The following is a 144,179-nucleotide window of genomic DNA, read 5'->3' as shown; positions in this document are numbered from 1 at the left end:
TTAACAAGGAGGGAGAGATTTGCTGGGGACAATCTGGTATAGTTTACCCCTTTCTGTGCTTTCATTCCTTCCTACAAATTCTCCCTGGCTATAGTTTCTGGTTATAGGTTCTTTCTGTCTGGATTGAACATTTCTACCTACCAATTACCTTCTGTGAATACCACTCCACATTGCTGTAACAAAGGAAACAGTTGCAAATTCTGTTTCCATAGTTGCATGTACTTTCCACTGCAGGGGTTTGAGCATTGCAGTGTACAGTTGCAAACCAGTGCACAGCTATGTTCCCTGATGTTTTAGTTTACAGCACAACTCAAGAATGCTGGCTTGCTACCTTCATTGGCTTGGTTCCACAACTAGGAACACTTAAGAGCTTAAGGAGTGGACTTACAATTGAACCTTAAGACATAGTGTACTTGCTCTTGGCATTTAAGCACTTCTAAAAATAAAAGTACATTTACTTAGTATTAGTGTACAATAGCAGGCTTAAAATGCATGATTTCAATGATGTAAAGATTTTACAATGCTGATGCTGCTCTACTGTCAGCGGAGAAATGTTATTGAAAGAAAAGAAATAAAAGCTTTTATTTAAATGTATTAAATGCAGGTTTCTTTTCAACTATCCAGAAAACTTGAAGGGTGTAAATGGAAACTTATACTGCCTTGACCAGCTGCTCTGCCTCTTCAAAAATCCATCTTGTCTGAAATGTTAACTCCAATATGTTACATGAATTTGTGGTTTGCTTGAACTGAGCACTGAGGGTGAATTCTTCTCCAAAGTCATCCCACATAATTTAACAATTGCAATAAGACCTTTGGCTTAGTTCCAGGATTTTGTTTTCCCTGTGTAGCAATTGTACAAACTCTAAATCAGCTATTTTCAATCCTTTTCATCTCACTGCCCACTGATAAGGCACACCATCTGTTTTTTGACAATAAGGTACACCCACTGACATCAGGGGCTCACATCCCCCAGTGGTCCGACTAACAAATAATCTTTCCCCAACCTCCTGCAGCACACCTGTAGACCATCCACTGCACACCAGTGTGCCATGGCACAGTACTTGAAAATCGCTGCTTAAGTCATGACTTGCTCAAACAAAATTGCTTAGCAGAGTTGACTGCAGCATGAAGATAAGTGCATGAGCTTTTTGTAGACGTATATTTGTTAGAATGAATTTTTTCTTTAGGGACTTTAAATGGTTTCACTATTTAAACTACCTCTGTTTTTGGAAAGCCTTGGTCCTTCTTCTGAACTGTAATAAAGAAAATCCAATTATCTCTCCAACTGTTCGATATTTAGAATATTTACTGCCTCTTTAAATTACAGAGTTGGATCATAGAATATAGTCAGGTCATTCTCACAGGAAACTGACAAGATTATGTAATCTCCAATAGTCATGAAATGTAAGAGTACCCTTTATCGCATTCCTGCTAAATAAATAAAGGACAACTTTTCTCAAATCTTTCCTATGACCATTTTTCACATGGGAAAATACTCAGCTGTGTACTAATGACATGAATAATTTGTCTCCATGTTCTAATAGCATTAGGGGACCACTTTTCCTTTTAGTCATTAGTTGAGAAATCAAGATTACATTGATTCCTCTGGCAATGTTTTAGACAGCAGAGAAGATAGGAGGAGCTTCTGAAAAGGTGGGGTGTAAAGGTTTTAAATAAATGGTGAAAAATAAGACTTCTAACCTTGGTCATTTTCTTCTGGAACATGTGGAAATTGTCTTAAGCTGCAGAATGAAAATCCGTATTTAGTAATTAAATTGTGTCTTTCAGGTGTATTTGATGCTAATTCAGGCTGATTTGGTGTATATTATAAACAATGTCCAGATCTCTCTTCAGAGTTACAATAAGGCTGCACACCTGTGCACACTCAGTAGGAATAAACCTCAAGGACTTCCTCTCTTTCTGTGTGTGTGGTCAGTCATAAGGTAGGCTTTAAAATATGCCAGAACATGAGAGACTGTAGTACTTGGTGAAAGAATGTGCTTTATCTAAACAACTGTGAAAGTTAGAAACAGCTGAGCAATCTAGAAATCTTTCTTTTCCTTCAGTGTAGCAACCCTGCACTTTTTAGTATATAGTTTACATGGAGAAGCTTGCCTCAGTCTGTAGGACACCCAATATAGAGAGAGATTCCTCAGTGAGAGCTACTGTGTGTTACTGGCTGCTTAGAGATTGACCTGCGTTTCAGTCGGAATTCAATCTGACCTTTTAGCAAAGTGCTGCTTGCAAGCATAAAGCACGGTGTACTTTGATTCAGCAGACCATCTTTCTCCCTTGCTAAAGATAGAATACCTGGACTTCTGTAATGGAATTAAAATAACATCTCTGCAGCCAATGATTGATAGAAATTCACTCAGTACTTCTGCCTTGCACTAGGCCTATCTGTCATCTTTTCAGCTTGTGTCCAGTTGGAAATTGTTGTGGGCCTACAATAATTTACTGGGTTAGTACCTCCATAACCAATCTTTAAACACAGCTGTTTCTAATGCATGTGGGTTTAGTCCATAGAGCATTGTTTGATGGAGCATTATTTCCTGAATAATAAAAGCACTGACAGTTTTAAACTTGAAACTTGTTCAGTTTTGTAATTTTTCAGCCTGTACAAATAATTTGTACAAAACACCCTTATGCTTCTCCCTGAAGAAATATTGTCAAGTAAATTGATTTCAGAGGTATTCACTTAAAGCACAGTACAGTTTTTTGGAGTGGAATGTTTCATAGTGCTCATTGTTTTACATAACTGCACATACTATAACATAGCTGGTTTTCAAGCTACTGAATTCTATCATAATAGCCTTTGGGTCAGGCCAAAGCCCCATCTAATCCAGCAAACCATTTCTCACAGTGTTCTCACATCTACCACTGCAAAGCCTACAAGCCGGAAAGCAGGCTTCTGCCATTGTTCTTCTGCAACTGGTATAGAGAGGCGTAGTGCTACTGAACCCAGACCTAGCAGAGACATGATTTCTTCTTCAGTCCTTACCTGGCATCTGGAGAGCACGTTGCCCTCTCAGCCAATACGCCACTGTAGGTGCTGCTGGGATATGTGTATCATTTATGACACACTTTGTGATTGATGCCATTATGAGGGAAGCATTCGAGCATAGGCACAGAGCCCAGTATGACATAAACTTCCTGACTTGATGTTTACAGACATGAGCAGTAGCCATTGATAACCTATGTTCTTATGTCCATGAATGTGTGGCTGGGCTGTTGCACTGGGAGGCAGAACCTCCGGGGCCCCGCCGCTACCTCTTGCAAATATGAGGGTCCCTCCTCAAGCCAGGACCCCACATGGAGATTGGGTGTTCTCTGGTGGCGGTGGGGGCATTCCTCACCAATGGGATTGTCCCTCGCTGCTGCTGGAGGCAGGGCCAACGAAAAGGCGGGCGGAGCTCCACAAGCACAGGGATCCAGTCCCCAGACCGTCCCTGCCTCGCTGGAGTTCGGTCATCTCTTTTGGAGCTCCTCCTCAGTGATTGCAAAGCGAAGGGAAAATGGTTCTCTTCAGCCTGTCTCAACTCCCCTCCTCAGCGAGGTCGTCCGTTGAGTTCTGGAGAGAAAGGAGCATTTTTGCCTGACGGATGCGGCTGAGGCCCGGCTCTCTCCACCGCAGAAACATTAACTGCTGCTTTCTTCACCATTTCTCCCACTGAGGGAAATTGCTGCTTGGGCTGGCAGCGCCTGCTCTGTGCCTCTCTGAGGTGGCAGCAGGTTTGGGGGTCAGCGGCAGAGCCCTGGATCGACCCAGCGCTATTGCAGTGTTCGGGGCACTCAGGCAGGACTCTCCATGAGCACCCAGGGCCTGCCCAACACTCACAAGCATCAGGTCTGCTTTTACCTCAGTGGGCACCTTTTTTTACCTCAGCAGTTGGGGCTGACAGTGCCTGGTCCGTGTCTCTCTGAGATGGCGGCAGGTTGAGCAACAGAGGCAGACCCCTCCATCAAGGCACTATTGCAATATCAGGGACAAACAGGCAGGACTCTCAATCAGCCTGCCCAACACTCACAAGCACCGGCTCTGTTTTTTACCTCAGCGGGTGCCATTTTGTATCTCAGTGGGCCACATTTTCCTCACATGCAATGAGTAACCCAGTAAAGGGTTTGTTTTCCTGCTCTTTTTGCCCAGCCTCTGTTTTTCCCTCATAAATGGTCCAGTGAACATCCAGATGGTTATTCTTCAGCTGTTCAGTGGGGTAATATATATTTATATATATAGCCTAGAGGTGCTAATAAACTTAAGGGGTCAAGCAGTGGTGCTGCTGTCACCCCTGTTCCTCCTGTCCTGGGTGCTGTAGCTCAAGGGCTCGACTGATATCAAGCTGGCCTCACAGGGTCTGCTCACTCCCTAAACAACTGAAAGAACAAGGTTGGAAAAGGGAAAGCAGCCTCAGGCGTGGAGGAGTCCCGCCCCTTCCAGCTCTCCCTCACAATGTTCAGGCCAATCTGACTCCTCAGATTCAGAGTTGCCCATTCCTCAGTAAAGGACCAAAAAATAAATAAATGGTGAGGATGTGAAGAGTGTGGAAGATCACATCAATGGAAAAAAAAAAAAACACCTCTTTCCAGAGGGAGTTTTTTTCTAGGATATTTGATAAGGTTATTAAGCCATTGAGCCTTAAAGCCTCAGAATGAGAGCCAGTGCTGCAGCTCTAACTTCTTTCTCCAGAAAGTCTCTTTCCTCAGGGTCCACTGAGGCCAGCAGAGATGCCTTTTTCCAGAACCCATCCTAAAATGATGAAGATGAAGTGGTCCTCCTCACTGCACGGCTAGTGAGAGAGACACCAATCGCATGAATTTTATACTCTTCCTAAGGGAATCTTAGATAAACTCAAGGTACCATCAGTGAATTGATGTACCTGTTGCAGCACTGTCTTCTCAGGCCGTGATCCCTTCAGATGGGCAACATGGCCCTTGTGTCCCATGCAACAAATGCATTGAGGTGTAGCTGAAAAGAGCTTTCTAGATTATTTCGTTTGCTCTCAGAGCCTCAGCAGCCAATTTGTTTTTCTCCAGTCACCAATTTCTGGGAGGAGGAACAACACCTTTTCCAAACCAATCAAGACACTTTGGAAAAGGTATCCTTGCCAGCTGCTTTCTCAGCTGACTATTTGTTCTAGAGCTAACACCTCCAGCGTGGTCGCCATAAGAAATTTGTGGAAATCTCTAAGTAGATTACTGGGGACTCTACAGATCTAAGTTATTTGGCAAGCATTAGACCTTGTTCTCATTGAAACCAGGACAAAAACAGAGCACTTCCCACAGCTTTCAAGACAGGGAGAACTAAAGCCAACCAGAGCTTTTGCCCCTTTATCTTGAAAGAAGGAACAGAGAGCTGTCCAAATTCAACCCCAAGTGGCACAAATCTGGGAAATGGGAAAGTTCCAGCATTCCTATTCTTCCAAGGCAGGGAATGAAGCTAGAGACAGGTTGGCATGATGACATGCACAGGAGTTTCTCACCCAAGGTGCAGGCTAGGTTTCAGGATTATGTGTGAACCTGGTACAACACAATATTGGACGCATGGTTCCTGGAGACATGTCTCCAAAGACTATTCCTTGGAATTTGTAAGGAAACCAAGGGAAAGGTTTTGGCAGATCTCAAAATCAAGGGATGCAAATAAACATGCAGCTATCCTAGCAGCCATATACTATCTACCTCATATTGGGGCGATAGAGGCAGTTCCCTCTGCTGAGAGAGGTACCAGGGTTTACTTGGTGCTCTTTCCAGTACTGAAGCAGAATGGAGAGAGGCATGGAATCCTAGATCTAAGGTGGCTGAACTGTTTTTGTAAAATCACAGAAGGTCTCTGAGGTCTCCTACAAATCCTCGCACTTTCAGTACCATGCCTTTCCCTTTGGGTTAATTAACTCCCCAAGGGGTTCACAAAAGTGTTAGTGGTACTACTGGTGCATCTCAGGCAGAGGGGACTATTTCTTTTCCCTCCCCTGGATGACTTTTAAATGAAGGTGTTGTCCAGGGAGCAAGCAGAGCTCAACATGCACCAGATGGTGCTCTGCCTGCAAACTCATGGTTTTTGTGATAATCCAGTCAAATAGTTCACTGGTTCCCATCCAGATACTGGAACACCTGGCAGTATTTTTCAGTACTCACATTTTCCATGCCTTTTTGCCAACAGAGAGATGACAGAGGATCACAGACACAATCCTCCAGATTCTCAGTCAAGTAAGCAGATATCATGACACTGGTCCATCTGCTATGAATGTTGGTTCTGTCACCAGCTGGTCAACTAGACCCAATTCCACACCAGAACTTTTCAGGAGTGTCTCTAGTCCCACTCAAGAAGATGGAGAGGAGATGCCACTTCCACACTCTGATTCCACCACCCCTGAAGAGGGATTTGCAGTTGTGGGTGTACAATGGGCAGCTGTCCAAGGAGTGAGCATTCAGGACTGGCAACAAGTAATCCTGACAACAGAGGCCAGCATATTTGGCCTCAGGCAACAAGTAATGCTGGCAACAGAGGCCAGCATATTTGGTTGGAGGGCCCAACTAAATGGCAGAGTGATTCAGGGTCATTATTCCTCTCAGGAGATGTCTCAAAGCATCAGTCTCCTGCAGCTGAGATCTATCTGTTTTGCTCTGTTTTCATCTCAGACCTCATTTCTGCCACTGTCATGTTCTAGTAAGAACAGACAGCGTGTACACGCACATGCACGCGCGCGCACGCGCGCACACACACAGAGAGAGAGAGAGAAAAAAACACCACAGTTATCTCTCACAACTTAACACCTAGCAGGAGAGAAGAACATAGAGGCGGACTGCCTACGCAGATGGAGCCTCTTAGAAACAGAGTGCATGCTTCATCCAGAAACTGAGGATCAGATTCAGGCACCCATAGTAGGTAGTTTGCCACTTGTAATAGTTTGCTACTGCAGAAAACTCACAACTTAACAAATTCTACTCAGGTAAGAGACAAGGGAGTGGAAGTGGTGGATACACTATTGAAGCCCTTGAACTCAGGGGCTCATAAGTTGTTCGGGTGGCACAAAAGTGGCCAGGTTGGTACCCAAACGTAATACAATTATTAAGACAGGAACCTTGTGAGATTGCAGTCTGGCAAGATCTACTCTTACAAGGTGTCATAAATGGGAGTTTGGGAGCTTAGCGTTCTTGGTTCTCGAACCCTAAAACCCTCAAGGCCTCCTGCCTAGTAGTACTGCCACCACCCTGTATGTGCCAGTGCCTCAGTCCAGGGACACTGAGATCCTCTAGGCTTAAGACTATCCTTTGCAGGCGCTGAGCTCTTTTTAATTAAAGCCTCAGTCCTCAAGTTACTAGGCCTCAACGGGTACTGGGTAGCTTGCTGAATGACTAAGCAGGATTCTGAACCTTTGTCCCCAACAGACAGTGAAACAACTTAGTAAAACATATTTTAGTTTATTAAGTACATAGGGTTACACACTCTACAATAAGGCAGCACATGCTAGAGGCATAAATATCTAGGAAACATATCAGCAATAAAATAATAAAGCTAGCTGACTATCTCTATTAATACCTATCTCTCACCTGGGTCAGTTATTCTTGTAGATTTCTTAGCTCCAGGGCTACCTATGGGGCCAGGTGCCCATGATGGACAATGGAGCTCACCCGCTTGCAGGATGTTGCACCCAAAACTCTGTTCAAGAAGGACCCCTACACACCCCCTGGTCACTCATTATTATATTTCTTATGCTAATAGTACTGAATTGACTTCATACTTATTAGACTGTCCAATCAGAACCCTTGAGGAACAGAACCTTCTTGAAGTTGGCCTGGTTGCTAACTCCTCATAGTTTTTACCCCTCCCAACTGAAGATCCACAGCTGCACTCAATCACCCTTGATAAGGCACCTCTCTGTCTGCTAAGGTGCTAAACATTCCAATTGGTTGTAATTCTTGTTATCTGTCCTTCCTGGCCAGCAAAGGAGAGAGAACAAATCCTTTTGTTTATTCACTCACATTCCTGCAACTGGGAACTGCTAGCAACTTCTCAGTTACACTGTCTTAGTTTGGTTCAGGCTTCTCATGCCAACCTAGGCCTAACATGTACTTATTCACGACACAAGGCCCTTTATAATACCCACAACCACACAGATTTCAATTGACAGTGTGGAGGTTGAAAAGCTGGAATTGCAACAATTGGGCTTCTCCAATAGGGTTATAAACCCAGACTATCCTCTGAGTGCTTGAAACATGTATAGGACCACCTGGAAAACCTTTAGGGATTGGTGCAGGGATAAGGTTCTCTCTCCTACCTCACCTGATGTATTTGTTATCTCGGAGTTTCTCCAGGATGGCTTAGTCAAAGAGCTTAGAACTAGTTCACTACATCCTCAAGTAGCAGTTCTCCAAGGTATCCAGATAGTCTATCTGCCTATCTTCAGACCCCCCCCCCCGAACATTTTCTCAGAGGGGTAGTGTTACTGAACATTCCTCCTGTTCATAGGCTTCCAAATTGGGATCTGAACAGGGTCCTAACATCTTTAATGAGTCCTTCCTTCGAGCCTGTGGCCATAGTCGCATGAAGTCCTGTCATATAAAACTGCTTTTCTAGTAGCTATTGTTACCAAAAGGGCTGTTTTGTTCAGGGGAATTAGTACACTACCCTTACTGGAACCTCAGGATCACAGGCTGGATAACAAGATGGCGTAATGCAGAGAAATTCCCTTAGCTTAAAGAGGAGACTAGGAGAAAGATAACTTTTAATAAAAGATTATAGCTTTATCACAAAAGCACAAAGGTAAACATAATGCACATGGAAAAATGATAGGTATATGTTCCTTGGTCCTAGTACTTGAATCTAGTGTACCTAGCTTTCATGGTGGTTGCATGTATTTGGTGCATCTGAGGAAATTAGAAAAAGGAAAGGTTGTAGGGAAGGATTTTAGGGGTCCCTGATCTGCCAAACTCAGTTGCTGACTAAAGATGGGGAGAGAAGGGGAGAAAAAAGGGGGGAAGAAGGGAAAGAGTTCCAGACGCGAGATAGTTACCTGTCTTGTAGAGCAGTTGGATGGGGGGGGGGAGTCCTGTGAAGGACCCTCTGACACAACACAGCTGTGTTGTGTCCTTGGAGGGGGGGCCAGAGAGAGAGCATGTGGGGCAGCTCTCTCTTAAAAAGGGTTTTTGCGATAGATCTGACCTGGATGTGCTTGCTTACTATACACAGTGGGGTACTTGGAATATGTAAAACATTGAAAGGATTATCAGCAAAATTCAATAGGTCAAATGACTGTCTTCCTAGCTGGAGGAACTTACACAATACAGTAAATACAGTAACCCAGGAAGGCAGTTCAAATTTGCATAGAGTACTTAAACAATGATTGAGTTAAAACAATACAATGAATAGGAGACACTCAAACAATGATTTACTATGCCAGACTTCTTCCTAGAGAGGTGGAGGTTGTATAAGCTTGTGACTTGACCAGAGTTTTTGGAAACGTGTGCTGGGAGAAGTGTGGCCTGCAGGATGTTTTAGTAACATAACCAGATATAGAGAGAAAATTACAACTAAAGGAAAAAGGGGATTTTCATGTAACACTATAACATCGGAAAGAAGGGTATCTGAACTTATGTGTATTCCACACACTGTGGTACTTAGGATTGACTCATTTTTCTTACCCAAAGTTAATTTTTCATTGACCAAAAGAACTAGTTTTACCATTATTTTGTCCCAGTCCTAAACATACAAGGAAAAAGGCTTGGCACACACTACGTGACAGAAGAGTTCTAAGCTTCCAGACAGAATACACTCGCCCATTCAGGAAGACGGACGCTCTATCTGTAACTTACCATGGATGAGAAGGTGTCCCTGCTAACTCTAGCTAAGTGGCTTAGAGTTTGCAAGGTAAATCTATCAGCCTTGGCAGAGGCTTCCCTCAGGAAGAAAGTTCTCCAGAGGGTACTGAAGGGGTAAGTGTTGCAGGAGGTTTAGGGGTGGAGTGTAGGAGTCTCCAGCAGAGCAAAAACAAACGGCAGCACAACAGAAACTCGAGGCTGATGTCCAAGGCAATCTCTCAGAAGGCAAAGAAGCACTTGACACGAGAGTTAGGTTCCATCACCAAGATATATTATATACAAGGATATTTACAGCAACACTGGTCAATCATACAGCAACACACATATATGGCATCCTGATTCCTATTCCCCAGCTCACCTACATCCTCACCGTTGAGTGTTTGTCTGCAGCCTTGTTATATGCACAAGGCACACCCACAATCAGCTGCACAGAGTTAGCAATCTGAAACAGCTGCTACCTGTTACTAGTTACAAACAGACTGTTCACCACAGCGTTTGTTACATTCCCTCCTGTGCACAGGACCTGAGTGATTTCCTGGGTTCAGACCTCAACGGTAAGAGTGAGTGATCTAACTGCCCCCCCCCCCAGGGATATTGCTCTGGTAGATCCCATTGGTGAGGAATGCCCCCGCCTCCATCAGGGAAAACAGGAGTTTGCCTTACCTGGGTAAGTCTTGTTCCTGGTGAAGGCAGGGGGCATTCCGCCCACCACACTTCAGGGGATCACTCCCTCTACTTCATAAAAATAGATGCAAGGTGGTATTTAGGGTTTCCTATGACCCATTTCCCTTGTTCAAACCCTTCTGTTTCTGGGGTATTAAATCTATTTATGAGCAAAGCAGTTTTCCAAACAGAGTACAATTGTGATGCAAGTTTACAACCAGTCATAGTAGTGTGTATGAGGATCCTGTCACAGCTTGGCAAGTAGTGTCTGGGGACTAGATCCCTGTGCTTATGGAGCTCCGACCACCTTTTCGTTGGCCCTGCCTCCAGCAGCAGTGAGGGACAATCCCATTGTTGAGGAATGCCCCCTGCCTCCACCAGGAACAAGACTTACCCAGGTAAGGCAAACTCCTGTTTTATCCTCCAGAAAGGGGACTTTCTCAGGAGAGTGAACAATGGATACTGATCAATGCAGATGACTATCAGCCCCCAAGGAATGAAAAGGTTTGACTTTTGGATTACTGGAATCTGTAAACTATAGCAGCCATGTTAAACAAGTAAACAGCAAGGGACAGGCTTTGTGGCAGTCCCTATCAAAATGACATCACATATAGCAGCAACTATTCCTATGGTTGCTTCAGTCCTTTAAACCAGAGTTTCAAAGCCTCTCATCTTCCCCCCTCCATATGCTTTTTTCTGTTCAGCAAGTCTACAGGCATGGGGTCCATCTTCAGAGAAGCCTAGTCAAATACCTGCATCAGACTTATCCGTGGTTAGCATCCCACTGCCATCAAGAAGTGATCAGACAAATATTTTTAGAATCTGTTTTATTCACATGTACAAAGTTAGGGCAAGTACAATTAAATATAAAGAACACAGACACCTTAGAAAAAACCAAGTACTATTTTAAAAACATTCTAAGTCACATATTGCTTCAAGCTTTTCTCTAAAGTGATTTCAGTGCTCACAAAAGCTAAGTGAGGCAGCTTCCTAAGCCCCTGCCTAATCCTTTTCTTTTGAAGGACTGCACATAGGAGCAGTGTGTTTCAATGTATGGCTTTGCTGCCATGTGGCCCCACCTGATCAAGTAACTGGGCCTGAATAACCATATAGAGACTTTTGTCTAGTTTGGTTTCATTACTATCCCAAACAATCTTTTGGCTTCAGCCTATATTTATGATCGCACACAAATATTTGGGTTTAGCTAACCCTAAGTCACAGTTGCCTGACATGCTGGGTGTGCGTGTGTAAACAAGTGCTCTACTAACAAGCTAGTAGATATTTGCATGCTCCAGGTTACCATGTTGTATACCAGACTGAAAAGGAACTTTTCTCAGATCTGTATGTATGGAAGCACTTAACAGCCATTGTTCAGTGCCACTGTAGCCTGATATACAAACAGTGAAGACATGGCTCTCGGTTAAAACTAATTGTACCTATTGCTTGAAGTCAGTAGTTCTCAAACAGTAGGGCAGGGCCCCCCCATGTGACACCCAACAGGAGCATGAATTTCCAGAGAGTGAGAGGATACTGAAGCCAACTGAGCAAGAGCCATTTTGCTCCACACAGCAGAGGTTTATATAGCTTAACAGTCTCGCTGGCTGTCAGCCACGAAAGCTGTAGAGGCAAGGAACAGGTGGAAACTGCTGGTCACATCGGCTCTGCCCCTTCTCACCTTTCCTGGCTGATCAGTTTTAGAAGAGGGCTGAGATGCTCTGTTCTATGACAGTTTTAGCTTAAGATGTAGTTGTACATCCTAATGTACAACAAGCTGCATCTTGCTGTAGTCATAGCTGCCAGAAAGGGCAAAGGAGCATGGAAAATAGAGGTTATAAAGGGACCAGAGACCAGAACACCAACTTAAGCAAAGAGCAAGTCTCAATTCAGATACAAACAGTTAGGCCACAATGACCCATAAACGTATTTAAAAGAAATGATAGTTGCCACTAAAGTTACTTTGGTGTACGGAGCAGGTGGTACGCAAAAGCATGCTTCGATATTGCACACAGGTGTCTTCCATTATCACATCATACATTAATTTGAAAAAGTAGTTATCAAATTGGAAATATTGAAGAGAAATTCATTTTTTCTGTGGTGAAATGATTGACATTATTTGTGCATCTGAGTGTTCCATGCATTTGACAGCTAAAGGATGTACTGATCCACTCTTCCAGATTTGCAGAGACAGACAAGCTACAGTGAAGTTTAGAAAAGGAGAGCTTTCCAAAAAGCACTATTTCTTGATAGTGCCTCCATTTTTAAGAACCAAAGTATCCCTTCTGTTCAAAGCCAGAACGTAAGGTCTCTACCTCTCCATCTTCAGCAAACCAATCTTCCAAATATGGCTCTGTTTTGACTAATTGGGATAGCACTTGTCCCATTCCCTGCTACCTTTGCCAGAAACAAAGAGCTCTATTCCCATATTGCTAAACAGAAGAATACACCGCTGGTAAGACATCTCACACATTCTGAGAAGTGGGAAGCAGATGCACACAACTCAGTCCACTTGGAGTTCCAAATGTACGTGGAACTGAGATAGAAATATGGCAGCAGGAAAGGAGGCTATGTAACCAGAAATGCAAGACACTTATGCAACTGTGTGCAACACCATCTAGTGAGTCCTTGGAAAAGGCTGCCAATACAGAGTTGTGGTATAGGTCTGTTCAGTGTATATCCAGAGAGATCCTACAAGTCGGCAAACTTTCATAAGGTGCAGCATGCAACAATTTAAAATCTATACATATAAACTATCCTACAGATACTGGAATTATAGTCCCTTGTCTCTTCACTTTCCATTTAGTAACAAAATTAACTCGGGGCATATGTATGATTTGTGATTTTCTAAACAAGAAGCAGCTGTTAGGGGAAAAAAGAACTTAAATGTCCTCTTTTTGAAAGGTGGTTGCTTTTACCATCAAATCAGAATCAGCTTCCCAACATGTAACAGTCATAATAAGTCTTCCAGGGGTCAGCTAGATACAGAATTCCTGTGCAGCCACATTTTAATGCTAGTTATATAATTTTAGGCACAATCTAGAGACACCCTTGAGTCAGTACAAGTCCCTTGTGCTGGCCCAGGAGGGTCACAAACATGCCATAAGGTACATTTGCGCACCCTCGGGAGTCAGCAAGGCCAGTGCAGAGAGGCGTGCTGGCTTGCAGAAGCTAACACAAGCCTCCGCACCTACAGAGGCAGTGAGCCTTGTGTTGACCCAGCTGGGCCAATGCACAGCTCTGGGGTGGGTGGAGAGGAGGTGGGAGGGAGGTGTTCTGGGAGAGGGGGAGGGCGGGTGGGGAGCCAGAGACAGGGCTGGTATCCAGCACTTATGCTGGGTCCCAACCCCTGTTCCCAGGGAGTTCGAAGTGGCTTCAAGCTGCTCTGCTCTGCTCTCCTCAGACTTGTGCCACCTCAAGAGGTGGCGTAGGTCCAAGGAGACCCATAGGGGCCAGCGTGCCTTACCCGGAGGTAAGGGGGAAAATTTCCCCTTACTTCTGGCTAAGCTGCTTTGGGCCCCATCCCACGCTGGATACAGCACAAGCCTCTTGGCTTGCCTGTTCCTGCGCAGGGCAGGATTGCGCCCCTTGTCATTAAAAGGAAAGCAGAGGTAACTAGAAAGATTGAGAAAACAAGTGATCACAATTCCAGCAAAAAGCTCAAGTAGAAGGAATAAAAACAGAAAGCTGAGAGAAATCCAGAGTTTCTGGTTAGGATACCTGAAAGTATTCCATCCTTCCGAAGGAAAGGATTCAATCCTACAGATAATTATTTTGCAAAAAAATTGAGTTACTGAAATCTTAATGTTGGACAGAAATGTCACAGAAGTTACTCTTCACAAGTATCCCATAAATGGAAGCCAATTCATTTTGAAGTCTGAAGAGATTGCACCCTCATAGCCATAAGCCTCAAGAACTATCAGTTTAGTATCTGACATTAAGACTGGTAGGCAATCTTAAAATATGCAATACAAACTCCAAACTATAACTGAGACTTGCTACATTCTCAGGATTGCCAATGGCTTGTTCATCCACATTAGGGACCCACTTTTTAGGAAAGACAGCATTTGATAAGTATAGTAATCGCACTAGTAACACGAGCCCTGAATATACCACATGGAATGCACACCAGCTAGATTACACTGGCAAAATAGTTCAAGTCAGGGTAACAAATATTAATAAAAATGTCACTATACAGAAACTTACCTAACAAGAGGAAAGACATTTTGGTCCACACAGGTGAAGCATAAAGATTACCTTGCATCCCAGTTCAGTGGCATCAAGTCCCATGTTATGGCAAGCTACTGAACTGACCACCACTGTGGGCTAATGATTGTCAACATCAGTCATTTGGTCAATGGGCTCATGATAGGAAATAAATACAGCTTGAAAGAATACAATCACAGCACGGCACCAATATATATATATGTCACCAACATCTCCAATTCTAGATGGCTATGAAATTCAAAACCAGAATGTAAACCTGAACAAAACACTATAGATTTACTAAAACTTGGGATAATATCCAAACGCTGAAATTGGTTTCTTGTCTTTTCAAATATCCAATCTTGTACAACTAACTAGGGGCAAGAGCTTGTGTCCATTTATGTAAACCAGACAGACACAGCTTGTAACCTTCCCCACATTTTTGCAGACCCAGGAAGGCAACACCAACCGAAAGTTTTCTGAGCCCATTTGTGAATGCCATCTAGAGCTGGTGGGCCCCACTTGGTTTGTTGAAGTCACAAGTTGCACAGGTCTGATGGAAACTGTTGCAAGTTAAACTAAAAAAGCACACAAAAATGTGATGGCGTCTGCATCACTCCTTAAAGAATTTCTACAGTAACCTGATTTGTAAAGTCTTATGGCCACCAATACAGAGAAAGTTTAAGTTAGAACAACAAACTTTCATTCCATGGATTTCAAAGCGTCTAAAGAGTACCCCTTTTTCTATGAAGTACTGGCAATCAGTCTTGTGATAGAAGGACTGAGTATTTGTTAAGAAACCCTTTATGAGTTTGTGTGTTAGAATGTTCCTTTTACAGCTTTTCAGAAGTTGGCTGAAGGTACAGAAACACCTGCAATAACACTTCCTTCTTACTCAAGAGGTCATAAGGAAGCTATACTAGCAAGCATGGGTACCATTGATATAGTTCGAATTGTTTCCTCCACAGCTGAGATAAGTAGCCAAAATATAAGCGATGTAACAAACTGCTGGAAAAATCTTTTTCTAAAAACCTTGCATAAGTAGTTTGGGGTTTTGCACCAGCATCCCACCCACTCCCCCCCCCCCATTTAAAAACAAGGAGTCCAATTGAGTCTTGAATCACCGAGCACGTGCCGAGTAACATCTCATGTATTCAGTCATCCAAGGATTGTCTTGTCCAGAAGGTTTTGTTCTCCAGGTTCTCTCTACTTCTGCAGAGTGAATCAGTCTCTGAGATAGTTTCCTTTTTTCCATTTGCCTTCTGTTCTTTGCTCGTAATGCAGATTCATGGATCTAACAGAGATATTTAAGTGTTAGTTGAATTTCAAGGACAAACAACTCCCAAGTTATTTGATAACATGATTTGCTCAGAATTCCCTTCAAATCACAGTTTTGAGATGCCTTATCTAGGTCTTCTTTACATCTCTCCCATAGTTAAGAGGTAGTTCGTTGCTCATTTCCACTACAGTATTCTACAGTTTCTATCACCAGCTGAAAATGGGAAATGTGTACCACCATTCTATTTTCGCACCTTGAGGATAAGTGACCCATAAAGTTGAGTTTAGATGTATCCCCCCATGGATTCCTTCTGATATTTGCTCATATTGCCCGACTGCCCCCTTCCTTCCCCCCACATGTGAATGTGATCACAAGGGCTAGCAACAAAAAGATGAAGCAGCAATTGCCACCATTCATAAGAAGCATGGTAATTCACCCTAAGAATGAATGCCAGGTATCTGTTGAGACAAGCTTAGTCTTTTTTATTTAAATGGACTAAGCCAGCTGAAATCCAGGCACTCTGGTAACCAGTATGTGCTGAAAGGTGTTTTGTCTCTGTCACAATTATAACACAGACCCAAAACCAAACAAACAGATTTTGCAGAGTCTTAACATTTCACAAATCAGTAGCACTCTGTCAGAACTTACAGCTTTTCAATGTCACTTAGGGTCCAGGAGCCTACTATGATGAAGTCATCAGTAAACCTTTATGCCATTCCTAAACTTGAGCTCACTCTGGCTTGGGACACTGGATGCTAACTGCCTGCTGTTTTATAAAGATTAATTTCTCTTCCTGTCTGTCTGTCTGTCTGTCTGTCTGTCTCTCTCTCTCAGATACGGGATAAGTCACGGTTCTAGCATCAAGAGTTCCTTCCACAGCAGCACTGAAATGGCACCAGAAAAAAACACAACCTTTGCATTAAATCAGAAAGTTAGCAAGCACAGTTCACTGTAATCTGTAAAAACAAGGCTGGAAAAGATCCAGTTTCGCAGCTGCATCCTAAAGGTCTCAATGCCAAACTTGATGCTCAAGACTAAAATGTGGTTACAGAAGGCCACTGACTAAGCACGTTGTGCACTAGCGCTGAGCCAGCACGCCAAGCCCAGGATTGGGCTGTCAGTCAAATTGGGCATTCTGCTATAGTGGCTTTGGAAGTGACAAGAGGATTCTGACTATACAAGGGTTTCCAACACATAGCAAGTGGGTGCTACCTTGAAACACTGTAGCGCCAGAAGCAAAATGTCAAAACACCACCACTTGCATTAATCCCCCTAAACAAACAACCCTTTTAAAAAAAATAACCATATACTAGAGAATGAGATGAGGGGCAAAATCATGCCCCCTTTGAAATCTTCTACCCAAAGCAACTGCTTTGTGGTAAGCCTAGTCCAGCTCACACAGCAGGGAGCACAGCCACGGACTAAGAATGCAAAAATCATGTTCCTGTTATGGAAAACTACAAAAATGGCAGTGGCATGAACACAATGGATGACTGTATGGATGAAATGGATGAATGAAAAAAAACGGATGACTATAGCTGATATTTGGGGAGGGCAGCATTTAAAGTGACAAGAGTAGGGTGCTTTATGACTCATGCATCTGCACAGGCAGATGATCAAGCATGACATGAGGGTCAGGGAAACAGGCAAGGCCCATCCAAGCACAGAGGCAAACATGGCAATCACTGGACAGCCTATCTCCTTATCAGTATCTTGAGCTCAGTGATCTCACCCTGAGTTCCAGGGGACACAGTCAAGTGCCTTCGGATCTCTGCAGAGACACAGCAGTAGAAAGTAGCAAACATGTAGAGAACAGGAGCCTCTTGGTCATTTAACGTGTTTTATCATCATACACCAAATACAATAAAGGCAGGGGAGTGGCTCAATATTCAGAGGGCAAATTCATGGGCTGACCTGAGAAAAATGAGGGACTAAAATGCTACACAAGGAGTGCAGGGATACATTTAGAAAAGAAACACATCATAAGCAGCTTGTCATGTAGGTGGGCTTACTTCATTCACTGAAGCAGACGCACAGACATTGTGAGTTTTCTGACTGCCTGTATCAGTCTGTTTTTCTCCCCAGCCATACAAAGCAAAGGGGTGCTTTGTCCCCTTTGCTGTATCTGTCCTTTGTGGGCTTCTTGTCGGTCTTCTGTCCCCTCGGTTACCCACGGCACTGCAACTGGGAAGCTGGCCTTGCTGACGACTTGTCCGATTATCACTTCCTTTCCCTGCAGATTTTCCTTCAACCTCCTTGACATCAGCCTTCTCTTTGTCATCGTCTTCCTCTGAAGAAAGTCAGAAAAAAGGTTTAGCTTTGGCCTCAGAGTATAGAAGCCACAGGCTTTATGCCCACTGCAGCTGAAACCAACTCCTGCTTGGTACCATGTCAGCAAAGCACACAGTCTGCAACAAGGCATCCAATTTCATGTGTCCCTTATGTCAACAATGCACTCCAGGAAAATGAGAACACTCACACAGCAGGGGAGGGGCATTAGCAAGGAGGATTGGATAATCAGAGAGAAATGCAATGCCTTCCCACTACAAAAGTCCCAGATCAAGAGCAGTTATGGGGGCATATCATGCCAGAGAGCGCACCACTCCTGCTCCCATCAATTTAGCTTGCACACTGAGGATGGCTGCTAGCTGCAGGAATTGTAATGCATCCTCATGCAGGAGCCTTTGCTGCCAGCACTACCTTGATGTTCTTCTTTTTAGAGCTAAAGAAAAAGGCTTCCGCAATTTTTAAGATGCACAATACCATAGCAACAGCTTGCATAAGCATCTATGGATCAATGTGAGAATCACTACACAGTTAAAGAGCTCTCCAAGAATGCTAAACACATGATGCCATTGCTCATCATGGCTGTGGATCACAAGCCATTTTTTTTTTTTGTCATATTACAAGTAGTGACATGGGCAAAAAAAATTAGTGCTGCAAAAGTTTAGTGTTTTCAACAGGTAATCTTTGCTTCCAAAGTCCCAGGTTGACATGAGCAAGGCGATTAGCACCACCATCCTATGCAAGTTTACTTAGAACTTAACGGGTCTCTTAGTCCCAAGTAAATGCGCATAGAATTGCAGCCTAATGACGAAACCAGTGTCATGTTTCTCAGAATGTTTAATTCCTAATATTGTAATGAAAACCCAGTCTACAAGCAACTCTCATGCTTCATCGCCCAGGTGACGCTTCTGCAACTTTGCCAGTGACACCATAAACCTTGATCACCCTAGCAGATCTATAAAGGTATTGCAATTCTTTGAGTGGTCCTGCCAGCAATCAAGGTATCTAGTGACAGTATGTTCCATGCATCAGTTATGCAAATTGCTTCATTTATTGAACATGCACAGATAGCAACAATGGGCCATACTGGATCCCTTGAGCATTTCGGCGTTCCTTTTTTAAAAGTGATTTCAGCCCTCAAGGGTGCAGTTTAAGACGGCATTGGACTATTGATGTCACAAGGCTGGTTAGAAGGAGGTTGAAAGGGAGGGTAAAAAGAGTCCAGTCTCTCCAGAATGCATGGAGGCTGCTTAAAACAACAGTAATAGAGGCCCAGCAGAGGTGTATACCGCAAAGAAAGAAGGGTTCCACTAAATCCAGAAGAGTGCCCGCATGGCTAACCAGCCAAGTTAGAGAGGCTGTGAAGGACAAGGAAGCTTCCTTCCGTAAATGGAAGTTTTGCCCTAATGAAGAGAATAAAAAGGAACATAAACTGTGGCAAAAGAAATGTAAGAAGGTGATAGGGGAGGCCAAGCGAGACTATGAGGAACGCATGGCCAGCAACATTAAGGGGAATAATAAAAGCTTCTTCAAATATGTTAGAAGCAGGAAACCCGCCAGAGAAGCGGTTGGCCCTCTGGATGGTGAGGGAGGGAAAGGGGAGATAAAAGGAGACTTAGAGATGGCAGAGAAATTAAATGAGTTCTTTGCATCTGTCTTCATGGCAGAAGACCTCGGGCAGATACCGCTACCCGAACGGCCCCTCCTAACCGAGGAGTTAAGTCAGATAGAGGTTAAAAGAGAAGATGTTTCAGATCTCATTGATAAATTAAAGATCAATAAGTCACCGGGCCCTGATGGCATCCACCCAAGGGTTATTAAGGAATTGAAGAATGAAGTTGCAGATCTCTTGACTAAGGTATGCAACTTGTCCCTCAAAACGGCCACAGTGCCAGAAGATTGGAGGATAGCAAATGTCACGCCTATTTTAAAAAGGGAAAGAGGGGGGACTCGGGAAACTATAGGCCGGTCAGCCTAACATCCATACCGGGTAAGATGGTGGAATGCCTCATCAAAGATAGGATCTCAAAACACATAGACGAACAGGCCTTGCTGAGGGAGAGTCAGCATGGCTTCTGTAAGGATAAGTCTTGCCTCACAAACCTTATAGAATTCTTTGAAAAGGTCAACAGGCATGCGGATGCGGGAGAACCCGTGGACATTATATATCTGGACTTTCAGAAGGCGTTTGACACGGTCCCTCACCAAAGGCTACTGAAAAAACTCCACAGTCAGGGAATTAGAGGACAGGTCCTCTCGTGGATTGAGAACTGGTTGGAGGCCAGGAAGCAGAGAGTGGGTGTCAATGGGCAATTTTCACAGTGGAGAGAGGTGAAAAGCGGTGTGCCCCAAGGATCTGTCCTGGGACCGGTGCTTTTCAACCTCTTCATAAATGACCTGGAGACAGGGTTGAGCAGTGAAGTGGCTAAGTTTGCAGACGACACCAAACTTTTCCGAGTGGTAAAGACCAGAAGAGATTGTGAGGAGCTCCAGAAGGATCTCTTCAGACTGGCAGAATGGGCAGCAAAATGGCAGATGCGCTTCAATGTCAGTAAGTGTAAAGTCATGCACATTGGGGCAAAAAATCAAAACTTTAGATATAGGCTGATGGGTTCTGAGCTGTCTGTGACAGATCAGGAGAGAGATCTTGGGGTGGTGGTGGACAGGTCGATGAAAGTGTCGACCCAATGTGCGGTGGCAGTGAAGAAGGCCAATTCTATGCTTGGGATCATTAGGAAGGGTATTGAGAACAAAACGGTTAGTATTATAATGCCGTTGTACAAATCGATGGTAAAGCCACACCTGGAGTATTGTGTCCAGTTCTGGTCGCCGCATCTCAAAAAAGACATAGTGGAAATGGAAAAGGTGCAAAAGAGAGCGACTAAGATGATTACGGGGCTGGGGCACCTTCCTTATGAGGAAAGGCTACGGCGTTTGGGCCTCTTCAGCCTAGAAAAGAGACGCTTGAGGGGGGACATGATTGAGACATACAAAATTATGCAGGGGATGGACAGAGTGGATAGGGAGATGCTCTTTACACTCTCACATAATACCAGAACCAGGGGACATCCACTAAAATTGAGTGTTGGGTGGGTTAGGACAGACAAAAGAAAATATTTCTTTACTCAGCGCGTGGTCGGTCTGTGGAACTCCTTGCCACAGGATGTGGTGCTGGCGTCTAGCCTAGACGCCTTTAAAAGGGGATTGGACAAGTTTCTGGAGGAAAAATCCATTATGGGGTACAAGCCATGATGTGTATGCGCAACCTCCTGATTTTAGGAATGGGTTAAGTCAGAATGCCAGATGTAGGGGAGAGCACCAGGATGAGGTCTCTTGTTATCTGGTGTGCTCCCTGGGGCATTTGGTGGGCCGCTGTGAGATACAGGAAGCTGGACTAGATGGGCCTATGGCCTGATTCAGTGGGGCTGTTCTTATGTTCTTAAGGCCACACAGTCAGGGCCCAATCATATCCAACTTTCCAGAGCCAATGCAGCCACAAGACAGCTCTGAAGTAAGGTAGCAAACATTCCCTACCTTGCCGGGGAGGCCTCTGCCGTGACTGTACCCCCACGGCAAGATGCAGCACAAAGCCCATTTGCACAGCTGTCTCAGTGCTGGAGAGTTGGTGGGCCCCATGTATTTTTTTTCTTTTAAATATACAGTTGGAAAGCATAAGCGTGAACACAACAAGCTCCTTTAGGGAAATACATGAGTCATACAGGCACAAACAAGGCATGCAAGGCTGGCGAAGGTTCTCTGTGAAAGTGATGCTTCATGACAAATCCAGGTTTGCTGCTCAGTATTGAATACAGTACTCAATTTGTGGGAGCAAGGGGACAGGACTTTTTAATTATATTACCAATGAAACAAGTTGCCTATACGTGTGTATTGTATAAGCTTAAATAATATTCTGCAGCTGTCAGCCAGAAAAACTTCTGCTACAATACATATGGCAATCTTTCAGGTGCCACAAGACTCTCTGATGTAGGTGGGCTTAGGTGCACCCAACTGTGTACAGGATTGAGTTGTGGCCTGTTAGTTGCTTCCTTGCTAGTTGCCAAGGTGCATCTAGCTATACTTAGAGGAGGACCATGCAAAAAAAAAAAAAAAAAAAAAAGGCTCTTCTGGGTACAAAAAGCCTTGACAGATCTTAATTTTCTCTTCACTGATCTTAAGGCAAATACTGGTTGGGGCATTCAACAATGTTCAAGTCACACAAAGGAAAAATTCAGCAGTTGTAGGTAGGTAACTCATGAGCAGGTTGCTGGAGCACTAGAGACACCGCAAGAGAGATGGGACCAGCATTGGTTTTGGAACCAATTGGGACCATTGGAAAAACTGGGCATTTTTCTCTGCGATCAAGGGAAAGGCTGGAGAAAATGAGAGCACCTTCTCATGGACAAGGCAGGGCTCTAAAATTAAGTCTCAGGCTGGAGGACCGCTTTGAGGAGCCAGCAAAGCGAGTGAGGGGGCTGGGGAGCAGCAGTGGCATAGCTAGAGGGGTGCAAAGCACTAGGTTGCAGGGAGCTTCACCACAGCGTGCAAGGGGCCCCTTCCCGTCCCCTTTGGAGCCATTCCAGGCGGGGGGAGCAAAAGGAGGCATGATTCGCCCCTTCTGTGGGTCTTCTCTGGCATTCCTTTTGCAGCCCCCGCCTGGAATGGCTCCGAATGGAGGACTTCCTGCACGCTGCGGTGTGCCTCCCTGCAACACTTAGTGCTTTGCCCCCCCATAGTTACGCCACTGGGGAGCAGCAGTGCTCCTCGCCCGGTTCCCGGGAGGCAGCGATTGCAGCGACAACGGAACTGGGGTTCCGCCCCCACAAGTGGGCGCGCTTCCTTCCAGCATCCTCCCTCCCTGGGGCCTGATGTACGCGCGGCGGAGCGGGGGCCGAGGGAGTTTGGCAGCCAGCGAAGGCTCGCGTCTCTGCGAGCTGCAGGCAGCACCGCCCGCGCCTGTTCCCCGCCAGATGGGTGAGGAGGAGAGAGTCAGCGACAGTCGGGGGCGGGCAGGCAGGAAGCGGGCACCGAAGCCGAAGCGGGACAGGGTCTCGGTGCCCTCCGGGTTCTGCCAGCAGCGAGGATGTGCATCGCTGGCTGGACACACGGCCGAGGCTCCGACTCGCCCAGCTGTTGGGTTTATTTAAAGCTCAGGAGACCCTTTCAAAAGATTAACACCCTGCAGCAGCACGGAGATCGAGCCTCCCCCTCCCTCCCAGCTCCACAGCGACTCATCCCACTCGCCCAGCCCCGTCTCCTCCGCGTTCCCAGAGGCAGGCAGCCAGCCACTCGCTCAAGGTCATTCCTAGGGAACCTCCATCGGCCCCTTGCCCCGGCTGCTAGAGGACTCACCCGCTCTGCGCAGCGGCTCTGCCAGACTGGAGCCACCACGTTCCCCAGACCCACCGGTCCTGCCCGGGCCGGACTCGCCAGGCGCCGCGGCGACTGCTGCTGCCGCTGCCGCCGCCTCCTCCTCCTCTCCCTGCTGGGCGTCCTGGGGGCTGGAGGTGCCCGGGGGCGAGGGAGACCCTCCGCCCCCGCCGCTGCTGCTCAGGCTGCTCTCCTGCTCCCAGCCGTCCCAGAACCAGGGCCGGTGCGCCTGTTCCAGGAGGCGCCTGCTCAGGCGGTAGCGCAGCAGCTCCTGGTAGCAGGGGCCGCACGCCTCCCACTTGGGCTCCTTGAAGCGCTTCATGTACTCGCTCTTCACACACCGCGACGGCACCATCGCGCAGCGGGGTCACCCCCTGGTCAGGACCCGCTCCCCTTTCGACAAACAGAGATCCCTTCGCCCCACCCTCCCGCTGGAACGTTCAAACACAAACAGCGACGTTCGGTGTCCGCCTCCACCCTCTCAGCCAATCAACGTCTGAGCCAGGGGGCGAATGTGACGTCACAATCGAGCCTCGGAAGCGCTTTAAACACATCAAAGGAGGAGCTCTGCCAGGAGTCCAACTGGGAAACAGCGGGGTGGGGGATGAGCCAGCTGGAAGAGAGCCCGAGAATGGCCAAGCCTATGCCTGCCTACTCAGAAGTAAGTCCCATTATAGTCAATGGGGCTTACTCCCAGGAAAGTGTGGATAGGATTGTAACCTGAGAGCCCAGTCCTATGCATGTCTTCTCAGATCCCATCATATTTAACAGGGCTTACTCCCAGGTGGATAGGATTTGTAGCCTTACTCATCCTCCGACACAGCAGCTACCATAAAAAATGCATTAGTACCACCCACGTGATCGCAGACGGCGCAAGCAAGCCACTATGGCTGCATGCCTGCTTTGGGCTGTACGTAGTTCCCGCCAGAACCACTTAGCGTCCCAAGCAAATTCAAGGTATACTTTTCCCAAAGCCCGATGGAAGGACTGGGTATGAACTTGGGTCACTCTGACCGTGTCATGCACAGTATTATTCACCATCACAGCCCTCTTTTACTTGATAGCTAGAACAGGAAGCTGGTAGCTGCACTGACTTCCTGACACTTGCACTTGCACTGACTTTCCACATTGTAGCGAGTGTGCTTTGTTTTGACACGTGTTACTTTTTGTATCTGAAAAGTAAATGTATTCATTCGTGATAGGTGCAAGTGTCTGCTGATCTTATCTGCAGTTCCTGCCTTGATCTTGTACATTCATAGTTACTGCCCCCTCCCATTGGCCATGTAAGATCCCTTTGACCATTTCCGGGGTCTCCAGTTGTCAGACTCTTTCCCAAATTAATTCGAAGCAGCTCCCTTTCTGCTAGGAGCAAATCCACACCTCCTTAGCCCATTTGCAGATACTTACTTGCCTTCATACGTCAAGCATCTTACTTACCTGGACTAACAAGACAAATGGTCAGTTAAAGAGGAGACTGAGTTAATTCAGCCACTTCTGGGTGGGCATACTCTGGGCATCAGGGGCACACCTGGGGAACAAAATGCACAGTAAACAGTGTCACATGCTGCTCTTTGATCTGGAAGTCTTCCTCCTCTTCTTCAAATCCTACATATGTGGGGACTAGTTACATTGACTTAAAATGAGAAAATATACTGTACTGATATTCATTATGCTGTATTATAACATACTATTGTATCTTTATTATGCCATTAATCCTCCTCAGCAGTACGTAGGTGTAAGTATGTGTCATGCATTAGCTCACATTTATCCCCTCCTACCCTTGTCTCAGACTTGAAGCCCAGATTAATTAATTTTGTTGTATGGGGTGGGGGGGGGGGGGTGACAAAAATTTATAGGTCCCAGGTGTCAAATGATCTACCTAAGCCACTGGTGCCTTGTATACTAATGACAATAGAGGTTATCATTAGTGATAACAGCAACAACATGTAATGGCTCAGAGATAACACCTGGCCTTGTAAATACTTTCTGGGGTAAATTTGCCTCAAACTGAACCCTGTTGATAAGAGCAAGTCTTGCAGTGAATTTGTTCTCTTCTAAAAATTTGTGATATTAACATGACAAAATAGATATTTTATAAAGTAAATTATCATTTGTTCCCATGAGCCCAGGTGTTATCCCAGAGCCATCCCTTCTCTCCCCTCATTGTTCCTCCATTGGCTGCTGCTTCAGTGCCTTTGTTTTAATTAACATACCTTTTTCTTTGTGTTAATGCATAATTCCAGTAACTCATGGGAAGGAATGATCATTTACTTATTAAAATACCTATTTTGTCATGTAAATGTCACAAATTTCAGAGAACAGAACAAATTCACTGCAAGACTTGCTCTTATCAACAGGGCTCAGTCTGAGGCAAATTCACTGGAATGGTCCCATGAGTCCCTGGAATGGGACTGAAGGACAAAGAAGATCTGTTAGTTTTAAAAGGTGGAGAGGGCACTGAAGCAGCAGCCAGTGGAAGGACAACAATTGCAAACAGGTGTGTAGACTGTAGAACAATGCTAAGAAATTGTGGGTATGGCCAGATCCCAAAGGATCTCCTCTATGGAAAACTCGTGCAAGGAAAGCGCCCTACAGGTAGACCACAGCTGCGATACAAGAACATCTGCAAGAGGGATCTGAAGGCCTTAGGAGTGGACCTCAACAGGTGGGAAACCCTGGCCTCTGAGCGGCCCGCTTGGAGACAGGCTGTGCAGCATGGCCTCTCCCAGTTTGAAGAGACACTTGGCCAACAGTCTGAGGCAAAGAAGGAAGGCCCACAGCCAGGGAGACAGACCAGGGACAGACTGCACTTGCTCCCAGTGTGGAAGGAATTGTCACTCCCGAATCGGCCTTTTCAGCCACACCAGACGCTGTGCCAGAACCACCATACCATAGTCTTTCGAGACTGAAGGTTGCCAACAGGACTGTGGGTATGGATTTTTCTGAGTGCTTTCCACACCTTTCAAAAGCGGTTTAAAATGTTCAAGGACAGAAAATTGATGCAATGTTCATATTCTCAAACTGTGATATAAAATGATCATGATCAGGTTCTCATGGCACTGCAATGACACAAGAACATGATTCTAAGGCACAAGTTTATTTCTTAATTTTTTGCATTTTTATACCACCCTTCCTCCAAGGGGCTCAGGGTTTATATACTTCCCTCCTTTTGTCCACACAACAGCCCTGTTAGGTTAAGATGAGAGAGAGAGTGATCAGCTCAGGAAGCTTCATGGCTGAATGGGGATTTGAACCTGGATCTTCCAGGTCTTGTTCCACCTCCTGAACCAGTACACCATCCTGGCCCATAGATCTTTATAATTTTTGTAAACAGGTTACAAAATTCCATGACTAATCACAGTTCACACTCAGGATTGTATCCTAAACATTATAAATTCAGCATCTTGTGCTACCATCATGCTGAATTCCCATTAGGAAATAAGAGATTGTCCCAGAATCTTCTGCAAGGTCATAAGGACCTGTGACAAATCTGTCATTTCTTGTGTTCCCGAATGGGTGCAGTACACAATGGATGACGGAGAGGCAAACAAACAGGACAGGAGAATTCAGAGGGCTTCAGAAAAGCTTTTTACTATGTTTGCAAACAGGTCCACCACACAGGCATGATGGACAAAGGGTGGGTCACAATGCTACAGTTTTTATAGGGTTTTCTAAGTAGGGGAGGGGCACAAAGAGCACAAATAAAGAGGGGTAAACATCCTTTGAAAACTACCAAGTAATCAGACAGAGAGCATGGTCAGCATCCTTATCAGTTCTGTAGGAAGCACAGTACAATGTGTACTGACAGGGTGTTTACATACAAGATATCCATTATCAAGGGTTGGGTAATCAATTATACCACTTTATCCTAACTACCCTGTCTCACACCCTTCTGTACCTTACCATCTGTCCTTCCTTGGAGGCCCAAAACATTCCCCAGTACCTAATGAATCTAAACCCCTCCTCCCTATACCACTGTCCCAGAGGCCACATGTGCTTCTACAGAGAGGCGCAGGCGCTAGCTTTATACCCCTAGCTAGCTCCTCCTCCCTCCCTCCTTGCTGATTGAAAGGGGGGCTGGTCTTTCCAGGTAAGATTACAAAAGCTCAGGAAGACAAAAGGCTGCTGATGGGCTTAATCCACTCTGCAGGCCCCTGAATGGGTTGCTTGGATTAGCCTAATGGGGCTCTTATCACCTCCTAAAGGTCAATGACTATGCTAAATTGCCCTGTCTGGTTGGGAACTGGTGCTTCCTAGGTTCTTACCCTCCTAGTTCCAGTTCTCTTAGGCTGGACCATTTTTTTAACCTCAAGCTAATTTTTATTTGTGTGTTTGTGTGTTTATTTATTGCTCTCACCTAGATCCTGTTTCCCAATTTACTGAGCTGTTTAGATTATGTTCTAACTTAGATTAAGTTTAACTTGGGTTAAGTATAGGGTTAATTTAAAACAAGAAGAAAAACTTGCTTTCCACTTTATCCTCCTCTGTTTTATTTATTTTTCCAAGTGCCTGACCCTTGGGCTCTTACTCACAAGTAGGACTCTGCTCCTGCTCAGAGTAGACCTATGTACACACCTATGTATTTATTTTTATTGCCCTCACCTAGCTCCTGTGCCCCACCTCGCTGGACCTTAGATTCCCTCCCTTAGATTAGATTAGGTGCTAACTTGGGTAAAGCTTAGGTAAAGCTAAATTTCAATGTCAATTTAAGGTTGATTTAAAGTTAGAAGACAAGGAGTTAGAAAGACAGAGTTAGAAAGAGTACACTTAGCTATTCCTTCTCATCTTCCTCCTCTCCTTCTCCAAAACTTAGAGGTCCACTTGCCTTCTCCTCGCTCAGATGCTAAATTCGCAGTGCCTTACCTGGCGCTTTGTTCCCAGAGGCACTTGGTATCCCAGAGGCCACACGCGCTTCTGCAGAGAGTCTGCCCCAAAGAGCTTACAATTTCAAATTTAGTAAGGGGTGAGAAGAAAACACAGGGAGAGGAGAAGCAAAAGTAATTGGTGACTAAAGAAAGCAAGTGCAGTTACACCTACATTTTAGACTAAGGGCACAATCCTAACCCCTTAAGTCAGTGCTTTCCAGTACTGTCATAGTGGTACCAATGGGACATGTGCTGCATCCTGCAGTTGGGTGTCACTCACAGAGGCCTCCTCAAAGTCAGGGAATGTTTGTTCCCTTACCTTGGAGCTTCATTGCCCTTATGTCAGTGCTTATATCAGGGGTTAGGATTGCGCCCTAAGTTGCTGTTGAGGATGAAGATAGGAACATACATTCCAACCCAAAAATAATTAAAAATACAGTAGAATATTGCAGTTTAGGGTAAACTCTGCTGACAACAAAGAGACATGAATTTAACAAGTACTTTGGTTAGTTTAACTGGATTGCAATTCCTTCATTTAGGGGAGGTGATAAAGGGCACAATCCTAACCAGGCCTACTCAACCCTATTTTGTTCAATGGGGCTTACTCTCAGGAAAGTGTGGTTAGGATTGCAGCCAAAATCTTTCTAGACAGTCATAATTTGATTTTTTCCTGCTATTGTAACCAAAAAACCACCCCTGAGTCTCTGTATATTATATAGCTTTAACACTGAGATTGTTTTCATGTAATTAAACCTCCAGGTGAGAATGAAATAGTTAATATCATTTAACTATTTAATATTATTAATGTTAATAATCATTTAACAATATCATTGTTAATATCATTTCCAAATCTGTCCACTTGAGGTCCTCTTGGGACTTCAACTTAATTTCCTTCCTGTAGTGATTTTGACTTTCAGATTATACAGTGTTACTTGGTGCTCATCAGTGGTAGGCACTAGTATTACAGAAACCAGTATGAGCTTGTATCTGTTTTTGCTCTACCAAGTTTATGAAATGATCCACTTAGCCGGAGTCAAGAGCTCACAGTTTATTTAAAACTTGAACAGTTCCAAAGCACTTCTAGATACTTCTGCATGAATTACATAATTAAACAATTACAAGGCAATAAAAATGTTAGACTGAAGTAGGCATTTTAAAAGCTTGTTATCAGGGATGCAATCCAACTAATGTTGAGGCAATTTTAAGACTCATTGATTTCGTTGACAATGAAGCGTGTGCTTAAACTCTCCCTTTGATGTCAATGACACTTAAAAATGAATCCCACACACACACACACACATACATGCACACACATGTATGTGCAAACGCATATGTCTTACTTTTAATAGTATGGAGAGGCCTGTTTCATTTCAATATTCTGGCACCTTATGACTATCGATGTGTTATCTATCTTCAAATGACAGCTGTGAGATGCAGACTATTTTTATGTCCTATTTTACAAAAGGAAAATTAAGAAACATGTAAGGTAAATGACATTCTTAAGAGAGTGTAGGTATCTCTGGCCCAAAATACTATCTATTTCTCTTTAGTCACATGTTGCCATTAAAAAATGGCCAAGGTAGTCTCTAAAAACCTTTTATTGCTGAGGTCATGTATGTAAAGTGTTTTGAAACAGTAGCAGTGGCGTAGCTAATGATCGTGTAGGCTGGTGCCAAGCTCAAAATGTTGCCCTGGAAGTGATGTCACAACCGGAAGTGATGTCATGTCTGGGTTTTTTTTAAAGGAGAAAATTGGGAGGAACCCACCTCCTCCCCTCCAGCAGCTCACCACCCACTTGCTCTGCTGCCTCCCCCCCCCCAGTCAGTGGCATAGCTGAGGCATCTATCTGCTACCTGGGATCAAAGAAGATTTTGTAGCTCCCCTCCATGATAAAATCAAATTTAATTAATTAAGTAAATAAATAAAAAATTATTGGTTCCGTGCTGTACCATCATAACATTTTATTGGCACTCAGAACAAACAGTCCCATAGGTCAGGTTTGAGTTAAGCAAATCCACTTTTTGTTCCATAAAGGCAGTTGTGTTTTCATTTTCTGGTTAATTGGCCATAACTTTTGATAGAATACAGATATTCCAATGCTGTTTGTTTCATTGGATTCTGCAGTAAATTATCTTTCCAATGATATATAACATGTTGGTATTATTCATACATACTAAGATTTTCACAATTTTGGTCACTAGTGTAAAGCTCAGCTTGTTGCCCCCCTACAGCTTGATGCCTGGTGCAACTGCTACCCCCTGCACTCCCTTAGCTATGCCACTGACCAGCTAAAGAGGGCAAAACAGTAAGTACTACAGCCTGCAGGTACCATAATGCACAGCATAAGCAGCCCCTCCCACTCACTGTTGGAGCCATTCTGGGCAGCAACCGCAATGTAAAGAAGAAGCTGTTTGATTCGGTGAGTGCTTGTGTGTTGCCACTGAGGCCTGGAATGGCTCCAGTTGTGAGTGGGAAAGACTGCTTACATGGCGCCTTACGGCAACAGCAGTACTTAACCATTTTGCCCCCTCCACTACACTACTGTTTTGAACCATTTCATTGTGCCATGAGGAGGAAGATGGCAGGAGCATGATAACAATTCAAGCTCAAGGAAGTATAAAATCACCCCTGTTTGTAGCTGGGTCCACTTCGGTTCCCATTTGGCAATAAGGAATTACTCTGAGGCAGCTCTCCGTTTCCTGGAGCCTCTGTTTTTAGTGTATTGGTGGGTATGTAGCACTGCCATTTGCTAATGTAGAGGGGCAATGGAGAGGGGAGGTGGACTCTAGGCTATAAAACGGAGCACTTAGCAAAATTGCTGGGGGTGAGATGAGCCATTGGCTATGCATGCTGGTGGAACAAAAGAAACTGCCATCTGGGAAGGTATCACCAGCTGTTCCCAAGTGGCAGTGAGGCCTCCACCTCTGCTTCTCTCTGACACACCATCTGTCAACTCTTGGGAGAGCCAGGCAGCTGACTGAAAATTTTCAACAAATCACTCATCAGATGATCCCACAAATCCACGGCACTGTTCGGATCCTGCATATCAGAGTACAAAGCAAAGTTTATAATTTTTATTTTTGGCCTTTGGTGGAAGATTCCAATCTTGTTTGTTTAACTCTGGGACTGAACATCTTTTTAGATGAAGAACTATGGATGTATAAACAGTTGCTGCCATTGGGACATGGGGTTAGGAAGACAGAGAAGCAAGTGATGAGCTGTGAGCCCAGGAAAGGAACAGTGATCCCATCATTGTCTGTAGTGTCATGACAGACCAAAGGATCAAATGGAATAAGAGAGGCACCATATATCAATGTTATTATTATCAGTTTGTTAAGTTCAAGGCCCCCAGTCCAGCTGTAGTCAGTCATAACTCAGGCAGCAATTCTGCACACTTTGAATACAATGGAACTTACTTCTGAGGAGACATGCATAGGATTGTGCTGTAGGTCTGATTGAAAGCAATGGGCTCAAACAATAGGCTGTGCCGTTGTTTCTAGAAAGATTTAGGTCACAATCCTAACCAATTTTCCAGCACTGACATAAGGGCAATGCAACTCTGAGATAAGGGAATAAACATTGTCCTACCTTGAGGAGGCCTCCATGACTGCCCCCCAACTGCAGGATGCAGTAATAATAATAATAATAATAATAATAATAATAATAATAATAATAACAGGTATTTATATACCGCCTTTCTTGGTCTTTATTCAAGACTTTATTCAAGGCGGTTTACATAGGCAGGCTGATTAAATCCCCATAGGGATTTTTACAATTGAAAGAAGGTTCTATCTTTCAAGAACCACAACAGTCCAGGTGTTTCACTCTGATCTGGTATCGCATTCTGGCCTCCATCCTCCCACGCTCAGAGCAGATGGAATAGCTCAGCTTCAGCTTGTCAGCTGCTTCAAGGTCGCACGGTGCTGGTGGCCTCGAACTGGCAACCTTGTGGATGTTATCTTCAGGCAGACGGAGGCTCTACCCTCTAGACCAGACCTCCTGGCCATGTCATGTCTTACTTTAGATGGATTGGGATCAATACTTTTACACTTTTAACATTTAAATGTTCGTTTTTGAGAATCCTAATTGTGGATTGGCGAATTCAATGCCTTTCAAGGAACATGTAACCATATTTTTATTCTTTAAATAAACCTTTAAATATTTACAGGCTTGTGTCTATGTGAGTATGAAGAAATTGATCTATCTGAATCCGATCTGGGCCATTCCATCAAATACTGTGAAGTGAGTTTGAATCTGAGTTTGAGTCTCACTGTGAAGTGAGTTTGAGTGATCTTTGGGTGTTTGGGAACTGTGAGTGCAAGGGCTAGGGAATTAGCTGTAGGACTTGAACTTCCTATTGGCTGGAAGACTGGCTGTTAAAAGAGGTAGTGGCACATCTTGGAGAGCTGTTTGCCCTGAGAATTTGCACACTGACCTGTTTGGGGTGTTTGGTTAGTCAGGTGGAGGTGTGCAAGAACTTGTAATTAATGTGTGGAATATTTACCTGGGAACTGTGCCCTGCTAACTCACGGTGTATGAAGACCCTTGAGATACTGGGATACACAAGACATTGGGAGAACATGCATCTCTGACTCATTGGAAGTCAGTGAGCTGGGGGTGTATAGGAGTGGTCAGAGATGGAGGAAGCTTGTCTGACCCCTTCTACCTTCTGCCAGCCTTTCATAAATTAATGAAGACCATGCTGGTTAGGTAGCTGTTTCATTTGACTTAATTTTGTTGTTTTATAGTGATTTTCTTCTTCTTTGTCTCTATTTATGTTTTTGTTGTGGCTCCTGCTTTTTACTGCTCTTAATTTTGTAAAATTTTACCATATTTTAAACTGACCCTATGCTGCTCTGAGGCTATTTTGCCAAAAAGCAGATCAAATTGGAGGAATGCTATAATTCAAATTGGGTGTAGGCATGTTTTTTATTTCCTGTTCATTTTGGTTCCCCTGAATATGTGCCAACCTAAGAATACATTCCATTTAAATCAATGGAAGACATTGCTAAGTAAACGTGTGGAGGATGGCCATTCTAGGCTAGCCTTACAAATCAGGAACATATTAAAAAAGAAAGCAAAAACCTGACTGTGACCCCAGACCAACAGGCCGAGAGGAGAATTCCTTCCCAGCCCCAACTATGGCAGTCAGTTGGACCCAGTGACACGAAAGCCAAACTTATCCTCTCCAAACAAAATCATTCAACAAGGGGGAAAAGAAGCGCCAAGATCATATTTCTCAGAGTCACGCATTTCTAGGCAGGCTCAGTGTAACCATGCAAAGATGATATTCACCCATGTTTTACATACTGCTGGTTTACACTCATTAGCTCCTTCTGCTTATCTGTGATCCATCGTGATAAGAGATGACAGCAGCTGTGCAGTGCATAATGTAGTGTGGGAGGCAGGAGTGGAAAAATGTGTCAACATGGCTTTGCAAGCTGCAGACCAGATCCGTACCAGTGATTAGAGAAGATGAGCTGCCTAAAATAGGGACTGTGGAATGATCAACCTGAAGTGAGACCAAGGAGAAACCTTCAACTGGAACAGAAAACTATATTTTTTAGGAGACGGCAGGTGCAATCCAAAGGGGGCTAGACATAACAAAATCTCAAATCAACAGGTTTATATAGACATCATGTAGGAGAGTCATATTTTCCACATTAAAATAATGGATAGAGACAATCATGGTACGGAAGCATGTACACAAGGGACAACAACATCTATTGTACTACATTTAGCATTCTTAAAAGTGGACTGCCTGCAGCCTTGCTGGAATGATGCTGGTTCTAATCCTGTCTTTGTAGCAGTTGCTGCTCTTTGACCTGGATTGAATGTCAGGTCTTCGGCACTGGGTTACCATCTCTTCCCAGGCTGTGCTCCTGTGCCTTCTGCAGCAATCTGCAGAAACTTAGCTGGTAAAGCTTTTTCTGGTGATGGGGAAAACCTTGCTAGCTTAATTTCTGGGTAGCAGGCAATTACTCTTTCTGGGTAGAAGGGCTCAGGAGCAGGTCAAATAAAGAAGTTGGTGACCCTATTCATATATTCAGTTTTAAAGCTGGAAGGAGATAAGAAGCTGTTAAAATAAATCCCACAAACAAAAAGGCGATTTGGCCATGAGATCATTTTAATCCTACTCCCTGCCCACAAAATAAATATCTGCACAATCTTATACATACTTATTCAAAACAGACAGCCCAATTCTACATAACTTCCCATGTGGCAATGCAGCGGCGCCAAAGTGGTGTCCACTGCATCCTGAGAGAGAGTTTTGACCTCCAAAGACCTCCTCAGGGCAAGAGAACTTTTGTTCCCTTGCCAAGGGAAAGGCCCTATTGGCCTGGTGTGTCCCAATGATTATTGCTGGTGCAAGCCTGCATGAACCCATGAAGGTGGATCAAGCCTAGGAAGGGGACTTGGATTCAAAAGATACTGCTGCTGTCAAACCCACCCACTTCCTGCCCCATTGCCTACATGTTCTACCCCCATTCCACCCCTCCCTGCCTTCTTCCTGCCCCTTGCACAGTACTACTTGGGGTGGAGGGCATCTGGCGTCTATCACCATGCAGAGCTGGCTGACAGCTGACAGCCTGTGAACTCTGGTGTGTCGCGTTTGCAATTGCCAGAAAGCATGTTATGCCTCTGGAACATGCATTCTGGAAGCCTAACTGGCCCATAAGATTGGGCCAGGAGTCTCATTCAGCCTAATCCTAACCAACTTTCTAGTGCTGATGAAGCTGCAGTGCAGCCCCAAGGTAAGGGAACATGTGTTCCCTTCCCTTAAGGAGGCCTCTATGACTGTCCCCCCTCTGCATAATGTAGTCCTCACCTACTGGCACACCTGCATCTGTGCTGGACAGTTAGTTAAAATTGGGCTGATCGATAACTTCTAACTCTGTATAAGACAATAGCCTGCATCATGTTTGCACACTTACCATTAAGTTGTGCTCTAGGCTAGGTCCTAGATTGTGCTGTAGGTCCACAGTTGTACAACTGTGCAAACATGATGCATCAGTCACCTCAGTTCTTAGGAGATGGATGAGGAGAAGGAAAAAGTCAGTTCAACTTACTTGACTAGTGATGGCCCTAGATTTCCTTACACTACCCTCTACTCCACTGGAATTGAAACGGTTTTATGTTCAGCAAGTGAATGAGGTTTAACTGTATTCCTGAGTGTTCCTTTCAACAATACCTATGATAAAAATTGACCCTGACTCTCTCTCTCTCTCTCTCTCTCTCTCTCTCTCTCTCTCTCTCTCTCTCTCTTTGTGTGTGTGTGTAAGCTATGCACTAGGCACTGCTTTCTGTTACACCAGTGTAAATCTGGATCAATGTTTCAAATTCTTTCAGAGTAACTGAGAACCCTGCTTGGCTCATGACCAGCAGGTGGGAATGTCCCAGTGATCCAAGCCTGCGGTATTCTAAGAACAGTCCTCTCTCATCAATAACCGTCCCACACATCATGTAACCTTTCTCTATGAATCATTTGTAGATGGCAAAGTACTGAACCCTCAAATTTTGTTCAGCTCTTCAGAAGAACCTGAGACCGCCCCCCTTTTCTGTTCTCCAGTTTATGGTTCTATCAAATTAGGATGTCATTTCCATCAGCAACTGATTGAGTTAAGCCTGGTGGATGTTTTTCTAAGCTTGCTCTCAAACTGTTGACAGGACAATACAGGGAGAAACGTAAGCTAATAGAGCAGCAGCCAGAATGTAGGTTAAACTTCACACACAGTAAATGTTAGACAATGGAGCAAGTATCCTACCTACAGCAATGGTTTGGAGGGTGAAACTAGGTGTTACTCAAACACAGAATGAAATTATCAGAAAATTTGGCAACAAAATTTAGTGTGTCATTTGAAACTTTGCTGACACAAACTGAGTTTGAGTCAACTGGTACAAATTGGTAATGCTCTCTAGTACCAGCTGCTGCTTTCTTGCCATCTTTCTTCTCAAAACTTTTTGATAAGTTTGTACCAATTTGTACCTCCATTCTGTGTTTGAGATTATCTGAACTGTTTCCCGGGTGTTGTGTTGCCTTTATATATATCAATTTCCAGAAACAGAATGTAAAAGATTGTTAGCGGTTAAAATTGAACTGCAGACTTCAACTTGGGGACCATATAAGATACCCAGTTTAGGCTTAGGAACCTAGGATAAGCAGCCCAGTCATTGGCTTGGGAACCAGATAGATACCCACACAAGGCTTTGGAACCTTGACAAAGAAACCAAATTACAGGCTTGGGAACCTGGATGAAGAAACCCACCCGTGGTTGGTACTGCACAGCTATCAGGCGTGACCCCTACAGCAATGGGGCTGCCAGTTCGTTCTTGAACTGGTAGTGACGATGTCACCATGGAATAGTTATAATGATATGGATAAAAAAATTGTTTTAAAAAATCAGCATGACCTGGAAAATGACAGAATTACATGTTGAAATCTAGGCTGTTGCTATGGCAATCTCTCCCAACTTTGTCCCTATTTTTCAGGCCTTGTTTGCCTGTGTTAGAAAATCAAACCCATGTTTCTGGGGGGTTTGAAATATGCTCTTTCTAATGAGATTAGTTTAAAAGCATTTCTAGAAGGTACTTTTTTATAAAAGCAGGTTGAAAACACCCTGTTTTTGGCCTTTTTACAAAAATCATCAAATTTGTAATTTGATCATCAATTTGTAAACTAATGGAAAGAACTTGGAGGCTGAAATTACATATTTCTAAACAAGGTTATATTGGGATATTATACATCAGATTTCACAATTATTACTTAATGATTGCTGGAGCTATTCAACATTAAACTTTGGATTTTTTTGGGAAGTGTGGAGAAGAGTGGTGGACTAGGAGCAGAAGCTGGCACATCACAAGGTAATGGAGGCAGGATTTGGCCTCTGACACCAGGAGGTCTACTCTTGGACCAGCCTTGAGTGGAACCTATCATGGGGCCTACTCCAGCTTTCTCAGGGGTAATGCCACTGGTCTACTCTCTCTCTCTCTGACACTCTGATTTGAATGACCCTTGTCCTTAAATAACCTCCTTTCACCCTTACAACAAGGAGCAAAAAAATCAAAATTGAACAATTTTCATACATTTTATTTTTTTCTAGTCAGCTTCAAGAACAACTTATTTCTTTGGTCTCAAGTGAAAGTAATAAAAGCAATGTATGGCTTCTAAAGGGAGGAGCCACTGGAGTGTATGTGTGTTCACTGCTCCCAAGGAAGAGTATGCGTTCCTCTTTCATGACTTCCTGAAAAGGAATGTAAAAATGCATGGAATACCTTCATGTAACAATAGCAGGCAGCACACTGGGTGAGATTTTCCCTGCAACTGGGGGAGAGCACCATGGCTGGATCCTTTCAAAATAAATGTCCCATCCCCCTTCTGGGGCAGCCTTCAATGACTGATGAATGATTTCTTCAGAGGAGCAATGGTGGAAACAGAGGAGTCATGTGTGCACTGTCCTTAGCAGAATATGGTACAAATGAAAGACAGTGCTTTGCACATTTGCCTCACTCAATACTGCTGGCTCATAAAGGCACTTGATAAGGAGATCCATCAAGCAGATGAGTAATACTCAAGAGCAATTCTCATTATTGACCATCAGCTTCCATTGAAATACGTACTGGTACTGGATATTGAGGAATATCCACTAAGCACCTTGGACTAACCAGGTGTCTAACCAAGCACTAACCAGGTGTCAACTTTAAAAAAAATGGACAGTCTTCATACTATACATAACTTGGTGGTTTGCCCTCCTACTGTTAGGAAGGGATTTTGGGGACTGACAGCCCAATCCTATCCACACTTTCCTGGGAGTAAGCCCCATTGACTCAAATGGGACTTACTTCTGAGTAGACCTGCATAGGATTGGGCTGTTAAAAACCCTATACTACTTACTGGTGTTCTGCCAGCATTGACTGCTGCAAAAGCATGGTTAAGCGTTCTGCAGTAGAGTAGGGAGCCAGCATGCTAGCGGGAACGCTGGAAAATTCCCACATGTGCAGGGTGTGGGGTGGATTTGAATGGGGAGGAGGGCAGAACAGGGAAGAGATGGGCAAGTAGGGCGGATCAGGCCTGGAAGGGGGCTGGGTTCAGCAACAGTGGTGCATACCAAATCCCAGCTCCCCTACCTGGGCCTGATCTGCCTCCACTGATCAACATGGACTTGCCCCAGTAATATCACTGGTGCAGGTTAAGTTGACTCATTGCAACTGCTGGGGCTTGGTGCTGTGCAATGCAAAGTGATATTTCCCTGTGACTCTGATCAGCTGTTGCACAAGGGACACCCATGGTAAGCTTTCTCTGTATTCTAAAAGTGCTCACTGGTAGTGAGGATGGTGCCACAGATAATGGTCCTGGTCTATTCCCTCGTCCAGGTTGGTGTGACATGGACCAATAAAAAAAATGCATTTATGCTCCTTGTGCAGTTGCTTTCATTGTGGATGCACAGGACTTCTGGTTTGATTTAAAGGAACCACCCTAAATAGGATTGGGCTATAAGATTGCAATCCTATACACATTTATCTGGAAATAAGTCCCATTAAACTGAGTGTGGCTTACTTCTGAGTAGATAGGCATAGGAGTGCCTTGTTATCTAGTAATGAAAAGTAGTCCTGTTAGTATGCAGTACTGGAGAAGTACTGTACCAGTAAGTACTGGAGAAGTATACTTCTCTGAAAAAAAGTTTTGTCTTGAAACTTACTTTAGTCTATCACATATTTATTTTTTTTCTTCACATTTTTATACCGCCCTTCCTCTGAAGAGCTCAGGGCAATTTTTACACAGCTGCTCCTCCCCTCCTTCTTGTCCTCACAACAACCCTGTGAGATAGGTGAGGCTGAGAAAAAGTGACTGGTTCAAGGTCACCCAGGAAGCTTTGGGATTTGAACCTGGCTCATCCAGGTCTAAGTCCACCTCCCAAACCACTACACCACCCTGGCTCTCTGAGGGTGGCCCTCTCTCACCCATATCTAGACTTACAGTTTGTGCTGTAAACTGCCAAGGATATTCATGTAAGAGAGAATCTCTAGTAATCCCCAAATATGTTTTTAAATAGTCAGTCAAGCCACACAAGCCTTGCCAATACTGAGATTTCTGTTGCTGCAGTGACAGCTCCAGGGTAAAAATGGAGAGAAATTTTTGGATAGCATTGCCTTGAGCAACAAGCGCTTGAGTGCAGCAGTGCAGACAGTGATCCTATGTGAAAGTCAGTGGCTTAGAGCCTTTGCCTGTGGTAAGCCCCGTTTTTTCAAGCTAATACTCCAGCTCATCCTTGGGTTTCCTTTTTGGATCTGTTGGTTTCTGGGCTTTCCCTATGCTGGAGACTTGAGTGTAGACAGTGGACCATTTTTAAATGTCTCTATCTATACATAGCTGCAATTTGCCCCATGCCACCGCAAGCAATTTTCCCATGGCTTCGCATGATTTCCCCCCCCCCCCCCCATATACAGACAAAACAGTATATGACTGTGGCTGTGTCTGAAGACTTTGGGATTTGATGACCAGAAGGCCCCATTTAACATGCAGCCTGCTCTCACGTTAACAGGTGGTGGACACATGGCTGGACTTTAGCAGGCTCTGCGGTGAGGGAAATGCACACAGCTGTGCCCATGTGTGGGCTTCTGCTTTTAGCACACCACCCCTAACCCACATGCTTTGGAATGGCATATCAAAAGCCAAGTCCTGCCCATGGCAGCAGGTGAATGCAGCAAGCTCACCACAAGTGAAGGCAGCTGTGAATCAATACAGGCTGGACAGGCCCATCGACCCCTGAAGGCTGAGGCAGCATGTCAAATGCTGCCCCCCCCATACCTGATGGAGTGCTGAGGCCCAATCCTATCCCACTTTCCGGCATCAGTGCAACTGCAATGCAGCCCCAAGGTAAGGGAACAAATGTTCCCATACCTTGAGGAGGCCTCTGTGACTGCCTCCTCACCACAGGATGCAGTGCATGCCCCATTGGCATGGCAGCACAGGCACTGGAAGATTGGATAGGATTGGGCCCCCAGTCTCTGCCCACATCGTGGGTGCCAAAAAGAAGTGGAGGATGGACTGGAAGAAAAAGTAGGGAGGAGAGTCTGCTCCACTCCTGCCCTCCACACTTCCTTTTCTGCTCCACCCCCCACTTCCTTTTTCAATTTGGGGAGTGGAAGGAGAAGGAGAGATGGAGGAGAGCAGGTGGATGGTGTGTGAGGCAGTGCCTCTTACCAATCTGCTGCCTTATCTTTAACAACTACTAGTTAGAACCCTTTGACCTGTCATCTTTTGTGGGACCACTACCCTCTTGCAATCATATTAATTTTTATCTTCAGTTTCCATTGTATTCTGTTTTAAAAAAAAAAAAAATCTTATATGAACTTAAGAAAACTGCCTCATACTGAGTCAAGTCATGATGATTTACAGTCTAATCATATGTGTCCTGAAATGGCCACCGCTGTAACCTATGGGGCCTGGGAAACCATCGGAGATCTCCTTATGGGAAGGGGGAAGGTGACATCCTCAGGGGAAGGGGTCATTTTCCCACCACCTGTGGCTGGGGCCTCTTCAGCAGTGCTGACAAGGCAGCGGAGGCCTCTCCACTGGCACTGCTTACTCCATGGGTGCCTTACAGCACGTTTGTGACACCCAGCGCCGGTGGTGCAAGCGTACCGCCAGCGCTGAGGCCCATAGGATTGGGCTCTTAAAGTCCTGCCCTTTTGAACTACAAAAAATATCTTTAAGGCAGCTGCTCACAAATTTGGAATCCAAACACGTTAAAATAATGGCAAAAACAAAAAGCCACAAGCAAAAATGAATAACTCATTTGTTAATCAGCAGGGAGAAACCCAGCAGAATACAAGCAGAGCATTTCTCCCCTCAAACTCTGCATTCTGAAGGTTGGATGGCACAGCATAGCCTTCATTTACCACCTAAAATTCAACGGGGTGGGGGGAAGGGTGCACATGTAACCAGATACTTTTGGTGCCGAAAGGCCTTGCCCTGAGTAACCCCCCACCATACTTCAGAGAGACGTGGAGATTAGCCTCTGGGGGAGAGATTAAAAATTGGCATAGGTTCATCTCAAAAGAGGCAGACCTTAAGGTAGCAGTTGGTCTATCCAGCCTAATAATGTTGTTGTCTGTTCTTCCTAACTAGCAGCCCTCTAGGCAGAGGTCTGTTCCTGCTCTGCTACCTGAGATTATTTGAACTGCAAGATGCTGAGCCTGCCAATTACTTATGGGCCTCCCAAGAACTACAGCCATATTATTGATCATTTCTCCTCTAAGAATCAAAAAGCGAATTGCAGGGAATTATTTTGTCCTTTAGAATCACACTTGTTTCTCTAAGTTATTATGAGTCCTGTGCTAATGCACCATTAGCTTCCCGACAACACTTGGAATGCTTTTTTAACAAGTCAGATATAGCAAGGCAGCAGGACTTTAAAAATAGAGCAGCCTGGTTTGCAGACCATGAAATGTGACTCACAAGTAAAGCTGCCTGGGAGGAACCTTTTTCAGGAGCTCACTTGCAATATTCACCGTGCAATGCTCTAAGAGCTAACCTAGCAGCTGTATACAACTGTACAATTGTTGCATTATTTTTTTTACAGGAAATGACATCCCCAAAACTTATGAGAATACTCATAGGGTTTTTTTTACCCACCCCACCTTGTCTCAATGGCCTTTCATGAAGTCATCCAGAGATTATGGGCCATAGAATTGCATAATCTTACTGCTATTCCTATCGTCCTTCCTGAGTCTGGAGGGCATTGCTGGGGGAATGGATATATATGGAAGAGAAGCTGCCTTCCACCTATAAATTCTCTGAAGGTAGAGAATATATTTTATACTCTGAGTTGCAGACAATGACCTCCTAAGTATGGTAACAGTGACAATCATTCACTAGGTGCACCAATCTTTAGCATTCTCCATCAAAGCATCAAAACAAAAAATAATCTAGAATTCTTGTTCTAGAGTAAAATGAGCATTTAATCTGGATTGCATCAGTTCTGGTGAAGGAGTGGCAAAAAAATTCTTGTGTTCCCTTAATTTTTGCCTGTTTACTATTTTTTAAACTTCTAAAAAACCATTTCCTCCAGAGATTTCTGTGATGGCCCAGCATTCTAAATGTAACTGAGACATCCTCCTGATGTGTTGTGTTTGAATCCAGTGCCATTCTAAACTTCATGCCTGGAGTTCCCCAAAGACAAAGGAAGTTGGCTGACCTTCCTACTAAGATTGGCATATGTCCACAAAGCCCACTTAGATAGGTAAAAGGCTAGGATGGAATTCCCCAGATAACCCTTATTTCTCCAATCTATGACATCAGCAAACCTAAGTTCCTAACTGGCTAAACCTAAATTGGCTTTTCCAATCTTGGATGATGGCAGCAGAAGCTATTGATTTTCCCAGTGACTTTCAGTCTGATTAGTGGAAGCAATAGGAAGGAATTGTGGGGAAAAAGATCATCACTAACTGTCAGGTGCTCAACCATTTGGTCCCTCTTCCATTATAATAGGTATAATAAGTAGGTCTAAGTAGTATTCAACTTTCATGACATATAGAAGCTCCTGTTCAAGCTAGTTGTCTAGCTAAAGATATATTACCTAAAGATATATCATTTTGTTAAAAAAACTATCATCTAAAGATGTTAATCCAGCTTAGTAATAAACTACCACATCATCTACAGCAGTGTTTCTCAAACTATGGGTCACTAGGTGGGTCACGAGCCAATTACAGGTGGGTCCCCATTCATTTCAATATTTTATTTTTAATATATTAGATTTGATGCTACCATGGTATGTGACTGCATTTGGGAACCTGTACAGACTTGTACTTTTAACAAGCTACTATGTTTAATGTTTTAACAATGATAGCCAGAGGGACTTACTCCTGGGTAAGTGTGGGTAGGAATGCAGCCTAGGATTGTTAAAAATTTTCCTGCTTGATGATGTCACTTCCAGTCATGACGTCACTTCCAGTGGGTTCTTCTCTCTATCCTGCCAACTACCCCAATTTGTCCTGTCCAAATATTCCAACTCCCTTCTAATGCCCAGAATGTGGGAGGGCCAGAAAAAAATTTAAATGTAAAATTTAAATAAATAAAATTAGAGATGAAACTTAGATGTGTGAATGAATGGGCTCATTCAATCAACCTCTCTGGCCCTCAGAACACCCTCCAGACACAACCAGAGCACAACTTTGGTCATGTACAGTTGAGTGGGCCAGAGGCTTTCAGGGGACAAGAGGCTGGCTATGGGCTGGATAGCAGCTTGTCGCGGGCCGCATCTGGCCCCTGGGCCGGGGTTTGGAGACCCCTGTCCTAGGCAGTGAGATTTGTGAACTCTCTGGGATTTCTACAGCTTGGGGATCTTGCTGCAGTCTATATAACCTTAATGTTCACATCACGCTGGAAGCTATCCATGTCAGTCTGCTATGAGGTGGTCTTTTCAGCATGTCAGCATTCACAGAACATGTCCACCTGTTTAATTCCTATTTACAGTTACAATGTATGCAGAGTGGGTCTACTTGAAACTAATGAAGCTTAAGTTTCAGGGCCCCTAATGCAAGGGCAGATTTTGTCCACAATGTTTAAAAACTGTGGGTCTACTGTACCATGGAGTATTTTGTAAAAAGTGTTTCATGTAGTATGTATTCTTGTTGGTGTCTAAAATAAAAGATTGTATTAACTGTGGTCTTTTCTATGTCTTATTCCATCATTGTATAGTGCATCATGGATGTACTCGTATATGACATTTACCTAATTTTCATCCCCCCATAACTAGAAAACTATAAGGCATAGGAAATTTTTATTTACACCATAAGAACATAAGAAAAGCCTGACTGGATCAGGCCAAAAGCCCATCTAGTCCACCTTTCTAAACCTCACAGTGGCCCACCAGTTGCCTCAGGGAGCACACTGGACAACAGGAGACCTGCATGCTGGTTCCCTCCCTCACATCTGGCATTCTGAGGAACATTCACTAGTGACTTTGACTTGTGAGCATGTGACATATGAGCTGTACTGCAATTTTAATCAAAATCTGAGATATAGTGATTTTTTTTTAATTGTGGTGCTCTGTTGTGGAACAACCCCATTGAAGAAGATAACAGTGGTTACCCAGATCTCATTGCTGGTTGCGAAGGGTCCCCCATAACTGTTCAAGCCTCAGGGCCCCCAAAATGTAGGCCCACCACCGAATGTGAGACCAAACCATGCAGAAGCAACTGTCACACCGCTCTGGTAATATATGAACTGAGTCTTTGCCAATCACCTTCTGGGACTGACCCCAGCACCTCAACCTCCGTCCTCTCAACAGTTGATCAGTGCTGTCAAAACTGCCAGTGCTGGACGTCTGTTCAGTGAGGAACATCCTGCTTTAGGTAAGCCTATCCCTGAATATTTATTTGAACAGTCAGTTTATTACATAATGAAATTTGGCACTTGTGAATAACAAGATTTATGAATTCCCCAATGAACAAAGAATCTGGGATGTAGAGATTTTGTGTGAAAGGCTCTGTAACTTGCTGACAGTTTGAATTGTATGATTTTCATGGCATTCAAAAAACTATCTGAACGGTCATGCCAGCTCTTCAGAAGATGATCAACTGCACTAATGAAAATATCTGAGTGCCAATTTACATAACATAACAAGGCTTCGGGTGATAATTTCCATCCATTCTGGACGTACATTTCAATACCTGAGAACTGTTGATGATAAAGTGCAGTTCAAATAAAAATAACAACTACATAAAGTATTCTAAGCATTTCCAGGTTCTTTTTTTAATGGCCATTTTTTGACATATGGCTGTGAATATAGTATGTATTAAGATTCAGTTGTATTTTAATTCTGCGCTAGTCCCTTTCTGGGCACAATTCAAAGTGCTGATGGTTCCCTACATTACGTGAGACCTGTGCACCTGAAGGAACACTTGTTCTTGTATGATTCTGCTCAGTCACTGCATCCTCTTCCTGGGTAGCTCAGCCATACGTGGTGAAATGACCAGAGGCAGGGAAAAGGGCCTTATCATGCATGGCCCCCTACATTAAGAATGCTCTCAACCCTTGGAATGCTCTCCCAGGGAAGCTCACCTGCTATCCACTCTTATATCTTTTTAGCACCTGGCGAATACCTTTTTATTTTCCCAGGTTTATAAACTTTTGTGGCAATTTGTGCTATTTTTATCTTTTTAACTGTTGCCACTCAGACATATAGTATGTTTTAGTCTCAGTTCTGAGTTGTACTTTATTGTTTACTGAAGCATTATCAGCTGCCTGGAAATATATGTATTGAAGGGCAGGGTGTCAATACATAAACTAAAAAAATAGATAAAAAGGGTATGAGCAGCAATACCTAGTGAATCTCAAAGACCTGAAGTGAACCGAGTAGACTTTCTGCTGGTAGGGGCTGGACACTAGGCTCCAATGCCCTGCATGGTTTTATTATGGCTACCAGAAGTCAAATAATATATTCAGGCCAAATAGATACTGTATATGTAAAGGAGTGTCACTTGCCAAATTTTACAGATTGCACAAGTCTACTTTTTCCTGCACACACACAGGCTGAAGTACTATTTCACAATGATCATAAGAAACTTTTCCTAAAACTGAATCAGACCATTGGCTCATTTAGCTCAGTATTGTCTGTTGATGTGGCAGTGGCTTTCCGGGGTCTATAGACCTGGAAAATTTCAACTGAATGAACCCTAAACCGATAAGACGAATCCTGTTTGATTGCTTCCACTGTTGCTGTCCCACAGTGAATGACAAGGTTCATAAAAGTATCATCTTTCCAACTTTATGTCATTGGACATCTGTTATATGTAGAATTTCCAGTAAGGCATTCCGGAAAGCTAATTTGATTCATTACTAAGCACAGTGATCTGGACTGGCTTTCCTGAATGCGTCCTTGTGTTAGTCTCCTCTGGCACAGAGCCTGTGGCCTGCAGCTGCTCACTGCTTTTGGCACATCGTGGGTAAGCTGTCAAGAGTGTGGGATATTGAGGATCCCATCGTAATGCATGGATTGTCCACCTGCCCTGTAAGGGAGTTGATAGCAAGTTTACTGCTAAGACTCAACAAGCGTAGCTGTTACCACCTGGGTTTGGGTTGTCTAGAAACTTCAAACAGATATTTTACCTGCAATTGCTGCTAAAATACCTAACCACTTAGGGATGGTTGGAGTTACAGATCCACATAAGGGTTGTGGTTTGGGAGATTATACAAGGCTTGGATTTGGTCAGTTATGCCAAGGTAAAAGGTGAGAATTAAGGGCAAGTTCTTCCTGATTCAGAGAGGATGGAAAGGCTTCTAAGAATCAAGAGGAAGTGAGTGAAAAGGATTAATGGGCTTTTATTAAACATTATTGTCCAGTATGTTTAATATGAGGAAGGACTATAGCAGGGCTGCATTCAGGAGGGCTTCCTTTAGTACTGCTAAGAGCGTGAGTGATATTGTCAAGTTCAGTCTGTGAGCTACCTCAGAGGAGGCTGGTGTAACCTGCTCTGACTTTTTGCAATATAACAGGATCACGCTCAAAGTAGATTGGTCCAGATGACCTTCAGGCCTTTCCAACTGTGTGATCGCTTTGTACAATGAAACTAATGTTTCCTTCAGGGGGAATGGTTGAGGAAAAAAAGCCAAAAAAAGCAACAACTGGGGGTCGACAATCCCATTGCACACCACCTGTATTTTACTAACATGGTCTGAATGCTGGGGTATTTTAGTCCCTTGGCTTGGCTAGGTTTGACAGCCAGTAATTGAAGAAGGGGCTGTAGCTGAGTGGCAGAGCACATGTTTTGCATATGTAATATCTCAGGTTCAATTCTTGGCATGTCTGCTTAAAAGATCTCACGTAGCAGGACAGGCCTCTTGCTTTTGATCCTGGAGAGCTTCTGTCAGTGAAACTAGAGATAGACCATTGGTTTGACTCTGTATCAGACTGTTGCTTATATCCTTAAAAAGGAATTTTGAATTCTGCAGAGAATTGACTCTCCTTTCATTATGGAGCTGGTATATAAAAGAAACATTCCAGGTATGCTGTGAATCTTTTGCAAAACCGGATTTGTGAGGGCAGAGGCTGGGTTCAAAAATCACGGATATAGATACGCAAATTCCACTGAAATTATTTGACTTATTTGGAAAGATCCTCAGATGATAAATCATTCTAAGACTTTGTGCAGTGTGAGAGTAACAGATTTACATATAGCAAAGCACTCAGCTTTACTTATCCATTGGTTAACTGGCACCTGTGAATATTCAACAGCCGTCATCACAGAAAACAGAATGTGATTATGGAGTTCAAAGTCCAAATTTTTTACATGGTGTAGTACTGTTGTACTGAATAATTGCTGTCATTTTTTTTAAAGCCCTATCCCATCCATTTCTCTATTACAACCACCGAAAAAAGCCTGAAGGAATGGTTTGAAAGATTCCACCCTGTGATATTTTAGAGCAAAAAGAAAACACAAAGCCAGTGGTATTGGGGCATGACAGAATGACTGATGATTTAATGCTTCTTGAAAGTTTTTTTCATTTTGGTTTCCTTCCACAGGGCATGGTTTGAAAAATAAGAAAATGAGGTAAAATAAATTAATTTTATGTACACTTTACATACACTCAGTGTCACATGGCATCTGCAGCAACAGCAACAAAGACATTGTTACAAAATAGAAAGTTAACGTGGCCATGGCAGGTGTTCAACAGCCTGCAACTCACAATGTCGTCATCCTGAGAGTGGTTACCAAGTAATAATGATCCTTTCTGTAAACATGTTTAGAAGCATTTACGGTGGACAATGGATGGGCCGGCTTCATCGTATTCCTGTTTTGTGATCCACATCTGCTGGAAGGTGGACAGGGAAGCCAGGATGGAGCCACCGATCCAGACAGAGTACTTACGCTCGGGTGGGGCAATGATCTGAAAGAAACAAAAAGAAGGATTTTGTTGGCAAGCAACAAAAATAAAGGGGGCATTTATCAACAATTGCACAAATTTATAATGGGTTCTATATAAAAATCCAGTTTTAAGCCGGAGAAGGAGTGACACTATCTCCCACCCTTATCCACCCCATTTCCCTCTTCCCATGGGGCAGACAGGTGGGGCCCATGGGAGGTGTTCCCCAGCACATGCCTAGGCAGACCTGTCTTATGACGCTGGCGCTGCTTGGGGCACTGATGACTTTGCTATGTATAAGAGAGCTAAACTTAAAAGGAACCAGGGATATCATTGCATTCACTCATCTTGCAACGGGGCACCATCCTCCACATTCCCTAACAGATTATGGATCTTAGCAGACCATGGTGACAGCACTACACTTAAACAGTAACTGAGCCATCATCAGCTGGATTATAGGGTTCACAAGTAGAGAGCAGATACCAGTGAGAGCAGTTGAGCCATGCCAGGGGGACCTTATGGTTTAGTGAAACATACTTAGATGGTTCAAGTAAGCCAGAAGTACTGGTGTGCAACTTAATTTGAACTCAGGAAGGCAGCAAATACTGAAGTGGAGGAAGACAACGGGCGCAATCTAGAAATGGTAGCTAAAATGAAATCCTATTAAAATCATTGAAATGGGACCTAATCGCAGCTCACTTACATCCCCATTGTTGCAATGTAGTTGATTGTGACTAATATGAATTAGACCATTATTTTAAATAATCTACATACAGAACTCTTAAAGTAGGGAAGCCTAAAGAACTATATTTCCAGTATATGTTCATAAAAACCGCTTGTGATTCAATGCATACAATAGCCTTAGGCATTGTCTCTTCCCCTACTACAGTCGATAGCATGCCTAATATATACAAGTTGGTAATCGATACCTTGATCTTCATTGTGCTGGGAGCCAAGGCAGTAATCTCCTTCTGCATCCGGTCAGCAATACCAGGGTACATGGTGGTACCGCCAGACATGACATTGTTGGCATACAGATCCTTTCTGATGTCAATATCGCACTTCATGATGCTGTTGTAGGTTGTCTCATGAATACCAGCAGATTCCATACCTGGGGACAGTGGGAAGATAAAGGAATAGAAAGGTGAATGTAGCTTTCTGCATACATGCACAGAGAACCCTCCACAGCAAAGAGATCACATTGAGGAGCACTTGAGAAAAATGCCTACCAATGAAAGATGGCTGGAAGAGAGTCTCTGGGCAACGGAAACGTTCATTGCCAATGGTGATGACCTGCCCATCAGGCAATTCATAGCTCTTTTCCAGGGAGGAGGAGGAGGCAGCAGTGGCCATCTCATTCTCAAAGTCCAGAGCCACATAGCACAACTTTTCCTTGATGTCACGGACAATCTCACGCTCAGCTGTCAGAAAGAAGAAGACCAGTTCAGTAGCCTGCTAAACAAGGCTCCCTCCCAGAGGGGGAGAAGAGCAGTGCAGCCAATCAGCGCAGAAAATGGGAGATGGGCATGGACAACTTGGGCATAACTCTGAAGCTCAAATTTTTAAGAAGTGTGATGACATACTCCTAGAGGAAAGCAGATACTAGAGAGTCCAGCCCACATGATATATGGACAAGGCCAGACTCGCTCCCTCTGAATTTGAACTTTATAGAGCCCAACGGCATTAGACAAGCAGAGAAAACACTCAATGCTTGTGCATTAGCCTCAGAGTTCAGCCTGTGCCTGTTGAGCACAGCCAAATGCCAATTTCCTAGACATTACTTCAAGGCATCTACTTCTGTCTCTAAGAGCCACAAGTCAAAGAGAGGGCAGAGGAATCAATGAAAAGGGGCATTCTCTATTCTAAATCAGGATGCCAGTCAAGCATGAGGGCAGAGACAAGGGCTGGAAGGTTGCGCTCATTACCAGTGGTGACAAAAGAGTAGCCTCTCTCAGTCAAGATCTTCATCAGGTAGTCAGTGAGGTCCCGGCCAGCCAGGTCCAAACGCATGATGGCATGTGGCAGGGCGTAACCCTCATAGATGGGCACGTTGTGGGTGACACCATCGCCAGAGTCCAGCACAATACCTAGAGGAAAAAACCATCAGAAACTTTGCAATAGTGGCTGCAAACCTGCTATCACAAACTTGCAGCATTAAGTTGATTAAGCTGATACATGACACACAGTTACAGGAAGGAGATGGTAAAATCTTGCCTATATCTAAGTAAGACATACAAAGATGCTTGGTAATTACACTTAACCTTCTGTCACCCTTTCCTTTAGAAGTGTCCCAGCTAATGGCTAGATATGGAGTCTCCTTACACTGTGTAGGGCAAAACTGCAGGAGAAGAGTAAGCCATTGGGGGGGTTCTTCCTACTCTTGGAGGCTGATAAGAGTGCCTAAAGAGAGTGCCAGTGAAGGCATGCAGGTGATATGGTGCCAGTGCAAGTGACATAACAACCCCCTTCCTTGCAAAAGTGGGTCAAGACTCTGCCAATGTCTGGGTGCCCCCTAGTCTGGCTGGATTGTTCATGGGGATCCCTTGGCATCCCTGCTGCTCCATTTCTGGTACTGTCACTCACCAGTGGTACGGCCAGAGGCGTAGAGGGAGAGCACAGCCTGGATGGCCACATACATGGCAGGGACGTTGAAGGTCTCAAACATGATCTGGGTCATCTTTTCACGGTTGGCCTTGGGGTTGAGAGGGGCCTCAGTGAGCAGGGTGGGGTGCTCCTCAGGGGCCACACGGAGCTCATTGTAGAAGGTGTGGTGCCAGATCTTCTCCATGTCATCCCAGTTGGTGATGATGCCATGCTCAATGGGATACTTCAGGGTCAGGATACCTCTTTTGCTCTGAGCTTCATCACCTACGTAGGAGTCTTTTTGACCCATACCCACCATGACACCCTGGGAAGGAAGTGGGAAAAGGACTCAGCATCTTCCAAGGGTCAAGGAAATGGAATAGTTGCACACCAAGTGCCACACTCTCTATACTAAGCAAAGAAGTAACTCTCTACCTCCTGTCAAGGCCCTGAACCCTTTCCTTCAAACTGGAAACAAATAACAAGGTGTATAATGGAAGCCCATAGTAGCAGCCTCACTGAGTACAAAGAGGGACCAGAAAACCCAGATTCCATCCTTTGTCATTCATTGTGATCGTTCGTCTATCACTACAGTTGTCTGCTGTATTGACTGGCACCTCTTATTTCAATGCATGCCTCTACCTTATCTGAAAGGGTACTAATTCTTAAAGTTATCTCCCATTCCAAACTACTTATTCCTCACACAACTCCATAAAATGAACCAGCCAGATCTGCTAAAACTCCCTTATGCAGCCCAATCCTGGCATGTTTACTCTGAAATAAGTCCCACTAAGCTCAACGGGACTTACTTCCAAGTAAGTTTACACAGGATGATAGGCTTAAACTTTTGGGGTGTTTTGGAGTAGGTTTTTTTTGTGTTTTGTTTTTTTAATGAAGCACTTCCTTTTTATTTTCCGGAGTCAAACAGGAATGGAAGAGAGAATGAGATGCTGCAGCCTAGTCATCCAACCTAGCCACTCCCTAATCCAGACTCTCTGAAGAGAACAGGAGTTAAAGAAGTGCTGTGTCTCTTGACCTGCCTACAGGTGGAACAAGAGGGCATGGCTGGCAGAAGGGGCAAAATACCTGATGGCGGGGGCGGCCAACAATGGAGGGGAACACAGCCCTGGGGGCATCATCCCCAGCGAAGCCAGCCTTCACCAGGCCGGAGCCGTTGTCGCATACGAGCGCGGTGGTCTCATCCTCATCACACATGGTGTCAGCTTTCTGGGGAGGCAACAGAAGCAAGAACAGTTTACTAGAGGCAGTAGGACAGCAGGTGTCAAGCCATGAAAAGCTCATGAGCCAGAGACTGCTGGCAAAATTTTAACCTACATAGGTCTGGAAGTTTCTCCCCTTTGGGGAAAGGGCAGATTGGGACAGGGCGGCCTGGTCACTGGGCAATCAGCCATAGTATTTTGACAGGCACCTCTGGAGAAAGCAGTTCATATGGACACTATGAATCTTCTGTTTCTCCCTTGCTTATTCTGTTGATCTTGATCAGAAAAAGCTGCTAACTAAAACATCAACAGAAATAATAGCCAACTCCTTAGCAGAGGCAGGTTAAAATATCTGCGGAGTTTTACTGCTCTGTTCCTAACCATATCTACTCAGAACCAAGTCCCATGGATTCCAATAGGTCTTGCTTCTAAAAGGAGCAGAATTAGGACTGCAGTTGAAAACATTCCAATCAGGTTTAAATCCAAATATTTCCTATTAAATGAGTTATGCTTCAGAGCCACCTCCTCTACAGTCCCATACAAGGTATTAACACACAAATACTAAAATGCACACCTGGAATGAAATCCCTTCATTTAAATGATTCTCCTTCCCACATACGCACACTTTAGAGCAGGGGTCTCCAAACCCCGCCCCGGGGGCCAGATGCGGCCCGCAGCAAGCCTCTTTTTGGCCGGCGACCAACCTCTTCTCCCCTGAAAGCCTCTGGCCCACTCAGCTGAACATGACCAGAACTGTGCTCTCATTGTGTCTGGAGGGTGTTCTGAGGGCCAGAGAGGTTGAATGAATGAGCCCATTCATTCACTCACTCATCTAAGTTCCATCTCTAATTTATTTATTTAAATTTTATATTTAAATTTTTTTTCCGGCCCTCCACACCACACCAGATATTTGATACGGCCCTCTGGCCAAAAAGTTTGGAGACCCCTGCTTTAGAGTGTTAGCAAATTCCCACACCACCCATCCCGCCCTTTTGCTATGAGGCCACATTTTGGCACTTGACTGAAGTAACCAGCACCTTCAGGAGATGACATGAAGGGAAATGAGGTTGTCCATTTTGCTTTTAAAAAGTGCGAACAATATGGGTGGGAATAATATAAAATAAATGCAAATTTTTTTTGAGGGGGGGGAAACTACCCTGGAGCTGAAGTCTGAATGGCGCCATTGCAGGCAACAGCACTCCCCTAAAAAATGTGGGCTATTTCCTCAATAAGTATACAACCTGCAAGGACAAGCAGAATGGCCTTCTGTCTTGGGAAGCATTTCAAATATATTTCCAGACAGGGATGATGGGGAGGGGGTGAGAATGCTGCAACAGTGGAACCTGCCTTTCCTCTGGACAGCAGGGAGCTACAGAACCCAACCTACAGGAGCAGCAGAGGCTGCCAGCTAGGCCAGCCTTTTCAGAGTACAAGACCATGGAGGCCACAAAGAATTAGCATGCACACAAAATCACCTACACTCTGGACCTAGCGCAACCCCTTCACATAAGATGTTCACCAGAAGCAGTGTTGCACAAAACAAAGACAGGAGGGCTGGATCCTTCAGCGCCACTGCAGTGTCTTGTCAACACCCAACAAGTTCCACAAGCAGAGTTGCTTTGCTGATCGCAGGCATTTAAGACTTGCCCGTTGCCATTTTTAGCTTCCACTCTGCCTTGACTCAGTTTTAACTTGCACTCTGTCCACTACTGGAAGATTGTGACTTGCCCAAAGTTTTTGCAAGCCCCTTGGCAGAGGTAGAACTTAAGTCCCACATCTCCCAGAATCCTCCCCGCAGGACCTCACAGACCCAGACCTAAGAGTGAATGATTTCCTATTTGATCTAAATTGATGTGATATTTTTTTCCTATTATGCTACGAAGTTGAAATGGAACAGGGCTCCAGGAAAGTTCAAGAAACTTTCTGCCCATCTCAATAGCGGGTCTCTAACCCTCCTCCACTTTGGCCCAACCTGTGACTTGTTGTTCAGTTAGAAGCAACAACTGAAGAAGGAGCCACGTGCCACTCAGAGCCCAATCCTTTGCCTGCCTACTCAGAAGTAAGTCCCACTATAGTCAATGGGGCTTACTCCCAGGTAAGTGTGGAGATGATCGCAGGCCTCAGGGCTGCCCATCTCGTCTCTCCACTGGAAAGCAGCTGGCTAGTCCTTCCCTTGGGGACTGATGGCTGGTGGATGGGATCATTTCTTTTTCCCCAAGCGGTGCTGAGCCTGCCCCTTGCTGGGGGCTGCCACTGCTGCAAGAGGGGGCTGCCCCCTCCTCCTCCTCCTCCTCCTCCCCCCCCCCGGCTGGGACCAGCCCTCCTCCCCTTCCACCCGCCTCACCTTGGGGTTGGTTCCTGGCGATCAGCTCCGGTTGCTGCTTCTCCCAGCTCAGGCAGCTCGGTGGGCTTCAGCCGGAGCCCGGAGGGTTTTATAAAGGCTCCCGCCGGCCCCCGCCCTCGCCCGCCGCCGACCCACAGGAATGTCTCCATATTTGGGTGTGGGGCATCGCGCGAGGCCCGCCGGAGCCCCCCAGGCCCCTCGCGTGGCCGCGGGGCTGCCCAAAGAAGGAGCGCCTGGCCCGAGCCCAGGTAACGCGGGCCGGGCCGTATAAGGAGTGTCTGCGGCCGGGACCTCTCCGCCCCCCGGGCCAGCAGGGCTCCCGTCCCGCCTGAGCCCCAGGCCCTGAAAGGAGAAAGAGGAGGAAGCCGCGGGGAAGCCCTGCCGCCCCAGCACGTGTGCCCCGGAGCGAGTCCCACTCGCTTCAGTGGGGCTGAGCGCGCAAGGCAGTGGAAGGCAAGCAAGCCTGTGCCTGTCTACTCCGAAGTAAGTGCCATTGTGCTCAGTGGGGCTTACTCCCAGGAAAGCAGCCAGAGAGAGCAAGCCCGTGCTGGAGACCCACAGTGAGTGAGTGCTCAGTGGGGCTTACTCCGAGGTCACTAGACAGCCCAATCCTAGGCAGGTCTACTCAGAAGTAAGTCCCATTAGAGTCAGTGGGGCTTACTCCCAGGAAAGTGTGGCTACGATTGGGCTGACACGAACCATGCCTTCCTGCTAAGCTCCACGCGGAAGTAAGTTTCTGAGTTTGGGGGGGGGGTGCCCGCTGAATGTGCCTAGGGATGTCCTCTTAGAAATTATTTGGGGGACAAAGAGGAAAAGCACACTGGATCCACTGTGCTCTAAACCACATACAGGATCACACCTTTTTTGTGCGCCAGGTTAAGACTTCAGGAGTCTACAACCAGACCTCTGTGTTCTGGAAGGATCAATTCTGCACTGGGGTTCATATAATCTCCTGTGTGATCAAATCTGTGGGATAGCTTTAAACTGATTTAGGTCATGTACATACAATCATATCTTTATGTTCTGGGTGCATTCTAATCTGATTTAAGTTATATGTTCAATAGGCTGTTCTAGGCTATAAATAGGCTGAGTTACGCTATACATAAAATCTTCATAGGCTGTGATTCAAACATCATTCATTAGGAAGATCCTCTGAGCTCAATGAGATTTACTTTACAGGAAAGGTGTTTGCAACTGAAATTGGGCACACATCTAGAATCGCCTTCTTTTGTGCTCATCTAGTTAAACCCATTTCTGCCCAGTTGTGTATATGCAACATTGGGCAGAAATGGTGGCAGGATAACTATGGGTTCAACTAGTTGTATACTTAAGTAAATTGCTTAACTTGGAGTACTGAAGATTGTGGAGCTAATACATGTTAGGTGTGGGGATGATTTGCTTTCAAGTGTTTAGGATTAAAGATGTAACACACTATAACCAGCATTCAAATCCTTTGTATGATCTGAACATTCAAGGTGGTAAAAGGTGTCCATTTCCCTCAGTATAGTAGGATCTAATATACAGTGTTAGTGCTTTGATGAGGAAAAAAATAAAAACTCATCTGCTCTATCCTCATTCTGACTATAGTAGGTACAAAAGCAAAAACTTTCACTACAAACCCTCTGTATGTCACTAATCTGTGCTAATGACTGTGGCTACAGAATAGGTGTGTTCATACCTGCGCATAGTGGTACTGCATTAACAGATTCATAATTAAAGTGAATGACAATAGGAAAGGATGGTGGCATCCATTCATCAACTTTTTTTAAATGATCTCTATCTCATTCAATATCTTATTATTGATTCAGTTTTATACTGGAAGGTTCCTGAGGTTAGAGTGCACTCAGGTCCATTATGACCAAACTGGGATTTTAACCCAGACATCCCCATTCACCATAATTGGTGAATTCCACAACACCAGTTCTCCAACTACATGTCTGCTAAAGGAGCTGTCACAAATGTAGCCAGCTTCCACATTTACCTGCCCATGTCCAGGGGTCTTCATGGGATGCCCTTGTCTGGATTTTCCCACTAGGGTGGTGGAGGAGGGGGAATAGATGTAGCACCCTTTTAATGGAATCTTGGACAGTCTTACCTTGAACATACACCACCCTCCTGGGCCAGACAAATAACTTTGTATTCCCTAGTGCTTTAGAAAATACATTTAAGTGCTGTTAAACTCAAGCACTATTATTTTGCTATGCTCTTCTTAAATCTGCTCCAGTTTCTTTCTTTCTTGTTTGCTGTTTATATTATTTATAAGCCACTTTGTAACTTTTAAAAAAAGTGGCCAACACTCCCCCCCCCCCAAGTAAATTTAGCAGAAGGCTAAATTTCACTTCCATATATTTATATGAGAGGGGTGATGGAAAGGCTTGCACAACATTAATTATTTAGAAGATCAGGACAGGCTCCAAAGGGATTTGTTTTGGAGAAAGGTTTAGAGTGGCGGAAGCACCAACTATCATATAGTACTTTTATAAATATAATTTAAAATGCTGTGCAAAATCCGTTTTATATATAGATGATGATAAATATCCAAGGGTCTGGCTGGCTGCCAAGCTACACGACAGTCACCATACACCATGGGTCTGCTGTACTTTATGCTATTTATACCACCTGGGTACGCTGACTTTTTTCATTTCTAATGAGATTCATATCTAGTTATGGTCACAGAGAAGGTTAATGGCAGGTTTGGGATTGGAGAAAGGGTGGAAGTACCATTCCCTTTAGGATAGGAAGTGACACTGGCTGCTTATGGAGGAAACTAGACTGAAGAGATATACCTTAGGAAGATAGTAACAGTGTATTGTGGTAAATCAGAGGAAGTAATAGCTACCTTTGCCACAGTTCTGATGGACACACCTCATTTTGAACAAGCTCATAGGCAAGACTAAGAAAAAATTTGTAACTTGTATAAATTATGATGCTTATGTGTCTATACTGACATAATTTATTCAATTTCCACTGTTGAGGGATGCCGAAGCCTCATTGCCATCTCCCTCTCTGCTTAGCTTCTCCCACAACATTTACAATTTCACCAAGCATTGGTCGTACACTTTCAAGCTTTTGTTCAGTCATAAGTGTTTGAAAATGAGTAAACACAATGCCCTCCCCCCAATTATCAGGCAGTGATTTCTGGATCCAGTACTAAATTCCTCATTAGAGCTACAACAGGGGTGCTCACACTTTTTTGGCTTGAGAGCTACTTTGAAACCCAGCAAGGCCCGGAGATCTACCAGGGGGGAAGGAAGCGTCTGACAGACACCCCCTTTGATGTATGGAGCCCCTGCTGGACCAGGTCAGAGGAGGCCCACCAAGTCCAGCTTCCTGTGCCCCACAGTGGCCCACCAGATGCTTCAGGAAGCACACGGGAGGCCTCTCCTCTCTCCCCACCCCACATACTGGGGGCAGCCACAGGTCCCCCCAAGAGGCACATGCCCAGCCTTGCTGCACTACGGGGAGGGAGGAGCTCCCCACTCCCCACACCCCCAAACTCTTTGTGGCTGCACCCCGAGCCCAGCAGGGAGAGGGAGGCGTCGCAGGTCCTCCTCGGAAGAGGCGGGGGGCTTCCCCGTTTCCATGGAGAGGGGCTGCGCATGCAGGCGGCAGGCGGGGGAGACACTGCTCCCACTGACCCTCCTCCTGCAGCGGCAGGGGGGCCAGGGGGGTCGTCTCACCTGTCAGTCCCGACCGAGAGCGGCAGCGGCCGCAGCACTTACCTCTGGGCTCCTACAGGGGCCACTGGGCCGGGCATGGCTGGGCCAGGTTGGGCCGAACCTGACTGGAAGGGAAGGGGAGGGTCACTTGGGGCCTCCTACGGCAATCACTAACAGAGCGACTCCATCTCGCACTCCCGCCCCTCCCCCCTTCCGCTACGGAGCCCCAGGAAGCGCCTCAGTCCAGCTCTCCCTCCCGCCACCGCCCGCTTTAGCTCCTGCTCTTCCAGCATGCAGTGCCACAAAACTGATGAAATGGACTAGAGTCTAGTCAGTTTCATCAGTTTTGTTGCTGCATGCCTGAAGAGCAGCTAAAGTGTCAGTTTCAGTGTCAGTTTAGTGTCAGCTAAATATGTCAGTTTCGTCTAGTCACTAGACGAAACTGACATATTAACAGTTTGAAGAGACGGCTCCGTGATCTACTCATTTTGCCTCACGATCTACCGGTAGATCGCGATCCACCTATTGAGCACCCCTGAGCTACAAGATCACAGTATACAGCCAGCCCTTCCTACAGCCATGACCCAATGACAGCATGTTTTTATTACTGGTAGTGTTACAAGAGTTTAGTTGGTTATAGCATAACAACTGTAACTGAGCACTTCTAGTTGTATACAGGACACTGTTTGCTTATGCAGTAGGGCTCCACCTATCTAGAGCAGTGGTTCTCAAACTGGTGGGTTGCGACCCACAAGTTTGTGTAACACTTCCCCCATCCCTTTAAGGGGTGGGAGAGGGAGGCAGCAACCCGATCTCCAGGATCGTGTCGCTAAGAAGGGCCGAGGGGTGTGTGCTTATGACTTACTTTGTACAATTTGTACAAAGGCCGCAGGAGGTGTGAGGAGACCTGCGCAGCCCTCCGCAGCACTCCCCAATGCTTGGAACCTGCAATATAAGCCAGTGCAAAGCACCTCCTGCAAAATGCAGGAGATTGTGTTGCTGCCCTAGACCCTACCCGGCAAGAGCTTACTGAGAGAGTAAAATCTCCCTCAAAGTTTGAGGACCACTGATCTAGAGGTTTCCAGTAACCATAATTTCATGGGCTATTTAATGTGGACTGTGTATGTATGTGCATTGTGCACTTAACCAGTAAAACAATCACATCATTCAGAATGGAAGGTTGTGTGTACATGCACACAAACTCTTTAGACCAGTGAGTATTATGTTTTCATATAAACACACAATCAATAAATATCACTTTCATATTAAAAACAAATGAATTGAGTACTAAAGGCACAAAAGGATCACACTCCCTCTCTCTTTTGAGGGAGAGAAACCCAGCACTTTATTTGATGAATGGAAGTGTCAGTGGCTGCAGAGGAAAGTGCAGTGGCTGTAGGGTTCCAGGGGGGTAGAGTACTATTCATGTATGAATCATTTATTTCAATGGGCACTTGGTTATGCCGAACTACACTTGCATATAACCCAATACCATTTTAAACTACTGTACAATGAATCCTCAATTTAATGGATTAATAGGAGTGAAAGGTTATCTGTTAATGCTGAAAGACTGTTAAGTGCAAATTCATTTATAACAGTGTACATGCACACGTGCAAAATTTTTACTAATTTTTAATAGTCACTGTTGGTTATTTCCAAAGCCTGTTAAATGGAGGGTTCACTGTAATTAGATTGGATACTACATTGTGATTGTGCAACTTTGGTTTATGAATAAGACCAACTCAATTCTCAGAGCTTTAGAAAGATATATTGTGATGTTTTCAACTGCTTATGTCAATATTCTGTTGAGAGATCAAATGAACTGATTGCTCTACAACCAAGTACACTAACAGATGAGAAAATATTATTGATGTTGTCCAGATTAATCCATATAGAATTCTTTGCAAAACTGCATGTGTGTGCATAAGTAATAGAAGCATGAAGCTTACACACTTAATGGAGATAGTTAGCCAACTAGTACAAAAATCAGAACTGATCAAGAGGCAAAACAGGACCATCTTTTTGGATTACTGTACAGTAGATTGTAAAGCCAATAACAGAGGATGCTCTATTAGCAAATGACCTGATCTTGTGCAAGTTTAAATTAGGAATAATTTCTACTACATTACAATTTTTTACCTCTTTATATGGTAATCCTAAGCACATCTACTTATTTTAATGGAACTTTCTGCCAAGAGGTGCACATGATTATTGATCAAATTGATCATTTATTGATCAGCTTGAGTGCAAGTAATTTACAGTGCAAGCTGATACACACCAAAAGCAAAATTTGCACCTTCATGTAATTTCATAAAGTCATGCAAAGGAATGATACTATTTTGCTTATAATGCATGTTTCCTTATCAGTCCAAGCAAGTATAAGTTAACTAGATACAAAATGCTCATCTAAAAAAACATTTTTCCTAATAACTCCAAACTAGTGACCATTTCCCTGTAGACATTCTCAGGCATTGGAATGTAAGCAGACAGTCGTGAAGGACTAAACCAATATTTTGCTAGTACTCAGCTACAACAGAGACAAGTCAGGTCAAATTCCAGCAATAAGAGCTGGGTAAGAGTAAAGCTGATCTCCATAGGGGAGATTGTTGTAGTTTCTCAACTCTCTCTGGAGACAAGTAACAACTTTACACCCTTGCCTATTCTTTGAAATCATATTGTGGTTTCAGAATGATGACATGGAAGCTGCAACATTCTTCTTTTAAACAATCCATACATTCTGCAATTAAAGCAAGTCAGCAATTGAATCAACTTCTACATAAAACTAGGATAAATTTTTGTTCAATATAAAATGTTGGAAAAACAAGTTGTCCCCAGAGTCCAGTACGGATGCTCAGCATATAGAAATAGACTTCCAATCCTATGCTGGTCTACTCAAAAGTAAATTCTATTCAGTTCCATGGGATCTACTCTCAAGTACAGGATTGCAGCCTTCCCCATATGTATATTTTTGTACATCTGTGCATTGTGCTTGCAGAAGTATGCTATGTAAGGTAAACTCCTGGTGCCTAACACCTTGAAATATATGCAGGGTGCCCCTTGCTGGTCTGGAATACTTTTGAAGCTGCTTCATACCAAGTCTGACCATCGTGGAACCCTATATTGGCTACACTGGTTGGCAGCAACTTTCTAGGTTCTTAAGCAGAGGGCTTCCCCATAAACTGCAACCTGATTCTTTTTAACTGAAGGTGTGAAGAGTTAAATGTAGAAGTTGTTGCACAGCTGTACCATTGAGCTGTGGCTCTCCCCCAAGAATGGGGAACACACCTATCCTACAAACAGCTATGCTAATTTGAGGAAGGGGATGGGAGAGACAGTGCATGAAGATCCCTGGGTGAGCACCTTTAATTTACCTTTGCTGCAAATGTTGCTTTCCTCCTCGCCTTTCAAGCTGAAAGAAGTATAAATTGGGCTACAGACTGCTATGAACTCCTCTGGACACAATTGATACATCAGCAGTGGTTCTCAAAATGGTGGGTCGCGACCCACTAGTTAGTGTAGAGATTCCCCCATCCCTTTAAGGGGCGGGGGAAGGGAAGAGGAAGGGAAGCAATCCCCAGGATCGCATCAGTTGGGGGGGCGAGGGGGGCTGCTTGTGACTTACTTTATGAAGACAGGGCTGCAGCAGGTGCGGGGAGCCCTGCGCAGCCTTGCACAGCGCTCCCTGAGGCTTGGAACCTTCGTTAAAAGCGGGCGCAAAGCACCTCCTGCAAAACAGAAGTGCTTTGCACCTGTTTTTTGTGAAAGTTCCAAGCCTCAGGGAGTGCTGTGCAAGGTTGCGCAGGGCTCCCGGCACCTCCTGCAGCCTGCTGCAGCCCTGCCTTCTGAAAGTAAGTCACAAGCACCCCCCCCTCGCCACCCCTTAGTAGCGCGATCCTGGGATTGTGTCGCTGCCCTAGCCCCTCCCCCACAAAGACTTACTGAGGGAGCAAAGCTTCCTTAAAGCTTGAGAACCACTGCACTACAGCATTCTGTGGGTACATTTGGATGACTTCCTTTCTCACCACAAAATGACCTGTCAGAATCATCATGTGCTGAACTCTTATCAGAACGATCCAACTCACATTCAGATGTATGGTGGGCTTGAAGTGACTGAGCCTTACTTGTTTTAATATTTCGTTCTTTTCTACCTTAAGATTTTACTTACCGAGATTTTTTATGTTTGCCATTGTGAGCATTTTATATAGAACAGGGGTGCCCAAACCCCGGCTCTGGGGCCACTTGCGGCCCTCGAGGACTCCCAATGCGGCTCTCAGGGAGCACCCAGTCTCCAATGAGCCTCTGGCCCTCCAGAGACTTGCTTGAGCCTGCACTGGCCCGATGCAACTGTTTGACCTCTCGTGAGAGTTGTGGGATAAGGGCTCTCCCCACTGCTTGCTGTTTCACGTCTGTGATGTAGTAGCAGCAGCAGCAGCAGCAGCAGCAGCAAAGGAAAGACCAGCCTTGCCTTGTGCAAGGTCTTTTATAGGCTTTGAGCTATTGCAAGACCTTCATTCATTCATATAAGTTCATCTTTAATATATTCATTTATGTAAACTTATGTAAATTTATTCAAATTTTAAATGTAAATTTATTCTTTTTTGCCGCCCGGCCCCGACACAATGTCAGAGAGATGATGTGGTCCTCCTGCCAAAAACTTTGGATACCCCTGATATAGAAAAACAGGGTATTAATAGTCAAATGAGTTGAAATCATATTTTATTTGAAGAATTGAAAACATCCTGTATATACGAACATATTATTGGGTGTGGAATGATGGGGTATATATCTTTTAAATATATACTCTAGCATTTCATTGTTGCTTGTAACATGACTGATGTGCAGTAATGAGCCTACTCCCATCATCAATTCTTATGTGCTAGCAGGGGCTGAATAGCATTCATGATGCCTGCCAAGGGCTGGAGATTATGTCATTAGGCAGGAAGTGATGTCATTAAACAGATCATAACAAAAATAAGCACTTTTTTCTCACTTAGGAACTCATAAGGTGCAAAAGACAGAAAAGAAAATATGCAAATCTTAATAATATTTCAAGATATGGAAGAGCCCAGTTATCATGTGGGCCACCCTTTCAGCAGTGCCACCTCAGTACTGCTGAGAGCGTGAGCGCCAGATGAAAAGCTTCAGCGGACCCATCTGACCCCCAGGCCTTATGTTTGACACCCCTGTGCTAGCATCACAAGTTTTAAGATAAGCAAAAAAAAAAGACTTGCCATTCAAAAGTAATTGAAGTGATGCATTCCAAGTGGCTGCTGCCTAAAGAAGAAAAACGTTCACTTTTCACACTTTTGCTGCAATCCTGTACACATATACTTGGAGAAAGTGCTTTTGAGTATTTCGGAATAAAACACACATACAGAGGGGACCAAACATCTCTTAAGGAAAATCAACATTTGGAGAGAGCAGCCTCACAATATGTGCTGCGGTCAATAGCAATTTTATATTTCCTAAGAAAATAGTGACTTGGGGACAAAGGGGGCAGATGATTCTGGGAAAAATCTGTACTACAGACTTGTTAGCAGATCAGGGTTAAACAAGCTTTATCTCGCATGCTGAATATTACAAAACAAAGCTGACTAGATTCTAAAATTAAGATGATGATTCTGGTAGGATAAATGTTTATTCAAGCTAATGAAATTTTTTGTAAAGACCAAAGAAAGAATGCAGTTAAAAATGTTAATGGTTTATGCTTCCATTTCTTTAAAAATGTTCATTTAAAAAATGTAAAATTTTGCACCACTATTATATAGCTACAATAATTGATACTGTTTAAGTAGAACTGAAAGAATATTGAACCTGTCCACTACGCAATTCTTTGAATCTATTTCCAGTAGTGCTAATGCGTTTCTTTTCCTCGTTGGGTTGAACATCTCCAGATAAGTCTATTCTTCCAAACATGTTCAGCTCTTCTAGCCTTAGAGCCGTATTAGCACAGCAAGAAGAGAAGCCATGGAATGAGAGCTGTGCTTTTAAAACTGGACTCTCTTCAACTGATTTAACTTATGACCTTCTCAGCTGTTGGATCAAGTTCTTTTAACAGGCATTCAGCCAGGCAAAAAGTAAAATGCAAGGGGACACAAGCTGTTTGGTAGTCACTCTTTAAGTGTTTAGCGGTCTGTAGGAAAGATTCTCCTGTGACATTTACCAGGTTAAATCAGCTCAGCTGATTTATATTAGTCCACCTGCTCATTGTGCATTAGAAGTTAAGAGTTTTGTGGATTGTACGGCAGACAACCACCATCCAAAACTATCAAGCAGAGAAGAAAGATTCTTCTCGTACAATATCTTCCAGGAGAGGGAATCGGAAGAGAACTGCTTTCTAGGCTTCATGACATTACCTAGATTGTATTTCAACATGTTATCAGTATGTGGTGAGCACCTAAAAGTCTAATTATTTATATATAAGCCAGCTGTGGGTATGGATTGTGTTTGTAACCTGAATGGAAAACATTCACAATAAGATGCAAACATTGCATGAACGATTTTCACTTATAGAAAAGGGGCATGTTAGAAGCTGATTGTGGAACTAAGAAATCTGTTCCAAACCATAATTTGGAACTCATTTGTGAATGACTCAGATCAATTCACTCGTGCTGTGTAAGTTTTCTTTTTTATATAATGGGAACACCACCTATCCTTCTACAAGTATCAATTTTGTATAATTAAAAGAAAAAATGTTTGACTTTAGAAACACTTTATTGAAAAAAAGTTATACAGCATAAAAAGGGTGAAAACAGCTTGATTCTTTAGAAAGTGACTTTTAAAAAGTTCAAAATGTTCTCATACCTGCCCACAGACATAAAGTTCATAATTTGCTTTCAATACAAATTCAAAGTAAGGATTGGATTTTAAGTTTCCAAGTTCATCTGCATTGAGTAAGTCCTTCACCTCTGGCAGATACTCACTGAGCTGAACTCCTACAATAGAAAGGAAGTGTTGTTAGTTATTATAAATGGCTGGTGGTTATGGAAACCTATCTACATTTCAAAATAACCTGTCTGGGGCTGGAATACAATGATAATTTTCTCAAGCACTGTCATTGTAAGTTTTATTTTCAAACCACATTTGGCAGCCCCTTTCTGCCATCAGCAAATCAAGTATTGCTTAGATTTGCCATCTGTATATTTAAATCTTGGCTGTGAAAGTTTTTTTTTTTTAACAATGTAGGAATTGGGGAAGTACATTTTTGAGCAGAGGTCTTAAGAGATAGCTTATTACATACAAAACAATTTACCATCTTTCAACAGCTTTTGTAGTATTTTCACAAATATGCTGTCCTTGGAGGCTTCAATTGGATCATCTTTGCCTTCTGAACTGGACCAACTGTAATCCAAAAGTAAAAATGGTAGAGAATATTTTTAAAAATCAATGCAAGAAGTTGTGTGCTCCTTTTCTCCTGTGTGCATATTTCTATGAGTCTTCAAATTAGTCTAGCATCAGGCTTTACTAAATTTGAGCTCTTTCAAGGCATTATTGATAAAAGACATGTTCCACATTAGAAAAAATAGTTTATTAGATGGAGATTTCAACATTTTGCACGCAGATTTCATTACAGTTAACATGATGCACACTCCCTAACTCTGCAGGACATGCATTTGGTGTGGGTACTAAGCTAGACTGTCTACTGTAGAATTAGCAGGAAAAAAATACAAAAAATAGCCCCCACTACAGGAAGAGATCAAATAAGCGCCAGCAGTAGTGTGCCGTTTCCACAGGTTTTTATTTTTAATATCGGAGGAGGAAGAAAAAGTATCTTTTAAAATGTTTCTGACTTAGTGTCGTAGCATTACACTGATAGCTTGGAAGGTTTGTGTCCCTAGTTACCACTGTGTGAGTTGTCTTGTTATAGTAGATTTCGCCCTACAAGAAGACTGTCAGATGTCTCTGTTGCAGGGTGCAGAGCCAAGAGAATGATGAATCATACCATGAGTTACAGTTCAGTAGGAATGAAAAAAATCCATGACTGAGAGAGGTATATCCTCTGAGTCAGAGAAGCACAAAATAGTTTTTTTTAAAAACCAATTTTTAAAACCTTTCAAAACTATAAGAGTTGATCAATGATACAGAGTTCCCTTACAACAGTATTCACCATAAGAATTTCCTGTGTATCCGATAGGAAATATTGGGTTAAACTAGGCATGCTGGGAAAATGATACTCTTCCGTAACTTCCTTACTCCATTTCTGTCCAGCCATCCTCCTGAAGGTGAAGTTGTGACCAGAATGAATGAGTGACACAAAGTCAACTACCATGTTAGGAAGTCACAAAGTGTGCCCCATGAGCCTCAGGGTACTACCCAAGAATTTGGTTGCCATATATAGTGATGAAGCATAAAAGATTAGACACATCCCATAGGTCAGGTAGTTTAAAGTGTCCAATGCAGCATTTTGAAGATGCTTTGATAATCAGGAGGACATAAAGCTTCAAGTAAGAATTGTCCCTCTGTAGCTAGTTAATCTAAAAGGACCATGAAAAGGGCAAATCAAATTGCTCTGAGCTCCCTCCAATGCAAGGGGTAAAACTATTTTAAATAAGGTTAATTTATTGAAATGCTAAACTGCTCAAGTGAAGATCACTTTCTGGCAGAATGTTTGGCTAAATATGGGTATCAAACCTTGACAGAATTATGTTGTTGTATGTATGCTTAATTTGTTTAAGAAAGGTGATCTCTGTTGAGTGAGTTTTTAGTCTGTTTCAGTTTAGTAAGAAGAAATAAATTAAGGCTTGCATACACACACTAACTCAGGAGTAAAGTCACATTAAACTGAATGAGACCTACTTCTGAAAAAACCTGCAGAAAACCGGACTGCAAGAACATTGGAGATTTCTGCCTAGACAGTTAAGTGTATCCCAAAAATGATAAAGGCAGACACTGCAGTTCAAACTACAGTGACAAGAGATTATAGACCTGTCTATCTTTAATGTAACACAGTTATGCCCAAAGGAAGGCACTATTCAGAGCCCTTATGCGCCTGGACAACGCACCTGTATAATCCGACCACACATCAAAATATTAACTGCAATACGTTTTCATAAGTGAAAATGGTTTGCCCACCTGTCTCTCTGAAGAGCTTTGCAAAGTATTTTAAGTTTTAGGTCATTTATGTCCACTTGCTCACCCTTCATTTAAAAGAATTAAAAAAAGAATATTAAACTACTATTTGACATTTCATGGAAACAATATACATTACCCACTAGCCGCTGATCCCACCTCCTCCAGGAACAGGTCCACCCTCCCCACCCAGTTCAACCCCCTCCCCACTCTCCCTCTGCTGGACTTGCCAGGCCTCTATCACTCCACCTGTGTCAGCGGGATGGTTACAGCATGCCAGGGCCTTGTGCTGTTTATGGCACTTTTGCAAAAGCATATGCTGGTGGAACATGTATTCTGCCAGCACAGGCCCTTGTTAGGATCGAGCCATTATTTTAGTGTAGTCAAACTCTCAGCACACACAAAAATCAGTTTTACTCTTAGTAACCACAATACTTAGAAAAACAAGACTGGAAAAACTATAGCAGGAAAAAAGAAAAGGTGGGGAAAATTAAAGCAATAAAACCATATGGAGTCCCTTAAAAAGTCAGAAAACAGGGAACAGAGCTTACAGGAAGGTTCTCAGTTTTGCAATGTGACTGACAGCATGAACTCACAATGGTTGACCTAGATCTGTATTCATATATCTTAGTTCCTTAAAAGATAATGTAAACTGCATTGTGCTTATGGCAATGAAGCCTCAGAATGATTGGCTAAATTGGTCTGATGATGCCTAATCAAGAATTAAACAGTCATTTTGTGAGATTTATGATGTGTTTGTTTGAATTAACTGTAAGCTGCTTTGAGCTGCCATGACAAGAAAAGTGAAGTATAAATGTGTTAAATAAATAAAAATAATAACTTAAAAAGCCAGTTTGCAGTCCTGTTTCTGTGAGTGAATGGAAATGTGTCTGGCTGGGGTTAAAATGTAACACAGGGGCAAGTCAAGGTCTTGTGACATAAGGGGCCAGAAGCCCAGATGCAAAGAGGTTGGAGATGGAGAAAAAGGGTGAAAAAGTTATGGAACTGATGCAAAGAGGAACTCCTCAGGGAGGAGGCTCTAAAAAAATCCTGCATACAGGAGGGACTGTATGCTCTGGAGGGAGAAAGAAAGAAGTACTAGGGAAGCTTCAACTGGCAATGAAGCTATAAGAAATGGGACAAAACAGGAAGAGGTTTCAAGCAATGTATGGTGTAGACATGGAGCTGAAGGAAGGAGGAGCCAAGAAGAAAGACTAGGGCAAAATTACACATGGAACTTAAAAACGAGAGAGGTTGTGACCTATTTTTAGGAAGGAAGTGGGAAGACAAAGGGGTTATAAAGGACCAGGAACTGTGAGCCTGAAAGACAAGTGGCACAAGACAGCTGGTAAAATTCCTCTGTTGCCGCAGCACTGTGATTTGTAAACCCTTCAGGGGGAATGCAGGCTAAAAAGAAGTGGGGATAAAGAAAGATTAATTTCATAAACTGGCCCGAACTAATAATTCGGCTGGAAACTTCTAGCAAGATTTGTAACATTCTAGGCAAAAAGCAGCACCATTTTCATTCCAAGTTCTGTGCATTTCTTTGAGAGCAGTTCTAAAATGTGATATTTTAAAGCAGTGGTTCCCAACCTTTAAGAGCTCAGGGACCACTAAGGCAAAATTTGGAGACAGCGGGGACCCTTGCACACAAAAAGTACAATTAAATTTGTAATACATAATAAGATTGTTTAATAATTAATGTGATGGTTGTGCTTGCATTTGCTTCACTAGCTGTGAAAGTCTTGGGTTTACATGGAATATATGGAACACAAAATAATCCCCCCCCAACTCAGAGGTTTTCACACCCACCCAATTCAATCCAGTCTCTTTTCCCCCACACCAGACCACATTATGCACAGCCCTTGCCTCTTTTGAGTGTGGAAAAACACCTCAAAAAGGGAGAGGGTAAGCACAAGGGGATAATAGACAAGTCATGCAAGGTAGTTAAATGAGCCAACAAAAAGCACACACATCCCTCCACAGTTCCTTTTGTTACACAGCCCTGGCCCTGCTCCCCCCACTTGTGAGTCCAGAGTCCTTAGGAAAGTGTTCAACACAATTTAGGCAGGTCGGTCCTGAAGGAGAAGCACCAGCTCAGAGCGACATCTCAGAATGGCTGCTGCATGTCTCAGGAAGAAATGTCCTTTTGGTGTGCACTGCAAGGTCTTTAGGGGGGGAAAAAGCCTCTCTTCACTTCCTGTTCTAATTGCTGTCATGCTCTAGCTGTGGACTACTTTGGTTGGAGCTAAGAGAGTGTGAGCAAGCCTAATAGGTAGGCTGCAGTCACAAAACAACAGCTGCTTACTCTGCCATTAGTCTGTGGAACTCCTTGCCCCAAGATGTGGTGATGGTGTCTAGACTAGATGCCTTTAAAAGGGGACTGGATAAATTTCTGGAGAAGTCCATCACAGCCACAGTGTGACTAACAGCCCCATTCTAGGCATGTCTACTCAGAAGTAAGTCCCATTATAGTCAATGGGGTTTACTCCAAGGTAAGCATGCATAGGATTGCAATCTGAAGATATAGGGGAACTGGCCAAGTGTGGGGTGGGGGAGGGATCCCCATGGACAAAGCTGCTGCTGCAATCTGAGGAGGAAAAGTCAGGGGTTACACCTGCTGTACCTGGCTATGGTGGTGCCTGTTCTGCAACTTCAGGGATTGCTTCTCCCCAGGTGGGCAGCTTGCAGTAAGACAGCAGAGATGCTGCCTGTTTCCCTCTCCAAAAGGGGTGCAAAAACCTGGTTGCCTGGATCCCTTGCTCCACCCCTGGGCATTAGAAGAGCACATCCAAGGGGGCCCAATCCTGACAACTGGGGAGGGGTTACCAGGGCTGGGGGTTGAGCATATTGTTTCTCCCCTCTCCTGCTGCCACTCTGCCTCCAACTCCCTTCCTCTGTGTTCCCTGGCCAGCTGGAGTCCGGTCTCCCAGGGAAATCACATCCAGAGAACCCACTCCCAGGGAAACTCCCCCAGCCACCCAGCCAGCAATGCCTTTGGCAGCCTGCTCCTTCTCCTCCTCCTCCCTCGCATTCCTCCCCCTCCTCAGGCCCCCCACCTCCTTCTCCTCCCCCTCCTCGCCAGGCCCCCCCTAATCTGAGAAACCAGGCTGTGAGGGCTTACCTAAAGGCACAGGGTCAAGGAATGGAGGCAGCAGGCTGGAGGCAGCGGGTGGCAGGGCACCTCTCCTCTGCATGCAGCTGAGCCATGAGGCTGCATAAATGCGCGTGCACCTTACAAAGTGCCTGCGCTTCACTTTTTTGCTTGTCCGGGCACTCACAGACAAAGAGGGAAGGGGGGTAGAGGGGGGAGGCAGGAGATGGAGAAAGGCTATGCTCTGATTGACTCTGAGCTGCTCTGATTGGTTGCTGGTGCTGCAGAGGCTTTTTTTCTTCCTGGAAGGGCATTTTTTTCTTTTTTCACCAGAGACATCACGGACCACCTGGGGGGACACTGCAGACCACCAGTGGTCTGTGGACCACGGGTTGGGAACCCTACCTTTAAAGACACCCAGACAAAGCTTTTAAAAAATGGTAGTGTGGTTCGTTCTAGCCTGCAGCTCCAGTTTTTGTGTTTGTTCTCTGTTAATAAAAGGAGGCTGCTGATTGTCAAAAAGTCTGCAGGAGGTGGGACTTGTCAGTATTCCAGTATTGTACAAGTAATCTTGTTTGACTGTATTGACTAGGCTGTGATCCTGTACATAGTTCCTTGGCAGTAAGTCCCATGGGGCTTATGTCTGAGTCGACATGCATAATATTGCATTGTAAGAATACCTATAAATTTCCTGTTTCAGCCTGTTTCAGCTACAAAACATTCTTTCTTCAGAGGTCACTGAACCAGTCATTCTCATACCTCATCCATATAGTCCAGCAGATCCAGTGCCTTCTTAAAGTCATATTCATTAGCCCTCCTGTTTTCATTGCAGATGTATAACTATCATATAAAAGAGTGAAGTACAACATTATTTTTAGTTTCCAGAACGGTGTAACCAGCCTTGTTATGAACTCATTGTGGGAAGACCATCCTGTACTCCAACTCATGTGACCTTTCCACTAAATTATGCTTCTATTCAGCTGTAGGTATTTTTATAGTGAGGGAGAGAGTCAAGGTTTTAGAAGCGCATTCCACTCACATCACAATGGAAAGACTATACTGCATGTAAGATTGTTATACAATAGCCTTCAAATTTACATACTATTTAAGGCTGTAACATTCCCTGTCCAATGTGACAGGAATGTAGTCCTGCAAATAAGTGCTCAGTTACAGAAATTCAGTTCATGTTGGTATGCAAACAGATATATCATCTATAACAGGGGTGTCAGACTCATTTCATACAGCAGGCCAAAAAGCAGTCATCATGGTGCATGCTGAAGAACAGAAGTGATGTCATTAAGCAGGAAGTGACATAATTAAGCAGAAATGGTGATGATCATTACTGGTGATGACCAGAAATAAACATTTTTTCTCAATCAGGAACATTAGCTACACTGAAGTGAAAATATGCAAATCTTGACCATGTTTTCAAGATGGGAGATATGGGAGAGCCAATGGTTGGCAGAAGTGACACTACTGTAAGGGTAGACTCGGCAGCCTCTCTCACCCCTCTTTGCCTGCTTCTTCCCTCATATCATTCCTTGCCTCTGGTGGCCGCCTTCCATCTCTCCTTCCTAGCACCTTGGCTAGTTTCCTTTTGCTTTCTAGAATTGGCTCCATGAAATGGAGAAGCAGTAGAAGAAAGCTGTCACTATATGGGCAATACTTAAAACATCCCCCCCCCCCAATTAAAAGCCCAAGTCATCAGCAGGGATTAAAACTCTTTCCTTTTCTGTTTGTGTGAATTAAAACTATAGGCTGCCCTCCAAAACCATTATATTAAAAAAGTGCAGGAGGGTTTGAAATTACCTCCCAAATGATCAACTTCAAGATGAGGCACTAAGTATGCCCAAGGTGCATATAACCTTTGGACAAACTCCTACCCATTCAGTCTGGGAAGGTGAAGCTGAAACTGTGCTAAATCACTGACCTAAAATTACTGAGCTGTATTACTGCTGCATTGCCAAAGTATCTGAGAGTTGCTCAGATGCCCAAAGCATCCTTTGTAAATGAACCTAGTTTTGTTTGAGGAGCTGCACTGCCTCTACTTGAATCATGCCCTAAGTTCTGGCAAGGCACGAGGTTACTGGAAGGGAATGCACTCAATTCTATCAAGACCTTACAGAGAGTGAGGTCCTGGCAAGCTGGTGACAGCAGAACAACAACTGGATGAGCCAGCAATGTGCATCTTGGAAACTACAAATGGACCACAGTTGATCTTCTATTTAGAAAAAATATCAAACTATTAAAGAATGTATCTACAAAATAACTGCATAAGGGGCCTGATCTGTCAAAATATGCAATTTGATTTGTCTAACGCCCCTAGTTATTATTCTTGTAACAAAGCAACCATGGCTCAATTCTGGAGTAAACAAATGTTTAAAAAGAACTACTACACAAGGCATCTGGATACTGGAGTAGAGAGAAGTCAAAGTAGATATGAAAAAGCATAGTCTAACCCATCTGACTTAGGATGCATTCCTGGTACTTAGGTTAAGGCCTGGAAGGAGCTGAAAGTAATGACTATTGGCCAGACGGCACAACACAATCCCTATCCAAGCTTGCCAAATTTATTCTGGCTACATTCAGCTATTTGCATATTTTCCTTAAACATAATGTCAGCTCTCTGGGGAAGACACTGGACTTTTTTTTTTAAACCACTATTCACAAAGTGGGACATACACCAGGTGTGTATCTGTATTGTACTAGAATGGGATGCTGCTGTATTGCACCAGAATCCATTCTGGATGCTACAGAAGTGTCATTGTTGTAATAGTTGGGTCACAATTATACATTGCTGCCATCCTATATCCTCATCAAGATAGTGGAATAAATAATCATTTTTTAAATGTTTGAACTATGTTTAGAGCTATGCAACTGCACAACTTGTTTGGGATCCTTCCTTATTTTGGTGAAATAGAGAACATTTCATATGCAGGGGGAGGCATATTCAGAAAAAAGACCTTTATTCACAGGTACAAGGCAAGCATAGGGTATGAAGATGGTATGAGGGAATAATACAAGACCCTACTGAGAAACAACTCCATTAAGGCCAGTTTCCAATATGGACACATAATCTTCATGGTACTTTAGAACAACAACATTATCCGGCTCTGCTGTTCACATACATAAAACCAAGTTAGGGAGCTGACTCTATCAGCCTCAATTTGTCAGATGCAAGGGAGGGCACCAGGATGCAGGTCCTCTGGTGTGCTCTCTGGGGCATTTGGTGGGCCACTGTGAGATACAGGAAGCTGGACTAGATGGGCCTATGGCCTGATCCAGCGGGGCTGTTCTTATGTTCTTAATACCAGTTTTCCTTAAGTACAATGGACACTTTGGTCCTCTGCAAATGAGAACCGACAATGGGGTACTTGAGCTACAAAACTAAGTGATCATAATTCTTTGGAGAAGAAAATCATTGTGGTTACATGATGTTAGACTGAATTTTTAGCATTACTATCAACCTCAATCCCTGTGCAGCCTAAACATTCACATGAATACCAATTAATGGTACATACCTCAATTAGCTGTGGGGCATTTAAGACAGGCATTTCACTGAGATTCAATTCTTTCTCAGCCAACAACTGTTCAGGCAGAGTCTCCTGGTGCAGCAGAAAGCGCTCTTGTTCAGCCATTTCTTGTTCAGCCACCAAACAAAAGGAGGACAGTACACATTACTATAGGTACCAATTATAAAGCCAACAATTTATTCAATTTGCTATGCAGGTCACAAAGTAAAAGGAGGCTTTCACTGAACCTGCACAGTTTGGATTTCTTAACCCAATTAATTTGGATCCCAATTAAAAACATGGGACATTTGGCTTCCAGGTCAAACCATCAGTCCATCTAGTGCAGCATTGTTGATTATGTTGGGTAGAAACTCTCCACAGTTTCAGACAAGAATTTTTCTCTGGAGGTGTCAGGGATTGAACCAGCATCTTCTGCATGCAAAGCAAATGTTCTATCTCTGAGCTATGGCTCCCTACCCTAAAGTTAAAATTACAAAGCCACATTTAAAAATATGCTCACTCTTAACCCATTTCTGCCTGGCCCACAGGGACATTTGGTATATGCAAAGTTGGGCAGAAATGGTTTAATTCAGGTTGATGCGCTGACAATATATACACTCAATTCTATAATTGTGACAAGATGGAGAATACCTCCCTGGATAAACACAGGTTAAATGTAAACTCTGAACAGCACTCCTTTGTTTATGTAAGATTGCAAATATTTGCCTACATGCAACAAATCTAAGTGATAAAGGTTTACCAATCAGATACGCAAGACTTCAAACAAGACTTTTTTTCTTTAAAAAAAAAAATTACCTTCAATTTTCTCATTCAGTATCACCTCTGATATATCAGAGCCCAACACAGCCAATTTACTCAAGGCAAGAAGAGTTTTCTTCTTTGCAAAATACCGTGTTTCTGTATTTGCTAAATTCTGCAGTGTTCTGTGAGCCTAACAATGACAAAAACATTGTAAAGCCTAATGTTATATTCAGAAATGCAATTATATATTAGACGGAGAGAGGCTAAACAGAAAATACTTCACAAATATTTAAAAAGAGTCAGAGATAACCCAAAAAGAAAGTACAAACAACACAAATGGCAACATTTTTGTGGCTTCTCCTAAAATGCATTTATGGAACGAACTGAAGAGTTGCGCAGGGGAGAAGAGGAATGGTGGGGTAGGAGATCTTCACCAATGATACTCTTTAAGATGTATTTGGTTTAATTAGGGAAACATACCTTTTCCAAGTTATTACTGTTGATGTCATGTAGCCAACTGAGATGCTCATGTGCCTGTAAGAAACTGGCCAACTGGCTGTGCTGTGCAACTGGCTGTGATAACAGCTTTCCTCGTTTCCCCTTTTCCAAATACCAACGGAAGAGAAAATCTGAAAAATTCTAAGAAGTGATATGTGCATAAGTACATGCTTCTTGGGACACAGGCAGTTTAAGAAACTCAAACTACAGGTGGAGCCTATTTATTCGGTTAGTTCCATTCCGTGACCCGGCACAATTAAGAAAAAACACATTGTGCTAAATTCCATAGAGTTAAGCAAATACACTGCAGCCTGACACTTGGGGATGGAAGGAAACTAAGGCAGCTGTTATCAGTCCCCTCCGCTCCGTACCCAGCCCTCCCACTGCCAGCTGTCCCGCTTTTTTCACAGGTGGGATGCTGAGCTTTTAAGAGTCTAGTCCTCTGCGTTTCTACTAAGAAGAAAGCCCATTGTAGTCAATGGGCTTACTCCCAGGAAAGTCTAGAGAGGATTGTAGCCTAAATCTCATGCTTTGCTTGCTGGGCTGTTTTGTTTCTGTAGGCTGGAGCATGGACAGCCTGCACCATTGGGGGGGGGGAATTCTGCAAACACTCCCTGGGTTTTTTAATGCAGTCCCCTCTGTTGCTACTACACCTGCCCCTGTGTGTGTGTGAGAGCGAGAGTGCTCCACCTTGCTGCACGTGCTCTTGTTACAGAGGTTTTCTGTGCCCCCTTCACCTCTTCAGCCTCGGCTGGCTCAGGGGCTCCAAGAGTCTTACTGTTCCCTCACAAAGGGAACCTCCTCCATGGCTCCAGGGCTATTTCCCTGCCTGGGAATCATGTAATCAAGATTTCTTTTTTCATATGTTTCGCCAAACATAATATTTACAATTTTGCAGCATGCTGGTAAAATTAATGATTCAGCAATTGTATGTGACTTCCTGTTTTTGCCACAATTTCAGCAACAGCATAGCTTGCTTCTTGTGCCTTGTCAGAAACTGCTGTGATTTTAGAAAATTTTTTAGCCTGACATGTTTGATCAGCAATAAGCCTTTTAAAATAATCACATGGTTTCTCGCGTAAATGTGAGTGCTTTGTGTGAAGGTGTCTTTTCAGCTTACTTGGAACCATAGCTTGGTTTGCCAGTTTCTCACCACAAACAACACACTCAGGGCGTGGCAGTTCTTCTCCAGATGAAATGAATCCAAAAGACAAGTAGTCTTCATTATATTGGCCTGTGACAGTTTTAGAACTAACACTACTAGGTGTGTTACTGCCTGCACTAGTGCTAGCCATACCTGACTCATCATCATCATCATCATCATCTCTCTTTCGTTTTTTAATTAAAAATTTATCCATGTCTACACTCTGTGTTGGTGGAGAGTTGAGAAAATACTTTTCGACCCACTTGACCTCAAACAGTCACACTAAAAATTGGGTGGAAGAAGAACAATGATGAAGCTCTTGGACTTCTAGTGCTCTTGGACTATTTCTGTATTGATAGAAAGCAGTAGCTGCAGCAGCAGCAACAGGATGAGGACGCAGCAGAGTGAAGATACAGGAGCAATGAAAGGGTCTTGCCATAGGTAGCTGGATGGAAGGGGCTGTTTAGAAAGGATTTCCTTGAATTACACACAGATTTTCAAGGGCACCAGAAGGAGGATGAGTAAGTGAAGCTTTCTCCTTCTTCAGTTTCTGCCCAAACGAAGCACAAAGTGCCTCTTTGGGACCCCTGCTCAACTGCTTCTTTGCTCTCAGCAACTGAATGAGGTGAAATGCTGCAGTTTTGGGCCCCTACTCAGGCACTTCTTTGCTGTGTAGCCACACAAGGCGGAATGCTGCTGCTCTCAGCCCAGGCTTAGTAGTCATAGGAAGGGAAACGCTACTATCTTTGACCCCTGCTCAGACGCTTGTTTGCTCTGCTGCAGCAGGCAAGGCACGGCTATTCTCAGTTGAGCAGCAGCATCTTGCCTCGTAGCTCCCCAACCACTTCTTTGCTGCTGTTTTTGTCCCTGCTTAGCTGACAGCCCTGCTTGCACAGCAGGTAAATGCTGCTGCTCTCAGGAACTAAGGCAGCCATCCTATGCACACTTTCCTGGGAGTAAGCCCCATTGACTGTAATGGGACTTACTTCTGAGTAGGCATGCAGAGGATTGGGCTGTAAAACGCTGCTGCCACAGGGCGCCAAGAAGCTCTTTCCTTCTCCCATGTAGAACAATAATTAAAATGTAAATCTTAAAATGTATACTATACAAAGGACAAGCAGCATATTAAGTATCAACTCAAGTATATCAACTATCTTTAGCATTTGCACAGGTCCATAGGATGATTAATGACTGTAACTACTGGAGCGCCGCCGCTGTTGATCTCTTCCCCGCTAACACACACAGTACTCTGAACTTTTTATGACCCTTCAGGGCTTCCTTGAAGTCTTATTTATTTATTCACAGCTTTGGAAGCTTCAGTTACAGGCGCTGTTAGAAGTGAGCAAACGAAGCTTTGGGAAGCCGCATCACACTGAGAAAAAGGGAATAAGGCAGGTCCGCTTCCCTCTGTCTTCGCCCCCACCCACGCTACTGTCTCGCAGCACACCTGAGGAGGGGCCACGTGCACCAGTGTGCTGCGTCACATTCATTGAAAACTGCTGCTATAGCTCATTGCTTGAGTGAATAAAGAAAGTTACCTGATTAGCAAACTGGGTAATGTAACGCTGTAGTCTGGTCTGGTTATCAGTCTGCTCACACATTTGTACCAGAATGTCAAAGTCACAATATTTTTCTGCCAAAGCAGCAGCTAACTGATATTGTCCCAGAGGAACTGAACAAAAATACAAAGAAGCATTCTCAGGATCAGTTACGTTCATCTTTTGAGGACTAGATGATAAACATTCAAAACGGTGGCAAACAAAACCACCTGAAAGCAAATTACAAGATGGTATCTGAGAAGACCTAAAGGCAGCTATGAGCATTTGTGCTTTCTGAAAGCAGGCATAGAGACTCTTCTTTAACAGGCTGCTCAGAATGCCACATAAATTAGCTGCCTTGAGTGCTCCTTTCTGGAGTGGAAAGGCTGGATAGAAATTCTACAAACAAACAAACAAACAAACAAAGGCCTGCAAAATTAAGGGTCAGAAATTTTTTTCAAAATTTATGGTGGTTTTATATGAATTTGGGGCGTTGATTTCAAAAACAGCATCTGTTTTGCCCGCTCGCATCTAGTTTCAGACCTATGGGATAGGCATGGTGTAGGCTTCTTCATGAGAAAGTTGCCCAAACCATTCACTAACAAGGCTATGCTGTATCTCCAACACTAGAAGTGACTGGGCAAAACTGATGACATTTTTTAAATCAACACCCCAAATTTACCCAGAAATAGGTCAACAGCAAAATGTGTATTGGTTATTAGACAGATGAACCAAAATCTTACAAGATTTTCTCCTAGCAGCTCCTTTGAAGTCAATCTTGAATAGTAGGCTCACATTCTGCTGCTGTATGAACCTATTTTGCGCTTTGCAGACAAACATGTTACATTTTTTCCTTAACAGAAGACACTTAATAGTTCCTAGCTCTTACTTAGCTCTTATGAGACCCCATTCACATATGATGGAGGATAGCCAGGTATCAGCTAGACCATGTTTATTTTTTCAAAATAAGGAAGCCAGAAGATGGGACTAAGTAATAATAATAGGAAAACGACAACAGGATGCAATCTTCAAATTAATAATAATTATTTAACAAAACGGTGGGCCATTTAAGATAGTGTCAGGGGGTCTTGCTGGCATTGACACTTTTTAAAAAATCAGATGCATGGACATTCTCACAAGTGCAACAAATGTACAAATATTAAGCAGTCTCCATATAAAAGCTGCATAAAGTGAAAGTGGTACAGTCTTGCTATCACAAAGGCTTCTGCAAGTTAGGGCTAACTGCCACATCTTTTTGAGAAGTAGAGGCCACAACATTGGAATTCTCTATTACATTCCAATTCTGTTAGAATTCTCTTTTCAGATCTGCTTTTTAAATGAAACTTAATTGGAGTACTACATATTCTCGATGTGACAAGTCCCACCCAGAGGCACAAGAGCATGAATTACTCGGAGATATTTTCTCCTGGCAGTTGCTCAATATATCATACTTATCAATGCTTTCGAAACTCTGAAGTTGAAAAGACAGTTTACAGACAGGAATAAAATGACCTAGAAGAGTTTAAATCTGCGGTTTTCAAAGTTTGAAACCCGCAGTAAGTCTTTGCAGGGGCAGGGGGGGAGGGAGAGGCTGCAGGGGCAGAGGGGAGGTAGTGACGCGATCGCCAGGATTGCGTTGCTCAGGGGGCTGCAGGGACTGAGGTGCACCCTCCAGTCCCTGCAGCAGCCATCCCTGTGTGCAGGGAGCCCTGCGCGCCTGCAGGGCACCCAGGTCAGGGAGGTCTCTGGCTCCACAAAAGCGGAGTGCGATCGCCCCACTCTCACTTTCCCTGACCTGGGGAGCCCTGCAGGCGCGCAGGGCTCCTCGCACACAGGGACAGCTGCTGCAGGGACTGGACAGTGCACCCCAGTCCCTGCAGCCCCGTCAGAAGGGAAAGCAGAGCGATTGTGCCCCGCTTCCGGTTTTGCAGAGTGCGGCGTGATTGCTCCACTTTCACTTTTCCTGACCTGGGGAGTGCTCCCCGCACCCCTGGGAGGCTGCAGGAGGCTTGGGCAAGTGCACCCAAGCCCCTGCAGGCCCCAAGCGGCGTGATCATGCGGATCGCTCCATTGCCTTCCCCCTGTCTCCTGGCTACCCCCGCCCCTTAAGGGGGCAGGGGCCAGGCCCCACAGGCTGGGGCGTCGTGACATCCCAGTTTGAACACCACTAGTTTAAATAGCAGTTTGGGAGCTCTGTTGCTGGCAAATACTTACAACAAGCCACTAGCAAGGAACTTAAGAGTGCAGTAAAATAGCAGCAGCACTTACGGAGTGGAGACAACAGTTCTGATCGTTTCTGTACATATTCCATTTCCAGACTATTGTATCGTTCCTGAAACTCCGGCCGGTCCACAGATTTCAGCTGAGAAACATATCCATCCAGGAAGCAATCTAACAGTGCCACCAGCTGTTCTGTCACAGTGCTACGAAGCTTACTGTCCACTTGAGGATAGACTGTCTTCAGAATAATTTCATGCTGATGTATTATTGCTGACCGCACACCACCAGATGCTTGTGAAGATTAAAAAAAAAAAAAGAGTATTTTCAAGATATTTGTATTTTATACAGCAAGCTTAAAAACAGACATATGATGATATACAGAGAAAAAGTTAAGGAAACAGAGGGAATTGGGAAAGATATCATGCTTCCTATTTTAATATTCCAGAGGGTGCTCTAAGCACCAGGGAGGTTGTGCGTGGCCTCCCTCACACTTGGAGGCCCTTCTAAGGTCTTAGAATAGTGGTTATCACACTTAGCACCAGGACCCACTTTTTAGAATGAGAATCTGTCAGGACCCACCGGAAGCGATATCATCAAGCAGGAAAATTTTTAATAATCCTAGGCTGCAATCCTACCCACACTTAACCAGGAGTAAGTCCCACTGACTATCATTGTTAAAAGAATGTACATAGTAGCTTGTTAAAAGTACAGATCTGTAACATATTTCCCAAATGCAGTCACATTTTTAAATGACACACTATCAGGACTCACCTAGCTTTACGAGACACAAAAGTTTCACGTTACCAGTTCAAACCCCTGTTTTTATCCTTTATACTATGTGGGCCTTTTGGAACATTTGTTGAGTTCCAAGTTTATCAGATTGGGATCATTCTGGTGGTTTTGCATTTTCCTTTGCCTGCCCTTTGATAGAAGCCAAGGCATGTTTGATTACTCACAAGTATACAGCAAGTGTGGGTGCGATTCAGTTTCATTTTCCATAGGGTCCAATATATTTGTTAGCTTGGAGGAGGAACTTCCTTGCTGAGCATTTTCTAGGACCTGCATTTGTCAGATTTGGACAATTCTGGTGGCACTGCGTTCCTCTCAGCCTGCCCTTCTAAATGGACTGAGACATGTTTGCCTACTCATGAGTAAATGCACAGTGCATCTCAGTTTCATTTTCCATAGGGCTCAATGCGTTTTCCTTGTCAGCAATCAGCTTGTCAGTTTCTTCAGCCACCAATAATAAGGTTCCAACCCATGTCTGGGAAACACTGTTCTAAAATATTAGCACCATGAACAGCAGGCTGCTATTACCACCTTCCTCAGGAGATAAATTGCTTATGGTGGGGTGCATGTATTGCTCCATAACCTCCATATTAGACATCAGAACACTGACAAGCAGGCAGGCACACCAGTTCAAGGGTTCAGGATAATATAAGAAATGAAGCATTTAGCACAAAAATCATGTTGGGGAATAGCAACACTGAGTAGTATTCACCAGTTGAGGGAGCATTTAGTTCTTTGAAGTGAAATTGTATGTGGCCTCTTCATTGTAAAGGGTGTGTCTTTTGCTGATTCCTCTTTGTGTATATATAGCTTCCTGTTTTTGCATCACAGAAGAAGAGTGTCACTGTTTTCAGCTATTGCTTTTATCATACCTGCATGCATCCAGGGGCAGCTATTTAGAGCTCCTGGTCTTTCAGTATTAAGAATCTTGATGTGAGTAAAGTGTATGTGTGAGCTTGCATCAGATTGTAAGTAAACTTCCTTTTTTCAGTCTTTTTGACCTGAGTTTCTTTCTTTTTTGTGTGCCTTGGTTTGCAAGATAGAAGAGCAATAACCTTTTGCCCTATTCCAACAAATGGAAGCTTTATACTTGCCAAGTTTGCCAGTTATTTACTTTAAACACAACACTTCTAATCTGAAATGCAGAGAATCAATCTTAGAGGCCAATGAATTATTTTCAAGTGTAAATATTACAGTGTGGATCCATACTAGTGTAGGTACAAAATGCTTCTATACTTTCACCCAATGCAGCCTTTGCCCTGATGCCCATCCCCATGCTGCTCCAGAGGGTTTCCTACCCCACACCTTGGAGATACTTTTCAGAGGAAGAGGTGGAAAAACTCTCTTGCATAAGTCTCATTCCTCTTGCACATATCCAGACTCAAGCCACAAAAATGAGCCTGGAATACTGCATTATAAACTAATAGGAAAACCACTTTAATAGCATTTTCACTATTCTCACCTGTCCATGGAATATACTCTGGTTCAATTTCTTGGGGCTCTCTTACTTTATATAAAGAGGCTTTAGACTGACGCTCTTGGATAGCAGCGTGTAGCATATCCTATAGAATAATGGAAAAGAAAACATATCTTGCCCAAAGAAAATTTTTGTTCAGTAGCCAACTTCTCAACACTTGACATTTTTTAAACTCAACCACACTCACACCAATAGCAAACGAAATGGTTGTCTATTAGACCGAAAGCAAAATGGGGTCATGCAAAAATAAAGTGGGTACATATTTTGGGGCACTTCCTAGAAACAGACATAAGGCAATTCTCAAGATCAGTAGAAGTGCATATAAACACTAACAGATTAAGGGTTTTTTGGCAGTATAAAAATGAATTTGATAGGAGCAACCTGAATCTTCTCTTTCCCTTAGTAGTGGCTGCTGTTATGTTACATGCCAATTACTAGTTGTTTGACAAATATTTGACATTTGTATATTAAGATTAAAGCTATATTACAACCTCCTCTCTTATTTGGTTTGACTATGGGCAATGAGGATAGATAGACCATTATTTTTTCTGCAATTGCAATCTCCTTCCTGTTGGTTGGGAAAATAGCTTGAGAAACTGATTCTTCTCTCTCCCTCTTTCCCTTTCTAATGCTATATATGCTATTCAGCTGCCTACTTCTTATTAATCTCTGAATTACAGCACAATCCCAAGTTAAGCACTTTTAAAACCCATTGGTTTCAATGGGAGATTTAGCAAGAGCTTATCTTCCCTGTGAAATCAAGCAGGACCTAAATGCACTTAACTATATGCATTCCACCCACAGTCTGCCAGGTCACTGTACTAGCTCTTAAAACTGCCACTCGATTTTAAAAATTCAGTACCTTCATTATATTGTTTACATTAATAACTATTTCAGCCCATTCCATGGATTCAACTGGTGCATCCTTTAAGACTTGCTCTTCCACTTCCAGCAAGTATTCAAAAATAGTATCTATCTGTGACACCTAAAAAAAGATATACAAAAGTAACACAGATAATTAAATGTTCTTCATCAGATAAAAGACAGTTTCATGTTGAGATTTTATTTTCTGAACAGTTTAAGTGTTTCATTTGGGACTTGGTTTAGGTAAAGGTTTTCTGCAATTCATCATTCATATCAAGCCTTTTTCCCTTAGCCATGAAATACAGGGGGGCACCCATATCTGCAGAACCTGTACCAACAATTTCATGGATGTGGGGCCACACTGTGCCTACTCCGGAGGCAAAGGGAGCTGTGCTCCCCTCATCTCCAGAGGCTCTTCTGAGCCCTGCAGAGCTCTTGCGTATCCACCCATGGCCTCTGCGGGGGCTCAGAATGACTGTTAGAAAAGAAAAAAGCAATTTCCAGTTTTTCAGGGAAACCAGAAGTGATACTTTTATGCATTTAAAAGGCATTATGTGGGCCAGGGAAGCCCTCAGTGGCAAAACCAGAAGTCACTTCTAAGATTCTGAGCCCCACAGAGGCCATGGGTTTTTGTGGGTCCTGTGTATCCATGTGGTCCTGTGTATACTTGGGGGGGGGTTCTGGAACAGAACCCGCCCCCGGATACTAGGGCTCTTTGTAGTGAGATGTTAGATACTTCCCTAATAGAACCATCTTAAATCGAACAATCTTAAATGACTGCCTTTTGTGGAATTCTTACCCGTTTGATATACCTGATATGGCTCTAAGAGAAGAATCTAGATATCACAGGACTGCTCACATACTGAATAAAATAAACAACTCTTAGTGGAATTTCAGGTTTAAAGAATGATCTGATTTACCTCTCTGAAGAAAACATCAGCAGGAGTTAGGCTTGATGGAACATCACTTTCTCTTCTGTTCAAAGCAGCCTGTATTGCAGCATTGACCACTTCAGGCAGTCTATAGTGATGGTTCTTGAGAGCAATTGCTGCCGACAACTTTTCTGCATGTTCACAGAGTAACAACCGAGTTGCCATTGGTGTGCCTCTGACTGGAAAACTGCCCAGACGTCCCAATAAACCCACCTGGGATAGAGAAAGTTGTAAATAAAAAGATGGCATGTCACACTGCCTCTCACTACCAATACCCACACACACAGAGGAAGCCTACCTGGTGAAGGAAGTCAACAAACAGATTGTGAGCTTTTGCCTTATTATCCAGTTGACGAAGAAGAATGAGGGACGAGTTGGTGAAATTAGCTGCTTCTGTACAACAATGTGGATCAAGAGCAGGTGTTTAAAAATATAAGTTTTTAGAAGTTAAAAACGTGTTTCAGAAGGCTGCAAATACTAGCCTTCTAAAAATTAACTTAATTTTTATATTAAATATCTGGTATTATGCCTATTTTCTTTGATCTCATAGCAAGTTTAAATTAAATATCGGTTTTACTATATTTGCTTATTCATTTTTTATTTATTTTTAAAATTTATTTACTGAGATAAATAAAACATAACAAAATAAAATCCAAAATAAAAAAGTAAGAATTTAAACATTCAATCCCCCCAGACATTCTGTCTGAAGTGGACAAGGACTATACTTCATGAGGCTTCTGACAGAGTTGAAAGTAAATCCCAGATCTGGTTTAGAGAGACTTTTTTCTGTGAACCAGAATGGAACCCAAACCTAAACTCTCTTGAACCAAATGTTTAAACAGAAGAAGTAGTTAGCAGTGCATATGAAATGGTTCAATAATTAGGCGCTTGACTTTCTACTATATTGTCCATGTTTTATGTTTCTGCTTTGTATCCTGTTATATTTCTTTTGTTTGTTAAACCAATTAAAAAATAAAAATGAACAGTTTAGAAATTTTTTCTCAAAAAATGTATTCATTTTAGAGAAGAATTTGATATTATTTTGCATGTAATATCTAAACTGGTACTAAGTGACTGCGAGCCCAATCTTGAGCTTGCACATGCTGTAAAGCATGTTTGTGGTGCTCAGCACCACTCACACTCCCATGCTAGTTCAGCACCAGCTGGTGGATCACCAGTGCTCTGCAGCTCTGCGGTCACGCAGACCACCAGGTGGCGGAGAGTTGAGTGGAGGCAGTGTTCTGGGGCGGGGGGAGGAGTTACAGATGGAGCTCCACTCCTCCAGATCCTGAGCCCCTGTGTTGGGTCCGCCGCCCGACATGGAGCCTCTTGATTCTACGGCCGTAGAATCAAGCCTCTAGATTGCCGTAGAATCGAGTAGCCCCACCACAGGGCTACTTGCCTTACCTGGGGGAAGGAAACAAAAGCTCCCATCTCCCGAGTTGCCACCGGTGCTACCCAGTTAGTGCACAAGATGCCTCGGCAGCCATTTTTGGCAATGCGGCAACCCCACGATCCAGGCAGCATAGGATTGGGCTGTGAGCTAGTTACTAAACCACCTTTTAAACAGTGTCAGAACTGGAGAATTAAAAAATACTGATGAATCTAAACAGAACTCATAAAGCACATAACACAGGGAAACATTTTTTCTTCAGGGGTGTCCAAACATTTTGACAGGAGGGCCACATCATCTCTCTGACACTGTTTTGGGGGCCGGGGAAAAAAAGAATTTACAATTTCAAATTTGAATAAATTTACATAAAAGAATATATTAGAGATGGAACTTATATAAATGAATGAAGGTCTTGCAATAGCTCAAGGCCTATAAAAGGCCTTGCACAAAGCAAGGCTGGCCTTTCCTTTGCTGCTGCTGCTGCAGCATCACAAACGTGAAACAGCAAGCAGTGGAGGAAGCCCTCGTCCCACAGCTCACATGAGAGGGCAAACAGTCGCCCTTATGCTGAGAGCAATTGCATTGGGCCGGCACAGGCTCCAGCAAGTCTCCAGAGGACCAGAGACTCATAGGAGACTGGGGGCTCTCCGCGGGCCTGACTGGGAGTCCCTGAGGGCCGTAAGTGGCCCCCGGTCTGGGGTTTGGGCACCTCTGCTTTAGGGTGATTCCCTCTCCTGTTTCTTTCCATTCACAATGTAGAAATCACACCAGTTATTTTCCTTAAATGGTACAAGAGTAATTCTCCATGAAAGAGACCTAACCTTCAGGTACAGACTCAGCCCATCTTGGGTCAGATGTAGGATAATCATCCACCAAATTCACACTGATCTGAGTCACAGCTTTATCCAGTTCAGCATCAGGACGTTTATCTGCATGAGCGGGAAAAAGCTCGCCAACTACAGTTTGTGCATTCACAACATCATTCCTGAAAAATTAATGGAAAGATATTATAAGCCAACCCTTAGAACAGTGTTTCTCAAACTCCGAGTCGGGACCCACTAGGTGGGTCCCCATAAATTTCAATATTTTATTTTTAATATATTAGGCTTGATGCTACCATGGTATTTGACTGCAATTGCGGAAATGTTACAGACCTGCACTTTTAACAAGCTACTATGTATATTCTTCTAACAATGATAGTAAATGGGATTTACTCCTGGGTAAGTGTGATTGTAGTTTAGTATTGTTAAAATGACATCCCTTCCAGTGAGTCCTGACAGATTCTCATTCTAAAAAGTGGGTTCCAGTGCTAAATGTGTGAGAACCACTGCCTTAGAAGGACACTGCATTCTGGGTAATTCGCGCAACTTAATTTTCTGCTATCCCATTGTAAACATCAGGTTGACTGCAATGCTGAATTTGAGATGAAATGCTGCATTTCACCTCTAAAGTGAAATGCTGTCACCCTGAAAGTGTTAGTAATACCATGCAAACATCACTGTGCTAAAGAGAATTTTGCATTATAACTGTGTGCTGAATACCCCACTACTATTATGAGTTCTGGGGCAAGCCTGGGAGAACAAAGGAACCTCTGTGTGACCTGGAAGTGGGTCTTTCAGTCCTAAAGACACCTTTACAGTCTTGGAAACCACATAGTTTGGCCTCGGAAAGGTAAAAATGCTGGGTTTTGGCACACTTTTTTGTTTAAGGGGATTTAAATTTGGACCCTGATTAAATAATGGATGCCAGACCCACAGATCCACTGTATTCAATAGACCACCAGCATGTTACTGCCACAGCCATCCTGATGTCTACAATATGGCTGATCTCTCAACACATATTATCCCACACATTAAATAACACTTTCTAAGGGCTGATAATTCTCTTTACACCATTGATTTCATGCAAGCACACACACATACAAAGAGCTACCTAGACCACACTATGTTCCTCAAAGTTGCATTTATTTTGTACCTGCAAAACTGTAAGAAGGCAGCTTTCAACAATTTTGTCTTATCCTCCTCTGCTATAATATCTGTTCTGGAAATATTATCAAATGCAGAATTCTAAAATATAAAAACAAAGAATAAGAGCCTTTAGCAAAGAATACTCTTCCCACAAACAACAATGTGGTGGGGCAATACATGCCCAAGCCTGAAAAGTTCAAATTATCTAACTCCACAGCACATTTTTTTATCACTGTGAATACAGTTGATACTTGCCCTCCCTTCAGACATATGTTATGTTTTAAATTAGTAATTACCTCATCATCATTTGGTTCAATGACAGATGAGGCCAAAGAATCCTCAAGATCTTCAGGAAGCACAGAAATGTTTTCCCTGGAACAAATGGCAACAAGTCCACTTTTTCTGATGAAAAAAATGGGAAGTCCAGAAGAAGAACCTGCTCCTAAAATTCTATCACCTAAGGAGAAACACAAATCCCATATCACCACCATTAATATGGATGCCATATCGCAGACCTCAGTTCAAGATTTCCTATGTTATTTCACACCTTGGCTGCATCAGCAGCAGAGGGCACAAAATGAATACAAGAGTGACAACCCTGCCCTATTCTGTCCTACTAGGTCAGGGGTGCCCAAACCCCGGCCCGGGGGCCACTTGCGGCCCTCGAGGCCTCTCAATGCGGCCCTCAGGGATCCCCAAGTCTCCAATGAGCCTCTGGCCCTCCAGAGATTTGTTGGAGCCTACACTGGCCCAACACAACTGCTCTCAGCGTGAGGGCAACTGTTTGACCTTCACGTGAGCTGTGGGATGAGGGCTCCCTCCACTGCTTGCTGTTTCATGTCTGTGATGTAGCAGAGGCAGCAAGGAAAGGCCAGCCTTGCTTTGTCCAAGGCCTTTTATAGGCCTTGAGCTATTGCAAGACCTTCATTCAGTCATATAAGTTCATCTTTAATATATTCATATATGTTAACTTAGGCAAATTTATTCAAATTTTAAATGTAAATTAATTCTTTTTCCCCCCAGCCCCCGACACAGTGTCAGAGAGATGATGTGGCCCTCCTGCCAAAAACTTTGGACACCCCTGTACTAGGTCAAGGACATTATACAGCAGAACCTGCTTTTAAATTGATGAAGAAACATCTACAGACAGCTTACAAAAATCTTCCATCTAGTGAACTCTCTGTTAACAGGTCATCTGTCCCTGCCTCCCCCAATCCTGGTCAGCTTCAAGAGTGAGAGAGTGTCCAGCACTGCCTTCAATGCTCTATTTTCCTCTTATCCTTAGCATTTGCAGATTTGAAATGAGAATGGTTGATCTAAAGGCCTGCCTGTTTTCTAAATGTTCTCTTTTTCGTCTAGTCTTAGAGTCTGCATATACAAGTTGTCTACTAGCAACTCTTAGGACCCAATCCTATCCAGCTTTTCAGTGCTGATACAGCCATGCCAACTGGACATGCATTGCATACTGCAGGTGCTGGGGCAGTCATGGAGGCCCCCTCAAGGTAAGGGAATGTTTGTTCCCTTACATCGGGGCTGCATTGCAGCTGCATCAGGGCTGGAAAGTTGGATAGGATTGGAACCTTAGAAGCTTAATCGTGGAAGATGTAGCAACAGTTTATATAACATTTTGGTTTAGGTAACTGTTTAGTTGAGATGAAGAAATTCTCACTCACAATTATCTCACTTCTTATATTCAGAAACTTTCCAAAAGTTAATTTGCTGATACAAGCAGAGCACACCACAGCCAAACTATGATATATTCAAACTATGATATATTCAACATTTTCAGGAGCAATATGGGCAATTTACTAGATGCTTACACTGCTAATGTAACACAGAAGCTGCCTTGTTTGTTTATATCCTGCCTTTCTCATGTTGAAGCAAATGCCCATATATAACCTCAGAACTTTGGCCCATTTATTTTGTTATTGTTTTCACTGACAGGCAGCAGCTCCTCAGGAATAACAGGTGGGTCTTTCCCAACCCTCCCTCGAAAAGCCAGGAATTGAACTTGTGTTACTTTGCACACAATTTATATGTCTTACCACTGAGCTACAGCTTTTTCCTATATCTCAAGAGACACTGGCAAGTATAGAGAGAGAGTGTTCTTACTGAGAGCACTGAATATGATTTTTTCCTGTGGCAGAGAAATCCTTCCTGTTCCAGTTGAGCAAGCAAACACTTCATCTTCTGTGTAGAGACAGGCAGCATGACTAGAGAAGTCTGGGATTATTAACCGGCATATCAACTCTTCTGGCTGAAAAATATTCCATTAAGGGCTACAGTGAGTGATATGGACCATATTTGGCACTAACATATTATACAAGCAGCAATACAGTCACAACCTGCTTGACATAAATGCACAGATATCATCAATAGAATGATGGTTGGCAAATCTGGTGGTTTGAGCTCACTGGAGCTGAATTGGTAGGTTACAAAAGATAGCTCTGTGGATCAGTGGTGATTTTGGCCTAGGGCCATGACTGCAGGCTGCCGCCCCCCAGTCCTGCCTCCTGCCTCCCTGACCCTCCGAAAACCTTATAAAGCCCTTGGAGGGCAAAAAAAAAAAAAATCATTTCCAGAGGAAACCAGAAGGGACATTTAGATGCCTTAGAAGGCCTGAAACCAGAAGTAATGTTTTTCAGCACTCCAAGGCCTTTACAAGATCTTCAGAGGGTCAGTGAGGCAGTGTGTGAAAGAAGGCCGGCACGGAGTAGCCCTCAGATTGGCAAGCCAGCCGACTTAGTGCCGCGGGGGGAGGGGGGGAGAAATGGTGGCATGGCAATGCTGCCCCAAGCCTGGCACCCAGAGCATTTGTCACCCTTGCCCCCCCCAAGGTATGCCACAGCTGTGGGACATGTGTAATCAACTCCTGTTACTTTTCCAATGCGACATACTACATGCATATGCTTAGATCTATGTTATGTTGTATCTGCTAAGGTTCTGGGCTGCTTAAAGACATATTCAGACGCAAAATATATTTTAATAAAAATGACATTGCATGTAGATATAAAAGGTCCAGACTGGTTATACACGGATTTTTTATACACTGATTTGACTCAATGCAAATGGCCCCTGCAAATGAGAAGGAATGTGCTGATCCCTGGAGAAGGGGGAAAATGCACCCCTTTAAAATCAGTTTAAAAAACTGCTTTTTACTGTTGCAGAAAGACAGTCATACAAGTGATTACAGGTATAATCTAAGCAGTGGCTTTCCTGGGGGTCCCCACGCCCAGGGCAACCCCCCATTTTCTATCCCCCACACCTGACCCGGAAGTATTTGCGGTGGTGTCAGTGTCACCGCAATTACTTCTGTGCAGCTACCTCCTTTGATCCCCCTTTGAAAACAAGGGGGAACGGAGGAGTCAGCCAAGGCCCCGATGGAGCCTTCCCCGCCACTTCTAAGCAGCGCAGAGGTCTCCATCGGAGGCTTTGGGGAGGTTGGAAACAGCCCCAGACTGCTACAGTAGAGACCTCTGCGCTGCTTGTAAGCAGCATGGAAAGCACCATAGGAGCTTGGGAGCAGCACACATTTCCTCCAAAATCGGAGGGGGTGTGTGCACTGCTTCCCCTCCGCCTCTGAGGGACGCCCTCAGAGGCAGAGGAGGAGCGCCCAGGAGCACTCCTGGGAGGCAGCAAGAAGCTGTCTCTCAGGCAGTGCCTCAGCACCAGACTGGGCCGGCCCCCTCCCCTCCTCTATAGGAGGATAGGAGATGCGCAACCTAGAGCGTCAGTGCGACGGGAGATGCGACTCCTGTCGTGCTAACACTCTAGAGTGCCTGTCTTGTATCCTCTGGAGGAGGGGGGAGGGCACCCTAGAGATGCATTTTATCTAGAGCACCCTCCCTCCTGCTACAGAGGATACATGATGGGCATCCTCGAGCGTCAGCATGACAGGAGTCGCATCACCCAATGCACTGCCTCTCTAGGGCATCCATCTCCTATCGTCCTATAAAAGAGGAGGGGAGGGGCGGCCCAGTCGGTGCTGATGAAGAGGCAGCTTCTTGCTCTCTCCACAGCACTCCTGGGTGCTCCTCCTCTGGCGCGGGGGGGAGAGGCTCGGGGAGGCATCCCTGGAAGGTCGGTGACCGGGGCTTTTGCCCCATTTGCCCCTCTCTAGGTATGCCAGTGAACCTAAGTATCCACAGATTTTTCTATGTGAAAGCTGAGGAGAAGGGCCCTTTAAATTAAAGGAAAACAGTCATTTAATTATGCCAGAGAGGGTAGTAATGCACACAGTAATAAATATGCTTATCTTATTATTTTCTTTGGTGATGTTTTACTGATGGCCTCTGTGTGCATTACAAAGGTAATCAAGGCTGTTTTTAAATCACCAGAGCAAAGAAACTTTGTTTTTTAAATTGATTTGCTATAGTGCGTTTTTTGCCATCCACATGAGTTCTTGGAACAGAACCCTCGCGAATAACAAGACTCAACCTGTATTTTCCAGATCACATAGAAGTTGTACATTAGCCAACAGATTTCAATCCAATACTGATAATAGATTAACCAGTAGTATCATATACATTTCTACGGCATGATATTAAATGTCTTAAAAATTTAAAATAAAATTTCTAGCAACACTCTCAACGTTGTCATTCCAATTCAAGTCCACAGGCAAGGTGATCTCACAGTAAGTTTACACACAGTATTATTAGAGGATAGGAAAAAAGCAGAAAGAAAAAACTTAGCAATACTATTTGCAAAAAAAATTAAGATGCCTATTACAGTGCATACTGTAAATACTCACCTATAAGTCGATCTCACAGATATCAAGGGCAGTTTTTGAGTCAAAAATCATGGAATGTTCTATGACCCTTGGATAAGTTGAGGTAAAACTTAGGGGTGTACGACATTCTTTTAAAACGATGTACCAGGAACCATTCTGAGGCAGCAGCAAAAAACCAAAAAACAAACAAAAAAAAGCAATTTTACCTTCTTTTCCAAACAGAAAGGGAGATGAAGGGGCTCATGGGAGTGGTAGGCTTTGTGAAGAATACTGTGCTGCACTTCCATAGCAGCAGCCCTCATACAGACTACAATTCCCATAAGCACCTTTATTCCTTCCTGTTTGGAGAGGAAGCTAAAATGGTTACTTTTTTTGGAGCTGCCTCTGAATAATTAATGGTAAGTAAAATTACTCCTTTTTTTCTCCAGCCCCCATGTCCTGCTTCTCAGCCCAGTCCCACCCCCATCTCACCAGGCAGCTGCTCTTTGAAGCTTTATTCACTGTATTAACCCATGTATATGCTAACCTATGTTTTCAGGGTCAATTGTAAGACATAAATTTTCAACGTATACATGAGTATATAAAGTATATTCAAACTACAATACTACTATAAAATCTCCACTTGACCAAATTATGTGAAATTAATAAGCTGCATTTCCAGCTAATGTATCTAGGATCAAGGGCTGATGGCTAAATAAAGCACAAAAACCTGGGCATAATGAACGTAAGGAACTTTTAAGCATAATGTTCATTACCTGGAAAGGCGGATTATACTGGGTGACCTCCACAGTAATATTGTCAGACATGTTGTAGCCATTATCCTCTACTGTTATCAAAGTGTAGTAGATAAGGCATGGACTGTCACCAAGATGCCAAGCAGCAGCCAAAATCACCAGTCCATCACTATTCATTTAAAAAATGCAAAAGAGAAACAGTCATTTTGTCTTACAAAAGAACATTCTGAAATATCTCAAAACATGGGCAGCCCAACCCTAAGCTACCCAGCACGGGATGCCACAGTGTCAAAAATGGCTGTTGTGGTATTTTAAGTGCACTGGACAGCTGCTGGTGGCTCCTCCAGAGAAGGGAACATTTGTCCCCTTCCCTGGGTAAGGAAAGTAGCCCCACAATGGGGCTACTCGATTCTGTGGCAGCCCTTGGGCTGGTGCACAATCAAGAGTCTCTGTGACAGGCTGTGAAGCCCAACATGGAGCTCAGGATCTGCTGGAGCTGAGCTTCACCAGTCCCACCCTGCTCTACTTCCTCCCCCGGCACACCTTGCCCTCTCCCCGCCCTCCCTCCAACTCCCCCTGTCCCAGAACGCCTCCACCCCCTCTACACCCCCACCTCAGCCGCCTGGCAGAGAACCAGCCTTCCATCGGCACTAGCCCAGCACTGGGCTAGCTCTGGCACTGAGGGATTGCAAATGTCCTTTATGGCATGATTGCGACAGTGCACACCAGAAGTGAGCTGGTGCACACTGTTTAGGATTGGGCTCTGAATCTGCTGTCGAAAGACCTAGCCTTGGATTTGCAGGTGAGTGGCAGAGAGAAGACAACTTCCTACAGAACAGCCTTGATTATAAATGACAGAAATTGAAACAACTTTTTTTTCCTGAGTGAAGAATTTTTAAAGCTAGCTCATTACTCATGCTGGTAAATCCATATACAAGATCTGTTCTGGGATATTATTCTTGAATTAGTTATAAGGAGTCAAATAACTGTACATTATTCAAGCGAACAAAGCACAATGTATACACTTACTCTTAGTGGAGAGTTCCCGATTTGTTAACTAGGGAACTTACCGATTTTGCTGCAGATCCAAATACTGCACATTGACATCTCCTTTAATTTCTTCATAGTTGCTTTCAGAACCCTGCACAAATAATAAGTGTTTAAAATACTGAAAGGAAGCAACAACCGAGATTTAATTTCTCTGTTTACTGCGTCTTACCCATATTGCATCCATTATGTTTTCTTTAAGTATTCTATTCATATCCCAGCTGAAAATTAGACGTTCTGTAGCATCATCTATTTCCCATTTGTGAAGATTTGAACTTGTCATTGCATAAAAACTTGAACTCTTGCTGTCCCAAAAAACACTAGAAAGCTGCATTACAAAAATGATGGATTAGCATTTTACGTATTATGTATTTCTCTATTTGAAGTTTGCTCAGGAATATACTGTACTAACAAGGAGATGCATGTCACATTGAGGTCAGTCGGTTTCAGTAAAGGAAATCCTTTTCACAGGCTGAGTGAGCAGAGGGAGGAGTAATCTGCATGACTCAGTCATGGTGAGCATGGATGTCGTATGGCGCATTGCTGACAGCATAATCACCATGCAACAAGTGCTCAGGATGACACTCATACAGAACATTCTAGATAGCACTCAAAACTACAATAGCCTCTCTAACTGAACAAAGAATAGCATTTGCCCAGCAACATACAACCTGAGTGCTGAGAGCATACGGTATCTATAAATCAGAAGTACTTCCTTGATAGGAATCATATGAATCCCCAGCAAACAAATAAATGATATTTATTTATCATATCACACACATTTGTTGCATTACAGCAATCTAAAAGTGCATGCATGCCAGCTTTCTGGACTTCAGTTTTCAGCAACAGTTTGAGAAGACGCAAGGCTGACAGTTCAACAACATGATGAGCACAGCAAAAGGATATCTTTTGCAATGTAAAGTATTTCTCTCACACAATGAGGAAAAAGATAAAAGTATCCAAACATGGCATTACAATTATGATTAATCTATTTTAAAAACTTACAGCTGCTTCGTTACTGGGAGACAGGATCCCTAGCAGAGAAGAAACCCTTCGACCTATTCCAGAAAACATGCCCTGCCCTTGAAGTAGGCCACGCTGATGAATCTTGCCTGCACTGTCAGGTGTCAATCGGACAAATTGGCTCCTTGAAGATGATAAAATAAAGCTTCCACCCTAGAAGAAGTGGGGGGAGATACAGATTCCATCTGAAAATAAAATTCTATCATTCTATTTTAAACATATATTTGAAAAAGTAATTCCATCTGCTTCTACATAATTGTCGGTGATGTGACAAAACCCAGAAAGTTTCTGCTTTACCTTTACAGCAGTTAAGAAGCTGCAGAGAGCGCCTCCGAAGTCTGTGGCTGTCTCAGTATAAGAACTTTCATGTGCAAGGCTTGGCCAATAGCGTATTGTTCCTTCATAGGTGGCAACCATTACTGACAGATACTGGCAAACACAATAAGAAAAATGTGCGTTGGGTATATTCTGACTTTAAGGCCATATTACAAACACATACGCAAATTTAAATCATATACAAAATTAATCCAAATTCAAATTCCTAACTGTTATGGCTTTGAGGCAAAAAGGTTCAGGTAGCTGCAGCTGAAAGAGGGGGGAAGAATCTCTAATAAGAGAATTTCAGCAGCCACAAAAACCTGTCCCAAAAGATAGTGCTCATGTGTCTTAAGTCTATCAGGCAGCTCAATTTTATATAATCATGAGGTGATTCACCTAATTTTAAGTGAAGATATGTATTGTAAGTGTAGTGGATGGATGTAATTTAAACAGGTATTTGCTCCCTATAAACAGAATGTAGTGAACATGTACAAAAACTAGGGATAGATTCTCTCACTTCTGCCCTGCTACTATTTTGCCATTCCAACATCCACTGGGTTCTGTTCCACTTGTCTTCTAGCAGAGATTTAGAAGGTCAATATGGATATTTGCACAGGCCCTCACAATGTAATAAACAAAACCCTGACCTGTTTCCCTAAATAAAATAATTCCACAGGAATTCAAATGCTTTTCATCACCTCTCAAGGAGTAGCTAATGGGAAAGCAGTCTCCAAGATCCTAAACGTCTGGTGCTAATACTAGCAGACAATACTCGGATGGATGGGTCAATGAACTGACTTGACACAAGACAGCTTCATATAATCCATGGCATTTTTTTTAATTTTTGCCTTCAATACTAGCACAATATCTGGAAGGTGTTTTTTTTTTTAAACAATCAAAATCTCAGCTGGCAGCAATTAAAGAATGAACAAACAACAAAGATAGACGAAAAGTGGTGGAGATTACTGTTTCTATGAGCCATTTTATACAGAATGCTCCCAACAGCCAATGTTGAAACTCCTAATAGTTTCAAATGCTAAAAACCAGGGATGCGATTAATTTTTTCCTTACACGGGATTACAACTGCATCCATACAGATCTTTTGCAAAAGTCAGATCAGTTTTATTTTAATAGTTCTTACAATATTTAAACTAGGAATAACATCCAGACCTTTCATGGGTGCAGGGCTCCACTATCCAAATCTCCCTCTGCATTTCATTCATACAAAGGGTCCTTCCAGGACTGGAAGGAGTGCTTCACAAGTATAAAGACTGCTTGTGGGAGCAGAATGTGCATTCCAGTCATGGAGAAGTTTTTGTCCATGGAGCCCCACTCCATTGCAGGCTACCCAATACGAATATTCTGGAAATACAAATCTGGAAGAACCACAGATGCCAACACTGTCAGTAAAAATATCCAGTGTAGCACAATATCAACACCTCGAAAAGAATCTGGCAGAGGCAGATTCATAGACAGGTGAACCCGTGTTATTCATGGGGTTCTGTTGTAGGAAACCCCGCAAATACGAAACCTGTGGATGATGAAATTCGTGGGTTTTGGGGGCTCTCTAATCCTCTGGGGGTGACAGGAGCTGTGCTGAAGTCCAGAGAGGCCAGACAGCCTCCCCGCCCATCAGAATGCCTTCTAAGGCCTTAAAAGGTCACCTCCAGTTTTTCTGAAAAACTGGAAGTGATGTTTTAAAGGCCTTAAAAGGCCTTTGGAGAGCCAGGAAGCCCCCCCCCTGACCCCCCCAAAGGCTTTTAAAACCTTTAAATGTCACTTCCAGTTTTTCAGAAAAACCAGCTCCGGTCACATCCAGCAGGTCAAGGACAGACTAAATTAGGACCCGCAGATGATCAAATCTGCGAGTGCTGAATCTGTGGGTAACATGGGCAGCCTGTATATCCTAGAATGCAGAATTCTGGATGCACATATATAGCTACTGAACAGGTATTAAGAATTCAAATTGTCCTTTGTTTGTGGTTCCCCAGGTCAAAAATATTTTCTCCCAACGTTTATTTCAAAAAAATTTTAACAATGAAAAATATAATAATATAAACCTATATATATAAATAATATAAACATAGTGCAGATAAAGTCACATTGATTAAAAAATAGTATTCTTGTGCCTACTATGTTGACTAATTGATTGCATCCTGAGTACAATTTCCAAATAATTCCACAATAAAGCATGTGGTGCTTTTAGATTGCTTTCAGGCAAACCTGCAAATTCCTCACCTGTAGAGAAGGTACTTCACCAGGGATGTTAAGATAAGATATTGCTACTAAGCTTGAACTCCGCAGGTAGTCACTGGGTGGTAACTGCAGCTCCTTGTACACAGACAACTGCAATATATACGTATGCATATCTTTTTATTTTCTTTGGTGATGTTTTAAGTCAGAAGCATGCATTTAAGTTACTGAAAGTGTACTTTGGAGAAATTCTTCAAACCCTATCTTATGAAATCTGATCTGCCCAATTCCCTCTCTATATAATAAATAAAGCAGAACTTTGTATTTTGAGTTTCAACTCTCTGTGTCTAATTTTTTCCCCAACACACAGATAGGCATGTTTACCTTAGTTCCTAAAGTAATACCTTAAACAAGATATACTACTCATTATGACCAGTTTACAGTTCAGCAGAATCCCCTATCAGGAGTAGATTTGGAATAGGCTAGTGAAAGAATCAAAGAATGTACAAAATGGCAAGCTGATGGGGTGGAAGCTAGTTTTTAACTTTAACAATCAAGCATCTGCTAAAATAATAAGATCTAAAATCTCCACAGAGCACTGTAAATGGTGGGACAATGATATACAGTAATTCAAGTTGACATCAGCAGGGCTCATATCAATAGTAGTGTGTTGAGATTACTCATTGGCCTACATTACATTTATTCTAAAGATGTACACGACCGTCTTGAAGACCTACATTCATATATTTGTAACCAACTGTTGAATGACCAATCTTCCAAATAATCAGTCTGTCTTTGTAGACAAGCCAAGCCCATCCACTTTCATCTAGCTGCACACTCAAATGGTCTTCAGCTACAAGAAAGAACAAATAATATTTAAGAATCAGTTACATGGTGGAGTTAAGATATTCAACTACCTGTTGAAGCACTGGGTGGGCTTGGTGGGCTGCTGTGAGATACAGGAAGCTGGACTAGATGGGCCTATGGCCTGATCCAGTGGGGCTGTTCTTATGTTCTTATGTTCACTGTATGTTTTAACAGAAGGCACCAATTTATCAAGTTTTGTTTTTGATCATAGGTCATTTAACTGTTAAATGATGAACTGGTTGAATAGGTCTTTTAAACTTCATAAACGAACAGAAATATAAAGCAACATTGTCAGCAGTACCTGAATTAATCCACATTAGTTATTAATTTAAGGGTATTTTACTCTGTCTTTTGCAAAATAATCCTAAAGCAGATACACTAAAAACAGAAGACGACAAAACATAACAGCACACACAGTAAAAAAATAAAATAACTTTTATAGCATTTTGAAATAAGCCATTACAATGTGCTGAACGAGGCTGACAAAAAGCACCAAGAACCATTGAAACCATACAAAAAGATAGATGGATCTAAGAGAACCCCCGAGAAGCACATTTATTCCTTAAGGGAATTAATTTGTGCTGATATGAAACAGAAATTAACATATTTTAGTAATACGTGTACTGAAAAACTGAAGCACTCACCATCAGCCATTCTCAAAGCTTCCATAACCTTTACTGGCAAAGGTGGACCAAAATTTTTCACATCATAGTTGATGGTTTCACTTCCTGAAGGGTGATGTACAACTCTTGTGGGTGTACCTCTAAGCAAAAACAACTGTAATTAACATTTCCAGTATTTATTACTTATTTAAAGTATGTGTGCCAAAAAATGCCAGTTAACAATACTTCCAGAGAAGTTTACATACAATTAAACAATGGGAAATCATAACAGAAGGTTGTTGAGAGCGGGGGGGGGGGGGATGCAAGGGAGATATGCATTGCTCACTTATTTTCTTCTCCTCACAGGGCAGTTGGTGTTTCTATAGCCCCTATGAGAAAGGGATGTTGTGAAGACCTACAATGCAGTGGCTTCCCTCTGCAGAACAGGGCACTGAGAAGCAGTAAATCTTTCATCCCCCCTCACCCAACAATGACAGACAGTGAAGGATACTGCGTTAACATCAATGACATCACCAGACACTGAGGGATGCTGAGTTAGGGCGAGAAGGATGGGGAATGACTTCAAAAGACTAGAAAAGGATGGAGAGAAGGGCGAACAAAGAGAGGAGGGACAGGTCTGGACAGACCAAAGAGGGGCACGACAGAGGCAAAGGAAATAAGAGAGAGAAGAAATAAAGGGGGAGAAGCGAGTGTGGAAACAGAAGGAGGAGGCTAGAAAGACAGACGCAGAGTAAGGTAACAAGGGAAGGTAGAAGAGCAAACCTGGGAAAGGAGGAGAAACTGGAAGGACAGCAAGCAGGAGTCACAGGAAGCAACAACGGGAATTCAGAAGATAAGAACCAAGGATTGAGGAGGAAGCCTGGAGTGGGGAGAGGGGTGCGAAAGAGCAATTCTCCCTGGTTACAGCTGCTCCATGGGCAGTGGCTATAAGACCTCCACATATCCTCTGGCCCCAGGAAGCCCAGCCTATTTCCAGACATTTTAAACTGGAACCACACTCTAAAAAGGAACCAGAAGCAAAACAGAACCAGCAAATCATGAAGCTGTCGGATTATACTACACTACCTTTGTCATCCAACGGTCCTATTATTCCCTGGCTGCTTTCTTGCTTCTGGTTACTTGTTAGAGGAATGGATGATCCCATGAGATCTAATATCAGTGTCAGCAACCTTCAGTAAGGTACAACGCTGCCACTACAAATCCTTTTATGACCCATTTGTTCCACATGATTTTCTTGCCACCAAAGACCAGAAAAGCAAGGAATCAAGCCTTTGGAAAGAGCAGCTACAACCCACACGAGAAACTTATAAATAACCTTCAGTATGGAGCAAGGAGATAAGAGGCTGTATCTTAAGGAGCACGTATGGAAAGAATTTTACAAAAGCAAACTTCCCTGTATTTTACAAAAGCAAACTTCCCTGTGCCCCCTCCCCCAAACAGCACAGCAACCCCAAAAATTTGCTCCATTTTTTTGCAAATTTTCTTGCTTCACGACGTCACCTCCGGTCATGACATCACTTCCGGTGGGCCCTGAGAGATGCTCATTCAAAAAAGTGGGTCCCAGTGCTAAATGTGTGAGAACCACTGGCCTGACGGTAATTTCAAGCAATATTTTTAATAATTTGTGCATGAAACAGTTTGTGATTTTATTCCTTTAGGCAAAAAAATTTCTTTTTTTAAAGGTAATGTTGGTGTTCCATATTTCAGAGTACTTCGTATTTTCGGAATTCAGCATAAGTGACACTCAGCCTCCGGTGCAGTGTAAGTACAAAGGTGTGGGAGCCAAAGCTGCACAGAAAAGGCTGGTATGGGGAAAGACCACAGCCCCTTCCTTCTACCTTTCGGCAGTGGAAGAAGAGCACTTACGGAGCAATTCCCCAATGGGCTTACTCAGGGTAAGTGCAACTGTGTTCACCAGATTTAGAGCCCAATCCTATTCACATCTACTCTGGAGTAAGTCCCACTATAGGGCTTCCTCCCAGGTAAAAGTGATAGGATTGCAGCCTGAGAGCCCAATCCTATGCATATCTACTCAGGAGTAAGTCCCATTACAGTCAATGAGGCTTCCTCCCAGGTAAGCGTGGCTAGGACTGCAGCCCAACGAACTGGAGATCGAGGCTTGGGCCTGCTTCCTGGGGCTCCTCCCACCACACGCCCACCCGGCACTCACCGTGCGGAGAGGGGAGCCACAGATCTCCGGGTGGCCGGGGAAAAGAGCGCCGGGGACCCGGCGGACGAGGCTGCCAAGGCTTGGCCCTTCCTACTCCCCGCTCGGAGGCTTCTTCGGCCCGACCCGCCGCCACCGACGGGGGTATGAGGCGAGCCGGGGTTTGAAAAGAACATCTCTCCTGCGAGAAGGGGGGATTGGCAGGCGCCCCAACTGAGGCGACTGACACAGCACCACACCAACAACCCGTTTCCCTCGAGCGCAAGGCGCGCGCTGATTCTACGTCAGCGCCGCCCGATGATGGGATTGGTTGAACGCTTGGCGCTTTGGCCAATCAGAGTACGTTCTGGAAGGCGGTTAATTCCGTTGCAGGCGCGTGAAAGAGAAGAGACCTGGGAGGGAGGGCGCGCGTCGCCGGTGGGCGGGGCGTCGGCAGCCCAGGCCACGCCCCCTGTGCAGGGCCAAAGGGAGTGGGTGTTAGATGGCAGGACGTCTGCAAAGTGCCCTGGCTACCTATAGGAAGACCCTGGTTGCTGCTCTGGCAGTGGGGGACTAGAATTGGCTTCCATTTCTGGCTTTGCTACCGAAGGGGCTTGGAAGACACAGACAGTTCAGCCCAGTCCTGTCCACACATTCCTGCGAGTAAGCCCCATTGACTCCAGTGGGACTTACTTCTGAGTAGACACGCATGGGACTTGGCTGTAACACTGCCATCCTGTCCACACTTTCCTGGGAGTAAGCCCCATTGACCATAATGGAACTTACTTCTAAGTAGACATGCAGAGGACTGTGCTCTGCAATCCTCATCCCACAGAGGATTTGTGTTCCGGTCACGAAAAAGAGACCGGATTCCTTGACATGCTAAATGACTGTGCCTTAGAGCAGCTAGTCATGGAGCCCGCCAGAGGACAGATGACTCTGGATTTAATATTGTGCGGTACTCAGGACCTGGTTAGAGATGTCAGTGTTAGGGAGCCGTTGGGGAACAGTGATCATGCTGCGATCCGTTTCGACATGCACGCTGGGGGAAGAATATCGGGCAAATCTCTCACGAAAACCCTTGACTTCCAACGGGCGGACTTCCCTCAAATGAGGAGGCTGGTTAGAAGGAGGTTGAAAGGGAAGGTAAAAGGGGTCCAATCTCCAGAGTGCATGGAGGCTGCTTAAAACAACAGTAATAGAGGCCCAGCGGAAGTGTATACCACAAAGGAAGAAGGGCTCCACTAAATCCAGGAGGGTGACTGCATGGCTAATGAGCCAAGTTAGAGAGGCTGTGAAGGGCAAGGAAGCTTCCTTCCGTAAATGGAAGTCCTGCCCTAATGAGGAAAATAAAAAGGAACATAAACTGTGGCAAAAGAAATGTAAGAAGGTGAAACTGGAGGCCAAGCGAGACTATGAGGAATGCATGGCCAGCAACATTAAGGGGAATAATAAAAGCTTCTTCAAATATGTTAGAAGCAGGAAACCCGCCAGAGAAGCGGTTGGCCCTCTGGATGGTGAGGGAGGGAAAGGGGAGATAAAAGGAGACTTAAAGATGGCAGAGAAATTGAATGAGTTCTTTGCATCTGTCTTCACGGCAGAAGACCTCGGGCAGATACCGCTGCCCGAACAGCCCCTCCTGACCGAGGAGTTAAGTCAGATAGAGGTTAAAAGAGAAGATGTTTCAGACCTCATTGATAAATTAAAAATCAATAAGTCACTGGGCCCTGATGGCATCCACCCAAGAGTTATTAAGGAATTGAAGAATGAAGTTGCAGATCTCTTGACTAAGATATGTAACTTGTCCCTCAAAACGGCCACAGTGCCAGAAGATTGGAGGAGAGCAAATGTTACACCAATCTTTAAAAAGGGAAGGAGAGGGGACCTGGGTAATTATAGGCCAGTCAGCCTAACATCCATACCGGGTAAGATGGTGGAATGCCTCATCAAAGATAGAATCTCAAAACACATAGAAGAACAAACCTTGCTGAGGGATAATCAGCATGGCTTCTGTAAGGGTAAGTCTTGCCTCATGAACCTTTTAGAATTCTTTGAAAAGGTCAACAGGCACGTGGATGTGGGAGAACCCGTAGACATTATATATCTGGACTTTCAGAAGGCGTTCAACACGGTCCCTCACCAAAGGCTACTGAAAAAACTCCACAGTCAGGGAATTAGAGGACAGGACCTCTCCTGGATTGAGACCTGGTTGAAGACCAGGAAACAGAGTGGGTGTCACTGGGCAATTTTCACAATGGAGAGAGGTGAAAGGTGGTGTGTCCCAAGGATCTGTCATGGTACCGGTGTTCTTCAGCCTCTTCATAAATGACCTGGAGACAGGGTTGAACAGTGAGGTGGCTAAGTTTGCAGACGACACCAAACTTTTCTGAGTGGTGAAGACCAGAAGTGGTTGTGAGGAGCTCCAGAAGGATCTCTCCAGACTGGCTGGCAGAATGGGCAGCAAAATGGCAGATACGTTTCAATGTCAGTAAGTGTAAAGTCATGCACATTGGGGCAAAAAATCAAAACTTCACATATAGGCTAATGGGTTCTGAGCTGTCTGTGACAGATCAGGAGAGAGATCTTGGGGTGGTGGTGGATAAGTCGATGAAAGTGTCGACCCAATGTGTGGCGGCAGTAAAGAAGGCCAATTCTATGCTGGGGATTAAAGGTATTGAGAACAAAATGGCTAATATTATAATGCCGTTGTACAAATTGATGGTAAGGCCACACCTGGAGTATTGTGTCCAGTTCTGGTCGCCACATCTCAAAAAGGATGATGATTGCTAAGATGATTGCTGGGCTGGGGCACCTTCCTTATGAGGAAAGGCTATGGCGTTTGGACCTCTTCAGCCTAAAAAAGAGACGCCTGAGGGGGGACATGATTGAGACATGCAAAATTATGCAGGGAATGGACAGAGTGGATAGAGAGATGCTCTTTACACTATCACATAACACCAGAACCAGGGGACATCCACTAAAATTGAGTGTTGGGAGAGTTAGGACAGACAAAAGAAAATATTTCTTTACTCAGCGTGTGGTTGGTCTGTGGAACTCCTTGTCACAGGATGTGGTGATGGCATCTGGCCTGGATGCCTTCAAAAGAGGATTGGACAAGTTTCTGGAGGAAAAATCCATTACAGGTTACAAGCCATGATGTATATGTGCAACCTCCTGATTTTAGAAATGGGCTATGTCAGATGCAAAGGAGGGCACCAGGATGCAGGTCTCTTGTTATCTGGTGTGCTCCCTGGGACATTTGGTGGGGCTGCTGTGAGATAAAAGAAGCTGGACTAGATGGGCCTATGGCCTGATCCAGTGGGGCTGTTCTTATGTTCTTATGGACTGGGCTCTAAATGTTAAACCAGGTTGACTGAGGATGGATGATGCTAGAGCAGGGGTGGCCAACCCATGGCCCGCCTGCCACTGGTGGCAAACGGGCACTTTCCAAGTGGTTCACACAGCAGAACCAATCCCCCCATCAGTGACCTGCATGTTGGGGTGCTACTTCTCCAGCCTGGTGTTTAACGCAGCAGGGCAGGACCAAGTGTGGCATGATGGGTAGGCACCCCATGCATATGGGTATGTACAACCTGAGATTTGCTGGTTGCTCATCCTGAGGGCTGAGTAGGAATTTTTTCCAGTCATCTGAATTGGCCATGGATTGTGGTTTTTTTTTTGCCTTCCCCAGTCTGACGAGGGAGGGACGGTGTATTCAGAAGGCTTCATGCACTAAAAATTGGTCACTGTGTTTAATAAAGTGGCACAAGTTACAGTGCACCAAGTGCAGTCTGGTGTCTTCATTGGCAGGGCACGGTGACCAGATACAGTGGAGACAGGGTGCCTATACCTTTAACCATTGTATAGGAAAGGGAATTTGGGCAGGTGCAACTTTTTAAACCCTACCCTGATACTTGCTGTGAGAGTAAATAGAATGCCTGATGCAGGGGAGTGACAGTGAGATACAAGTATCTTGTGTGCTTACTGAGGCATTTGGTGGGCCATTGTGAGGTACAGGAAGCTGGACTAGATGGGCCCTGGGCCTGATCCAGCAGGGCTCTTCTTATGTTCTTAAATCTGGCCACCACCAGTGGCAAGCAGCATGGGCTGTGCCTCCTCCTGACAGCATGGGGCATCCTAGCTGAGCCTCACCCCTTAGGGATGCCACCAGAGGCAAGCAACACAAGGGAATGGGGTCTGGGAGTGAGGGTCCAGTGCCCTTGTAGGTGGAGGAGGCAAAAAAGAGTGGCATTATGTAGAAAGTGGCATGCGGCATGCTGTGGGTTGGCCACCTCTGTGTTAAAGTGATAACATTGTTACTTTGATGTATTTTATAAGTAATGGGGGGGGGGAGGACTGCTGGTGTTTCGTTGTTAATTGCACTACCTCACTTTTATCCTGAAATATAACAAACTGGTAGACCCTGCACTACTAGTGATGGTAGTTGAACTGAGACTGCCTTCGTGCAAATAATGGACATTTTAATGAACAAAAAGTATTTAAACATGTTAGGACAATGTTTCCCTGTTTGTTCTTCTACTGGGAGGAGGTTACCAGAAAACTGCAAAAGAAATTGTTATTAGGACTGGTTGCCCATCAACATGAATAAATATGGCTGCTTATGTTAACATTTGTCAGCTGTTATTTACTGGGATAACTGTAATTTTTGGATGTAAACTCTGTAGGCAAGACTTAAATAATCCATTTTCATATGGCTTTACAGTGTTTGCCAGTACATTTTTGTAAGTTGTATACTGTATTGCAAACTAAAAAAGATCCTCCTGAATGTTCACAGGAGTGCTACATATGGAAGGTGGAATAATGCGGTATAAGATATGTGCTATGATAAGTAAATAATTTTGGCAACATTTCAATATCTCCCATAATACATAGCTCTGGCCTCAGAGGATACATTAGGGCCCACATTAAAGTTTGGTGGGTTTTTTTTAATATTAAAAAGATCAAGGTGAACTGCTTTATAGTGTTTTGGCAAGAAGTAGCATGAAGTGGCAGCTGTAACACATGGTTTATTAATATACTTTAATCAGTAATACAAAATATTATTGAGAACAGGGCAATGTGGAAAATAAATATTAACAAATGTAACAGAAAAAGCATTTTTAAAATTTTCTCAGTCAGAAGAGAAACATATCTAAGCCTCTAAGGGTGCAATCCTAACCCCTTATGTCAGTGCTTTCCAGCACTGACATAAGGGCAATGCAACTCTGAGGTAAGGGAACAAACATTCCCTTACTTTGAGGAGGCCTCCATGAGTGACACCCAAATGCAGGATGCAGCACACATCCTACTAGCACAGCTATGCCAGCGCTGGAAAGCACTGACTTAAGGGGTTAGGATTGCGCTCTAAGCTGGGCAACATTTTATTTCCTCAAATTAATCCCCCAGAGACCACTAAACTGCTGCTGGTAATAGGATATCCGTTTTTGTTTTGGCAAGACTAGAGGGTTGTTCTCTATGCATCTGTTAAAGTGCTGTTAAATGAATTTTACCAAAAAGACTAATTGAAAAACAAACATACATGGTCTGTAGAATTGGACTGTACAAAATAACCATGAAATACACAGTACAGTATGTTACTCAGAAGTAAAAGACCTAATTTGAAGACCTAATTGACAAATTAAAGATCAATAAGTCACCAGGCCCTGATGGCATCCACCCAAGAGTTATTAAGGAATTGAAGAATGAAGTTGCTGAGCTCTTGACTAAAATATGCAACTTGTCGCTAAAAATGGCCACAGTGCCAGAGGATTGGAGGATAGCAAATGTCACACCAATCTTTAAAAAGGGAAGGAGAGGGCTTCTCTCGTTTGTGGGGCTGCCGGGCTCCCGCCGGAGCTGGGCCAGTGCGCGGTGGGTGCCTGGGTTCTGTGGCTCAGCGGTCTTCTGGACCACTGGGCTGTGGAACGGAAGGCAGGGGCATGGCTGGGGGCATGGGGGAGGCGTTCTGGGGAGGGGGAAGGTGTGGCCGGGGGCGGGCGGGAGGCGTGTCGGGGGAAGGGGAGAGGCGGATCCACGGAGTTGAGCTCTGCAGGATCCAAGGTGCTCAGGTAGGGCTGCGTGCCCTACATAAGCACCTTTACTTTAGCGCCAACCTTTTGGTCGGCGCTGAAGTGAGTAGCCCCATTGCGGGGCTGCTTCCCTTACTCAGGGGAAGGGGACAAATGTCTCCTTCTCCCGAGGAACCTCCCGTGGTAGTGAAATTTAATTGCCATTTACAGTATTTGCCAATGCAATCTTATAAAATGATTTCCACATTGGTCTAATTAGCACTACTGGATTTTATAACCTGTATATTGCAAGTACAAAATCATTGTAAGTACTTAGACACAGGAAAAGTTCAATGCCTGTGTAATAATGATCACAACACAGCACATTATGATGTGCTCCTGATCCCATTCAGTTTTTTCCTCATGAATTTGCTATGTGGCCTGTGTTTTCTGATGGATTTAACAATTCAAGACTTCTTTTAGATGAAGCCTGTCATCAGGTTTTTGACAGTTGACAAGGCACGCTATACTGCCAGTGGGGGTTCACATCCCCCATTGGCCCTACGAATAAATGACCTTCCCTCAAATTCCTGTGGCACACCTGTAGACGCAGCCCAGAAGTACCTGTATGCAAACAGATGCTACAGCATTTATCCTTTGATATCCTTTTTGTGAGTTTGTGCATGCAAAGCAAATGAATTCATACAGCTCTTACTGTATATACCCTCTGAGTTAGGGAAACCTATTTTGCCATAGGCTGCGTGTACTGAAAAAAAATCTGGGGAAGGAGAAATTATATAAAAGTTTTATTTAGGGTATAATCCCGGGTCACCCTTGGGCCATTGCAAATCCCTTGCACTGGCCTGGAAGTGTTGCAAATGTGCTGTAAGGCATGTTTGTGCCTCATTGAGAGTCAGGGAGGCTGGCACAAGGACAAGTGCCAGGCTCCCTGTACTGGAGCAAGCCCCAGGACCTATGAGTTTGTGCTGGTGGCGGGCTGCTGGCACAGGGGTCTGGGGAGGGCAAAACTGGGGCAGGCAGGATGTCACCACCAGTTACTTCCATATTGGGAGACAGGACACAGTGTGACAAACACTGGTAAGAGGGTCAGGGTGGACAGGAGCACTTTTTAGAGCATGCGAAAAGCACAGTTGGAGCTCTACTTGCAGAACTGAGCCTCCTTCTGCTGCTGGTCACATTGCATTGCTGGTCTCACTGCCAGGCTGCGGGGGTCTGGGAGTCCCATGTGTACTATCAGAAACCGCCAGGCTGCGGGGGTCTGGGAGTCCCATGTGTACTATCAGAAACCGCCAGGCTGCGGGGGTCTGGGAGTCCCATGTGTACTATCAGAAACCACTTCCACAAGTACCACTGGTTGAGAAACACTGATCTAGTCCTAAACCAGATGAACATTCACACATTTTTCATGTTAACCTACAGTGCCATAAAATGAAAGTTTTAGTGAGTCCCTATAACAGGGATTCCCAAACTCCTTACTTTTGTGACCCACCTTGTTGTCTGCAGTGGTTCCCTGGCCTACTGCAACCAGGACACTACAGGGCAATATCGTGTGTGTCCTGCATCATTGGCCATGTCATGCCTCATGTTTGTCATGAGGCATGAGTTTGTCATGCCTCAAACTGTGTGACGTGACTCATCAGTAGATTACAACCTGATTTTTGGACCAGGAAGCTGCAAGGTGACCCAAGACACAGCACAGCCAATGAAGCAGGTTTTGTACTCATGCAACCTGGAAGCGATTTCTGGGTTGCACACAATATTGCCCTGCCACTTCCTGGTTGCAGTGGGCTCTCAACCCACCAAAAACTGGGTCATGACCAACTGATGGGTCACGATGCACAGTTTGGGAAATGCTGCCCTATAACATGGACAAAAAGGACCCTCCATATTACCAGAGGGCAATAGGCAACTATGTCTTTTTTTTTTTTTTAATCAAGCCTTTTTTTGCTTAGAAAAGGTTATGTAAGTTTCAGACTGCTTGATACCAAAACAGCATCAGGACTAGTTTTATATTTCATACTATATCAAATAATTGAACATATTCGTAAAAGGTTCCATTATTGAACATGCCTCTAAACTTACGTATGTGCTAATTTTTGCATGTTTTACATTAGGCAACAACTATCTCCAGGTTTAGTTTAGATGCAAAATAGTCAAATGACCAAGGCTGAAATCCCATGCATGAGTATGAGAATGAGTTAATTCATTATTAATAAATATTTATATACTGCTTTTCATTGAAAAGTGGTTCACAAAGCGGTTTACATAGCAAAACAAATGTTTCTCTGTCTCCAAAGGGCTCACAGTCTAAAAAGAAATGCAGAAGACACCAGCAACAGCCACTTAAAAAGACACCAAGCTGGGGTGAAGAGGGACAGTTGTTCTCCCCCTTCTATATATAAGAGGACACCACTTAGATCTGATTGTTGTGAAACTTACTAACTATATAAACCCATGTTAAGCAGAGTCAAACCACTGATCCTCCTAGCCCTATATACCCTGATCTGGCAACAATCCTCTAAAGCAGTGGTTTTCAAACTGGGATGTCGCGATGCCCCAGCCTGAAGGCCCTGGCCTCTGCCCCCTTAAGGGGCAGGGCAACAAGGATGCCCAGCATTGCGTCGCTCAGGGGGCTGCAGGGACTGGGATGCACTCACCAGTCCCTGCAGCAGCCCTCCTTGGGGTGCGGGGAGCCCTGCACGAGGGTCTGCAGGGCTCCCCAGCTCCTCAGAAGTGAAAGTGGAGCAATCGCGCTCCACTTCCGGTTTTGCAGAAGTAGAGCATGATAGCTCCACTTTGACTTTCTGCAGGCTGTGGAGCCCTGCAGATGCTCGCACAGGGCTCCCCACACCCCAGGACGGCTGCTGCGGGGACTGGTGAGTGCATCCCAGTCCCTGCAGCCCCCCTGAGCAATGCGATCCTGGGGATTGGACTGCTGCCTTCCCCCCACCCCCGCTGCCTCCCCCAACCCCTGCAAGAACTTACAGCAGTGAAAATTCTCTGTGAGAGTTTGAAAACCGCTGCTCTAGAGCATTGGTTCCCAAACTGTGAGCCGTTGCTCCCTGGGGAACTATGGAAACCAGCCAGGGGAGCCACAGAATCCTTGCAAAACACCTGCCACCTTATACAATGTATAGGATTTTAGCTCCCTGGGGTGGGCTCTAATGGGGAGCCATGGGCCAATGAACCAGTAGGTCAAGGGAGCCGCCAGTTGAAAAAGTTTGGGAACCATTACTCTAAAGCCTCAAACAGAGGACTTTCCAGTTTTAAGGTCTTTTTAATGGAGGATACCTGGGACTTTCTGCATGCTAAGTGAGATGCGTTACCACTGAACTTTGGCCCATCTCAAAATGCACATTACCAGGCTGCAAATTTGCAGTTTAAAGGAGAAATGTCAAAACTATTAATGAGGTTTAATTCCAGTGCCTTTAAAAATGATTCTGGAATTCAGCATAAGTTTAACTTCTTGCTATTTCAAGTCAGATGGAATATTTAGTCTGTTACCAAAACATAGTTAAAAACAGGTGGACATCCACAACATATCCATTCATCTGTTGAATTACCAGAAGAAGAAAAAATTTACAAATCTGAGAACAATTCAGTCTTGGGTATATTCACTGATATATAATAATTATTTAAAATCTCTGAATAAAATTTTAGCACAACCAAGTTTTAAAATATTTGAAACACTCTGGAAAAATATATATATAACATTTATTGTACATAAATTTAAACAGAAGTTAAATTCTTGGAAACGTGTTTCCATTCCTTATACTCATTCATATTTGGGCTGTCAAAAATATTTTTCTCTCAGGACTTTATATTTAATGGAAATTTTTCACTATTCTGGATAAATGTCTGTTTCTTCACCAGTTTGCTGAAAAGTCCATCTGGGTTTGCAAGCAGCGTTTCATGCTTCCCACACTCAACAATTCTGCCTTGGTCAAGAACTGCAACACAATTAGCATTCTTAATGGTAGATAGACGATGAGCAATAACGAGGACAGTCCTCCCTTCCATGAGCCGATCTAATGCTTCCTGGACAAGGTATTCATTTTCAGCATCCAAAGCACTAATTCATAAATAGAGGGAAGGAGAAAATGGTGTTATTTACAACTCTTGTGGGGCTGTTAGTGCACCACCAACTGGCTGAATAACTAATTTGCTTTCAATCATTTAAAATCTCTCATAAATAATAATGACCTAATGATATTTAACAAACAGCCCAATCCTGAGCTCTGCACACCAGCACATTTGCGGGGCTTAGCCCCGGCCCAGCGTGAGCTCACACTGGGCTAGTGCCGGTGGAAAGTCAGTGCTCCACCACTCGGCAGTCACCCAAATTGTAGGGCACCGAAGAGGTAAGTGGGGGCATGGGGGAGGCAGGGAGGAGGTGTTCCAATGTAGGGAGAGATGGGGAGCAGGAAGGGAGCGGGATGTGAGGAGAGTGGGACCGGTGGATCCTGAGCTCTGTGTCAGGCTGCGTGGCCTGACATGGAACTCTGATTCTGTGGCAGTTCCAGAGCTGCCGCAGCATTGAGTAGCCCCATTGTGGGGCTAATATCCTTACCCAGGAGAAGGGGACACATGTCCCCTTCCCCCAAGGAGCTGTTGGCAGCTGCCTGGTTGTGTTCAGGGTGCTGTGGCAGCCATTTTTGGCGCCCTGCAGCCCCACACTCTAAGCAGCTCAAGATTTGGCTAATAGGCAACACACAACACACTTTGCCTTTCAGTGCAGAATACTTTTTGACAGGCCAGCTCTGACTGAAAGTAAATTAAAATATATTCATATTTAACCTGCAACGTGACAAATACATTGAAAGCATAAAGAGAAGTGCTATGATACTTTAAGACACACAGAGTGGATCCAGACAAAAACCTCCCAGCCTTCAGGTTTAACAGGAAAGCAAGGAATGTCCTAGAGAAAATGGCAGACTTTGCACTCAACTTTAAAAATCACATGGACATTGTGCGCTGATCTTGTCTGCTGTATGTCCTGGCATGTACTAAACGGAAGGATGAAACAGGTCTGGTTTGGAGGTGCCAGAAGTATCAAAAAATCCTTTCCAAACACCAAGGTGTAAATCCCCTTGCACCTCTGTAAGCCCCCAGCTCCACATTGAGTCTCCTTGAACCTGTACTAGCAATTTTTCCAGCATAAGTCCAAGGAGAGAGAGGGGGCAGGGAGGCTGCAGGAAAGGAAAGGCTGCAGGATAGAATCTGGCGTGCACCATTGCCGCAAGATCCACCCATTCCTGCAGCCTCCCCAGCCTGTTACGCCTCCCTCTTTGCCCAGTTTTGCCCCTCCCTGCCCACGTTTCACCCTTCTCCCACCCTTCCGCCTCTCCTTTCAACTTAACTGTTCCAGAAGTAGTGGGAGAGCTGATGGCATGTGCGACAAGGCTCTGGACTTCCTGGCAGCATGCTACTCAGGGCACTGCCAGAAAGCACTTCGTGGAGCTTTTTCAGCAGTAGCCAGCTGCAGAATGCATATTCCACTGCCAGCCAGCCTTGATGAGTTTGGGCCACTAGTTCATCTAAGTCAGAGGTGTCCAAACTTTTTAGCAGGAAGGCCACATCATCTCTCTGACACTGTGTCAGGCGCCGGAAAAAAGAATTAATTTACATTTCACATTTGAATAAATTTACATAAATGAATATATTAGAGATGGAACTTATGAATGAATGACAGTCTTGCAATAGCTCAAGGCCTTGCACAAAGCAAGGGCAGCCTTTCTTTTGCTGCCACTGCTGCATCACAGATGTGAAACAGCAAGTAATGGAGGGAGCCCTTGTCCCACAGCTCACTCAAGAGGTCAAACAGTTGGCCGTCATGTTGAGAGCAGTTGCATCAGGCCAGCGCAGGCTCCAGCAAGTCTCCGGAGGGCCAGAGGCTCATTGTAGACTGGGGCCTCCTTGAGGGCTGGATTGGGAGTTCTTGAGGGCCGCAAGTGGCCCCAGGGCTGGGGTTTGGGCACCCCTGATCTAAGGCATACATTTTACAGGCCCAAAGGATCTCTGTAATGAGCATACCATGATGTCATTTTATATAGAGGAAATGTCATAAATCAGTCAGAAGACTAATAGCCCCAGGAGGTAGCACCCTATTCCTCCAAAGAACAATATCTCAGCATTGGGAATACCCTTCTGGCCCCCACCACTGGCCAGAGAAGAAGCAGTGTCAGGATGTTCACTTCCCCCTTCCCAAAACTCTTCTCCAACTATCCAGGGAGCCTAGTTGCCCACAGACTACAGTCCTAAAGGGAAGTGCCCCCTGACTTCTGTAATTGGCTGTAGTATTAAAGGCTGCTGGGCTGTATGTGCAATTGTGTATTCTAAGTGTATTATTTCTATCTGTTAAGTATTTGATTATACATCTAAAATATACATCTAAAATAAATACAAGTTCAATAGTGAAAATAGAAATAGCCCTGGGTGTCTTGAAGGTCCTTTTTTGTCTTCTAATCAAAACAATTTTTTTAATTATCATCATCCAAACGAGTCATCACTTCTTTATCTTTTTTTACTTACCTTGTTGCTTCATCAAGAAGAAGAATTTTTGGATTCTAAGGAACAAAATGAAATTGGTTTTACGTGGACAGTTCTTTGACTTGAAGATTGCTTAAATGTACAAATATTAGTAAGAGGATTGTAATGCCAACTTATTTGCACTATCAGGAAGAACTGATGAATTTCGACATAAATCATTTCATTGTTTATCTATGAAATAACATTTACATAGCACTTTCTGTGTCTGCCCAGTGCTTCACGTGCATTATTCTTAATGTTGTTCTAACAACAACCCTGTAAGGGGAATAAGTAGTATTATTGTAGCTAAGGCTACAAGAAGAGTGACTTGCCTAAAGCCACCTACAGCCCAATCATTTGTCTCTTTCTTGCTTCCTTTAAAGTATAAATATGAGAAAGATCAATTGGCTCAGGCTTACCTTCAGAAGAGCTCGAGCGATTGCAATTCTCTGTTTCTGCCCACCTAATGTAAAAAAAAATATTTAAAAAACACAAGACCTCAATTTCCTCTCTTAATCAATTGTTCTGTATTAATCCTGCTGAAAAAGTAATGACATCTTTAAAAGGAATTATAATACAGGCACAAGCAGTATGCTATATTAGGTATGTCCAAAGTTTTTGGCAGGAGGGCCACATCGTCTCTCTGACACTGTCGGGGGCCGGACAAAAGAAAAGAATTAATTTATATTTAAAATTTGAATAAATTTGTATTAAAGATGAACTTATATGAATGAATCAAGGTCTTGCAATAACTCAAGGCCTACAAAAGGCCTTGCACAAAGCAAGGCTGGGCTTTCCTTTGCTGCCACTGCTGCCTCACAGACGTGAAACAGCAAGCAGTGGTGGGAGCCCTCATCCCACAGCTCACGCGAGAGGTCAAACAGTCACCCTCATGCTGAGACCAGTTGCATCGGGCCAGTGTGGACTCCAACAAATCTCTAGAGAGCCAGAGGCTCATTGGAGACTGGGGGCTCCCTGAGGGCCGCATTGAGAGGCCTCGAGGGCTGCAAGTGGCCCCAGGACTGGGGTTTGGGCACCCCTGTGCTATATCAATACATTTTGAGAATTGCAAAATCGTACCTGAAAGAAGAACACCTTTTTCCCCAACTAAAGTATGGAATCCTTTTGGAAAATTGTGGATAAAAGTAGCAGCATTTGCTATCTCAGCGACTTTCTCAATTTCTTCAGTAGTTACTGTAGAAGGGTCCTCGGCGCCATATGCTATGTTTTCAGCAACGGAGCAGGAGAACAGAACAGGTTCCTAAACACAATGAACACAGTAATATAGCTTCACAAAACTGTATATGGAGTGTTGCGCAACAAGTCACATGATGTAAAAGCAAACCCTTTTATTCATAATTAATGTGTAAAAGTAGAACTGAAAACTTCAAACTGCACTGCGCAAAGTGGTGCGGAGCAGGGATGCTTCATGGCAGGGTCTCTGAGACAAACTTTATCAGGGGGTACAAAGTTTCTTTTGGGCCCCTTCCCAAAGAGGGAGGGGGTGAAACAGAGTGGGTGGTGGTGATGGGGCTGGGCAGAATGGGGGCAAAACAGGCAGGGGGAAAGTGGCAACAGCCAGAATAGTCTTTGGAGCCCAGGTCTACCAGTCTTCCCAATGAAGAGCTCAGGTCTACCTGCCTACCCAGTGTTGGCAGCTAGATACAGTAATATGGAAAACCAAACACTCCTAAATTTCTCTAATAACTTTCAAATATAGAAAATCAATGCAGGAGATTAGTGTCATTGTATTTAGACTCACACTAGAATGGAAAGTGTCCTGTGTACACCAAAACCGACTTCTGCAGTAGCTGCAGTCCTACAGCTGTGTCACTGAGCTCCTATATGGTTAGCAGATCCAGAAGCCAAAGAGCTATTGTAGAAAATCAGTTTTCTCCTAGATGTGACTTTTTAAGGTATACAGTATATGCATTCCTGGGCCTGGCTCATAGCAGTAATCACTGCACGTGCCCATGGTAATACTCCCAGTATTCCATGTGGGCAATGAGTCTGAGAGAAATTGGAAAATGTAAGACCCCAGGAAATTTCTGGGCCCCCTCCTTTGACTCCTGGGCCCCCTTTCTGACCCTGGGCCCGGGTACAAATTACCCCCTTGACCCCCCTCTCCTAGGCCCTGCTTCATGGTGTATTCTTTGAAGTAAAGAGAATGGGGGGAAGGTTTCAAAATACTTGTCCCTGCCTACATGATGCATTGCAAGCATCACATCAGCAGGGAGAAGCAATCTGAAACCACAGCAGCTTGCTTCCCCCCTGCCCTTTGGCTGCCATTGCTATGATCAAAGCCAAATAATCTGTGTCTTGATCCAATATGCCACTTCTCTATAAATGGGATATGAAGTACAGCACACTGAATCAGACAAACAGGCAGAGCCTATTTATCTGTGTTTAAGAAAAAAACTTGTTGTGATAAATTCCATAGAGTTACGCAAATATGATGCAGCCTGACACTTGGGGCTGGAAGGAAACTAAGCCAGCTGTTATCAGTCCTCTCCCCTCCTGCCTCCCCCTACGTTCTCAGCCCTCACTGTCCCGCTGTCCCGCTTCTTTCACAGGTGGGATGCTGAGCTTTTAAGAGTCCAGTCCTATGTGTTTCTACTCAGAAGTAAGCCCCATTGTAGTCAATGGGGCTTACTCCCAGGAAAGTGTGGAGAGGATTGTAGCCTAAATCTCATGCTTTGCTTGCTGGGAAGACTTGCTTGCTGGGCTGTTTTGTTTCCGTAGGCTGGAGCACGGAGAGCCTGCACCATCTCATGGGGGGGGGGGAGGAATTTGGCAAACACTCCCTGGGTTTTTTAAAGCAATCCCCTCTGTTGCTACTGCACCTGTGTGTGTGTGTGTGTGTGTGTGAGTGTGAGTGTGAGTGAGAGAGAGAGCTACACCTTGCTGCATGTGCTCTGGCTACAGAAGTTTTCCGCCCCCCTTCCCCTCTTCAGCCTCTCAGCTGGCTCAGGGGCTCCAAGAGTGTTACTGTTCCTTAGCAAGGGGAACCTATCCCATAGCTTCAGGGCGGAGCCTTTTTGCAGTGCTTTGGGCTGCCTGGAAACAGATCGAGAGGCCAGCAGGGCAAAGGAGACAAAGGTGTGTGTGATTTTCAGTTCCCCCACCCCATTCGCATTGACACAAATCCGCAGATAAAAAAGTCCGTGGATAAATAGGTTGCACCTGTATATGTTTCCCCCCTCTTAATATAAGAGATTGACTGAATCAACACTAATCTCAGCCACTGCTACTTTAGCAAAACAGTTTATACAGCTGTGGACTTCCTATTCTTCTGTGAAGAGTGATGAGAGAATAGAACACTGACATCCAGTGCTTTGAAAAAAAAAAATCAAGTACAGCAAGACGTTCTTTATACAAGGAAACAAAGAAATTATGATAATATGGACCTCCCGTCCATGAGAGGTTCCCTCACTTCCAAACTTTACATGGCTCTTAACATATTTATTTCATCAGGCCTTCAAGCTCTAGCTGATTGTTGGGTATTCAGATGCAGGTATGGTACATTTTTGGGTTGAGATTTGTTTGTTTTTATAATGATTTATGTTTTAATATTTGTTAACTGTCTTGAGACTGTTTTAAATGAAATAGCAGGATATCAATCAAAACAAGCATATACAATATGGTTTACTTTACTCCTTACCTGACTGACTGTTCCAATGTTGGTCCTCAACCAGAGTGGGTTAAGCTGACGAATATCAACACCATCAACCATGACAGCTCCTTTAACACATTAAAAGATTGTTATTTGATAATATTCTAGGTGGAAGAAGGAGATGCATGAGAAAGAGCAACAGCAGAAGGAAACACTTAGGTGCCACAGAGATTCATAAGACAAAATGCTTTACGACCTAATCCTATCCAACTTTCCAGTGCCGGTGCAGCCATGTCAATGGGGTGTGCTCTGTATCCTGAAGTGTGTGTGTGTGGGGGGGGGGGCAGTCATAGAGACCTCCTAAAGGTATAAGAACATTTGTTCGCTTACCTTGGTGCTGCATTGTGGCTACACTAGTGCTGGAAAGTTGGATAGGACTGGGCCCCCTAAGTAGCTTTATAAAAGAATAATGAACATAATGTTCATTATGAGAAATATTGGCTCCGTTATGTTCTTTTAATGCTCCAGGCAAGGATAGAATTTACTCTGCACCAACGCGAATTACCTCTACAGAGGAATCAATACCTTTAGTTCAAGAAATTACAGTTAGGCAACAAGCTGAAAGATCTAACCACTTTAGAGAAGTGTTGGAACAGGCATATATATGTATATAAAGCAAAGCATTCAGAGCCTCAACACAGCAGCACCACATCAGCAGAAACACCACCCACAAACCAAAGGAGAATTCTGCTTGTGCAAAGGGTGTGAGCAGAAAGGGTCCATGTTTTCATAGAAGGTGCTTCTGCTGATAGTTTGTTGCATCAAAATGTGCATACTAGTCAAAGTCTGAGTCAGTATGTCTTGCAGGAGACAACATAAGTAAACTCTCAGTTGAAATGTTGCCCCATGTCAAGCTGAAAAAAATACAAGACAAGCCTAATGTGTTTTCCTGAATCACCTCATAGTGCTTCTCCTTCTTTAGATAAGGAAAGGGGACCTAGCAACAAGGGTTTTGAAAGGTTCTTGCAAGAGGACATACCCAGGGCCAACTGAACCTATTAGGCTCCCTGAGGCAGTACACCATTCTGCCACCCCCACCCTTACCAGGTTCCTCCTTCCATGCGGACTCTTGAATCAAAGCAGAAAATCTGAGGCCCGCTAGAGTCACTCCCAATGTACTCTACATTTCCTCTGTTGATTAAAGAGCCCATGCAGAGAAAGAGTAATCTTGCTCCTTCCCCCATCAAACTCTTTTAAAGTGCCTGGTGGAGGAAGGTGAGGGAGCCAGATCACTGTGCTCCAAGGATTCCTTTCTCAGTATAGACTCTTTACACAAAGCAGGCAATGCAAGCCATGCTCCCTGCACCCCATGCTTTGATTAAAAAGAAGGCAGTATGGAGGCTGGCTCTAACTGTGACAGCAGAGTGGAGAGGAGGCGGTGGATGTTTTGTGCTGCCCCTCCACTCAGGTTCCAATCTGACACCCAATGCAAATAGGCCCATTCACATCATGGATGCGCCAGCTGTGGACATGCCAGTTCATTTTTGCCCTTAAGTACCATCATCAGATGCCTCTCCTCAACACTGCGCCATCACAAACGGCAACGGTAGGCATGGGGGGGGGCAGGAGCAGGCGGGAGGGGGGCGTTTCTGGGTGGGGGAGGGTGGGAGCTGGGCAGCCCCGGGGGTGGGGCTGGAATCCAGCAGTTATGCCAGATCCCAACCCCCGTCCCCACGGAGAATAGAGCAGCTTGAAGCTGCTCCACTCTCCTTGAACTTGCGCCACCTCTAGAGGTGGCGCAGGTCCGAGGAGACCCATTGGGGCGATCAGCCCTAACCCAGGGGTAAGGGGAAGAGCTTCTCCTTGCCCCTGGCTGAGCTGCTGCAGCCGACGAACCTGCACTGGATGTAGCGCGAGCCTCCTGGATTGTGCCCAAAGTGTCTACGCAAGTTAACACTTTTTCTCAGGATAAAAGTTCAGCACAAACAGCATGAACAGGCTAGACTTTGACCCATTTTCTAAGATTCAGCTAATACAATTGATAATCCACCAATGTTTAGCGTATATACACACACTTACCTGAACCAGGGTCATAAAGCCTAAGAAGGAGCGAGACAACAGTTGATTTTCCAGAACCACTTGGGCCAACCAGTGCCATGACAGAGCCTGCTGGGATGGTTAGGGTTAAGTTCTGGAAAACTAATGTTTCTGGACGAGTTGGATATGCAAACTGGATACTTCTGAACTCCAGGGCACCTTGGAAAGCATTCTGCTTTAACTCTATTCCCTCTAAATAAAACATAAAAATTAAAGTGGTAACATTACAGACATGACACCCATAAACATATTTTTTTTTGTCTCTGAAAAGCTAGAAAAGCTACTAAACTGCATATACATTACAGAGAAAAAGGATGTCAACGAACAGCCCAATTCTATGCACGTCTACTCAGAAGCAAGTCCCATTAGATTCAATGGGGCTTATTCCCAGGAAAGTGTGGATAGGATTGGGCTCTAAGTATCTTAAGCATCCCATCACTGTCACAACTCCTAAAAAATGAAGAGCTAATAGTATAGCCCAGCAGTTCTCAAACTCTCAGGGAGAGTTTGAGCCAGAATAAATGTGTTCAGAGGCAGGGGGAAAGAAGCGACGCGATGCACTAGATCGTGCTGCTACGGAAGGGCACAGGTGCTTGCTGCTACTTACCATAGCTGGCAGCAGCCTCCTGGAGGTGTGGGGAGCCCCTGCACCAGCCTCTGCAGGGCTCCTCACGCTGCAGAGACCCTCAAAATCGCGATCGTGACCACTGCCAGTTTTGCATTTGTGAAACCGGAAGAAGTCACGATCACAATTTTGAGGGTCCGCATGTTCGGGAGCCCTGCGGAGGCTGGGGCAGGGCTCCCCACATCCCTGGGAGGCTGCTATAGGCTAAGGTAAGTTGCAGCTCCTCCTGGAGGAGGAGCTCCTGGAGGTGAACAAGGAAATGACATCTAGGAGCGCAATCCTATTCAATTTTCCAGTGCCGGTGCAGCCGTGCCAATGGGGCGTGCACTGCATCCTGTGGTGGGGAGGCATTCACAGAGGCCTCCTCAACGTATGGGAACATTTGTTCCCTTACCTCGGGGCTGCACTGCAGTTGCACTGGTGTTGGAAAGTTGGATAGGATTGGGCCCCAAGAGCCCAATGTTATGCCTGTCTGCTCAGAAGGAAGTCCCACTATAGTCAATGCAGCTTATTCCCAGGAAAGTGCGGATAGGATTGTAGCCTTAGGGCCCAATCCTATCCAACTTTCCAGCACCAGTGCAGCCACAATGCAGCCCTGAGGTAAGGGAACAAATGTTCCCATACCTTGAGGATGCCTCTGTGACTGTCCCACCACCACAGGATGCAGCACACACCCCATTGGGGTGGCTGCACTGGCACTGCCCTTAGGCCCCAATCCTATCCAATTTTCCAGTGCTGGTACAGCTGTGCCAATGGGGCATGCACTGCATTCTGTGGTGGAGCAACAGTCACAGAGGCCTCCTCAAGGTAAAGGAACATTTGTTCCCTTGCCTTGGGGCTGCATTATGGCAGCACCAGTGCTGGAATCTTGGATAGGATTGGGCCCTTAGTCATTTAAGTCAGTGTTCTTTCAACCTCGGGGTCACGAAGCCTCAGTTGTGGGGTTGCATCAACTTACAAGATTCAAAAAGATTGAAGACCACTGGACTAGAGCACCACAGGAAGTAGAAGACATTTGGTATTCCCCTTTAGGTACCAGGAGATTGTGTCCCAGACCTGCTCAGGTTCTTAGCTATTGTGCTAAAACAGCTTACACTAGTGCCAGACTTCATGGTAACTTTTTTTGTTCTCTCTAACAAGAATATTTGGCTACAGTGAACAGTGCTGGGAGGGTGTAATGGGGGTGACGGTGGACAGATAGGGTCCTAGGAAGAGTGCAGGATTGATGGTGGGCCCCAGCCTCATACTTTTATTTATTTATTTGGGTCATGGCACAAATAAAGTTGAGGACCACTGTCTTAAGTTATAACACAGACACCTTTTTCGACAGAATTTATGTCAGGATTTGTGCAGATCGTAAAGACTTGGTTTGCTTGATCATTTGGCTTCCTGGGTCACTTCTCGAATTTCCATTACAAGAGAACCCCAGTGTTTTTTGCTTACTCAGACAGTGGGGTGAGGAAAGGGCACCATAGTTGAACCCTAGTTTGGAGGGACTACTCCCTTTTCCATAGCAGCAAATCTACTTGAGATTTTTAGTTTAAAAGGTTGTGTGGGAAGGTTAGGTTCATAGTCTGTGCACATTGATTTTTACACACACACACACACACACACACACACACACAGAGTGGGTGACACTTCCTCTGGATCACCACTTTGCTGCAAAATGTTTACCTTGTCAAAATATTTTATGGCAGATTTCTGATGAGAAATATATGCAAGAAAATATAAACTTTGACTTAAAGATCATCAAATAACTGCACAACATTTAAGAAACAGAGAACATACCATACCATTAAAAGGAAGTTCTGGTTTTCTATCAATAAGTTCCCATAGACGTCCTCCTGCACCTAATCCTTTCATTAGCTCAGAATAGAAAGAGCTTAAGCCTAAACAAGAAAAACATTTTGTTATGCATGAAGAGAAACAGGAAAGGTATAACCTCCACTTCTGAACACCTGTTCAAATAACTCTAAATGTCTTGCACGCTTGATAGAATAAGCCCTGCCAAACCCTTTTTAAATAATAGTTTAACTATATAAGCTTGCTATTGAAAAAGTGAAATCAAATACAAAGATGTTCCTGGTAGGGAAGAGCATCACGTAGGGAGATTGCCTTTTCTGCTCCTTTGAAGAGGGAGAGAACACCTTGACCCTGGGGAAGGTGAGCACACAGCACAGAACTATTTCTCCTTCATTTCTGAAGTAAAACATACTCATTAAATGGCTGGCGATGTCATGTGGGCAAAAAGGTAGTATTCCTAATGTTAATCATATACATGATGCGTTTTTACAGTTGCTGAAGTCAATGCAGTTTAGTGACTCTGATTTTGCAGCCTCTGCAAGATATGTACCTTCTTCCTGTTGTGAAGGCTTATGACAACTGTTTCCTCTGTTCACATCTGCAGGAACAACATGCTTCTCCCACTTGTCCATAAATGCCTCCATTTGTTTTTGTGGCCAACAACTGCATCATACTTCAAGACTGCAAATACGTAGAGACTTCAGTGCTCTACGTATTCATCCCACACACTTGTTCTATCCATTTAGACAAAGCATTGTTCATGGCTTTCTCTTTTGCAATTCTTTTAGGGGACTCACCAGCTCATTCTGTGCTACAGAAGCCAAAGGAAAATACGTTTCCATAGAGCCCCAAGAGGTTTCTCTTCGTAGAGCTAAAATCCTGAGAAAGGATCTAATATATTTTGAAGGGTCCACTCCACAACTTTTTAAAAGACCAACAAACAAAATGATGAAAGTGTAGGCTGCTGAACCCTGGCAAAAGGGATGAGAACCAATATTTGAAAATGATGTCTGGGAACTAGAGAGAGAAATTAGATCGGAGGTGGAATTGGGGATTGCAGCTTGGAACACCCATGCTTGGTGAAACTTCTGTTGACACACTTCCTAGTGAAGTAGCCTGAAAAACTGGTTTCCTAGCACAGCACTACAGAGAAAGGTACAACCATGCTACGAGTGAGTGTCCACACCACACCCACTGGACGTAACATAGCTTTGCAGACACAGGAGTTGGAAAAACTGTAAATGCAGGGATTCTTATGAAATGTAAGGCTGCAATCCTTTACACACTTACCTAAGAATAAGCCCCCTTGAGCAGAGGGACTTACTTCTGAGTTAACATGTATAGACTTGTGCTGCAAATTCTGTGACCTATATCAAATTCTGCAGGTTTTCTGGGCTCTCATAAAATCATCCTAGATACATGATAAAGGTTATATACTTTTAATAGACCAAGGGATTGCAGTAACTTTGTGGGTAGCCTGTCATAAGCACAGGGCTAAGGAGACAGATCGCCAGTAGTTCTGATCCAGACAAAAACCTCTGCTTACACTCTTTGTTTACAATGCTTGCAACAAGATAGTGCTTTTGATAAATACCATCAGCATACTTTAAAGGTTCATTGTCGACACTATTTTAAAATCTTTATTTCTTTTCAAATGTATGCATTTAATTATACACACCTCCAATGCTGACACCAACCCAGAAGGCATACATTAAGAAAGAAGACAGTTCACCAATAGTCATGTGGGCATTGCTCATCAATAATCCTCCATTGTACAGAACAGAGAGCACAATCAAGTTCCCAGACAGTCCAGCCTGAGAAAGAAGAAAAGGTAATACTTCTGTTAATATAATCCTTTATAGCTTCAAAGTGCTCATAAGCAAGAACATTGGTCAGAAGTTCTATGACCTCTGGCTTAAAATAGAGCCCTGTGATATCCCTGTGATGGATAGTGACCCTCACTATCCAGACTACCAAAACTAAAGACTGAAGGCACCAACACTTTTGAACACATTCTTTTTTAAGAGATAGAGGCCCAAATTCTAACCAACTTTTCAGTGCTGACACAGCTGTGCCAATGGGGCACGTGCTGCATCCTGCCATTGGGTGGTAGTCATGGAGGCCACCTCAAGGTAACGGACTATTTGTTCCCTTACCTCAGAGCTGTATTGCCCTTAGGTTGGTGCTGGAAAGTTGGTTAGGATTGCGCCCACAGTTGGACAACATCTAGCTGGGTAATAACAGAATATGTGATGGGGCAACAATGGAAGGAGCATATTCAGCACATCAAGTCAGTTATATGAGGAATGTACATTTGGGACATCAGCTATAACTTCAGTACTTTTATCACAGTACAGAAGATCTGTGAGGGTAGCAGAATATATACTGACTTGGCTCCGAAGACACCACGTCTATTGGCACAATAAAGCAATGCTCGTTAATTCCTCCTTCCAGCAACTGTCCCCACTGCACATCCTACATTGTTCTAGAAGGTCCTCCAGTACTCAGGAGCAGTTGTGGAGGGGGGCACAGATGGCTGGATGGAAGGCAGAGGAAGGAAAGTCTGTTGAAAGCTATTTCCCAATGCACTGTCTGCTCCAGCTATCCCAAGAACTAAAACTTATTTCTATGTATATCAGTTACAAAAATATAGCCCTGGTAAATTTTTCAACCAGTTTCAGTTGTGTACCAGTTAACAACAGGGATCGAGACCACAATCCCTGTTGTCAAGTGGCCCTTGATGCTATTTGAACACTCCGCAGGGAAGGAGATGCTCCGCTCCCCTCCCCTCCGAAGGATTGTCTGAGCCTCCCAGGGACAGCGCACGTCCGAGCGCTGCCTCTGCAAGACTCAGACTGAGGGAAATTGCGCCCCTTGTGCAACTTCAGGTTTCACAGAGGAAGCCAGAAATCGCTTGAGAGGCATGATTTCCCTCAGTCTGAGCCTTGTAGAGGCAGCACTCAGACGTGTACTGCCTCTGGGAGGCTCAGGCAGCCCTCTGGAGGCAAAGGTTCACCCTCCACTTTTGGAGGGTTGGGGTGTGCACCCCCGACAACCACATGGCCACACATGGTCATCGTATATGTGATCCCAGCATTAGCCAGTAGGTCGCTGAGGGGCGCACACATGTATATCATTAGTTCCCAATTAAAAGAGTAGAGAAACTCATATCTGGCACAAGTAATAGAAAATTGCTGGCACACACTTTAATGGAAGTATGCAAGATCCCTTGAGGAGATAGGGAGTGGTGTCAACAGTGTCCTCTTGCTCCAGCAGGCAAGCATAGGGTTAACACCAGGGCCATAGACTGAAGTGAGTGTACTGCACATCTGCAGCCTCTTGGAGGTAACAAGACCCACAGGGATAAAAGTTCTACCTGGAGGAAGGAAAAGGGTGTGGGTGTAGAAGGAAGGAGGTTGGAGAGACCGGAAGGAATTTGAGAGACCAATCCTTTGAGGAATTTGAGGGTCCAATCCTAAAGAGTGCACTTACCACTGTTGTGCACTGTCGCAAACATGTTGTAAGGCATTTTTGCAGGTCCTAGCACCAGTGGAGCGCTGGTGCTAGCCTAGTCCTGGCCGGTGCTCGGCTAGCACTGATAGAACGCCAGAGCTCTACTGCTCAACAGTCACCTGGACTGCCAGGCAGCAGAGAGGTAGGTGGGAGGGAGGAGGTGCCATTTTTCTGCCATTTTCGGCACCGTTGCACACCGGGCAGCTCAGGATTGGGGTGTGAGAGACCAGAAGGAAAGAGCTTGGAGGAAAGAGGAAGGACTGAGTGAATGGAGACTACTGGAGATTGGTGTGTGTCTGCCACGCAGAGGGGCTGCTGGGAACCAAAGTGTTGCTGCAGCAGCAGCTGGAGAAGCTGCTGGCGGGAGAGTGGAGGAAAGAGGAACTCTGCAGGTTGAACAGGTGAGCTATCCTAGTGGTGGAGTCCAGCAGAGTTTTCTGCAGAGTTAGGGCTATTTTGAGGCACTAATTAGCTTAAAGTGGGTGTAAGTTCTCTAGACCAAATTTGGAACAGAAACTTGGCAAAACACACACATGCAGTTATATCCTGAACTTTCATTTTTAAAACTCTGATATTCAAAATTTATCTGTCAAACCTGTTTCTTTATGAAACACTCCAGAAATTGATCCAGGATGGCTACTAATTAAAGTATTCTGAGCAAGCTTGGGTACCATGAACACAGCCATGCAAACAAAGAAATTTGGACAAAATGACCACGTAAGGCCCTGAAGAATAACTTCCATCTTAAAAACATATAATTCCTTTGGAAAAAGTTATTTGCGATACAAGAGTTTAGAGATGGAAAATTAGCATGATACTGATGTATATATTTTCATTACAGAAAGGCCAGAGGCACTGCAAAAACACCGTGGATTCCTCACCTTCTTCATATACTTACTGCTCCAAAGAAGCCTGCCCGAGCTATTGATTCCTTTGTGGCCAATTGTAACACATAATCAACCTTGTTCCTATATTTCTTCATTTCATTTAACTCTTGTGCAAAGGCTCGAACTGTTCTTAAGTTTCCAATTTTTTCTTCTGCCAGCTGCAGTAATTTTTTAAAACACGAGTGTTTTACACAGGCTTTGCCAACATTTTGATGTCCATGCAAACAAAATCAGAACAATCTTCAGCTTTCTGTGACTGTGTGCAGGTACAATACTAACAGCCAGTTTCTGCTAAATACATAAGTTAGAAGTACTTAAAATAACGAGACACTTAAAAAAACAAGTCTGAACTTTGCTTCTTCACCTCCAGTAAGGAGCAAGGACCCACCTCCAACAGGGAACAAGGACTGAAATAACACCGCACAGCATTCAGGACATTGTACAGGTCACACAGGGTGATTTCACAATGGAACAAAATCAATAAAGAACTGTTTCACCATGTGTCCTTACAGTCATGCCTTACCTTAAAGCTAAGCAACTATGATTTGTATCTTAAGTTGTTCTTCTGAGAATGGAAGACACTTCCTTTCAGGGAAGGGAATTTTCACTTAGTCCCCTCTTTTTGCTGCAGCCTCCCTCCCATGCTCCTTGCCATGATGTTCCAGAGAATTCCTCAACCCTTAGGAGCAGATGTGGAAGGTAGAGAGAACAGAGGGATGCAGATGAAAGGAGGGAAATTAGTTAAAATCTCCCTCCTACTAGTGAGAGTGAAATGTCTTCCATTTCCAGAACAACTTATACACTGTACATACATACACACTTACACTGTACATACAGACTGTCATGACATTTGGAAAAAAGCAACAGGGAAGGGTACTACTGTATATATAGTACCTACAAGAAGGGGACCTAAGTCCCTGGCTCAGCCTTTACTGCCAGTTGAAAAGAAGAGGAATTAAACAAATGACCTATTACTCCTATGACTTACTCCCACTGTTACTTCATTTTCATTAACTGAACTTGTAAGCCTAGATCAAGAGATAAGGGGGGCAGGATTCGTGGTTCAAAGTTCAGTGGACTCTGGTCTAACACAAGCTTTCACATTTTCTATTTTAAAGAACATACCTGTGTTGCGTCTGCAAGAGAATCCTGTGTTATTCTAGTAAGTTTTCGTAAATATCTTCCATAAATCACAGCTATGAAAGCCAAAGGTGGCACCACACTCAGAACAAATGTGGCAAGTTTGGGGGAGATAAAAAACTAGAAGTGAAAAAAAAAAATCAACATTTTAGTACAATTAATAAGGTCCTGTTAGATCTATAAATTAAATAATACAAAAAAGCAATGCAGTGTAGTCATCTTGTGAAATATTTTCTAATTTCAAGTGTCATTTATTCCTCAATATTCCACCACAGAAGAGTGTGAAAGCTCCCACCTCCCTAAAGCTATATAACAGCATAATCCTATGCATGTTTACTGTGAAGTAAATCTCACTGCTTTCAGTAAGTGGGAACTGCGATAGGAAATATTTCAAACTCTACTGTTGAATGATGCATTTGGATCTACACTGAATCTGCTATCACTCAGCATGGGCACTAGCAAGCACAGGTGCCATTCACTTTCATTAGCAAATTCCACCCAAGTTGCCCAAAGCAATTGTGTCACAAGTCACACGGGATGGCAATCCTGCCAGAAAAATTAAGCAATCTTGGCAGTCAGTTTGTTGGATTCTCCCACACCGCCTGTGATCTTCCCACCTCGTCATAAGCAGCACTGATGCCTCAGTCATTGCAACACTAAGAAAGTGCATTAAGGGCAAAGAGGAGCAGAATCAAGGGACCTACATTCCATTCATGCACATTGGGGCAAAAAATCAAAACTTTAGATATAGGCTGATGGGTTCTGAGCTGTCTGTGACAGATCAGGAGAGAGATCTTGGGGTGGTGGTGGACAGGTCGATGAAAGTGTCGACCCAATGTGCGGTGGCAGTGAAGAAGGCCAATTCTATGCTTGGGATCATTAGGAAGGGTATTGAGAACAAAACGGCTAGTATTATAATGCCGTTGTACAAATCGATGGTAAGGCCACACCTGGAGTATTGTGTCCAGTTCTGGTCGCCGCATCTCAAAAAAGACATAGTGGAAATGGAAAAGGTACAAAAGAGAGCGACTAAGATGATTACGGGGCTGGGGCACCTTCCTTATGAGGAAAGGCTACGGCGTTTGGGCCTCTTCAGCCTAGAAAAGAGACGCTTGAGGGGGGACATGATTGAGACACACAAAATTATGCAGGGAATGGACAGAGTGGATAGGGAGATGCTCTTTACACTCTCACATAATACCAGAACCAGGGGACATCCACTCAAATTGAGTGTTGGGCGGGTTAGGACAGACAAAAGAAAATATTTCTTTACTCAGTGTGTGGTCGGTCTGTGGAACTCCTTGCCACAGGATGTGGTGCTGGCGTCTAGCCTAGACGCCTTTAAAAGGGGATTGGACAAGTTTCTGGAGGAAAAATCCATTATGGGGTACAAGCCATGATGTGTATGCGCAACCTCCTGATTTTAGAAATGGGTTATGTCAGAATGCCAGATGCAGGGGAGGGCACCAGGATGAGGTCTCTTGTTATCTGGTGTGCTCCCTGGGGCATTTGGTGGGCCGCTGTGATATACAGGAAGCTGGACTAGATGGGCCTATGGCCTGATCCAGTGGGGCTGTTCTTATGTTCTTATGTTCTTATTCCTCACCTTTACACTTTGCTGCGATGTGAGAAGGAGAGTTATGTTGTTAATGAAATACAGTAGAACCTCTTTAAGTTGACCACCCAAGGGACTGGAGGAAATTGGTCAACATAAGGAGGTGGTCAACATACGGGGGAAAAGGTATTTAAATATTATCATGTTTAGCTCCCAGGACAGCAAATGTAAGGCCAAGTTATTATTTAGATTGGATTTTTTAAAAGTTTTATTGCAAATATAAATGAGAATTGATCCTCTTGTGATGCTTACTATTTATATCATCTATATCTATATAAAGAGACAGAGAATAAACAGCCCACAATCAGTGTTTCAAAAAACCCCTGAAAATTCATAAGCTTAAAAAAAAATTGGCAGTAAAAAAAAAAAATACTTGGTTTCATAGCAGACAGGCAGACCAATGCTATCCCTTGCCAGCCCATAGCATGTAGCATGTTACATAGCCCCAACAGCTAAAAAACAAACAAACACTTTTTAACTTAGGCTGCCTGGCCTCCACTGGGTCTCCTCAGATTCACTAAATGCCAGAAGGTGTTGGATACAGTCCCTCACTAAAAGCTGATGAGAAAACTCCACAGTCAGGGAATAAGAGGACAGGTCCTCTCATGGATTGGGAACTGGTTGAGGACCAGGAAACAGAGAGTGGGTGTCAATGGGCAATTGACAAAAAAAGTGGAGAGAGGTGGAAAGTGGAGTGCCTCAAGGATCTGTCCTGGGACTGGTGCTTTTCAACATCTGCATAAATGACCTGGAAACAGGGATAAGCAGCGAGGTGGACAAGTTTGTGGATGACACTAAACTTTTCTGAGTGGTGAAGACCAGAAGGGATTGTGAAGTGCTCCAGAAGGATCTCTCCAAACCGGGAGAATAGGCAGCAAAATAGCAGTTGTGTTTCAATATAAGTGTAAAGTAATACACTGGTGATGGGAACCAAAGTGAAAGGACAGTGGCTTCACTATGCACAAGCAACCTCATGTTCCTCACAACTTGGTACATGTCCAGGTACAATTGGCAGCCGGTGCAGGTCTGTCAGCTATAGTGGACCCACTATAAAAATCCTTTCGCACAGGCACTAGCAGGCGTAGGGGAGGGGTTGTCGCTTGGCTTCTTGCTTTTCCAAGATGGGACAAACCAGACAAAGCACAGGCCCACAATATTGCATTCAGTGGGCAACTTTTGGAGGATAAATTAATACTCTGTGCAATGGTCGAAGTGGTCAAGATACAACTTATGGAGGTGGTCAATATAGAGAGGTTGGTCTCCCATAGTGTATATGCAGTGTCTGTCCATATTGTGAAAATTAGGTCAACTTAAGGAGGTGGTCAATATAGGGAGGTGGTCAACTTTGGAGGTTCTACTGTAGTATCTATTATAATCTTTGTTCTTAAAAAAAAAATCCCTTAAGGAGGTGTGACCCTATTCCTATCAAAGTTGATGGGAGATTTATGTGAAAAGATATCATTTCACCATAGGATGAAACAGTCCATTATTATTTGAATCCTGGTCTATGTTCAGTTCTCTATACACTAGACCAGTGGTTCTCAAACATTTAGCATTGGGATCTACTTTTTAGAAATGAGGATCTGTCAGGACCCACCAGAAGTGATGTCATGACCAGAAGTGACGTCATCAAGCAGGAAAATTTTTAACAATCCTAGGCTGCAAACCTATCCACACTTACCCAGGAGTAAGTCCCATTGACTATCATTGTTAAAAAAATATAAATAGTAGCTTGTTAAAAGTACAGGCCTGTAACATTTCCCCAAATGCAGTCACCATGGGAGCATCAAGTCTAATAAATTCAAAATATTGAAATGAATGGGAACCCACCTGACATTGGCTCGCAACCCACCTAGTGGGTCCCGACCCACAGTTTGAGAAACACTGCACTAGACTACATTTCTGTCATCAGATATAATTACAGGCATTCTTAATACTTGTATCATCTACAAGTAACAACTGGTTTGCAGGAGAACTTTTGGATACTAGCTCTCGTACCTTAAAGCACTTTGAATCTACAGAACCTAACAAGGGAAAGATACAGGAACAGACAGACACATACCATCATCCCAATTCCAAATGAGGCCTGAGCCCCTGCTCTTAGCCCATCGGAAAGGTTTTCAGTGACTGAACGACCCAAGAGTGCCGTGTCTGAAGATAAGCGATTTATCAGCTCCCCAGTGCTGGTTTTGTCAAAAAAGGCAACTTCTTGTTTCAAAAGAGAGGAAAACATTGTTTCTCTCAGTTGCTTCACAATTCTTTGTCCTACAAGAGTCAAGAAGTGCAACAATTTGCTAAAAAGATTTTACACATAAAGTTTTCACATAAATTAGCAACACGTGGCCAGTTCTAAAAGTTACTTGCAATGAATCCTTTGAAATCAACAAGAATATGCTGGGTGAAATGGCATAGATGGGTAGTGGGGAAGGGATTTGGGTTGCCTCATTTGCAGCTATTAAAAGCATTAATATCCAAACAATTAAGGGCGCAATCCTAACCCCTTATGTCAGTGCTTTCAAGCACTGACTTAAGGCAATGCAGCTCTGAGGGAAGGGAACAAACATTCCCTTACTTTGAGGAGGACTCCGTGAGTGACACCCAACTGCAGGATGCAGCACACGTCCCATTGGCACACGTCCCTATGCCAGTGGTGGAAAATACTGACATAAGGGGTTAGGATTGCACCCTAAGGGTCCAATCCTATCCAATTTTCCAGTTCTGGTTCAGCCATGCCAGTGCAGCATGCACTGCATCCTGTCGTTGACAGGCAGTCACAGGGGTCTCCTCAAAGTATGGGAACATTTGTTCTAATACCTTGGGACTGCATTGTGGTTGCACTGGTGCTGAAAAGTTGGATAGGATTGGGCCCTAAATTGCTTCATTTATAAAAATAAATAAGATGTCTTTTTCCAGAAAATGGCATTTCACAGAGTTATAGTGTTCCAAGCAAACATAACTGTGTATTTTCAGTCTACTGAACTATTCTGGAAGCCACAATGAAATTTGAGCTCATTTTGTTTCAAGTCACAGAAGGTATCACCTCAAAGCAACAGCACATTCAAATTGTTACACAGATTTTTTAAATAAATAACCCACCCTGAATTATTCCACTATACCTTTGTGAACTATTGGAACTTTCAGTTAGTACTCTTCAAAATTCCTGACCAAAGGTTAAAGTAAACTTTCATTATAAATCAAACCATATTTGGACACTCCTAACAGGCAGCAAACATACAGCACTCATGGGAATGGCTGTTTAAGATTGAACCCAGGGATCATGAGGCATTAGCATCAGTTCAGTTTGGCCACTGCATTTGAACATTTGTCTTTTCATTCAGATTGATGTATCTGATAAAGCAGTAAACTGTAGCTTAGGAAAGCTTACTTCAAAATGTAGTCTAAGAGGAGCAAGGAAGCATATATTCCATCTTCTTTCAGCAAATGCCCTTCGCTTGTATTTAAAATGTGATTGGTTTACCATCAGAGTTAATGGAGTGTACCTCAAACCTAACTGATGTTTCTGAATGCTTACAGGATTTACACTACTGAAGTTATGGTGTTCTTTATATTGATTCATTAAAAGTATGAATTCCTCCATGAAGCTGAGTCATGGACTTTACAGAACATAACAGAAAAGCTATGAGATCAATCTAAAGTTAACAAACAGCTATGCTATGCAAATAACATGCAAATAGGCCCTACAAAGCTACATTTTATTACCTCCATTTAGCTTAATAAATAAGGGTACAGTCTCAAATTCTCTTAACACATATCATCCATCAGCTTTATCAATCATTTATCCGTTATCAACATTGCTGAGTGGTTGATGAGTGGCTAAAAAGTAGATTTTCTAACCTCTCAAAGCATGCCCATAAATAGGAATTTTAATATGCACTAGTAATGGAACTAGAGGACTAATTAATTGAGAGTTAAATAACATAATCTTGAATGTACAATCATTAAACTAGAGCTGCAAGACCTTATTTCAACCAGTGATATTGCTGACGATGAGGAGATAGATCATTTTGCTTCCCACGCCCCACCATTACCTGCAGTCTGCATGAGGTAGACACGTGTTGCATTGGCTGCAGCACCACACAAAAATATTCCACTTAGCAAGGCACAGAGGTTAGTCAGGTTTTCAGTAAAGTCACCAGTAGGATTTGTGTAAATGACATCAATAACCTTCCCCAAGAAAAAGGGGGCAGACATAGTGATGACACTGGAAACAGTCAGAAAGCCAACAGCAGCTAGAAAAAAACAAAACAAAGCATCCATATATTTTTCTGTATTAAACAAAAAATGTTTTAAGTTGACATTTTAGGTTGACATTTTAGGAAATGCTTCAGCTCTTTATTGTTACATTTTAGCAGCCTGTTTCAAATACTCAAAGAATTACATCCAAGACTAACTCAGATCACTTCTGAAAAATTTGCATGACACATTAACTGCATAATCAGATGGACACATACAGCATGGTGGAACACCCAAGTCAAAATGAGTCTGTTGAGCAGAGATAAATTAAGATAATGGGGCTGTTGTCAGGGGAAGGCCTTCTGTAGTGCTTCAAGGAGAACAGGGAAGCAACCATATTCTTCAAGATGTTTCAAGTTACCCACTGAAGCTACACATGGCCAATAATCTGAAAAGCCTTCATGTCAACCTCCTCCCTGAAGTCACTTGTACTCTATGCAGACCAGGAGATTTTCTTTTCAAGATAAAGAAAAAACTGTACAGTATTTTCAGTTCCATGTGCAAATCAGCACCCAACTCCAAGCCGAAAACTGGCAATAGACAATTTTCCTCATTGTGAAATGATAGCATCTTACGCCACTAATGGCAACAATTCACTTACAACTTCACCAAAACTAATGATGCTTGTTCTGAGACAAATCAGGTCAATCTAACCAGGTAAAGGTTAGATTCCACATATTAAAGGCATGCTTGCCAAAAAAAAAAAAAATGGGGGCCTCTCAGCAAGGGCAGACTGGATAAAAATCTTTACACAAGACAAAAATATATCCAACATAGTTGGGTTCCCAGGACCCATTCGGACTGCTGGGCCTGGGGGAGTAATTTATTCCCCACTCTTCACAGTGCTCACAGCCATTGTTCCTCTCCCCAGTCTGTAAGGGCTTCAAATGGTTTCTTTACTGTGTGATGATCCCAGCCAATCAAGGATCATTTAGGGCCCAAACCTATCCAACTTTCCAGCACTGATGTAGCTGTGCCAATGAGGCATGCACTGCATTCTGTGGTAGTGGAGCAGTCACGGAGTCCTTCCCAAGGTAAGGAAACATTTGTTCCCTTACTGCAAGTTTCCATTGCAGCTGCATCGGCACTGGGAAGTCAGACAGGATTGGACCCTTAGTGACTATGATATCACTGAACCATGTAGCCACTCAGATTTGGCTGTGTGATGACATCATGAGAGAAAACAAAGTCCTCCCATTGCTCTCATTCTGAATTGGGGTGACTGGTGGGAATGCGGCTTCACTGCACAAACAAAAAGGCTAATGCTCCTTACGTACCATATTATACTGAAGCCATCACCCTAAGGCAGGGGTGTCAAACATAGGCCCGTGGAAGCTTTTTATTCAGCCCTCAGGCTCTCAGCTGCTGAGCAGAGCTGAGGTGTTACTGCTTAAAGGGCAGCCCCACAAAAATTGGGCTCTCCCATATCCTGATATATGAGAAAGATTTGTGTGTTTTCTCTTCTGTCATTTGTAGTTAATGAATTCCTAAGTGAGAAAAAGTGCTTATTTTTGGTTATGAATTGTTTAATGACATCACTTCCTGCCTAATGACATCACTTCTGGCCCTCAGCAGGCATCATGAATGCCATTCAGCTCTTGAGTTTGACATCCCTGCCCTAAGGCAAAACTTTCACCCTGGTACAGCATTAGTAGGTATGCATCGTAACTGGTGGAAAAATGTGGGTGCATGTCACACTGAAATAAGTCAGCTAAACCCAACTTGACTGGGGCACAGTGTAGTTGGGATAAGTCCCTGTCACCTCCCACCACCTTACTCTTGCAAATATTTGCAGCCTTTCGCAGATGTGGAAAAAAATAATACCCCTAAATGCACCACTGAATGCACAGAGGTCAGGGATAGGGCCAGCAGGCATGATCTACTTCCCCCCTCAATACACATTCAGTCAACTCAGGGAGAGAAGCTGTGAAAGGGGGCTTTTCCTTTGGCTGAATAAGCACTTTGGGGGCAAGGTCAACATTGCAGGTTTGATGCTCCACATCACAACTGGCTGCGAAGATTAGATCAGGGCTACTGATGTTCACTCCGGTGTATGAACAGAACTACTGAGAAGGAAGGATACTGTGAACAGGTTGCGTGTGTGAAAAGGGTAAAGCACAATGGGTGAGAGAGGCATGAGAATGAGAAAGAGGTGTGAGAGATAAGCATGGGTGAGAAAGCATGGAGAGAGGAGGAGCACAGGCCATGGGTATTACCTGTGGTAGACATTTGTGGAGAAGGGAAACAAGGTGGGTGGAGATACATAATGGGAGAGAAGGGGGACGGTTAGGGTGACGAGATACAAAGAGGGACAGAGTGCCTATACCAGTGTTTCTCTACATTTGTCCCCCATTGTACCATTTTGCATGGTCCTCCTGGTGGAAGTACTACTGGAAGTAACTGATGATGTCATTACCAGTTACTTCCAGACTGGGAGGTCAGACACAACGTGGGTAAGAGGCTCAAGGTTGATAGGAGAGCATTTTCAAGCACATGAAAAGTGCATGCTGGAGCTCTGCCTGTCAAGCCTCCTACCGCTGTTGCATTGCTGGTCTCGCTGCCAGGCATTGGGGTCTGTGGGTCCTGTGAGCACCACTGAACACCACCTCAAGAACCACCAGTGATGCCCACTGGTTGAGGAACACTAGCCTGTACCTTTAACTGTTGCATGAAAGAGGGAATTTGGGCAGGTGCAGTTCAACAGGGAAGGGTTTAAAAAGCCATACCTGCCCACATTCTCTCTTCTATACCATAGCTATACCATGGCACTCTGTCCCCCTTGTATCTGGGGACAGTGCCCTGGGGACAGTGCCCCAAGCTCTGCCAGTCATATGGGTTGCCGGTGCATCTCCAGAGCATTTCCAAGAAGACAGAGGCTGCTGTGCTGAGGGGGCCAGTGAGTGGGACTGCAATCCTATGCACTTACCTGGGAGTAAGCCCCATTGACTATAATGGGACTTACTTCTGAGTAGGCATGCCTAGGATTGGTCAGTGAGTGGGACTGCAACCCTATGCACACTTACCTGGGAGTAAGCCGTCTTGACTGTAATGGAACTTACTTCTGAGTAGGCATGCCTAGCATTGGCCAGTGAGTGGGACTGCAACCCTATGCACACTTACCTGGGAGTAAGCCCCATTGACTGTAACGGGACTTACTTCTGAGTAGGCATGCACAGGCTTGGGCTGAGAGCGAGAGTCGGGGGCTGGCTGGAGGGGCGCTTCCTGGGCAGGCGCCGGGGGGGGGAAGGTTCCCGGGCAGGGGGCGGTACCTGTCAGCCTCCAGCGCTCGGGATATGCCAGGGCCAGCAGCCTCTTGGCGTCCGATTCGTTGCCGCCGGCGCTGCCGCCGCCGCCGCCGGGCGCCGCAGCCAGGGGCAGCGCGGGGGCTCCCGGAGAGTCGCCCGCCTTCTTCTGCCGGCTTCCGGCCGCGGCTGCCCAGGAGGAGGCGGTGGAGATGGCCAGCGGGCGCAGGGCGGCCGGGCGCGGGCAGGCGCAGGCAGCCACCCCGCCGCACCTGCCCGCCGCCGAGGGCAGCGAGGCCCAGCCGCTGGAGGGAGCGCGAGCCCAGCAGGAGCGCTGCCGCTGCCGCCACAGCAGCAGCAGCGAGGGCAGGCGGGGCACCAAGCCCGCCATGGAGCAAATGGCCGGTGGCGGCGCCTGCTGCTGCTGCTGCTGCTTCCTCGCGCCGAGTGGGAGGGCGGCGCCTCACTGTCCGCGGCCCATGAAGAGCCGGGCCCGCCTAAACGGGGGCCCGGCCCGTCCCCTCCTCTCCTGCTGCCCGCTGATAAGATCCCTGTTCAGGCTTCCTGCTACCACCGCTGTCCCCAGCCAGCCAGCCAGCCAGCCGAGGGAGCGGGTCCCACAGCGCCCTCTGCCGCTCCCCAGCCGCAGCTCCAGCGAGTGAGAAGCCAAGCCTTGCGTGTCTGCTCAGCAGTAAGCCCCATGATAGTCAGTGGGGCTTACTCCCGGGTGAATGTGGCTAATGGGGCTGTGAGGAGCCTGCCCTCCTCGCCCCACTCTGCAGGGTTTCTCAGCCTTTGGCCTCCACTGTAACCACTTCACATGGGCCGCCTCTTCGAAGTGCCACTGGAAGGCCAGATGTGACATGACAAACAACAGTAGCAGCCCAACCCTATCCACGCTTTCCTGGGAGTAAGCCCCCTTGAGACTAATAGGACTTACTTCTGAGTAGACATGTATAGGCTTGGGCTGTGAGCAGACAGGAGGGCTTTTGGGGGCTAGCAAAAGCTTGCTTTGGAGCTCTGCCCGCCAAGCCCAGCCTCCTAGCATGGCTGTTGTGTTGCATTCCTGGTCTTGCTGCCCAGAGGTACCATCAGACACCCCCTCTTACCACTGGTTGAGAAACACTGCACTAGGCTGATCATAGGAGGAGTATCTCTGGTTAGAGTTCAATCCTAAAACAGGAAATCGTCTTTTGGAAGAGGCCCTTCCACCGCCATCTACAACCCTGACTGTGTCTGAATGAATGGGTGACAGACACACCTGGATTGGCTGTAGTACCACAAGTGAATGGGATCTTGATGTTGCAGTGGATCACAAGCTAAACATGAGTCCGCAACATGATATGTGACTCTAAAGAAGGTGAATGCAATTTTAGGTTGCATGAGTACAACCATAGCTTCCAAGTCACGAGAAGCAGTGGTTCTCGTTTGTGCTAGTCAGACCTTATGGGCAGCCCAATCCCATCCAATTCCCCCCCACATGGATGCAGCAGGGCCAGCATGAGCCTTGCTGCATCCTATAGGGGAAGCTGGAAAGCTAGTAGGCTCTCCTTGACCTGGGGAAAGCCCTAGCAGCTGCAGCCGGTCTACTTGGACCTGTGCAAACTTATAGCTGGCATAAGTCCAAGTGGATCTGTGTTGATGGATCTGGTCCAGGAAGGGAGATAGGATGTGAGCAAGGCTGCCCCTGATCCTAGGCCCAATCCCCCATCCCATGTTGCTCCCCTCCCCTGCCTGTTACACCTCCTCCTCGCCCTTCCCCCACTCAATTCTACCTCCAAACTGCTCAGTGCAGATCTTACCTTCCTCAGCACACACCTCTCCTGGTATGCACAGGTTGGTGAAAGCTTTTGCACCAGCACTAGTAAGTGCTATGCTATTACAAAGAGCTTTATGGCACATTTGTGTCAGCTTGCACAGTTGCAGCGCATGCTGTGCTGGCACACACACTGCTTAGGATTGTGCTGTCACCAGTTCTGGGCACCACATCTTAAGAAGGCTGCAGCAAAACTGAAGCAGATTTAGAGAAGGGCTTTGAAGATGGTCTGGAAAACAAGTCCTATGAGGAAGTTGGTATGTTTAGCCTGGAAAAAAAGAAGGCTGGGGGACAGACAGGCATTATAGTGCTCTTCAAATACCTGAAGGCCTGTCACATGGAAGAGGGCCAAGATTTGTTCTCTGCTGCCCCGGAGAGCAGAACTAGTTCTTTGGGCTTTTTTACTTTACTAAAGCAAAACAAAACAAAAAAACATTACTAAAGAAAGACATGATGGAGATGTATGAATTCATGAATGGTATGGAGAAAATTGATAGAGTGAAAAAAGTCTCTATTGTAATACTCAGGATAACCCACTGAAATAAGCAGTTGATTCAGGACAGACAAAAGAAACACCCTCTCAAGACACAGTTAGCATTATTCAGTACCATGGTGTTACATTCAAAGACAGCATCTTTGAATACCAATTGTGGAAGACAGACAGTGGGAGAGGGTTGTTGTATTGCTTTCATGTCGGACAAGTGAGCTTCCTGGAAACTTTGGATTAGCAACTGTTGGAAAAAGGAAAGCTGCTAGATTAGATGTAAGCTCAGACTGATCCAGCAGGGTTTTTCTGATTCTTAATAGTTTTCTACAGCCTCCTTTCTCAGTAGTCCCTCCTTCCCAAAGCTCTCTGTCTCCACCCTTCTGAGACTAGCAAGTTCCCAGAAGGAGTATTTCTAAAGTCAACCATATGGTGATGTTTGGATAGAGAGATTTCCAGTTTATAAACCCAATTTGCAATAAGACTGTCAATTTATTGACTCAATTGCTAAAATGGCTGGCACATAAGTTATAAGCCAGAAGGGCATCTGGTGGTAGTAATGGTAATGGTGCACTGGAAGGAAGAGTCTGTGTTTCTGTCTGTAAATTTAAATGTATTAAACACACACACACACACCATGTTAGTGCTTGTTGCCTACAAATGCACACATTTCCTGAACTCAAGATGAGGCATTGTGACAGTTTTCCTCTCTTGCCAGAACAGGATGTGAGAGTAAGAATTGATCGGAAGAGGGGGAAAGAATAGCAATAACTTGAGAATGCCCTTATAAATCTGGCCAGTATGACACTTATTTTTATATGCAAACTCATTCAAAATATATTTAAAATGACAATAACTCTTTCCATGTAGTTTTAACTTCTGGTTCCTATTAGAATCTTCTAGATGCAGCATTAGAAGTGTGGAAGGACACAGGAGTTAGTATAAAAACTTAAATAAAACAGAGCAGAGTTGGAGTCTTTGTCTTTTTGCAGGTTGTGACCCAGTGGATCCTCCTCCACCAGTGACCCGGTGCTCTGGGACTGCGTGAGCATCCGGCTTCCTTTACAGGCTATTGGAACAGAACTGGGGGTTTGGTGTAACTGCGAAAACAACAGGATCATAAAAACATAAGAAGAGCCCCATTGGATCAGGCCAAGGGTCCGTCAAGCCCAGAGTCCTGTATCTCACTGTGGAAGTGGTATATCAAACAGCATTCATGATGCCTGCTGAGTGCGGACATAGCATCATTAAGCAGGAAGTGATATCATTAAGCAGATGATGACCAAAAACAAGCACTTTGTTCTCATTAGCTGCAAATGACAGAAGAGAAAATATGCAAATCTTGATCATATTTTCAAGATATGGGGGAGCCCAATCATGCAGGCCACTCTTTCAGCAGCCTGGCTTCAGCTGAGGCATCCCTTTGCAGCTCAGCAGCTCGGAGGTGCTCTGAGAAGTGATGTCTCAGCAGAAGCAGCATTGCTGAAAGAGTGGCTTGCATGATAATTTGGCCATCCCAGTGCCTCTGCAGCCTCTCCTTCTCTTGTCCCTGTTGGTTTTCCCCTTCCCTCATAGCCTCTTCCATCCCAGAGCCTTAGAAGAAGCCGTGCTGTTAAAAGAACACAGGGAGAGCCCAGTTATCACGTGGCCAGATGAAGAGCTTCCAGGGAGCATATTTGCCCTGCAGGCCTTATGTTTGACACCCCTGTTGTATCCTGTTGCCACTCCCTTGCATCTGGCATTCAGAGACAGGCTCCCTCTCAAACCCACATGTTGCATACAGTCATCATGACTTGTAACTTGTGATGGACATACTTTCACAAATCAGTCCAATTCTTTTTAAGGACATCTAGGATAGGTCCTATCACAACATCCTGTGGCAAGGAGTCCCATAGATTATGTGCTATATAAAGAAATATTTCCTTTTGTCTGTTCTGATTATTCTGCCAGTCAATTTTAGTGGATGTCCCCTGGCTCTGGTGTTGTATGAGAGGGAACAGAACTTACTTACTTACTTACTTACTTACTTACTTACTTACTTACTTACTTACTTACTTACTTACTTACTTACTTACTTACTTACTTACTTACTTACTTACTTACTTACTTACTTACTTACTTACTTACTTACTTACTTACTTACTTACTTACTTACTTACTTACTTACTTACTTACTTACTTACTTACTTACTTACTTACTTACTTACTTACTTACTTACTTACTTACTTACTTACTTACTTACTTACTTACTTTCTTTCTTTCTTTCTTTCTTTCTTTCTTTCTTTCTTTCTTTCTTTCTTTCTTTCTTTCTTTCTTTCTTTCTTTCTTTCTTTCTTTCTTTCTTTCTTTCTTTCTTTCTTTCTTTCTTTCTTTCTTTCTTTCTTTCTTTCTTTCTTTCTTTCTTTCTTTCTTTCTTTCTTTCTTTCTTTCTTTCTTTCTTTCTTTGTAGCTGCAGACAAACAGGAGAGAGTCCACAAGTTAGCTTGTGGTGTGGGTGAGACTAGCAAAGGACAAGAGTGTTCACCTCATCTCCAGACTAGGCTGGCAGAAGGGCAGACCATTGCATTTCCACCCATTTCCAGTTTTGGGTTTTGTGATTTGCCAGAGGGAGAGAGAGGTGAAACACTGATTTGTGATTGGGCAACCTGAAAAAAGAACAAAAAGTGAAGAGGGGACCAATATTCCTTAGGGTCCATGCAGATGTGCAGCCTCCTTCTTTACCTGGGTGGCATCTTCACACTCATCATGATGCCATCCCCAGAAGCTCCATGATGTGCACAGCTTAAAGAACACTGCTGGGTACTTGATCACAAAATATATTTGGTCACTATTGAACTGATCTTGAGTAAGAGGCAGACTGCATTCTTATGCACTCTTACCTGGAAGTAAGCCCCATTAAACACAATGAGTGAACCTTGATAGGCTCAGCCTGCAGGGTGCAGTTTTGTACCCATCCCACAACCTGTCAGAATGGAAGGAGCTCTCTTATGTTAAGGATTTAAGGGCTCCCCAAGAGTTTATAGGAATATACGCTGACAGGAGAGCTGGGGAAGCACTTGTGGTAAAAAGATGGGCAGTCACCAGGTGCAGCCTTGGCCAAGTTCTGTCTCTCCATAGGGAGGACGGTTCATCTCTGGAACTGATGCATGGCTCCTGGCCTTTCACAGGCGCAGATTTTTAACCCTACAGTTCTTGTCTTCTTTGGGGGCATATCTGGAGAAGGAGGCTATACTGTACTTTCCCAATGCTGCCACAAAGGGAAGGTGTTCAAAGGTGATGCTTCTGTCCCTACACCCAAATGACAGGCTGACATTCGAAGGTCTGATCTCTGCACTGATACCTGTTGAATGTCTCCTTGTTGTGAGGCATTGAAAAACTGTGCCTGGGGGAAAAAATGAACATCCCTGTCTAGCTTCTTGAAGAAGTGGGCTGGTAGGTGACTATCAGCCCAAATCCTGTGCATATCTACTCAGAAGTAAGTTCCATTGAGTTCAATGGGGCTTGCTCCCAGGAAAGTGTGGCTTAGATTGCAGCCTATATTATCTCGAAGAGTGACAATGAAAGAGAGCCTCTCACCTGGTCTGTTTTGTTTGAAGATGTACACCAACTCCTCTGTACTTTCACTGCTCTCGCCCCACACATGGATCAGGTGGAATGGCAGCTGGAAGTCTTGATGGAGCACCTTTGCCCCCATTCTGAAATTTGTGCTTATTTTGTGTAAGCACATACGTATTTTGCGCTTACTTCTTGGGAGTTATGAGACGGAACCCCAGTTGATGACTCCAGGCAGAGAACTGACACCCCTAGCTGGATGCTGGAGGGCTTTGCTTCGAAGCCACTGGATCAGGGACGTGAGGTGGGTGGGGAGGCAGGGGAGGCTCTGCCTCCCCTGCATCCCCACCCACCACACGTCCCTGCTCTGGATTGGGCTGCCAGGACCCATTTGAAATCAGGCACCTCCTTTTTTTCTTTTTTAAAACTACATATTGCAGATCTCTTCAACAGAATAAATAGGAAGGCACTGCTAATAATAGGAATAGGGCATTAGGCATCTAAAAGGGTAAAGCAAATATTTTCTCACAGAGCATTCACTTTCAAGAAAACATGTATTTATTTATGGAATATACAAACATGTATTGGGAGAGTTAGAACAGACAAAAGAAAATATTTCTTTACTCAGCATGTGGTCGGTCTGTGGAACTCCTTGCCACAGGATGTGGTGATGGCGTCTAGCCTGGACACCTTTAAAAGGGGATTGGACAAGTTTCTGGAGGAAAAATTCATTATGGGGTACAAGCCATGATGTGTATGCGCAACCTCCTGATTTTAGAAATGGGCTATGTCAGAATGCCAGATGCAAGGGAGGGCACCAGGATGAGGTCTCTTGTTATCTGGTGTGCTCCCTGGGGCATTTGGTGGGCTGCTGTGAGATACAGGAAGCTGGACTAGATGGGCCTATGGCCTGATCCAGTGGGGCTGTTCTTATGTTATTTATTTAGCATATGGCATAAAATATATAACAATTAAACTAGATCAAATATCAATGTCCAGTTCGTCCAGCCATTCAAGGACAGAGTTACCTTCATTGAAAAAGTCAGACCATGTCACAACTGTGACAGCCTCTCTCTTTGATGGTCTGGTGGAAGGTAGTGTTCAACTGTGTATCTATTTAGTGATGCTATTTTCATTTTTATCCATTGCCCCGAAACAACTGTAGAAAGTCCGAACAACTTTAGAAGTGTTATTATTGATAGGCTGCCAACTTTTGTTTCTGACAATGCTCCACTGCTGAGCAGGACCAGAGTTCTGCCCCAAGGGGGGACCAAATTTTTGAAAGCCAGACCAAAAGGAAAAAAAAAAATGACCTATGGTGGGCTACGTTCTCCAGGAAGGAAATCCTGCACCCTGCCTTCAACTAGTTTGTGTAGTTGTGGAACTCCTTCCAGAGGGAAGGCATCTGGCAACACAGGCATAACAAGGGCAGAGACCTGCCCTGACTGCTACACTAAGGGGGGGGGGTGCATGATTGCCTTGCACCACTTATGGTTCTTCCAGAGAAAGGGGCTCACTGTGGATGTTTGTAACACCCCCATTCCTTCTGCTCAGTGGCACGCCCTTCAAGTGGCACCCCCTGGAAGGAGGAACCTCCATAGGAAGAGCAGGAGGGAGCCACCAGCGCCTCCTTCTCTGGGGAGAACCCAGAAGTGACATCATGATGTCATGGGCAGGAGGTCTGGTGGGCAGGAGGTCTGGTCTAGAGGGTAGAGCCTCCATTTGCCTGAAGATTAACATCCACAAGGTCGCCAGTTCGAGGCCACCGGCACCGTGCGACCTTGAAGCAGCTGGCAAGCTGCAGCTGAGCTGTTCCATCTGCTCGGAGCATGGGAGGATGGAGGCCAGAATGTTAAACCAGATCGGAGTGTAACAGCTTGAATGTGGTGGTT

General features: G+C 44.2%; 4 protein-coding genes across 4 annotated transcripts; all 4 read right to left on the bottom strand.

The window, feature by feature from the left end:
• Positions 1–15,787: 15,787 nt before the first annotated feature.
• Positions 15,788–24,004, bottom strand: CCSAP (centriole, cilia and spindle associated protein). The gene is made up of 3 exons (XM_066611427.1): positions 23,630–24,004; positions 17,971–18,248; positions 15,788–15,973 (listed from the first exon to the last, which is right to left on the bottom strand). Exons 1-3 carry the CDS (start codon positions 23,964–23,966, stop codon positions 15,800–15,802), a joined length of 789 nt encoding a protein of 262 aa, XP_066467524.1. The 5' UTR covers positions 23,967–24,004; the 3' UTR covers positions 15,788–15,799.
• Positions 24,005–47,928: 23,924 nt separating this feature from the next.
• ACTA1 (actin alpha 1, skeletal muscle) lies at positions 47,929–54,599 on the bottom strand. Its single transcript, XM_066616819.1, has 7 exons — positions 54,491–54,599; positions 52,013–52,153; positions 50,927–51,251; positions 50,269–50,430; positions 49,573–49,764; positions 49,273–49,454; positions 47,929–48,367 (listed from the first exon to the last, which is right to left on the bottom strand). The coding sequence occupies exons 2-7, from the start codon at positions 52,139–52,141 to the stop codon at positions 48,224–48,226; spliced, it is 1,134 nt and encodes a 377-aa protein (XP_066472916.1). The 5' UTR covers positions 52,142–52,153; positions 54,491–54,599; the 3' UTR covers positions 47,929–48,223.
• Positions 54,600–64,844: 10,245 nt separating this feature from the next.
• NUP133 (nucleoporin 133) lies at positions 64,845–101,347 on the bottom strand. Its single transcript, XM_066616807.1, has 26 exons — positions 101,113–101,347; positions 98,964–99,082; positions 98,190–98,305; positions 97,498–97,605; positions 95,239–95,370; positions 94,924–95,094; positions 94,091–94,246; positions 93,942–94,012; positions 92,893–93,040; positions 89,521–89,665; positions 87,705–87,865; positions 87,416–87,507; positions 86,263–86,426; positions 84,347–84,441; positions 84,037–84,261; positions 83,115–83,237; positions 82,238–82,337; positions 80,035–80,277; positions 77,767–77,900; positions 75,067–75,225; positions 74,641–74,776; positions 73,834–73,952; positions 71,072–71,152; positions 67,222–67,286; positions 65,402–65,490; positions 64,845–65,084 (listed from the first exon to the last, which is right to left on the bottom strand). The coding sequence occupies exons 1-26, from the start codon at positions 101,283–101,285 to the stop codon at positions 64,948–64,950; spliced, it is 3,462 nt and encodes a 1,153-aa protein (XP_066472904.1). The 5' UTR covers positions 101,286–101,347; the 3' UTR covers positions 64,845–64,947.
• Positions 101,348–110,092: 8,745 nt separating this feature from the next.
• Positions 110,093–137,011, bottom strand: ABCB10 (ATP binding cassette subfamily B member 10). The gene is made up of 13 exons (XM_066616731.1): positions 136,462–137,011; positions 132,988–133,188; positions 131,001–131,203; positions 127,309–127,443; positions 126,195–126,341; positions 123,462–123,597; positions 121,774–121,869; positions 119,338–119,547; positions 117,307–117,386; positions 114,726–114,906; positions 114,065–114,108; positions 113,649–113,683; positions 110,093–111,189 (listed from the first exon to the last, which is right to left on the bottom strand). Exons 1-13 carry the CDS (start codon positions 136,823–136,825, stop codon positions 110,928–110,930), a joined length of 2,094 nt encoding a protein of 697 aa, XP_066472828.1. The 5' UTR covers positions 136,826–137,011; the 3' UTR covers positions 110,093–110,927.
• Between the last annotated feature and the right edge of the window lie 7,168 nt (positions 137,012–144,179).

Source organism: Tiliqua scincoides, chromosome 1 (assembly GCF_035046505.1).
Source record: "Tiliqua scincoides isolate rTilSci1 chromosome 1, rTilSci1.hap2, whole genome shotgun sequence".
Lineage (NCBI taxonomy): Eukaryota > Metazoa > Chordata > Lepidosauria > Squamata > Scincidae > Tiliqua > Tiliqua scincoides.
The sequence above is the reverse complement of the archived record's forward strand: the minus strand, read 5'-3'. Positions and strand labels throughout refer to the sequence as shown.

Excerpts from the sequence above, each read along its gene's own strand:
- CCSAP (XM_066611427.1), bottom strand. The coding sequence starts at position 23,966 with ATGGTGCCGTCGCGGTGTGTGAAGAGCGAGTACATGAAGCGCTTCAAG. Across the intron at positions 18,249-23,629 it reads CGGTGGGTCTGGGGAACGTG|AGGAAGACGATGACAAAGAG; the intron begins GTGGCTCCAGTC and ends GACTTTCTTCAG. Across the intron at positions 15,974-17,970 it reads CGTCTGCTTCAGTGAATGAA|ATCCATGAATCTGCATTACG; the intron begins GTAAGCCCACCT and ends TATCTCTGTTAG.
- ACTA1 (XM_066616819.1), bottom strand. The coding sequence starts at position 52,141 with ATGTGTGATGAGGATGAGACCACCGCGCTCGTATGCGACAACGGCTCC. Across the intron at positions 50,431-50,926 it reads CGCCTCTGGCCGTACCACTG|GTATTGTGCTGGACTCTGGC; the intron begins GTGAGTGACAGT and ends TTTTTCCTCTAG. Across the intron at positions 48,368-49,272 it reads CCAGCACAATGAAGATCAAG|ATCATTGCCCCACCCGAGCG; the intron begins GTATCGATTACC and ends TGTTTCTTTCAG.
- NUP133 (XM_066616807.1), bottom strand. The coding sequence starts at position 101,285 with ATGTTCTTTTCAAACCCCGGCTCGCCTCATACCCCCGTCGGTGGCGGC. Across the intron at positions 94,247-94,923 it reads CTCCCAGTAACGAAGCAGCT|CTTTCTAGTGTTTTTTGGGA; the intron begins GTAAGTTTTTAA and ends TTTGTAATGCAG. Across the intron at positions 89,666-92,892 it reads AGTATAATCCGCCTTTCCAG|CCAGAAGAGTTGATATGCCG; the intron begins GTAATGAACATT and ends AATATTTTTCAG.
- ABCB10 (XM_066616731.1), bottom strand. The coding sequence starts at position 136,825 with ATGGCGGGCTTGGTGCCCCGCCTGCCCTCGCTGCTGCTGCTGTGGCGG. Across the intron at positions 126,342-127,308 it reads CTCTTGCAGACGCAACACAG|CTGGCAGAAGAAAAAATTGG; the intron begins GTATGTTCTTTA and ends AAATTACTGCAG. Across the intron at positions 111,190-113,648 it reads CTTCTTGATGAAGCAACAAG|TGCTTTGGATGCTGAAAATG; the intron begins GTAAGTAAAAAA and ends TTTATGAATTAG.